General features: G+C 37.4%; 3 protein-coding genes and 1 pseudogene across 4 annotated transcripts in view; 2 read left to right on the top strand and 2 right to left on the bottom strand.

Annotated features, from left to right (window-relative positions):
• Positions 1-10,864, bottom strand: part of LOC149838314 (beta-galactosidase 6-like) — a 19,553-nt gene extending 8,689 nt beyond the window's left edge. Inside the window, exons 1-6 of the mRNA XM_090008223.1 lie at positions 10,604-10,864; positions 10,201-10,296; positions 9,716-9,828; positions 9,550-9,616; positions 7,982-8,074; positions 6,925-7,068 (exon numbers count right to left, since the gene is read on the bottom strand). Of these exons, the coding sequence (XP_089864349.1) occupies positions 6,925-7,068; positions 7,982-8,074; positions 9,550-9,616; positions 9,716-9,828; positions 10,201-10,296; positions 10,604-10,864 (774 nt within the window). The remainder of the gene's footprint in view (positions 1-6,924; positions 7,069-7,981; positions 8,075-9,549; positions 9,617-9,715; positions 9,829-10,200; positions 10,297-10,603) is intronic.
• A 51,703-nt stretch (positions 10,865-62,567) lies between these two features.
• Positions 62,568-63,976, top strand: LOC149838313 (3-phosphoinositide-dependent protein kinase 2-like). The gene is made up of 5 exons (XM_090008222.1): positions 62,568-62,717; positions 62,862-62,975; positions 63,070-63,239; positions 63,581-63,803; positions 63,893-63,976. Exons 1-5 carry the CDS (start codon positions 62,568-62,570, stop codon positions 63,974-63,976), a joined length of 741 nt encoding a protein of 246 aa, XP_089864348.1.
• A 1,800-nt stretch (positions 63,977-65,776) lies between these two features.
• LOC149838311 (uncharacterized) lies at positions 65,777-135,020 on the top strand. Of its 2 annotated transcripts, none has more exons than XM_090006513.1 (6): positions 65,777-65,939; positions 89,877-90,076; positions 94,416-94,517; positions 109,298-109,349; positions 109,434-109,598; positions 134,824-135,020. In XM_090006513.1, exons 1-5 carry the CDS (start codon positions 65,849-65,851, stop codon positions 109,544-109,546), a joined length of 558 nt encoding a protein of 185 aa, XP_089862639.1. In that variant the 5' UTR covers positions 65,777-65,848; the 3' UTR covers positions 109,547-109,598; positions 134,824-135,020. The 2 variants fall into 2 exon arrangements, with proteins under 2 accessions (XP_089862639.1, XP_089862638.1); XM_090006512.1 differs by having other exon boundaries at positions 109,298-109,366; positions 109,518-109,598.
• Positions 96,750-104,619, bottom strand: LOC149838312 (E3 ubiquitin-protein ligase UPL6 pseudogene; annotated as a pseudogene).
• Positions 135,021-144,179: the final 9,159 nt, after the last annotated feature.

Here is a 144,179-nt window from a genome sequence, read left to right as displayed (position 1 = left end):
GTAATTAAATTCTGGTTGGGCTTGAATGTTATATATATAGCAGTCACGTATCATCATTTTGATAAGTCGTTGGAATATTTTGAAGCCTTTTGTAGCCTTTTCCTTCTCTAGCATAATTTATGCATATTTTTTATTCTAGAGAACAATCTTCTTCTCTAGTTTGTTGTTTTATTTTCAATATAGTGGTATCAAAGCTAGGATGACTTCCAACAAAATGATGCAACCATAAGTTCCTTGCTTTGCTGGAAAAAATTATAACAAGTGGAGTATTCAAATGAAGGCGTTCTTTGACTCTCAAAATCTATGGGACATTGTTGAAAGTGGCTTCGATGTGATGGACAATGTGAAGGGCATCACTCCACGACAATAAACTGAGTTGAAGAAAAATTGAAAGAAGAACAATAAGGCATTGTTCTATAATTATCAAGCTATTGATGAAGGTATTTTTGAAATGATATCTTCGGTGGAATCTGCAAAGGAAGACTCTATACAACATATAAAGGAGAAGACAAGGTAAAAATGGTGAGACTCCAAACTCTTAGAAGTGAATTTGATTCTTTAAAAATGAAAGAATCTGAAACTATTGAAGCATTTTTCAATCGAGTCTTCTCCATTGTTAATCAAATGCGAGTAAATGGTGAAAAACTTGAAGATCAAAGAGTTGTTGAAAAATATTGAGAAGCTTAACTCGCAAGTTTGAACATATTGTTGTTGCTATAGAAGAATCTAAAGACTTATTCACTTTGTCCATTGATAGTTTAATGGGATCACTTCAATCCCATGAACTTCATATAAAGTAATTTGATTCTCCTCCAATTGAGCAAGCTTTTCAGACACAACTTTCTATTCGTGGTGGTGCTCGAGGACGAAGAGAAAGAGGATATGGAGATGGTAGAAATCAAGAGACGAAAGAAGATTATTGTGATTCAGCTTATTCTATGCGAGAAAGAGGTCGAGGTCGTCGTCGCTCCCTCTCACAAGTTCAATGCTTTCATTGTCAAAAGTATGGTCACACCATAAAGTTTTATAGAAAGAGATTGACAGAAGAAAACCAAAAGGAGGTAACTTTCATGCATGAGAAAAATGAAATTCTTGATGATGATATTCTCTTTCTTGCTTGTGATACCAAAGAAGAAATACATGATGAAGTATGGTATATTGATAGTGATTGTAGTAACCACATGACTGAAAACAAAAAATTATTTGTGGACTTAAATGAAATGGTCTAAACTGAAGTTAGAATATGTGATGATAATAGGCTTGCGGTTAAGGGACATGGTGATATTCTTGTCAAAACTAACCTTGGTGACAAGCATGTCACCGATGTTTTCTATGTTTCAGACCTCAAACACAATTTTTTGAGTGTTGGGCAACTTATTCTAAAAGGATATGATCTTCATTTCAAAGAAAAAATTTGTGAAATCAAGGATAAGAAGAATACCCTCATAGTCGAGGTGAAAATGACTCAAAACAAAATGTTTCTATTTATATTTCAAAGTGTTGTTCTTCCTTGCTTCAATACTATTATTAAAGATCCAACATGGTTATGGCATCTTCGATATAAGCATTTGAATTTCAGTTCTTTATCTCTCATGTGCAAAAAACATATGGTCAGAGACATGCTTAACATTCATTAGCAAGACAAAATTTGTAAAGGTTGTGTTCTTAGAAAACATCACAAAGACTCTTTTCCTTGTGGCAAATCTTGGCAAGCATCAAAACCACTTGAGTTGGTTCATTCTGATCTATGCGGCCCTATGCGCACCACATCTATTGAAGGTAATCGTTACTTTTTAACATTCATTGATGACTTCAGTCGGAAGACATGGGTTTATTTTCTAAAAGAAAAATCTGAGGTGTTTAAATATTTTAAGTAATTTATGACATTTGTTGAAAAGCAAAGTGATCTCTCTATTAAAACCTTGCGTACTGATCGTGGGGCTGAATATATATTCAATAAGTTTGAGGAATTCTCGAAAGAGAAGGGCATCCGTCATCAGTTGACTACTCGGTACACACCTCAACAAAATAGCATTGCGAAAAGGAAGAATCGCACGATCATGGAGCATGAACCTAATAGTGATGGTGGCGAAGGAGATACTTCACTCTCCTCTCTATCTACGCATTTATCACCGTCTTCCTCATCTTTAAGAAGTTATGAATCTCCTCCTATGAAGACAAGAAGTCTTCAAGAAATTTATGAAACAACAAGAAGAAATCTTGAAGAAGATTTGGTGAATTTTGCTTTATTTGCGGACGCCGATCCAATTACTTATGAAGAAGCATCTCAAGAAGAGAAGTGGAGAATTGCTATGAATCAAGAAATAGACTCCATTAAAAGAAATCATACTTGGGAGTTGACTGAGCTTCCAAGTGGACACAAATCTATTGGCGTCAAGTGGGTATATAAAACAAAATTCAACTCAAATGGAGAAGTTGAAAAATGCAAAGCTTGGCTGGTGGTAAAAGGTTATAAGCAAAGGTATGACATCGATTTTAATGAAGTTTTTGCTCCTGTGGCTCGCCTTGAAACAATTCGCATGGTGTTAGCTTTGGCTGCTCAAAGAAAATGAAAGGTCTATCAAATGGGCGTTAAATCGGCTTTCTTGAATGGTCTTCTTGAAGAAGTGTATATTGATCAACCTCTGGGTTATGTGAAGAAGGATGAAGAAAATAAAGTGTGTCGATTGAAGAAGGCTTTATATGGGCTGAAACAAACACCAAGGGCTTGGTATAGTCGCATTGATGAATATTTCTTGAAGAATGGTTTCAAACGGTGTCCTTTTGAGCATACTCTCTTCATCAAAGAAGGCATTCAAGGGGAGTTCTTAGTCATATGCTTATATGTTGATACTTTAATCATTACTGACACTAGTGTAAGCATGTGTGAAAATTTCAAGAAGGATATGATATACGAATTCGAAATGACTGACATGGGGCTTTTTTTCTGGGCATTGAGGTAAAGCAAGTTGAAGATGAAATATTCATATCTCAAAAAAGGTATGCTGAAAATATACTGAGAAGTTCAGAATGGAGGGTGCTACACCTCTTAATACTCCCATGAAAGTTGGATTGAAACTTATCAAAAATTATGGTGAGAGAAAGATCGATGAAACTCTTTATAGAAGCCTTGTTGGTAGTCTTATGCACTTGACTGCTACAAGACCTGATCTTATGTTTGCTGTCAGCATGATTAGCAGATTCATGGAATCTCCTTCTAATACTCATTGGGACATAAGCAAAAAAATTTTGAGATATGTGTGTGGCACTATCAATTATGGAATTCATTATAAATGTGTCGAAGATTCAAAATTGGTGGGTTTTTGTGATAGTAATTGGGGTGGAAATAGAGATGATAGTAAAAACACTTTAGGTTTCATTTTTCACATTGGCTCAGGTGCAATCTCGTGGGCATCGAAGAAGCAAGTTGTTGTTGCTCTCTCCACAACCGAAGCTGAGTATATTTCATTGGCTCTTTCTAGTTGCCAAGCTCTCTGGCTAAGGTGCATTCTTCATGAGTTGAAGCATCCTTAATGTGAAAGCACTCATTTGTTTTGTGACAATAGTTAGTCATATCACTCACCAAAAATCTGGTTTTTCATGGCAAAAGCAAGCATATTCGAATCAAGTATCATTTCATTAAAGACTTGGTCAAAAATGGAGATGTCAATGTCAAGTTTTGCAAGACCCAAGACCAAGTGGTTGATATCTTTACAAAATCATTGAAGAATGAAACTTTCAATAAATTGAGAGAGAATTTAGGTGTCGTTATAGTCTAGCTTAAGAAGGGTTGTTGGAATTATAAGCTAGACTCTTTGTATTCCTCTCTCATTTTGGAAACTCGTTTTGCATTAAGGCTTGTTGGAATTATAAGCTAGACTCTTCGTATTCCTCCCTCATTTTGGGAACTCATTTTACATTAAGGCTATCTACAATTTTTCTATGCAAACTCTTTGGGTTCCTCTCCCATTTATTTCTTCTCATTGAAAATGTAATAGCTTTTTAGTTTTTCTATGACAGAAATTTACTATGTAATTAAATCCTGGTTGGGCTTGAATGCTATATATATAGTAGCCATGTATCATCATTTTGATAAGTCGTTGGAATATTTTGAAGCCTTTTGTAGCCTTCTCCTTCTTTAGCACCATTTCTGCGTGTTTTTCATTCTAGAGAACAATTTTCTTCTCTAGTTTGTTGTTTTATTTCCAACAACACGCCTCTCTCCATCTACCTGCCTAGTCATGTCCTCCTCCTATGACATGCACCCGGAGGCTCCCTGCCCACGTGTAGCGTATTCGACATCTACCCAAACACGCCTCCTCTCATAACGTTGTGGCTGCTACTGCAATTGCACCCCCCCCCCCTGTTGTTGCAACGTACCTGCTCGCTGCCCAATCTACGCTCAGCCCTTAGCCGAGCAGGTGCAGTTCTTTTTAAGTCTTGATCCACGCTTTGCATGCCGGAACCACATGATCTACCCCTCTGGGAATCTGGTCCTGACAAGTTATGGGCTTTATATCGATTTGAGTGAGAAAATAAGAAACCTGATGCTTAGGAATGGGATCTGATTCCTAGTTTAGTATGCTAATATTATATTCTTAGGGTTGCAAACGGATGGATTCAGGAAGCCAAATTTGCAAAATTTGTTGTCCCGGTTCCAAACCTAGCTGACTTCCCAATGTATTTTGAGATCTAAATCTGATCGGTTTGCAACTCTACGTGCCATGTATGGGATTTCATTGTTTCAGGTTGTTTTCATCAAATCCAACAAAGCATATGAGATTTACATGCTCCGTTCAATGAACATTGACAATATATTTTAGCACAAGATTTTCTGACAATATTTTTCAAAATCAGTGACTATAAAAATACAAATTTTACTATTAAAAAGACACACACACACACATATATATATATATATATATATATATATATATATAGGGAGAGAGAAGGAGGTAGCTGCCCATGGCAGCCAACGACTCAAAGCCGCCTATCGTGGGCTGATGGGTGGCCAGGATGCAGGGAGAGCACATGCAAAACCCACTTTTAGCGTCACTAAAAGGCATTTGAACGCCTTCTTTGTGCATGCATCGTCCATCGTGCGTGTGTTGGCTGTCAGAGGCACACAGGGGTGAAGGCAGCTACTCTCTCTCCCTCTCTCAATATATATATATATATATATATATATATATATATATATATATATATATATATATATATATATATATATATATATATATATATATATGGGGTCGCTACCTATATTTTGTGCCTACTGTAGTCTACCATGATAAAACGGGAGTTTTGGGTTATTTTTCACAAATATGAACCCGTGGATGCATTCGGCATGGTCAATTTGCTAGGAAACGACACTTGGATCATATTTGTTATAAATAAAAGGAAACATGATTTTTTATGCTTTAGATATTTATGATATTTATAAAAATTTTACACCATCAATTTTCAAAAATTTATAAAAACCTACCTGCTACAAATTTCTATAAAATCAAGTAGACGATGCATTTTGTAGTCAAATTTGAGAAAAACATGAAAAAACCCCTTAAAAACCCAATAAACTGTGATAGTTACAGATCGGAGTAGGCTGCTATATATATATATATAGAGAGAGAGAGAGAGAGAGAGATGTTGATACATGCTAAATGGGTTTTTCAGCCCTTTCGGTACTTTTTTCACAGTTTCGACCCTATAAATGTGTCAGGGATGATAGATGTACGAGGAATCCACACTTGTATCATGTGTTTTTGATGAAAAAATGATATTTTGAGCATAAAAAATTTACAAAAAATTTGGACCGTTGATTTTTTTAACCTTATAAAAACCCACCCATGTGTGAGAATAGAACGCTTCAAGGGCTGATTCCTATAAAATCAAGTACATAGATCACATCTGTACGGTCATAATTTAAAAATAAAATAAAAAAAAGGCTGAAGACCTTATTTTAACATGTTCATTTAGCACCTAACATGTGAAAAGCTACCAATCACTATTTATTAAATCAACCATATATAGAGTTCTTGCAACAAAGAGATTTCACAAGGAGTATAACATTATAGCATGAAGATAAGGGATGATGCCCATAGGGTAGGAGACAAAAGCCAGTTGGTACCAAAGAAGACACAGCATCAAGCCTACTACGAACAATCCAACGAGGTGGGGGACTGCACTTCATCCCCCACAAGGGGACAATAAAAGGTAACGCCCACCAGGCACCAGGCCAGAGTCTAAGACCATGGCCAAATGAGAGAGGTCACTACTCCCAAGAGTAATGCATCATGATTTTTTACCCCGGTAGTAAAACTAGCGGCTCTGGGGTGAGTTCTCTATCAAAGCAGAGTAGGAGATGATCAGGGAAAAGGGTCACCATGATCCAATCTACAAATTCATCTGCCCCAAGGGGGGTTGGCTTAGTTGGGTAGGGTCTTGGCTCCTAGACTCGCAGTCAAAGTTCGATTCTTATGATGGACGTCGGCGGAAGCCAATGCGTAGCATAGGCCCCAGGGGCAGGGGTCCTAGCTTCGGAGTTTTGCGCTGTCTGCACGACAACTGTAAGTATGGCAGGCTGAGCCAGCGCGATCAGGTCTTCATGCTGAGTGCGATTTCTTCGGGTTATAAATTCAAAAAAATCTACTTCATCTGGAACAAAGGCCAGATTTGAGATGGATGGAAGATTGCTTACCAAACATCTTGCCATTATGGCTAGATCGGATTGGCAACCGATTTCTTGATACTGTAATTGTACAGTCATTTTGTAACTTTGATTATCAGCAAGTATTAAACCGGTGGGGGACCGTTACTCCCCAGCTTACCTTTAAGAAAAAAAAAAGACTAGCGGGTCTGGATATGATGAAGCTAAAAGATGGGAGGAGCTGAATAAGAGAGATGGTTGAAAAGGATTATAATTACCACAGGGTCAGGGGCATCATCTTGCTTGCACATCATCCAAGGGACACCCGTGTGCAGCCCAACTGCCATCTTCGCTGCCCACTTCACGTAAGCGACGCCAGCCTCATGGTATCCTTTCTCGTAAGTCCCATATTCGTTCTCTATCTGCACCACATGAGCACCAGCTTTAGTTAAAAACCACCACAAGATCTCTCTCTCTCTCTCTCTCTCTCTCTCTCTCTCTCTCTCTCTATATATATATATATATATATATATATATATATATATATATATATATATATATATATATATATATATATATATATATATACATATCATGTTCATAGGGCTTGATCTACAAAAGCTAGACCTCACAAATGTGCAGAATGACCATCCTGTGGCTGTTACTGTAAAGAAATCCACAAATCAAGATATAAATCTAGCTAGGTCCAATTCATATTACCTGTCAAATAAATGTGGACATGATCCCTCCATATTTTACCTTAACTGAGATCTATTTCAAATATGGGTCTCGCTAGAGATGCAAACAGATTAGATCCAGAACAGATAAATAGGTAGGAGAGTCAAATTCAGTGGGACCTGGAACAGCTAAAAATTGCAAAACCTCCATCCTGGATCCGACCCATTTGCATCCCTATGTCTCGCCGTCTCAGTACAGCAGGTGTAAAAATGGCCAGATTTGAGCTGGACCATGGTCTTCTGAATGGATCCAACGGCTTGTTCTGTGGTTACAGGACTCACTCCACTCCACATCCAAAGAAGATCTAGAATGGACTTGGGTCTGAAGGTTTGGATCTCTTCAGATCCTACCCAGAATTGACTGAAATTACCAAACTGGATCCAAGTATAGATATTATTGGACTTATCCCTATAGTGCCCCTTCCAGCCGCAATAACTATACCCTATTATTTGTTCCATATCCAAAATATATTGGTCAGTGCCCATGTATACATATATGGATGGTATAAAAATATAATAAGAATTTTTTTTTTTTTTATCTTTTCAACTTTTTTACTCATCTTCACAACATCCGATAAAATTGGGACTGTGAGAGTACCTGAGAAATTATGATGGGACCTCCTTGAGAAGCAAACATGTTTTGAGACTTCATGAGTTTAACAATCTTGGTGGTGAAGTTCTGCATGTGGAACTGCATGCACCAACACAAATCAAACCACCCTTCAATTTTCAGCACATAAAATAACAAACATATAACCTTCATAACAAATATGGGCCAAGTTAAGAATTGTTTGTTGGAGATACAATCAACTTTGATCTGTTTGCACTTTGCACCCCGAGCAATGACTGGAGATGTCAACGGGTCGGATGTAGCCCGACATCCTACTCGGATCTGAATCCGATTAGCCAGATTCCGTAGCCAAATTGGGATCCAATTAATAATCGGATTTGGGTTCGTATTGAGATTTGCATCCAAATCCAAATCAGAATCTGAATCCGACTAAAACCCAAATCTGATTAAGTGTAAATATTGGGTTTTAAGCTAGTGGGAACTGGATTCAATTTTATATGATTCCATCCAACTCAGGATCCGATTAGGTTAGACCCGATTATGTCAGACTTGTGTACATCCCTAGAAATGAAGGGCCATATTTGATCTGTATTTGAGCACAGATCCTACAGTAAATTAAACAGCGATCTAAATCCAGATCCAAATCTGAAGAAAACCAATCGGGTAGGTCCAAAATTGTTCTGAATATGCAATAGACCCTACTTTAGGATCTATATCCAAGAATAAAGTGTTTCATTTGGATCAGAGATCAGTTCAAACCCATTTCTTTTGCAGACTACTGATAAGTAGAGATCCAAGTGGGTCGGACCTTTGTCTGATTCTGACTCGACAGAAGGCAATTCGGGTTGATATGGTCCATAAAAATAAGGTTCATTTATACAAAACGGGTAGGATTTGAAACAAATTAATAGCGTCCGATTCAGTCAAATCCAGGTCAGAATTGGACAAATAAACTTGGTAAAGTGTGTCTAACCCGACTCAGTTTATCTATTTCAGGAGCAAACTGTTATTCGTGACCCTTTATCTGAGAGATCCAGTGTCAGTGGGGGCCAGATCCAACCGGGTCTGTAATCCACCATGTGTTCTAAGTCAGATCCGGATCCATGGCTGGGCCCACTCATCAAAAGTCGGCTGCAATGTCCACTCAACCATCACACGACCCAAACCCAAAACTGGCTTATTGGCACCCCTATTAGTACTGATAAGTGATAACATTGATCTTTGCATCAGCCTTTTTTTAATCTCCTGGTGAGGTCACCGACACCCAAGCTCTTATAGAATCCAGCAGTAAAAGGCACCCACACCCAATGGTGTCGAATCTAGAACGAAGGGGTCAACACCTTCTCCCCAGGCCCGCTACCACTGGGGGCGGACTCGGTGGGTCTGTTTTTAACCGAGAAAGCTAGGGTTAGGCAGACCCTTACCCAGTTGTACTACCATACCATTTGGGTTTCGAACTTGCAACGTCCCAACACAAGGTGACGTGCACTAACAGATCTTGCCAGACAAGTCACAACTATATATTTCTCCCCTAACAACAAACACAAGGATATTGTAACAGTTTAGGCATGAGGTACGGAGGTGAGAGTCATGACTTTGAAAAGCTCGTTGTTGGTTCGGTATTCTATGTCTGGGACATCATGCAACCAAAATGGAAACCCCCTGCAACAGAAAAAGGAAAAAATGCACATTAATTGTGATTTTATTATACCAAAAACTGAAAAAAAGAAAGGAAATTATTAGTGACATAAGTGTCCATACCCATAGTTCCATTCAGATTCGATGTAGGGACCTATTCTTAGGCTCACATAGAGACCTTGTGCTTGAACTTGCTTAAAAAATGCCACCAAGTCATACCTTCCTTTAAAATTATACTGCAAAATAAAATTTACAATAATGGTTGTCAGGCAAAAATAACAATGAAATTTAACATAAATTCTTCAACGAAAATATATATATATATATATATATATATATATATATATATATATATATATATATATATATATTAGGTCATGTTTGGCATCAAGTGGGATGTGACCAACTTTTTGAATTCCATTTGCGACCACCACAAAACAAAAAATTGGGTACATCAGAGAGATTCACTTGGAACATCCATCAGGTAACAGTGAAAGTGATGCATAACCAAAAAGGAACATCCATCAGGTAAAATGTAGGATATTTCACCAGAAAACGTCCATGAATTTCAAAATTTTCCAGTGGTATGGCAGAGATATGTCATGCACCTGTCCAGGCGCTGGCTCATGCAGGTTCCAGAACACATAAGTCTGGATGACATCCAACCCTCCTTCCTTTGCTTTTGCAATCAAATCTGGCCACATCTGAAAGGTAAATTAAACAGAAAAATCAACCATACAAATAAGAAATCATGTGAATCTCTCTCTCTCTCTCTCTCTCTCTCTCTCTCTCTCTCTCTCTCTCGATATATATCGAGAGAGAGAGAGAGAGATGAATATTGCACATCTTTTACAAAATGAAATGTACCAAATAATGGAGAGAAAAGGAGGACCACAACGGCATGTCAATTAGATGATATAGAACTGGTTTTTGATTGGTTTCTCAGTTGGAAGAAATAAACAACCAATGGTAAAACGAAGAAAAAAAAAAAAAAGGTGGGGAAGTTCATGCCTGTGGTGTGCTTCGAGGATAATGGATGGAGCCAGAGAAGAGCATCCTCCTCTGGCCATTGATTATGAGGGACCTCCCATCGTAGGTCACCCCTACACCCTCTGCATGTGCTGCTGCTACCAACAACAAGAAGGCCAGTACCCACAAAACCTTGCTGTGAGGGAAGGAGCCCTTCCTCCAAAGGCTCTCCATATGTGGGAGATTCAATGGGTAGGGGAGGGGCTGAAGGGTGTGGTTATTATAGGAGAGAAGGCCAACCATGGAGTTACTAGATTACCAAATAAGATATATGTGCCACTCAATGTGAAAGTTGGGGTATTGTGTTTTCAAAGAAGACATGAAGTATGAGAAAGTTTGGTGGTGCATAGCTGGGGAAGGCTCACACTTGGCGTACATATTTGAATGAATTGATTGGATGGGGAGGCCATGGTTTCTTGAATATGTTTTTCATTATGAATTTTTGCCTTCTAATGCATGGCCTTCATGACTTTGTTTCTCCTTTTGTGTTCCTTGCCAAGTTTGGAAACCAAAAATGTCTTCAAGGTTCACTTCTACCGCATGTATAGGGCTGTTAATGGGTATGGTCTGTACCGGACACCCGATTCGACCTGAACCCAAATACTTGGCTATGGGCATAAAAAATGGTGACCAAAGATTATTTGGATCGACCCAAAGTCGGCCCGAGTAATATGCAGATCAGGTTTGAATTGTGATTTTATCGGATATCTGAAGAGAGCAGGTTTGACCCGAGTATTTTATTTGTACTTTTAGTGAATATAAAATCTTTAAATTATATGGATTGGGGTTTCGGATTTCATTGTCTTAACAAAACCGAAAACTTGGATTGTGTGCACCTTGATGAATTGGATATCTGACTCGTTGACTGCTCCTATGCATGTAAAGTAATTAGGGATGGACCTCAGGCTCTTCCAGCCCAAACCCAGGGTCCATTATAGGCCAACAAACCCAACCTAAAACCCAAGTCCATCAAAAGTTTGACATTATACAGGCATGGTATAGTTTCATATAGGAGACTGGATCTAGGTGAGATCAAGTCATTGAGATGACATTTTACTCTTACCCAAACCCCGCCAGGCCCAACACTTTTTGGACTTTGGGCTGCACAAGCAAACCCAAATTCAGCCATCTCGTGTGAGGTACCTGACACAATGTCCACCCCTAAAGTAGGGGTGTCAACGGGTCGGGTTTGGTTTGGACCCAGGTGAAACCTGACTTGAACCAGATTTTTGGGTATGGTATCAGGTCTGAACCCGGGTCTAATCGGTCCAATATACGAAGAATCCTACTTGGACCCAATAAAAACTACATGAACCAAACCCGGTAAAACCATATTTTTTTTATCATTTTTACATTGAAAAAACATGAGTCTTAATTGGAACTGGGGTCAGGTCCGAGTCTGATATAAAATTTCACAAACTATACCTGGGTCCATGTATTAATCGGATATTCAGGTCTGGACCTGGGTCTTAATTGATTCTTCTTATTTATCACCATACTCGGACCCTATAGGGTTTGGTTCGGGTGAGTCTTGGTAAACCAGGCCCACAAGGTAAAGAGGCTTTCTCCCAAGTACCTCCTCCCACCTTTTTCTCTAATTTCATTTCTTTTATAGTCAGTAAGTGTAACCTTTCCTAGACTGCATATGGATTTATGGAATTTAGTAGAATCAAAATAAAATTCTCCAAAATTTCTTTTTTTTCTTGAAAATTTTCCAAAAGCACACCTAAACTTTGAGTGATAATAAAAAAATACATCTAATTAAGCTTTCAATATTGATAAAAACATACCGACACTTTGCCATTGTTAATTAAAAATACCCAAGTAACTCAACTTGAGTTAATAACCCAAGTTAAATCGCTGAAAGTGTGTTTTTTAATTAACGGAGCAGAAAGTAAGGTGTGTTAATAATATCAAAACTTGGGTGTTTTTTTTTATTTCTTCTTTTATGGGTTGGATTGCCGTGTTCGACTTGTCATGATCTCGCTTATGAAGCAAGCCAAGTGTTGGGCACATTAGACAAGCCTTACAAGGGTCCATGAAAGGTTCATCAAGCAAGACATTATCAGCAAGTAATATATATATATATATATATATATATATATATATATATATATATATATATATATATATATATATAATGGGTAGGTGCGAAATGATACGTGCTCAATAAGTTTTTTAGGGTTTTTGTTTTATTTTTAAATTCTTACCGATGGGATCTATGAACTTGATTTTATAGAGATTAACTCTTGAAGTGTCCTATTTCACCACATGGATGAGTTTTTATAAGGTTCTAAAAATCAACCCACCAAAATCTTTGTAAATTTTCAAGGCTTCAAATATCATTTTTTTTTATGAAAAACACATGATCCAGGTGTGTGAATTCCTCTTAAATCGTTCATGCCCAACACATTTATGGAGTCGGAACTGCGAAAAAAACACTAAAAAGGCAGAAAAAACCATTTAACACATCATTTAGCACCTATCCATTACTCTATATATATACGTGTGTCAATGGGGAACATTTACATTTGGGACACCAAATAATTCACGTTACAAAGCAAGCACATTGAAGCAAGCAAACAAATGAAAGAGCAAGCTAGAGAAAGCCTTTAAAGCGAGGCAAAAACTTGTGTAACGCACAAATGAAAGAGAAAGCTAGTGAAAGCCTTTAAAACAAGATAAAACTTGGGTAATGCTTATTTCATTAATAATAGGAGCATCAATGGCTCAAAACTATAGAAGAGAATTTAGGGTGTGATTTTTTTCAAAAAACTGGCCAAGGGGTGGCTGGAATTCTTGGCTGCTGCTACACCTCCCACAGGGCCATAATTGAATTCCAATTCCATGGCTGAATCCAAATTAAAAAAGAAAAAAAGGGTTCAGAATCAATTTCTAATTCCATCTGAAATCCAAACAAAGTGAATAGCTTAGGAATTCAGTTTTTAGAATTCAATTTTACTTAATTCCTTTAATCAAAAACTCACCCTTGGGGTAACTTCAAGTAGCCATCAAAGCTTTTATGAGAAGTAATTTGGCTACGTAGTTTTCATCCTGCCATTATCTCTTTTTTTTGAGAAGTAAAATAAATTTTATTTATGAATAGGGCACAAGACCTAGGGCAATGAGAGATCGACCCCAGCCTTGCTAGAACATATAGACAATCATTGAAAAATGGGACCAGTCCAAGATACATCCATCCCCGATCATTTCAGCTTTGACCATAAGGAATAGATAAGAAAGAATGTGCATAGTCACCACCCTCGCCGGCCTGGCCCGGCCCTCGAAAATGAGAGGGTGGTGTGTGTTCTCCCCCGAAGATGACCGTTAGCTACATCTCGTGTTTGGGGGTCCCAATGAGCACCATGTATAAGAGCTCATGGAGCTCGTATCCCCGTGTGTGTCAGCATCACTTAGCATCAGAATCTGGTGCAGTTACAAAGACTTAAGTATCATTTCATGCTATGCTCGCCATGAAACGATGGTTTGAGAAAATTACAAAAATATCCTCCATTCAAAAGAAGAGAAACGACGGTTCGAGAAAATGACAAAAAAAGTCCTCCATCCAGAAAGTATGATGTTAACTCTTCAAAGTCCAAACGTTCCATTTTCACCCTAAGCAGTAAACTTTTGTGCCATCTATTGTAACAGGAGCTCCCTTTGACAATGCAAACTTTGTTGTTGTCTCGAGTCGAGGTTCCCGCTTTGCTTTTTAGCCTGTTTTACAACATATTGTCGCCTTTTTGTTCCTGTCTTGTATTACAAAACATTCCCATGTTCGCGATCGACTGGTTCGATCATTGGTGGGTGTCATAGGCGAATTGGTCGGCCATCTTTTTTTACAGTCTTCGCTTTTTTTCGTTGTCGTTAGGCATTATGGAAGAAAGCAATAACGCACAAACATTCCAACCAGTGCCATTAAGGCATCATGAGTACCTTTTCATGTCATCGTGCTATCGTTAAAGAATGTATGTCGCCTTGAGTGCCATTAAAGCGTCGTTTTGTTATTGCAAGTGGATCTTATTCTTTTGATGGTTGGAAACTTATCGATATTTGTAAGACGCTGGGACCTGTTGACAAGAATGCTTGTTTACAAATGTGAGGAAGGGCCTCTACCCCATCTAGTATCCTCTATTCACTCAGTATATGCATTGTATCTCAAATCGCAGTTTTAGTAACATACTACCGATTTGTGAGATATTATTTTGTTTTTTAATATTGATTTGTTTGCTATTATGCTGAATTTCCGTATCGATTTGTAATATATTTATCGATTTGTAAGATATTATGTGTTTTGTAGTGTCGATTTGTAAGGTATTATGCTGAATTGTCGTATCGATTTGTAATATATTATGCGATATGTATATCAATTTGTAAGATATTATGTATTTTGTAGTATATATTTGTATAAAGACTTTTAAAATGTGTGCATGCAGAAATACATTTTTACGCGCTTGCGGTGGCGATTTTCGTATTCAAATCGCTGCTTGTGAAGCAATTTCTATGAAACTCACTTCACAGTATCGTAGATATAATTAAAGCTCTATCGTCAACACACATGTACGACATGACGTTTCTTTTATTGGCATGGTAAGTAACAACTTGATGCATAGTATAAGCAAATAACAAACTGCAGTTGCTTTTATACTGCGATTCATTAAATTGTTTCTTTGACTTGCTTAACCTTATCGGTATCCGTTGTTATATGCATCCTGAATAAATCATAGTAAACGTATGCGCTTGCTAACGCAAATTGATATCTTGCTTATAACAGTGGTGAGCTTATCATCTAGTTGTAATGAAGATGATATATCTCAATCATTTGAAAGATATGGAGAAGTGAACATATGTATTAATTGACGCACCTGAAGAAGTGAACATGTGCACTAATGATACACATGATAACAAGGGTGTAGGCATTGGATTCACTCTTGACTTGAATGTTCCAGCAGAAAAAATGCAATTCAATAATGAGGTAGACGATCCTGACAGTACACTTGATAAAGGTGCAGGCACTAGGAATGTACATGATAGTACATCTGACTCTGTTCCCATAGAAGGAATGTAGTTTAATACTGAGGATGCTGCATATAAATGTTACAATGATTATGCCTTAAAATTTGGCTTCAGTGTTAGAAAGTTTTCTTGGTCAAAAAATGCACAAGGTGTCCTCGTGAGAAAGACATATGTTTGTTCTAAGGAAGGTTGGAAGAAGTCAATTGGAAATCTAACAAGGAGTATGCGAGAATCAAGATGTGGATGTCCAGCGAGAATGGTTTTAAGAAGACTTTCGAATGAAAAATATGTAGTTCGTACTTTATTAAGTGATCATAATCATGATTCATTTACTTCATTTATGACTCCTATGTTAAGGTCAAATCGTAAAGTAATTGTAGCGCATGCTGAAATAGCTGATAGCGTCGACATTGCACCAAGGAAGACATATAATTTGCTTGTGCACATAGATGATGGTTGCAAGAATGTGTCATTCACACCTATGGATCTAAGAAACCACTTGAGAAGGAAGAAGACAAATAACATGAAAAATAGAGAAATGTATTCGTTGGTTGATTACTTACAGAAGAAATCAAGCATTGACCCTGATTTCTTTAGTACAATGCAATTGAATAAAGATGGATATGTTGTGAATATGTTTTGGACAGATTCAAAGTCAAGAGTAGATTATGAATGCTTCAATGATGTGCTTATTTTTTATACGACAGTGAAGATTAATACTGAACAGTGGCCATTTGCGCAGTTTATCGGAGTGAACCATCACTCACAAAATTGTATATTAGGCGGTATTTTTTGGTACGACCAGACCAAGGAAAGCTTTGAGTGGTTGTTCAGAGTATTTACACAAGCAATGAATGGGAAACAACTTGAAGCTGTACTTACAGATGGTGATCACACAATTGCAACTGCAGTGTTTCATGTGTGGCCAGATATACATCATCGTCTATGTTTGTGGCATATCTTTCAAAATGCAGCAAAGAACATATGACACATATTTAATTAGAAGACAGAGTTTGATAAAAAGTTTACAAGGTGTGTACTTGAGAGCGTAGACGAGGTCACCTTTATGTCAGATTAAGAGGAAATGATTCAGATATACGACCTTGAAGATTGTCTGTGATTACAAAATTTATATGCAGAAAAAGAGAAGTAGGCATTGGCTTATGGAAGACAATACTTTTGTGCAGGTATGATAAGCACACAAAGAGCTGAATCTATGCATGTCATGCTGAAGAAAACCCCATATTCATGTTTAACAATGTTTCGCTTCATGGAACAATATGAATTATTTATAGACGGACTAAGACAAAATGAGCTTGAACAAGATGTGAAATGCTTCAATACATGCCCTGTAACTTTGGGCATGAAAATATTGATGCGACCTGCAGATCTGTATACACTAATTGTATTTGAATAGATTAAGAAAGAGGTTATACATGTCATGAATTATAACATAGAAGGACTCATGCAAACCGAGAATATGCACAAATACCATATTTTATGGGAGAGCAAAGAGCATCAGAAAAGGCAAGAAGCACATGTCACGTATAATGTTAACAACAGAAAAGTTGAATGCGCGTGCAAAATGTATGAATTTAAAGGTATTTTATGTTGCCATGTATTAAAGGCACTTAATCACGAGAAGATATAAGAAATATCTGAGTCATATTTAATGCGAAGATGGAGGAGACAAGCAAAGATTGAACTATTGGATATGGATAATGTCAGTTAATCTGGTGCTGATGAGAAGTACCACATAGCCTCCCGTTACCAACAACTGTGCAGGTCATTTATGCATATTGCAGATTTGGCATCAAAAAGTGAAGAAGCATATACATGCATAAGTAAAGCGTCAAGGGAGTTACTTGAAAATATGCAATTAATTCACCATCAGTTTGTTGCATCTCATTAATACTAGTCTAAGATAATGGGATCGAACAACGTAGGTGAAAATCATGCTTCCCTTGACACTCCTGAGAAGTTGCACCGAAGCGTAAACATCATCTTCAACAAGTCAGGAGTGAACGTTGTTGATTATGATGAAAATATTCACTAAACAAAGGGTATCAAAAATCAAACCTGCCTTTGATCGCAATCGTCGGAGGGCAAAGGGTGCACTAGAATTGGTTGGCAAGAAAAGGTCTAAGAAACAACCAACCTCTAATCAAAAGCAACAATGCCCTTCGCATGAACAGGTATGTAAGACATCATATTGTTTCCCCTGTAAATTGCATTACGTGAAGCTTATCAATATCTAACTTGTGTAATTTCCAACATGCAGTAATACCCTACAGACGTAAATTTCAATGTTGTAACCTTCGATCCTCCCGACTAGATTTCTCAGAACGATAGCTTCAGTTTTATAAGTCTTTTGGTATGTATTCAATATTGGGAGGATGCTTATATTTCTTGTGAAACTTAATGCAGTGTCTTATATTTTTTGTTTCATGATAGGCTCAGATCAATTCGAAAGTGAGTTGTGGAACACATGAATCGCGTGTGGACTATTTTTAAGTATTACCATCAAGTTAGTTGTCATGCCTCTTTGCATGACCCAATTTCCATATTGTTGAATTTGTTAATAGTTTAACAAAACAACAGAGCTCGTTTACTGAGAAATAAGGTACACTGGGATGCCACTACTACTGAGCTTGTTTACTTGGAGATGATGTATCCTCAGCTCCTCATAGACATTGTAACCAACTACTAATATTTTTTATATACGAATATGGTTGTAAATCATATAATTCATGTAAATCATGTGGATTTATAGTTACGAAGTTACGACGATAATGATATATCTTTGTTTTTATTTTTGAACAAAATCGTTTGTATTCAAGAATCTAACTCGGTTTTTATCGTTGAAGCAAAACCCAAAATCCTTATACCATCTTTCTCAATCGCCCGTAAAAGCGATTAGCAAAAATCGATGACATAGACATTGCCTGTAATAGAAAATCGCTACACTATGTAGCCTTGATAGGTTATTGTGTAAATTGTGATGGTACGTATCATTCACTTAGACAAAGCTCATTGTCTAAAAGACAGACGTTATTTTATAAATCATGATGGTATAACGATGTATGGATTGACATCTATGTCGGTCACAACTGGATGGCAATCACTCTGTTCATGAGCAAAAATCATGGTAAAGGTGCATTATCATTGCTTGTGCAAATCGATTTTATCGTTTATTAATATTTTTGCAATAAACGATATTGAAATTAGCAGAATATTCAATAAACAATATTGAAATTCTATTATATAGTACACAATACAAATCGCATAAACGGCATAAAAGAGACGAATTTTAAAGAAAATGGACATGATGTTTAGACAATATATGCTTGAATCGCCATCGTTGGTCATGTAGTTGTTATCGTCTCCTTCATTATCTCCTTCATTGATATTGATACCCCATTTGCGATGAAGCAGGTTATATGTTCGATTCACGAATACGAGATTTATAAAGAAATCGTCGGTTTGTCTGTTACTCATTCACGAAGCAACGGATAATCACACCATCCAGTACTTGTGCGATGTGTCATTCATATATGAAGGAAACGTCATTTCACAGACCGTCAATATTCAAACAAATTACGCCCGTACCAAAAAAATGAGAGCCAATAAATTACATTACGCAGTAATGAAGTTAATGAATGTCATTTCATCTTCCTTATACAAAACTAATCAAAGTGATAGGATGAATCAGTCAAATCATGATAGCAAGTCTCGTTTGGATTTTTCTTTCATCATCTTTTGCATCTTTTATATGTGATTGTGTAAATCGCGATAGAAAAATTATTAACTAGACAAAGCTCATCAACACAAATCGCGATCAGACAAATTGTAGCAGCGAAATTGATTTTCAACTATGACTTAAATCAACATGAAATTGTAAATTGTGATAGGCTATATTGTTCACATAGACAAAGATCGTGACCCTAAACCCTAAATCCAATTTCCTCCACCAAAAATTCATAAACCTAAAACACAATGCTCGTCAATCACGGTATTAAATATCGCTATCATTAACAAAGACAAACCGTTGTCTCAGTAGCTTCTTAAACCCTAAACCCAAAACCCTAAACCCTAAACAGTAAGCCCTAAACCCTAAACACTAAACAGTAAGAACTAAACACTAAACACTAAACAAAGACATGTCTTTGTTTGTCTATGTGAACGATATCGATATGTAATATAACGATTTACTCATAACGTTTTGCAACTGTTAATTGAATTTGTACTTTACCAAGACTACACATCGTGTTGATGCCTGTACACGTGCCTAAAACCCTACAAAATGTAAAACCCTAATATAGATCTATATATAAAACCCTGTCCAACCCAACCCGACCTGTTGTTCAGGTTTAAAACCCTAATCTATTTAACCTTTCTTCCTCTTTCTTTTCTGTGGCAGCGTGGCTTCTTCTTCTTCGTCTTTTTTCTCCTTCGTCTTCGTCTTTGTCTTCTTCTTCTTCTCTTTCTTCTTCTTCTTTCTTGTATTTTTCTTTCTTCTTTGTTCTTTTGTGTTTCTTCTAACTATGCTTGATAGACAGGGCGGTGATGCAGATATTCATCTATTTGATTTATTCCTACTCTCAGACCCTATATTGTTCACAAACCATACTTCACAGTTGAAAAAATATTTGTCTAATCTTCGATATACTTTATGACAAATACGTAGGGTGAGTGATCTATCATGTAGCCCCTCAGTTCCTTCAAGGGAACAGTTCCTGACCTTTGAAGCTTATTGTCAAGAGCGCACTAATGCTAGAGTCTCTAAGAATAAGCCTCAGCTCGAGGAAAATGGTGCAGTGGGCTACCATTTTCCTAAAGCTCGTTAGCTAGTTTGCTTGCAGAGGATGTATCTTCAGTATAGAAGGATGCGATGATGAATGATATAGATGTTTTGGTGATCTCTTCTGTAAAAATTTGAGTCTCTAAAAGATAGATATGTGTTCGACGGAATTATCCTTCCATTGATATTATAACTAAATACTACTATTTTTTCTATATGAATGTGGTTGTAAATCATGTAAATCATGTGGATTTGTAGTTACGAAGTTACGATGAGAACGATATGTCTTTGTTTGTATTTGCGAACGAAATCGATTTGTATTTAAGAATATAACTCGTTTTGTATCATTGAAGTAAAACCCAAAATCCTTAAATCTTGAACCCCAATCGCTCGTAAAAGCGATTAGGAAATTGTGTTGACATAGACACTGCCCGTAAAAGCAAATCGCGATAGCACGTAGCCTTCATACGTCAGTGTGTAAATCACGATGGTACTTATGGTTCACTTAGACAAAGTTCATTGTCTTAAAGACAAAGCTCATTGTCTTAAAGACATACCTCATTGCATATTGTGATCGTCGTTTATGAATATTGTGCAAATCATTTAAGACTTATATAAATGCTTGTTCGATATTAATGTACGAAGGCCAATCATTACAACTATTTGTTTAGTGACATTTATGTGCTACACTGATTAAAATAGGTTTATACACTTATAGAAAGTCATGTTAAAGAAAACAACTCATTTCTACTTTACACAACGTTAATCGCTTTTACGATTTTCAATTACAAAGACCGAACATAACAATGATTTGCTTTTACTATATAACAATCCAACTTATTTGTCGTGTTTAGTGAAATTGAAATTTTATTTATTTGAACCTAGTGATATTTACATAAAAGAATTGCTTAAACAAAATTTGGTTGTAGAGTCTATAAAATCTAATGGAAGTCGATGAACATCAAATTACTTCTACGTGGGGGTCCCGTCGTTCGTTGTCTTTTATGTATTCTTGTCGGCTGAGTTTTTTCCTCTTCTGCAATTAGATACTCTGTCAATTTTGTGCATAGTTCTGTGCAGAATCCAGGCATATCAATCTGCAAGAAAAATATAATGTGACACTAATTTATACATTGAGTCTCCAATAATAAAGGGTAATATTGCTCGAAATCAGCATACAACCTCGAAATCATGTTCTCGTTCATTATATATTGCTTCAATATACTTCATTACAAACACGCCATAATTGACGCCATTATTTTGTAAAGGAGCATCTTCTGCTGAGCGAAAGATCCACTCACCAATGTCGACACCGAAAGCGTTTTTGATGAATCCCACCTATGGTTCATGCATAAGAAAGTAAATTCTTGACATTCGTACATGATACAATATCCTTATAGATGGAAACTTACGAAATGCAAAACGTCACGACGTACACCACTGTGTAACTCCAATGAATTGTATCACCATAGTTGTTTTTCTTTTAAATCCATCATGTATAAGATCCAATGCGCTCCAGTTTGCCAGAGTGTAGGAATCAATATCTGCAAATCGATCGTACAAATGGTGTTAGGACTATTATGTCATAACCTTGCACAAGAGGTTTGTTCACGTACTTTTTTACTTGACCAAAAGTCTCTGCAATGATCATCGTTAACCCAATATGGTAGTCAATCTTGAAATCCAATGGAATATGGCAATCAACGTACAATACTTTGTTGACCGAAACAATGATAATAGCAATGTTAAAATACAAAGCAACAAGAGTAAATCAAAAAATAAAATAAACATAAAATAGAACCAATATACCATAAAATAAGGCTTGACGATGCATCTAATATTGATTGTTGTGTTGCTTTGAATATACTTGACGAAATCAGATATAGTCTATTTGCAACAAATATGAACTTGTTAACATACATACCATGGCATACGTAAATATATTACTGATAGTGGTTTCATACATACAAAGTTACTGATAGTGTTCCCTTCTGCATTTTTCTTTTTGCATCTATTTATTGTTATCTTGGAGCTCTTTGCTGAGTTTTCGGGCACTGCCTTTTGTGGATGTTTCACTGACATTAGCAGAATATTCAAGAAACGATATTGAAATTTTGTTATACAGTACACAACACAAATCACATAAACCTCATAAAATAGACGAATTTTGAAGGAAATCGACACAATGTTTAAACAATATATGCCTGAATCGCCATCACTAGTCATGTAGTTGTCGTCTTCTCCTTCATTGTCTCCTTCATTGATATCGATACCCCATTTACGACAAAACAGGTTATATGTTCAATTCGCAAATATGTCATTTATAAAGGAATTGTTGGTTTGTCTGTTCCTTGTTCACAAAGCAAAGTGAAGCCACACCATCCAGAACTTGTACGACGTATCATTCATATATAAAGAAAATGTTGTTTCACAGATCGCCAGTTTTCATAAAATAACACCAGTTTTCAAAAAGCGCGAGCAAATAAATTACATTGCACATTAATTAAATTAAAAAATATCATTTCATCTACCTTTTACAAAACTAATCAACGTGATAGGATGTAGCAGTGATTTAGCACATCTCGTGTGGATTTGTTTTTCAACCTCTTTTTTGTCTTTTATATGTCATTGTGTAAATCATGATAGGAAAATCGTTAACTTAGAAAAAGCTCGTCAAAAAAAATCGTGATAGGATAAATTGTTGCAGCGATATCGATTTGCAACTATGACTTAAATCGACATGAAGTTGTAAATTGTGATAGGATATATCGTTCACATAGACCAAGCTCGTCATCCTAAACACTAAACCCCAATACCTAAACCCAAAACCTAAAACCTAAAACACAAAGCTTATCAAATCGTAATATTATATATCACTATCGTTCGCAAAGACAATGATTGATATATCATTGTCGTGGTTGCTTCTTAAAACCTAAAACCCTATACCGTAAACACTAAACCCTGAAACCTAATCATAAACCCTAATCCCAAAAGCCTAGACACTAAACCCTATACCCTAAATCCTAAACCCTACACCCAAAACCCTAAACCCTACTATCTAAACCCTAAACACTAAACCCTACTACCTAAACCCCAAATTTATAAACCCTAAACCCTAAACCTTACACCCTAAACCCTACACCATAAACCCTAAACACTGAAGCCTAAACTCTACTACCTATACCCTAAACCTTACTACCTAAACCCTAAACCACAAACCATAAACCCTACAAAACAAACCATAAACTATGCTACCTAAACCCTAAACCCAAAACCTAAACCCTACTATCCAAACCCTAATTCCTAAAACCTAAATACTAAACCATAAATACTAAACGATAATCCCTTTTGCAATTTCCATTTATGGAGGGTGAGCATTACACCAATTTCTGAACAATACACATCTCTAATTGCTTATAGGATGTTCATTTACGAAGGGTGAACATTACAAGCATTTGTTCACCGCATACATCGCTAATCCCTTTTGCGGTTTTCATTCACGGAGGGTGAGCATTACAACGATTTCTCAATAGTACACATCTCTAATATTTTATATGATTTTTATTTATGAAGAGCAAACATTACAAGCCTTTGTTCATCGCATATATCGCTAATCCCTTTTGCGATTTTTATTCACAGAGGGTGAAAATTACAACTTCTGAATAATACACATCTCTAATCGCTTATAGGATGTTCATTTATGAAGGGCGAACATTTACGAGGGAGAACATTACAACAATTTGTTCACATAGACAAACTTCTCAAACATTACAACGAACATTCTTAAATTGTAAGTAGAGATACATGTACAGAGAGTAGTCGTCTATAGAGATGACAAATAATAGTCCAACTTATTCGCGTGTTTAGTAAAATTAAAATTTTATTTCAACCTAGAGATATTTACATAATTTGTATACAGTCTTACAAAATTTGCATACAAAATTTGGTATACACAGACTACAAAATTTGTTAGTAATCCATGTGCATCATATTAATCCTGGGGAGGTCACATCGTTCGTTGCCTTATAAGTACTCTTGTCTGCTGATTCTTTTTCTCTTTCGCATTTAGAAACTCAATCAATTTTTGGCATAGTTCGGTGCAGAATCTCGGTATATCATCCAATAACAAAAATGTAATGTGAAACCAATATATAAATTGAGTCCCCAATAACAGAGGATAATAAAGAGCATACAACATCGAAACCATGTTCTCGTCCATTGTATATTGCTTTAATATACTTCATTACGAATACGCCACAATCGACGCCATTACTTTGTAAAGAAGCATGGTCAACACAGAGCAAGCTTCACTCGCCAATGTCGACACCCAAAATGTCTTTTAGGAATTTCGTCTGTGGTTAATGCAGAATATAGTAAAATTCGTGCCCCCGTAAAAGATATGATACACTTATAGACAGAAACTTATCAAATACATAACGTCACATTGTGCACCAGTGTGAAAGTCCAATGAGTTGTAGCACTATAGTTGTTTTTTCTGTAAATCCATCACGTATAAGACCCAATGCTTAAAAGTTTGCCAGCATGTAGGAATCAATATTTGCGAATCGTTACAATATATTAGAAATCGATAGACAAATCGTATTAGGAATGTTAGGCCTAAACCTTTGACAAGAGGTTTGTTCACTTACCTTTTCACTTGACCAAAAATCTCTGCAGTGATCATCGTTACCCCAACATGGTAGTGTATCTTAAAATCCAATGGTGTATGACTTTTGGCGAACATACATTTGTTAAACGAAAAAGTGATAATAATTAGGTTAAAACACGAAGCAACAACAATAAATCATAAAATAAAATATACAAATAAGAGTACCGATATACTGATCATGCATTTATTTTAACATTTTATCATATTAATTCATGCATGATCTGATGAATAATTGCATTAAATTCACATGATTATCATTAGTTTCAAGAAAATGTGTGAAAAAGGTAAAAATAAAAAAAAGTATAAATTGCGAGTTAATTTGGCAATTTAAGTCATTTAGGAGTTAGTTAGAGATATTCTCTTTAGAATTTGGATTTTAAGTAGTTAGATTAGAAAAAAAATAATCGGTGTTAGAGTTTTTAGGAAGTTTTAGTAGTTAGCGTAGGTTTTTAGAGTTTTTAGAAAATACTTTCATTTTAAGTCTTTTTTTAAAAATTTTAGAAAATAAGTGGAGTGTTTTTAAAAATCTCCTCAATTTAAATAACCAACGTATGGGTTGAGAGGAGTTGTCTTCTTTCTTTCAAAACCCCCTCTTTCCGTCCCCTTCCTCTCTAACTGGATCTCTCTCTCTCTAGTCTTCCTTCCTTCTCTTTTATTTTCCTCTCTTCCTTCCCTTTCCCTTTTCCTCTTTTCCGGTGGAGTGCAATCCGGCGGCGGCTCAAACAGTGGAGGCCAATCTTCTCTTCCCAACCAGGACTGTAAGTAGATCTTCTCCTTCTCTATTTTCTTCTTCTCTTTCTCTACTTTCTTCCTCGCCTTCTTATTTCGTTTTCACCTCTCCTCATTTCTACGAATTGTAATTTATTTTTCTTCGGCAATCTGTTTTTCATTTGTTTAACTGCATTGATCTCATGTCCTGTTATACGTAGCTCTTCATTTTGGTTCATTATGCATTTATGTAAAGTGGATTCATATTGCTTCAACATCATTTTATTGCATCAGCTGATTTTAGTTCACCTCCATTGCATCGAGTCATTTGCATTGTAGCATTTGCATCATTTTATTTCTTGTGCATTCCATTTATCCATCCTCTGCATCTACGGTGAAATCACATTTTCTGTCAGCCGATTTGATTTCTACGGTGAATCTGTTGGAACTCACCGTGAAAATCTCATATTAGTTACCGTGAATCCATGGTCTTCATCACCGTGAAATCACAGTTGCCGTGAAAACCTTCTTTCGGCTTGCTCGCCTGTAAAATTCAGAGCCTTGTGCACAACATTCCTGGGTTGCCCTTACGGCATCAGGCATCTTCGGCTTGAGTCATCTTGAAATTAAATCCAATCTACTGGATTTGGTCTGTATTCACCGGATTCCATTGAATCTGCTGTGAATCTAGAAATCCAGACCTGCCGAAATTCCTCTGCCGTTGCCAGAAATCCTCGTTTGACTGGAAGTTCAACTGTGAAATTCTCTGCTAATTGGAAGTTCAACCTTGAATTCCTTTCCCACTACATTTTCTATTCACATTTGAATTTGATATTTCACAGCACCTCACAGCTGAGCATTTTTTACAACATTTTAGGTCTTTACTTTCTAAATTCATTTTCCAGCATCTCTTGCTCGTCGGCATCCACTTCACGGCACTAGTGTTCGGCAGTCCTTGGCTGTACTTTCACCGACGATTGAAATATTAGAATCTGATCGATCAACTATCTGATTTCGATCGATCGGATGTCTGGATCAATTCTGGTTTGACAGAATTCTGTTGATCTCCATTGCTGTTTGGGTTTCTGGAGAATATTGTTGTTTACTGATCTCTGGCGAGTAGTGTTTGATTGTTGATCGATGGAAGTCTGATCAATTATTGACGGAATTCTAGCAATTATTATTTGATTTCCGGCCTGTGTGAGTATCGATCGATCTACCGATTTCTGGGCATCGTCTGAGTTCTAACTGTTGATGCTTTGATATTACATTTAGAACTTTTTACTGTCTGAGTTCTAACTGTTTACTGTTGATATTACATGTGGAACTTTTTACTGTTGAGTTCTAACTGTCTCATGGATCGATTATTAACTGTTGATTGTTGTTTACTGAATTTTTCATTGAATAATATTGTTGGCTGATTTGTGATTTCATTTACTTAGTTAAATAATTACATTTACTTAGTGATTTGTCATTAGATTCACTTAGTTGAATAATGTTTAGTAGTTGACATTGTTGCTTAGTAGTGATTTAAGATAGTCAGCATTGTTAATTACAGTGAAATCATTTACATTAGTAGTTAGTAGTTAGTTTGCATATATTAGCATTATATGTTTAGCATATTTTTTTTGTTTACTTATCATTTAGAATCTAACACTCATTTAATAAATTTTATTCAAACTTGTTAATGCATTTCTTTCACATTATCTTTCCTTGTTTCAATTTAAATTTTAGGATTTATTTGATATATTTTGCATAGTATAGTTTTTGTTCTTCTCTTGTGCTGCTTGTGTGCTTTTGAATTGTGAAGGAGGGCGTAGAGCAGGAGCAAACAAACGAGTGATACTTGTTGCAAACGCATTCGACACGTGACATGAAAGCACAAGCATAAAAGACTGTTGTTTTTATATTAGGAGTTTTAATTTCTATTTAATTCTTGGGTTGTAATAAAATCATTTTAAACCCTTTACGTAGGGTATTCATTTGTTGTAATAGTTAATTAGCTTTATTTTCTTCGTACTTTCTCATTTTGGCAATAAAGAATAGTTAATTGCTTGTTTGAATACAAAGTATCTTCCGTTCCCTAAATTCGACCCAGTCTCTACCACTAGTGAAAACCGTTTTTTATATTTGGTGTCTGGTTTTCACATTACTTTTCATTTAAAAATCTTTTCAAAAATCATTTTCACAAAAAGAAGACATCATATACCATAAAATAAGGGGTGATGATGCATCTAGTATTGCTTATTGCGTTGCTTTTAATATACATGACAAAATTGGATATAGTCTGTTTGCAACAAATATGAACTTGTTAACATACATACCCATGACATACGTAAATATATAACTGATAGTGGTTTCATACCTACAAAATTATTGTTAGTGTTCCCTTCTGCAAATTCATCTTGCATCTGATTGATATTCTCTTGAAGCTCTTTGCAGCGTTTTCGCATACCTTTTTTGTGGATGTTCCACTGACATGAGCATAATATTCAGTATTCGACATTGAAATTGCTTTCTACAATACACAACACAAATCAAATATACGCCATATAAGAGAAAAATGGTGCAGAAACTAGTCACGAGGTTTAGAAAATATACGTCTGAATTGCCATAGTTGGTCATGTAACTATGGTCGTCTTCTTCATCACCATCGTTGGCCTTGTAGCTATCATCGTCTCCTTCCTCGATATTGATACCCCCTTCACGACGAAGCAGGTTATATGTTCATTTCATAAACACATCGTTCTAAAGAATCATCGGTTTGTCTGTTCCTTAATCACGAAGCAAAGCAAATTGACACCCTCCTGAACTTGTGTGACGTGTCATTCATATATAAAGGAAACGTCATTTCACCTACCGCCCATTTTTAAAAATCGCGTGCAAATTAATTGCATTGCACATTAATTAAATAAATAAACGTCATTTCAGTTGCCTTTTACAAAACTAGTCAATGTGATATGACGTATCAGTCTAAACATCGTGTCGATATGTTTATTGTTTTCTTTTCCGCCATTTATGAATCCATGTCATTGTGTAAATCGCCATAGGACATATTGTTCACATTGACAAAGCTCGTAACAACAAATCGCGATAGGACAAATATTGTTAATTTATGAAACTTAAAGTATTATGGTTGTAAGTCGATTTGTATTTTTTAAGTTACCTAGATTTGTATTTATTAAGTTACCTAGATTTGTAGTCTGAACAACGACTTGATTTATGTGATGGGTTTAGGGGGGGAGTGACCTGACCTGTTGTCTTGGTATAAAACCCTGATCTATTTAACCTCTCTAATTCCGCTTTCTTTTCTGTGGAAGAGCAACTTCTTTTTCTTTTGTTCTCTTACGACCTCGTATTTTTCTTCTTCTTCTTTTCCTTCTTCTTTCTTGTATTTTTCTTTCTTCTTCTTTTCCTTCTTCTTCCTTGTATTTTTCTTTCTTCTTTGTTCTTCTATATTCCTTCTACTTTTGCTTGATGATGGTGTTTAATGCTGATAGCCTAGTTGTTTCACGTCGTAAAAAAAGATCTGTATAATCTTTAAAGATGATTATAGTGGTTATCTTTTGTGGATACATTGATATATTCATGACACATACGATTGTTTCGTATTTGTCGTGAAGTATATCGAAGCCTACATAGTATATAACGACCATAACTATCCTCAATCTTTGTCACCATACCAGAGCAAGCATAAATATTCTGCATGATTGACAGGTGGGTGTTGATGACCATCTATTTGATCTATTCCTATTGTTGGACTCTCAATCATTCGCAACAATACTTCTTAGTTGAAAAAATATTTGCCTAATCTTCGATATACTTCATGACAAATATACTAGTCGTGCGGGTTGCATCTTCTCTGCCTGTTGGGATTCATACCTTTATCTGTTGCCAATATACATCATGAAAAAAAAACTTGTAAATAGATAAGGACCTCCATTGGTAGATAGATTTGCTTTTATTTGTTCCCAGTGACTAGCGAAGGCCACTAAGGAAATTGAAAGTACTGATGCTGATGTTAATGATGTCTGTTTCGAAGCACATCACTATTTGGACGTGGGTTAATGTTGATGATGTTGTCTATTTTCTTTGATGATGATGATGGTCATGTATTGTATCTAAGCCAAACCATTGGTCATGATGTATTGTAACTAAATACTCATGTAAATGAATGTGGTTGTAATGTATCATTCAAATTATTTATAATAACGAGTGCTAAATACCTTACGATTGTTACTAAGAATGCTAACGATTACAATAACCTTACACTAATGAAAGTTAAATGCTAAAGTGATAACGATATATACTAAAGAATACAAAATCCTGCAACGATCATTACTTATGAATACAAACGATTACAACGATTTATAGTACTGAAAGTTAAATGCTAAAGACATAACGATATGTACTATGGAATACAGAATCCTATAAAGAACATTACTTAAGAATGCAAACGATTACTACGATTTACAATACTGAAAGTTTAATGATTAAGTGATAACGATTTGTACTAAGGAATATAAAATCCTGCAACGATTATAAATGATTTACAGTGTTGAAAGTTAAATGCTAAAGGCATAACGATATGTACTAAGGAATACAAAATCCTGCAAAGGCATAACGATTACAATGATTTACTTATGAATGCAAACGATTACAACGATTTACAGTACTGCAAGTTAAATGCTAAAGGCATAACGATATGTACTAAGGAATACAAAATCCTGCAAAAATCATTGCTTAAGAATGCAAACGACTACTATGTTTTATAGTACTGAATGTTAAATGTGTAAGCGATAACGATTTGTACTAAGGAATACAAAATCTTGCAATGATCATTACTTAAGAATGAAAATGATTACAACGATTTACAGTACTGAAAGATAAATGCTAAAGCGATAACGATTTGTACGAACGAAGACAAAATTCTACAGCGATGATTACTTAAGAATGCTAGACATTCTAACGATTTATACTACTGTATGATAAATGCTAAAACGAAATGATTTTAAACCATGCATTTACCTCATTTAATTATAGACCATCTAAAATAACCTTAGCATTATCTTGCTTTACATTAATTCTAGACCACCAACCGATCTTTGGAAAACTACAAATCGCAAGGTTACACTTATGCTGCAATGTCACAATATGTTCTCATGCTCAGGTCTACAAAATCAATATATTAGTAAGACTATAACCTTCAACAAATTTTTTTTACTATGCGCCCACGCCCAAAGCGATATACACAATGACGTCTGTATCGATCAAGTTAACTTGATTTATTCTTTACTAAGTCTAAACATCAAGTCGAATTGTTTGTTTTTTTTCTGTCATTTTTTAATGTCATTGTGTAAATCGCGATGGAAGGTATCGTTCTCTAGGACAAAGCTCGTGAAGAAAAATCGCAACAGGATATTCAAACAGATTTGGCTCGATTATTTGATGGGTTTAGGTGGGATGGCTGTACAGATCATGATAGAACACCTTCTATAAAAAAATAAACCGTGATCTCTTATATACAACTGATTGCAAGTCAATTGTGGTCTCTTGTAAAAAACAAATACAATCACTTGTATTTATGAAGGCCGAACATTACAATGATCTGTTCAGTGTCACTTGTGTGTTACAATTATTAAAAAAAGAATTAAACAATTAAAAAATATCACGTTACAAAAAATAATTATAGAATTACAACAAAGAATTATAGAATTACAACAAATAATTATCGGGATAAAAAGAATCACTATTGTTTGCTCAGTGGCACTTGACGACTCGTATGGACTATGACATACAAATCTTCTCTTTCTTTTTCTTGGTGGACTCTCTATCCTCGGTGGCTTCTTGGTTCCCTCGATCTTATTATAAACACTGGTCATCATCTCTACCAGTGACTACATTTGTCTTCCCAAATTACTCACCTCCTTTCGTAAGTCTTTATTCTCCCTCTCTAACATCTGGAACCTTGTGCCAGAGACTACGTTCTCTTTTGTGAGTTTTATTTGCTCCTCATCGTGTACTATTACTAAGGTAATCGTTGTTGTAGCTGGAGGGAGATGATAGATGGGTTTTCTATGCTGGGATGCGACATGATGGGGGACAGAAGGGAGGCATGGGTTTCATCCCAATATTTTTAGAAATAGTCAGGATCATATTATCGTTCTTTATAATCATACGCTATGGCACAGATACCTCCTTTGTTTCAGTTATCCAATTGTTCCCTGTAGCGTTCACGTCAATTCACGTTCCTAGCTCCACCACTATTTATCTTCCTTCTCACTTCTACATGCTTCTTTGGGATAGACTGTCGCAAGTCAGATTATAGGAGAACTCGACTACCATGCTGCAACTCGGCTTCATAATTGCTAAACAACCAAATATCACGGTCAGACAGTCTCGCACCCTCAACAACAAGCTTTTGGTCCTCGTCCTCCCCATTTCCATACGATCTCCACACAACCTGTACATTGGAGATTATGGTTTAGGTACAGACAATTATTCATGCTCATAAATAATTGTATTAAAATTGTTTATAATAACGAGTGCTACATATATTACAATGACTGTTACTAAGAATGCAAATGATTACTACGATTTACAGTACTAAAAGATAAATGCTAAAGCGATAATGATTTGTACTAATGAAGACAAAATCTTACAACGATGATTACTTAAGAATGCTAAACATTTCAACGATTTATACTACTGAATGATAAATGATGAACTGATTGTAAATGATTTTAAACTATTTACCTCATTTAGTTGCAACCTATCTAAAATGAACTTACCATTATTCTCCTTGACATTTAGTCTAGCCCACTGATCGATCTTTGGAAAACCACAAATCGCAGGGCCACACTAAGGATGCAACACGACAATATGCTCCCACACCCAGGCCTACAAAAATAACATATTAGTAACACTATAACCTTCAACGAGCTTAGTCTACAAGTACTAAATATGTAATAAACAAATACCTGAACAAATGGCCAAAACCCTCTGATGGTTTTCGTACCCTTATTCGCACGGTAAAGTTGATTGTATAAGTGTGCAAGCATAGCAACACCCCATGCATAATTGTCGATTTCGTCTAAATCTTTCAGGTATTGCAGCCACATGTAACTTATTCTCGAACCAGAATAATCGGAAAAAAAAAGTAAGACCAAAAAAATAAAGAAGGAAGTCGTGCAACTCTTGGTCAGCTCTTTCAGATGCACATGTAGCAAATCGACCTTCCCATTTATTATGGAAAGAAGAAACTTTTATGAATGTGAAATTGCTTTCACCAGAAATACATTGACTCTAGTCGTCCATCGACATTCTTAGAAGGGTCGTGCACCTTTCCCTTGCGTTGTAGTTTGAATTCCGTAATAGGACAGAATTGCCATGACACTTAAGGCCAGTAATTCACTCTACATCTTCTAGGCTCATGGTGATCTCAAAAGAATCAAACCAGAATGTGTTCGTCTGATGATTTCACTTATTTACTAGGTGGGTCATGGTGTTTCAGCACGTTTCAAAATAATGTTGGTCCAAAAGGCCACCAAAGTGCATATTTCATAATCGATCCTTCTGATATGCACTCAGCTGATCATACCACGACAGAACTACAGGCCACTGACATCGCCCTCCGAGCTTTTCACCTCGTGCTCTACTTCTCTTCTGACCTCCCTGTAACACAAAACAACATATTATTCGTATTAATTATAAATTAGTCCATTTGTACTTATACACCTAGTTGTAGACAGTAATCACTATAAATAATAATCGTTGCACACACACTATCATAGTAATCACTAACACAGTAATTGTTATACATAGTAATACATATCACATTAAATCATTCACAGTAATCATTATCACAATAATCACTATACATGAATCGTTATCACAATAATCGCTATCATTGTAATACCTATCACAGTAAATCATGACAGACAAAATCGATTTACGTACCTTGGTCACAATTTTCTCCTCTTCATCTCTTCCCTCCATCCTTTGCCTTTCTTGTTGCTCTGACACATCCCATTGCTTTTCTATTTCTTCCGTCCTTCGCTTTATCGCCTTCCTCCTCTGCTTTTCAATTTCTTTCTTCCTTTTCCTTTCTTTCTCTTCCTCCTCCTGTTTTTTCCTTTCCCTTACCTTCTCTTCCTCCTCCTGCTTCTTTCTTTCTCTTTCTTTATCTTCCTCGTCTTCCTTCTTCTTCTTCTTTTGTCTTTTCTTCTTTACCTCGCCCTCCTTCTTCTTCTTTACTTCTTCCTTCCTTTTTTTTCATTCTCTTCCTTCTCTTGCTTTTTTCTTTTCCTTTCCTTCTTTTCCTCTTCCTGCTTTTTTCTTTTCATTTCCTTCTCTTCCTCCTCCTGCTTCTTCTTTTCCATTTCATTCTCTTTCTCGTCCTCTTTCTTCTTACTTCTTCCTTGTCCTCCTTCTCCTTCCTTTGCCTTTCATTTTCTTCCTCGTCTTCTTTTTCCTTCCTTTACCTTTCCTTCTCTTCCTCATCCTGATGCTTCTTCCTTTGCCTTTCTTTCATCTTCCATCTTCATCATTTGTCTTTGCTTCTCTTCTTCCTCCTTCTTCAATTGCCTTTCCCTCTCCTCCTCCTCCTTATTCTTTTTTTGCATTTTCCTCTCCTCTGCCTCCTTCTTCATTTGCCTTATCCTCCTTTGCTTTTCAAAATATTTTTGCTTCATCAGTTGTCTTTCCTTCTCTTCCTCCTCCTTTTTTTTCTTTAATTCCCTTTCCCTCTCCTCCTCATTCTTTTTTTGCCTTTCCCTCTCCTCCTCTTCCTCCTTATTCTTTTTTTGCCTTTCATTCTCCTCCTCCTTTTTCTTCATTTGCCTTTCCCTCTCCTCTGTCTTCTTCCTTTGCCTTTGCTTTTCGTTCTCCTCCTCTTTCTTCATTTGCTTTTCCTTCTCTTCGTCATCCTTCTTCTTCTCCATCTTTAGTTCTTTCTCATTCTTCCTTTGGTCTCCAGCCTCAATATCTGATGGATAATCCTCTGCATAATACAATTCCAACGCTTTCTTCTTGTCTTTATCATTCTCAATCTTCATTATATTTTGGTACCTTTCATAACACTCATATAGATAGGACTGACGGATAACTTCTCTAATATTCATCCCATAGAACAAAGGTTTATTTCTTGTCTGACGAGCTGTAGACATTGCTAACCTGCACAACACATAAATTTAACCACATCATTATACATTACAACCGCCTTCTCAAGTATATAATAATGCAAATTATCCCATTCGTTAAACAATCACCAACATTACAAATTATCACAATATTTGGCTTTATAAGTAAACATCGTTGTAAGATTTAGCAAACTTAAGTACAAATCGAGGTAACTTCATAAATACACATCGCTAGTGCTTTAAATGTATAAATAGTTGTTGCTTCAAACTTACAAATCGTTGTATAAATCACAACCTTCGTACATATCGTTGTAACATTTGACTTCATGCGTATACATTGTTGTATGATTTATCAAAATTAAGTACAAATCATGGTAGTTTCATTAAATTATTACTGCTTCAAACGTATAAATCGTTCATGCTTCAAACGTATAAATCGTTGTAGAAAATTAGCCTTCATAAGTACATATCATTGAAATGTTTGGCCTTCATAAGAACAAATCGTGCTAACTGTTTTTTGATGCCCAGAAGGTAGATAAGTACAAATCTATTTGTTTCAGTATGAAAATACATGTTGTTTAGTATAAAGACGGCCACCCAGTTGTAAGATTTAGCATTCAGATTTACAAATCGATTTGTTTGCATAACGAAACCCTACACGAAACTCACCGAAATGATAGGAGTTTTGGTAATCCGACAGTGGAGGAGAAACACCCAAAAGGGAGATACAACCGATAGTAGCAACGATGCTGCCACTACGCAAACGACGACAAAGGATACTTCGGTGGCAGCCGACGACATCAAATGGTGCTTCGACGGCAGCAGACGAAGGCAAAGTTTGATCTGACGGCAGCAGACGAAGGCAAAGGTTGATCCGACGACAGCAGACGATGGCAAATGGTGCTCCAGTGGAAGCAGACGATGACAAAAGAGGGTCTGGTGGCAGCAGACGATGGCAAAATGTGTGTCGTCAAAGGGAGCTCCTGTTACAGCAGAAGTTGCAAAAGTTTACTGTTTCGGGCGAAAACGGAACGTTTGAACTATTTTAAGAGTTAAGATCATCCTCCTTTTTCTGGATCGAGGACAATTTGGTCCTTTTCTCGAATCGACGTTTCACTTTTCTAGATGAAGGGTATTTTTGTTCTTTTCTTGAACCGTCGTTTCATGGCGAGCATAGCAGAAAAGGGTACTTAAGTCTTCGCAACTGCACCAGATTCTGATGCTAAGTGATGCTGACACACACGGGGATACGAGCCCCACGTGCTTATATATGTGGCGCTCATTCGGACCCCCGAACACGAGATGTAGCTAACGGTCGTCTTCGGGGGCGGGGGGGAACATATAACCTGCTTCGCTCAAAAATCCTGCAGTTGCGCTCTTTCCATGTTGCCTACCAAGCCATTAATAGCCAACATCTCCGGACAAAGAACTATTTGCTGCTCTTAGGCGGCAACCCTGCCACTTGATCCCAAACTTTTGTCAACCCTAAGCAAATACCATTCTTATACGGTCGTTATCTTGGATTAATGTTGACTTTGAAGCTAATTTTTATATAGGCAAGTATAAAATGGATGTATCCGTATAGCTGATCGGCCCACTAAAAAGGTCATTAGCATCCATTGTGACCGTCACTAAAGACCTTTTTCATTTGTTTTTTTTTTGTTGGATCTTCATTGTAGACTATTTGGTGGATTTAGTGTAGGTACAATATTTGTCATCTTTTCCTTTACAATTATGTAAAGCAGGCTCTCACTGCAAGAAAGCATGTGGGTGATCGGTTGCCGTGGAAACAAGGAAAGACTTACAATTCCAAAGAGGAGTGGGAGATGGTTAGAGTCCAAGGTGATCCCTTTCCACTGCATCGTTTAATTCTCCAAGAGCAGCTATTACTTTGCGTGAGGCAGTAGAGCAGAGGTTGATGACTCAAGATAAACTGCAACCTATGGTTGTGCAGACACTATAAGAAATAACACTTTTATTGACGCTAAAATAACGCCAGTAAAAGCATGCCATGCGACAAACAGCATTAGCAAAGCTTTTTACTGGCGCAATGAGGTATGCTTAGAATTAGCACAAGAAAGCAACCACCATCTGTTTTTGGAATGCAAGGTAACTAGTAAAGTGTGGGCTCAAGTAGGCAGGATGTTTAGATATCGATGGAAGCCAAAGGTAGACATCAAATCATCACTCAAGCATTGAGCTTCTATCAGGTTACCGCAGAAAAATATTAGACATTGGTGGCTTCTCTCATTCCAGCTCGTGATCAGATTTATATGGGAAGCTCGCAACATGGCCATTTTCCGGGAGGAAATTATTCAAGTTGACTCTCAGCTTGGGGTTAGGATTTTGAACCATATGCGTTATATTTTACGTGGGTCCATAGGTGGCAAATGCCGCCTGCCGGGCAGCTGAAATTATCAACCTATAGCCAGCGGGCGGAGCCAAGAATTTAATCAAGGGTGGTTACAAACATACAATAAAAATTTTATTATTAATAAAAAATATACTAACAATATGTTTTCAGAAACAGATCAAAATAGTTTTTATAAATCCTAACAAACATCATTCATAGATATGCTAATTGAAAAAAAAAAACCTCTAATTTAATATTTATGTTATTTGAAAAACCAAAAAAAAAATCCTAAAAAAATCAAAGTTTTAGAGGTTTGATAACCAAAATCAAGTACTCTTTGAAAGAATAAGCTTAGAGAATTGATTGAAATCATGTTTAATGATAGTCGAAAAGAAAAATAGCACAAAAAAACTTACAACCTTAATTGAACAATCATGTCATTTGAAAAAATTCAAATTAATACACTAAATCTTAAAAATAAATACTAATTTATGTTAATTAAAAAAAATAAACCCCTAGTATTCTAACCAAAATCAAGTATTCATTATTTATGTCTAGTGCTAATTAAAAAAACACACAAAAGACACTAAACACTAATTAAAATAATATTCATGCTATTAATTCATACATTATGCTAATTGAAAAAACTTGATACCAAAAGAAAAAAAAGTAGAAATTTTATTCTTTCATTTTATCCATAAAAGCATCTACCATTAATAACCAATACCAATATAATAGATTATGAAGTGAAAATGATGATGGTTTTTAATGAAAAACAGATGCAACAAATCATTGACATATGCATTGTATCAATTGCATTATAAAAACAAAAATTAGGGACATAAAATATTATACAGTACATTATAAAATATAGAAAAATAAAATTAGAAAAAATATGTTTAAAACCTAACTCCACAAAAAAGAAAAGAAAAATTAACCCTAAAATATAAAAAGCCTTAAAATCTAATTATTGAAATGCCGCTATTTAAGAAAAAAAAAAGGAAGATCAAGCCCTCCATTAAACAATGAAATGGCATTCATCTTCTGTAGACATAAAAAACAAGACTATTGACATGATTCCTTCATTTAACAGGCAGAAACAACAATCATTGCACAATGAAATGATGATCAACTTCGAACATGATTCACCACTTAATCAACAAAAACCGGCACCATTAAACAACAAAAACAATATTTATCTTGTCAATAAATGTGAACACGCACTATTCGTCATTCTCCCAAGAGCATGACTATAATCCATATTTGACTAACAAAAAAAAAACTATAGTCCATGTTTAACAAAAAAGAAATGAAAAGTATAGATAAAAGAAAAACAAAGATGAAAGAAGGAAAAAAACAAGAAATAGATATTATAGGGGGAAGAACTCGAAGGAAGTGACCTGGCCATCACACCCAAAAAAACTAGTTCCAATTCTCTTCAGAAAAGCACATAATGAATTTTACAGAGAGGAGGGAGAGGGGAGAGAGAAAGGCGGAGTCTAGCAGCCTCAGGGAAGGTGGAGAGAGAGAGGATAGGGCAAAAAGGTGGAGAGAGAGAGAGAGAGGAACTAAAGGGGCTGTCAGCCCCCTTTGGGTCTGGCATCAGTGCTCACCAGTCAGTAAGCAAGTCATGGTGGGCACGTGCCCACTTCCCATTAACGTGGCTCCGCCTCTGCCTATAGCAAGTTCAAGAAGGGTTGGACAGTGGGATACACACTTAGGAATGAAGGTGTGTTCCTTAAGATGGGATGGATGAAGCGCCGGTTGGGTTAGCCACCAGAGAATGGATTTGGTGGAAGGAGATCCTGGATGGGACGCAGGTGCCTAATATCATGATAGAGAGTTATAGGAAAGATGTGCTCGCAGTGGTGAATGCATTGGAAGGGAGAATCATTAATCACTTGATAGACTCGTCCACTTTGGATTTCTTTGGCTTTGAGAGAGTTAAATGTGTTTGGATGCACCTGTGCAAACTTGGGTTATTGGGTAATGATCATTGTTGGAAGGACAAACCGCCAGACTGGTTTTCCTTTGAGTTAATGTGTGAATTTCAAAGTTGATGTAACTGGTAGGGAGTCTGCTTAACCCCAGCTTGTCAAAAAAAAAAATATTACACCCCTCTTTCTGTTGATGATTTTATTCAGTACAGAGAAGTTAGGACATGCATGATTTAGAAAATAAGAACTAAGATGGTTTAAATATTCTTGTAAGGGTAATCCTGCCATTGGGCTACTCCCAACGCAAGTTAAAAGTTTGGTGTGTTACTGAGAAAAGAGAAAACGACGAGTTAGGACTAAATGTTTGATAGTCATTTGAAAGTTATCAATTTATTTTATCAAAATTTGACACATTCAAATCTGTAAAGGATGCAAAGCTTTTTAAATTGGGTATTTACTAAGGCTCTATTTGGGAAGAGACACGAGTTGGGAGGAGTACAAATACTGGATTTAAAAATAAATGGATTCCAAGTAACTGACTCCTCTAATTGTTGGAAGCGCAAGTAATTCCTTCAATGATTTAGGCTTTCAGCTTCTTCTGTTTCCTTACATGTTCAAGGAACAATTAGGTGTGTTTGTTTGCATTCAGTTGTGATTTGACATCTCAAGCAAATGCCATGAATCGCTTTTTACACAGCTAACCAAACGTGATTTGGAATCTCATGCAAATGATAAACAAAATGTGATATCACATTTGAAGTGAATCTTATGTAAATCCAAATCACATGCTAGAATATGTGATTTGAAATCATGACTTCAAAATCTACTTGGTTTGATTGATACATTCACTTTTAATAAAAAAAATAAAATGCCAAAAAAATATACTAAATGCATGAATGTCATTTAAAATTGAAATAATTTAATTAAAACAATCAATTATCAATCTCAAGCATCTAAAATCAATTTGGACCATACCCTATCAGGCCTAAGGTAAACAAGTTTCAGGTCAAATTGGCATCCTTATTGCATGATCCCTTTGCTAAAAATTGGTTGTTTGATTGTATTTTTCTAGTAAAAAATATGCTTTTATGAGCCTTAAAATTTGTGAAATTTCTTGGCTATTGATTTTTGAAACCTTATAAAAACCTTTTCAGATATAATCAGATGACCCACTTGTTGATTCCTACTTAAAAAAAAAACCCATGTAGATCACATCTATAGGGTCATATTCCATAAAAAGAAAATTTTAAAAATTAAAAAATTGAGAACATCCACTCCATAAGGACGAGTGGGAGGAACCAATCACTATATATATATATATGGGTTAATATTTGCTGTTATTGGAGCCATGGAATTATTGAGCATAAATATCCTTCTTTTTATAATTTTTTAGATTTTTATTATAGATAAGACCATGGGATGTGATCTATAATAAGATTGAGATACTAATCCAGATCCAGGTCATGATGACTATAGTCCACATTCAAAATGTCATGTAAATTGTCATCTTGAAGGAAAGGATCTGGTGTTTAGTACTAAACAAGGTAAGAATCCGGAAGGAAAATTCAGCAGTAAACAAGCTCAAAATCCAGCAACCAAGGATGTCATGTCAACTATGATAAGTAAACAAGGTAGCTATTATGCAGATCACCATCCTGAAGGAAAGGATAATGCGTTCAGCAATAAACAAGGTAAGAATCCTGAAGGAAAGAATTCTATGTTCAGCAATAAATGATTTAAGCATCCAACAAAATTGAATGAGAAATGAAATAAACAATAAAGGAAAATAAATCAGTCATGTGAAGCAGTTGCAATGATCTTGCCATTCAAAGAAGATATGTCATGCAGGAAAGAAATGCAAAAGGATTAAAACAATCTGCAACTGCCCATGTTTTCACTCTCATACCCTTTAAAATTAAGAAAGAAAAAGATACGAGTATGGTAATTATAGAGGGTGTGGATAATGGCATAGGCAAAGGGAGTAATATGTTTGTTATGGATTCAATTGTAAATGAGGGCTACCATTTTTTCTTGTAACAATGGTGGTTGTATGTATTTTCAGCTCTTCCTGTATAAAAACATTAAAAGAGCTGATAAATAAACAAGAGAGAAAAAATGATTTTTTTTTCTGATCATGGAGGCAGGTCACAAAGACCGAACCACATTAAACATTCTTGTTCTTTCGTTATTGTTTTTCTTTATGGTATCAGAGCCGAACTTCAAGTGAGGATCAACCACTCATTTTGCATCATTGGTGATTGCGTTTTTTCATCATGGCTTCCTCTTCCATTGTCCCAGGCATCTCTCAGTTTCCCTACCGACCACTTTAAACGTGCCCAACTTCATGACGCTCAAACTCAACCATAGCAACTTCTTGCTATGGAAGTTGTGGATTCTAGCACTGGTTGGAAGTCAAGATCGGCACAAGTTTCTTAATGGAGACATATCTTCACCTGAAGCCATCATCAAGAAGGTTGCCCAAGGGAGTGCCAAGGTTTTTAAGGTGCCAAATCCATCTTACCTTGCTTGGCACATATTTGTCGGACAGATTAGAGGATGGATCACATGAACTTTCCATGAGAAAATATGAAAATATGTTGTTTGCCAAATATACAACAAAAAGAATCACTGACCCATCAACACCATGCCTTCCAATCCGACAAGCCCTTGTTGCCTTAACCATAACTGATAGCCAAGAATTAAAATGGTTTTTCGGTATTGGTGTTAGCACCCACATGACAGGTAGCATTGGTAAGTTGTTTAACCTCAAAGGATACACTGGTCGTGTTATGGTAGAAAATGGAGAGAAGCTTAACATTTCTCATATTGGTGACACTGAGATTAAATCTAAACCATCACCAATTACCCTCAGAAATATTTCATATGTCCCTAAAATTAAGAAAGACCTGTTGGACATTTTGGGTTATGGGTCCAACCCACAGTGTGACCCGGTTTGACACCCATTAGTGGGTCACATTAGTGGCCATGTAATGGAGATAGTGGGTGAGAGTTACGTGAATGTGGAGAGACCACATTCACGTAACTGCCTAATCTCCGATTATACATAAGGGGTTAGGGGCTAATAGGATGATGAGAGACTTGTAGCATTTCCCTGCCAAAATTTCTATTCCGCATTCGGACGCTGCGGAAAGGGTCCTGCTCACCGTCGACCAAAGGCCTGGGCTCATTGTGGGCGTCGACCGGCTGAGGAGAACGCTGAATTACCTACGCAAACTGTAGCGAATTCAGGTATGCTTCCTGTCATGTTGATATTTCAGGAATTCGCCAACATTGAGTTATGGGCCCACAAATGCCATGCATTTCCGCTGCGTGTGGTTGTGTAAGTCATTTCGGCGGTTTTGGCGTTGGTGGAGTCACCGTGGGGCGACAACTACCGGTAAGCGGCAGATCAAATCATTAAAAAAAAATGATCGATGTATACCTGTGGCCGTCGGGCTGCAGGGAGGATCTATCGTCGCCGGGATCAACGCCGGAGCCGTCGCCTGAAATTCCCTGCACCGTCGGATTGCAGGGTGGTCAGCATATGCCGGAGGTGTTGTCGGGGTTGAGAATGTCGGATGGACGGCGTCTGGGGTTTGATAAACCCCCTTTTCTCTGCCTGGCGTTCCATCAGGCCGCAGTGGAGTCGCCGTCGCCTGGGCGCCTGCAGACGATTTCAGCCGATGCCGGCAATAGCACGCCGCCGTAGGGCGACGTCGTTCGCCGATGGGAGGGCGACGTGGGTCGCCGACGGATTTTAGGGCATCCGGAAATGGAAGCCGCCGTCTGGAACTATCGGAGCCGGGGGTTGTCGCCGGATCGGCGTCACCATGGGGTGACGCAGGTTATTTTGAAGGAACCACATATTGGTCAATATATCAGTATATTTGATGAGGGATGTATCTTCTCTCTTATGGTGTTGTGCAACACAAAAATCCTGCCACTTTTTTTTTTCCAGGTAGCAAGATAGTTTTGGCTGCATCCTTTGCATTTATTCATCAGAAAAGGCTGCTAATTTTTCCCCTTTTTTGGGCTGCAAGCATCTTGACAGTCTTTTACTTTTAGCTATTCTGATACAACCTACCAGTATTTGCAAATTTTAATTGTTCTTAGTGCCATTGGTGTTCATTTAGCAGGGGTTTCAGCTAAATAGTAGATAAATAAGGATAAATGACACACGGTAATTGAAGCTTTGAATACTATTTGATTTGCATAAGCACGCTATCATTAGCTAATTTTTTTTATATCAAGAATTGGCTTTGTTGCCCTCTCTCATAACCACTTTCCGAATGTATATGTAATTCATCTTTGAAGAATGGATGATCATGCTGGTATTTTTTTCAGGACACTGATTGTAATATCGTGCATTTTAATACTTAGTTAAATTTGAGATTTTCGAAAATTTGGCTAAGTATAAAAGAAAAATCGGTAGAACTTTGATTTTAGGCTGATGTTCTTTGAGTCAGGACTTGACCCAAGTCTCATCGACAAGGTCCAGATGAGTCAATCGAAAGGTGATAAAGAGTTTTATTTTCAACCTTTAAATTCAAGCAAAATTCAGGTTAAATTTGGATGAATTTTAGAGGCAAAATTCAAGTTATATATCGTTGGATGCATCTTAAAATTCTGAGAGGAATGATATTTTACTTTTTCGAATTCGGGTTCCGGTTGGCCCGAAAATCATAATTTTTCAAAAAAGGACCACCTCGACGAGCCGAGTCCAAATTTGGATCGGACTGGATTCAATGCATTGGATCCAAACTAATATGGATCTGGACTCTGTTCAAGATCCATATTAACTAAGAATCGATCCCGCTCAGGAACCAATTAGAATTTGGATATGGATTTGGATCTAGATCCAAAACCGATACCCAACGAAAATACAACTTTAAATTCAATTTTTATATTTAAATTGAGGTTAACTAAAGTTAAAAAGACTCCTAGAGGTATAAGGTACCCCCTGGAAGCTTTTAGGTATTTAATAATTAATAAGTAATTAATAAATAATAATTAATTAATTTATTTATTATTAAATTGAAATTTATTTTGAATTTCAGTTTTAGTAAACTAATTGGACTCTTTAAGAGAGTCCCTAAATTGCTAAGAGATAAGAAATTAGAAGAGTTACAAAACGAAAGAAAGACCTCTTTAAACTAGAAACCTGAAAAAGTCAAATAGAAAGAGTTCTAAAAATTTTAGAAAGTAAGAGGGAGAGAGACTCCCAAATAGGAGAGTACTCTCTCTAGCCTATCTAGAAGGAGTTGGAGAGTGGAGGTGGGGGGGGGGGGGGGGTCACCCCCTATTCTCTATAAAAGCTTCAAAAAAAATCGTGAATCACAAGAGAGAGAGGAAGGAAGGAGAAGGAAGAAGAAGGCTTTTTCTCCACACATCCATCGATTTTTCAGGTGTTTCATCCATCCATTTTAGTTTTTCAATCTACGAAAATAAGGTACGAGTTCTTTCTCTTATTTCGAATGAGAAAAAGAGCATAGATCGGTTTTTTATGCAAGATTTTGGTAAAAACCCATGAAAAAAGAGTAAATCTGAATATTTACTATAAGATATACGTTTGAAATTAATGTATTTTTCTTTTCAAAATTTATTTTGGAATATATATATATAGATATATATAATGTGTCGCAGATCCATAGAGCTGGACAGATCAGCCATGTATCAAACATGCACATATCTGGTCCAGATCTAGTGCTCTAATGCCTTGAAAGAAAGAAAAAATTTGTATAATAAATGGTTGCAGGTGGGCTCGACTGGGTAGGCCCAGCCCAGCCAATCGGATGGCTGGTGCAGGCCTGGCAGACCCTGCCAGTCCTAGTTTATATAGTGCTTAAAAAAAAAAAGAGAAGTATAAAAACTTTTTTTATTGGGATGGTAGGATGTTGTTGACTGAGCCGAACTAGGTTCAACTGGGCAGCAACATGACCTGTCAGGCCCAGTCGAACCAGGTTCGGCTGGGCAGGTGATGGGCTTGCCAGGCCCAGCCGATTGGGTCGGCTGGGTTCGGTTGGCCAAACATCAATATATATATATATATATATATATATATTTATAAAGAAATAAAGATTTTCTGTTTCATCTAAATGGGTTTAATAGGATACTAGACCCGCCTGTTGAATTTGTTTTAAAAAGAAAACAACTTAGCATTATATTCTTATTTGTCATTATGTGTCCAGACTTTTATTGAATGATATGCAGATTTGATATATGATCAATTCCTTTTAGTTCATGCATATTACTTATGCCTGTTTGAGCTTGAATAAAAACTCAGATTGGTATGCAAAATTTTCATATTTGCTTATTGTAATAAATATGGCAGTTATGCATGTTAAGAATGAGACTTTCACATGCTTAGAATTGATTCTTGATGCTTGACTAATGTCTTTATGCAAAATTACTTACCTGTGCATGTGTAAACTTGAAATTTATGTATTTCAGCATGTACAAAATTACATGTGTTCACATGTGTTAGTTTGAAATGATTCATGAATGGAAGCATGTATTTTGCATGATCATGTGAACATATGCCTATGAATATTGTTATTCTTGCACATCCTCGATTTACATATATGAAGGTGCATCTGAAAGCATGTGCAAGAGAATATAAATAAAGCAAAACATAGAGCCACATTATCCCAAAAAGAATCTGTCAAGTAATTATGTAACCCTCATAGCTTTTCACAAAAGCAGGTCCTCTCACTGGGCCTTAGAGATTGAAAAACACAAAAGTAGGGGTGTCAGAATCAAAGATCCTGCATATAGGTCCCTCTAATAAATCAAATAGGTAAAAAGAACACAAATAGGATTTATGCAATATTTTAAAGAGATGCAACTATAACAAATTCACAATATAATTAATCATCCATGTATTAGGAAACAACTGTTAAGCAAGATAACACAATTATTAAACAATAGTAAACATTAATTAAGAATAGAGAACATTTATCATGCAACCATTCATTTAGCACAAGTGAACAAGGAAATATGCATAATCTAATTCATAACAAGAATATGCATGATTTCAGTACACATGCATGAATAATTTATTATCTTTTATCAGAGTTTGTCTTTTATATGCATGTCTCTATTAAATGCACACAAACTTTTAGTTATTTTTATTATCGTTGCCCGTGGATACTCAAAACGGGTAAACAACTCCCGAGGTCAAGTTAGGTCCCCAGTTGTAGCTTAACAAACAACTTGTATTTTATCACTGAGTTCCACACTTAGCCCTCGATCAATATTAGAAATCAACACCATCCATCAAAACATTAGAAATCAACATCTAATGCCGAGACATTATGAAAATCAACATCCACTAATGTCACTTTCTTAGTATGCCAAAAACAACAACTGAGTCTACATACTACTCTCAGGCAAAATAGTAGAATTTTCCTAGAATCATGGCCGGAAGGTGGACCACTTAGTTGGGTTCAAGGACACAACAACAACACACAAAATTTTAGTATCCTCACGGTCCCCCAAAACTGTAAGTCCAGAATTCTCATACTAAAGAAGGGACATCCAGGAAACGTGAATTACACTATTATCTTTTTTTATCTTTTTATTATTTTAAATTTTTTATTTTGCAAATCGACATGCAAAACCATCAACATACGTTTCACAAATCAACATGCGAAACTCATCACGAGACCACAACTCGTGGCAACAAGGAACAGTGCAATTAGAACAATAATATCAAGTTTGATTTTTGTCATGCATAAAAACAACTAAACAAGGAGCAACACATGCTCAAGGCTCACACGACCCATGATAATTCACTTTTGATCATCGATGCATCCAAAGCAAAAATCATAAAGGACATGTCACTCACGCATTCATTTCATATACCTTTCAATGCACATTTTTATAGGTAAATCGAGGATATGCAAGAATAACAATACTCACATGCATATGTTCACATGATCATGCAAAATACATGCTTTCATTCATGAATCATTTCAAACTAACACATGTGAACACTCATGCAATTATGTATATGTCGAAACACATAAATTTCAAGTTTACACATGCACAAGTAATTTTGCGTAAAGACATTAATCAAGCATCAAGAATCAATTCTAATCATGTGAAAGTCTCATTTTTAACATGCATAACTGACATATTTATTACAATAAGCAAATTTGAAAATTTTGCATACCAATATGAGCTTTTATTCAAGCTCAAACAGGCATAAGTAATATGCATGAACTAAAAGGAATTGATCATATATCAAATCTACATATCATTCAATAAAAGTCTGGACACATAGTGACAAATAAGAATATAATGCTAAGTTGTTTTCTTTTTAAACAAATTCAACCGGCAGGTTTGGTACCCTATTAAACCCATTCAGATAAAACAAAAAATCTTTATTTCTTTTTATATATATATATATATATATATATATTTATGTTTGGCCAACCTAACCCAGCCAACCCAGTCGGCTAGGCCTAGCAGGCCCATCACCTACCCAACCGAACCTGGTTTAGCTGGGACTGACAGGTCATGTTGTTGCCCAGCTAAAAAAGGTTTTTATACTTCTCTATTTTTTTTGTAAGCACTATATAGATTGGGCCTCGCAGGGTCTGCAAGGCCTGGGCCTGACATGGTCGAGGCTTGCCCAGCTGCAACCATTTATTATACAGATTGTTTTTTCTTTCAAGGCATTAGAGCACTAGATTTGGACCAGATTTGTGCATGTTTGATACATGGCATATCTGTTTAGCTCTATGGATCTACGACACATTAAATATATATGTATATACTTATACGTATTTATATTCCAAAATAAATTTAAAGAGAGAAATATATTAATTTCAAATGTGTATCTTAGAGTAAATATTCAGATTTATTCTTTTCTCATGGGTTTTTACTAAAATCTTGCATAGAAGACTGATGTATGCTTTTTTTCTCATTCAAAACAAGAGAAAGAACCCGTACCATATTTTCGTAGATTGGAAAACTAAAATGGATGGATGAAACACCGAAAAAACCGATGGATGTGTGGAGAAGAAGCCTTCTTCTTCTTCCTTCTTCCTTCCTCTCTTTATCCCTTTTCCTCTCTCTCCTTCTCTTGTGATTCACGATTTTTTTTTTTGAAGCTTTTATAGAAAATAGGGGGTGACCCCCCCCCCTCTCTCCAGCCCCTTTTAGATAGGCTAGAGAGAGTACTCTCCTATTTGAGAGTTTCTCTCCCTCCTACTTTCTAAAATTTTTAGAACTCTTTCTATTTGACTTTTCTAAGTTTTTATTTTAAAGGTCTTTCTTTCTTTTTATAACTCTTTTAACTTTTTATCTCTTAGCAATTTAGGGAGTCTCTTAAGGAGTCCAATTAGTTTACTAAAACTGAAATTCAGAATAAATTTTAATTTAATAATAAATTAACTATTTATTAATAATTAAATACCTAGAAGCTTCCAGAAGGTACCTTATCCCTCTCGGAGTCTTTTTAACTTTAGTTAACCTCAATTTAAATATAAAAATTGAATTTAAAGTTATATTTTTGTTGGGTATGGGTTTTGGATCTGGATCTCGATTCAAGATCCAAATCCATATCCAAATTCCAATTGGATCCTAGACTGGATCGATTCTTAGTTAATATGGGTCTTAGATAGAGTTCAGATCCATATTAGTTTGGATCAAATGCATTGGATCCAGTTTGATCCAAATCTTGACCCAACCCGTTAAGGCGGTTCTTTTTTGAAAAATTATGATTTTTGGGCAACCGAAGCCCGAATTCGAAACAGTAAAATATTATTACGATGAGAATTTTGAGACGCATCCAACAATATATAACTTTAATTTTGCCTCTAAAATTCGTTCGAATTTGACCTGAATTTCTCTTGAATTTAAACGTTGAAAATAAAACTCTTTATCACCTTTCAATTGGCTCATTTAGACCTTGTCAATGAGACTTGGTCCAAGCCCAGACTCAAAGAACATCGGTCTAAAATCAAGGTTCTATCAATTTTTCTTCTATACTTAGCCAAATTTTTGAAAATCTCAAATTTAACTAAGTATGAAAATATACGGTATTACATCCCTACCCCCTTAAAAGAATTTTGTCCACGAAATTATAACGTACCGAATAAGTGTGGGTAGTGTTGACGCATATCCGCCTTAGGCTCTCAGGTGCACTTGTCCAGTCCGTGATGCCACCAACGCACCTTCATGAACGAGATCGTCCTACTACGCAGTGTCCTCTCTTGGCGATCCATAATCTCTACTGGCCTCTCCTCTGTTATCAAGTCAGGTTGTACCTCGATCGCCTCATAGTGAATTATATGTGAAGGGTCAGGTACATACTTTCTTGACATCAAGACATAAAAAATGTTGTGGATCTGCAAAAATTGAGGAAGTGCCACTCAATACGTGGTCTCTCCAACCTGCTCAAGGATCTCGAAGGGTCCCATATACCGAGGACTGAACTTCTCCTTCTTCCTGAACCAGAAGACACTCTTCATAGCAGAGATCCGTACGAACACATGATTGCCCACATCAAAGTTGAGCTCCCTACGACGCTGATCGCCATAGCTCTTCTTTCTGCTCAGTGCTGCGTCTAACCTCTGTTAGGTCAAACACACCTGGTCTGCGTAATGCTAGATGATCTATGAAGACTCCACTGCTCTCACTCCATCCTCATTCAAGCACACAGTGGATTTGCATGGTCTGCCATACAGAGCTTCGTACGAGGCCATACCAATACTGACATGATAGCTATTGTTGTACAAAAACTCTGCAAGCTTCACATGCTTGTCCCGGTCTCCTACGCAATTCAAAGCACACACTTTCAATATGTCCTCGAGTGTTTGTATCGTATGCTCCGTCTGTGGATGGAACGTTGTGCTCAACTTAAACGTACTGCCAAGCGTCTTCTGAAGCTAGCATTAGAATCGAAATGTGAAATGGGGGTCTCGATCTAACATTATTGAACGCGACACCCCGTAAAATCTAACTATCTCATCTACGTAGAGATCTGCCAAACTCTCCAAGCTCTGACTGATCCCGACCGACAGAAAGTGGGCACTCTTCGTCAGTCTATCCACTATCACCTAGATGACATCGTGCTGTCACCGGGTCCTCAGCAACCCTACGATGAAATCCATCAAAATATCATCACACTTCTACTCTGGGTTATCTAGTAGCTGCAGAAGTTCACCAGGTCTTTGGTGCTCGATCTTCACCTGTTGATAGGTGAGACATCACAATACAAACTCAGTGATGTCCCGCTTCATCCCATTCCATCAATAGGTCATCTGCAGATCTTTGAACATCTTGGTGAAACCAAGGTGAACGAAATATATAGACCTATGGGCCTCGCTCACCAATTCCTCCTACAGTGCCTTCGGAACCCACCATCTGTCTCCGAACATGATGGTCCTGTCCTCCTCTCGGCAAAACAACACATCTGGCTTCTTGGCACTCATGCATAATCTCTCAAAATCTAGACCGACTGATTGAAGCTCTTCGATCTGATCTATAATCTCTGATTGCGCCTGCTTCCCAGTATAAAGGATGCGTCCTGACTCCTGAGTCATCCAAAAAGGCTGCCAGTTGATAAACTCCTCGATCAGATCCCAACTGCGCCCTATCAGACTGGCTGTCGTGATCGATGCCTTCCTGCTAAATGCATCTGCCACCATATTCGCCTTACCAGGGTGGTAAGTGATGGAGAAGTAGTCATTTACGAACTTCAACCACCTACGCTGCCTCAAATTCAAATCACACTGAGTGATTATGTACTTGAGGCTCTTGTGATCAGACAAGACCTCGAACTACTCTCCATATAAGTAGTGGTGCCAGATCTTCAGCGCGAAGGCCACTGCCGCTAACTCTAAGTCATGCATGGGGTAATTCTTTTCGTGCACCTTTAACTGCTGAGAAGTGTACGCGATGACCTTTCTGTGCTGCATAAGAACACAATCCAGTCTGGTCCCTGAAGCATCGTTGTACACCACGAATCCACCTATCCCAGAAGGCAATGTCAAAACCGGGGCGGTGGTCAACCTCCTCTTCAGCTCCTGAAAGCTCTCCTCACACCGAGGTGACCAATCAAACTTCACCTCCTTCGGTAATAACCGAGTCATCAGGGCAACGATACGTGAGAAGTCTTGGATGAATCGATGGTAGTAACCCTCCAATCCAAAGAAACTCCTAACATATGTTACTGTAACGCCCCAAAATTGTGGACTTGAAACCTTTTATGAAAAAGGTTGAAAGCTTTGAAATCAATCATTTATCAGAGTTTAAAACAGAAGTTCAGCGGGAGATCAAGTTCAAAACAACAAGTCCCTAGACCTTGGGCACATTACAACCAAAAGCAGATTACCCTTTTACAAACTGATTTGCAATTCAAATATATATTTTATTGAAATGAAAAGAAGAACCACATTTTGGTAATACAGTTTTAGAAATCCAGAGTTCTAATCAAAAGAGATGCTTTCAAGGAAACCTTATACCACATCCATCAAAAGTATCCCCAGGAGCGCAACGTCAGGAAAGAGCATTGCCTTGAATGCATCGCGTCATCGTGCCATCGCAAGCTGCAAATCTTGTTCACCACCTGCCCAAGAAATGGGTCAGCCTCACAACAGACTAGTAGGGGTGCAAAAGACAAGAAAGAACAAAGGCTACAATAAGCAAGATAAACGCTAGCTCAAGCAGGAACACGCAAGACTAGCAGATCTAACCAAATATGCTATAGAGTAAGCAAGGCTCTAGTAAGGCAAACAGCTACGTACAAGAGCAAGAAGGATCAGAGTGCTAAACAAGCAACTATAGCAATCCCACAGATATAATAGGTGAAGAGTAACTAACTCTATCCACCAGTCAAGCAAAGCAATTGCATAAGACAAGTATTCATAACAACACTCGTAATACATATACAAGTACCATAGGATTGCTTAGTCCATCGACAAGTAGTTACATTAATCGTAAGGCCCATGCTATTGCATCACAAGCAATACATAAGCTACACAGGATAAGCAATCAACTAGTATGAGAAGCTAGTTACTACTAAGCAAGGAATTGCGTAAGCAATTCAACCAACAAGGGTAACGCCTCGACAGACGTACCTAGCTCAACGAGTAGCATACCGAACTACCGAGCTAACAAGCAAGCAAGCACTGCACGTCACAACATGCGTATCTCATGATCATGTGTATAAGTTATATCTTGTCTCATTACTGAGCAGGCCGTTGTGGGCACACACAAGGCAAAACGTATAAACAGCCGAGATCGATTCGGGGGTCCATTATGCTATGTATTTTATTATACCCCAAATGACTGACTGAGTTCGCTTCCTAAGGGGACGGTCTGTGACCAAGAGAGTAAATCTCCAAAGGCAAACAAGGGCCCAATGGATGCGCATCCGAACTTCTGCAGAAGTGGCCAAAAGGATTTCCCCTAACCTCCGATGACTGGGGAAGGTCGGATCTTTGCCCGAGATTGCCATATATGACTGTCTATCGAAGTTTTGTACCATCCATCCTCTCTCTTGATGAACCGTCCCGAATGAGCACGACGGAGGGTTTCTTAACCGCCGTCCCATTCTCATGCTCTGGTCTTTCAACCAAATCGAGCATCTTGCCTGTGAAGGCGCATGATTATTATTTAAGTGAGTTATACGCGTCATTGTGCGTTCGAGGAAACCACACATTTTTCATCCTAGTCACCGCAATACGCATCGTACCTATTCAAATGCACAACCACGATGAAAGGGGGGTCAATCCCCAGTGAGGGTAGAAACATCACTCTTGTGATTTCAAACACATGCCATTGCATGTTCGAGGCAGACATAGACCTCTCATCCTACTCATCGTAGTACGCAATGTACCTGTTCAAAAGTACAACCACGATGAGAGGGTTATGGATCTCTCGCAGGAAATCCCAATGCTTCTGCTTTATAGAAGCCCGCAGTGAACTCATTCCAGTTCCAACTGATCGTGCTCGGGTTCTTTAGACAATCGCAAGCAATCTGCCTATTAGGCGAATATCAATATAACAGAATTAGCTTAACGTGTCAATACACGTTAGAGGTTACTATAGACCTCTCGTCCTGCTCTTCGTAGTCCAAACATATTGTACGTGACTAAGGGTATAACTACAAGAGGAGGAACATGGATCCCTCGTAAGAGATCCAACAATACCTTCACGAAGGAAGGCGCCACAATTATGGTTGAAACAGAAAGCCTAGAGACTAGGTCTCGCATCAGAAGTGAGGTAACACCGATCTAGTGATGGCGCAAGTACCTCGCTAGGATCCCCGCCCTATTCGTGCACAGGATCCTAAACAAGGTTATCTAAGTCGTATCGAATAAGCAAACTAAGGTTGTACACATTTATCCCAAATACATCGATTTGGGAGGTCTGGCCGCTATCACTTTATAAGCTATACATTCCTGAAAATAGGATCGCACCCAAGACCATAGTCTTTGGAGAACCGAAGTGCATAGGTGTGTGTCGAGACCTTTAAGACAAGTGAAACGATATGTACTATACACTCGAAGCTGCACTCAGGGAGTGCAAGCTGACAAGAGGCAAACTCATGCACATACTAATACAAAGGTACAACGAGGGACAAGACTCGGTGGGCGAAGCCGCACTGCGAGGGTAGAACGCTAAAGCTCCACACGAGGTACGAGATCATACCTCGATCATCATAACGCACAAGCAGGCAACTACACAAGCAACTCGTGAGGTAGGAGATCCTATACTGACTACGCAAGTGTAAAGGACAACTCACAAGGCATGGGGTTGCACCTCGATAACGATAAGCGTAAGCAAGAGAGAAAGCATACGACAGAGATAAGAATACATGTATGAACAAGGCATATGCACGAAGTGCGACAACAAGATAAAGACGAACACATACAAAAGGTAAGGGCAAAAGCAAGCACGACAGCACAGGAAGGTAAAGCACGAGAAGTAAAGCATAAGCAAGGCATGGCGCATAAAGCGCGGGGCAACAAGTAAATGCAGGAAGTAAGGTGCAAGAATGTAAAGGAGGACCAGGCATCCTGGAGAACAAGGCAAACATAAGCAAGTAAATGCCAGGGCGCAAAGCGCGGGGCAGCAGGAAAGTAAAGTGCGAAAAAGGAAAGAGGACAAGGATCGCGAAACCGCGTCCTTGAGTTAAAAGACAGGAAAAGTAAAGACAGGAATGAAAAGCCTAGGCACATATAGCGCGGCGGCGATAGAAAGGAAAGTGCAAGAAAGTAAAGAGGACAAGGATCGTGAAACTGCGTCTTTGAAGGTAAAGACATACATATATATATTATACGTATACATATATCGTCCTCTTTTAATTATCTTTTCTTATTTTAGCATTTATCAGTTCATTGTCCTTTCACGCAAGAATCCCCTACCTTAAGGGGTTGCGGGTCCTCGTACGCATGCAACGTAGGCAAGCAAGAGCTCGAGCCACAAAGGGTGAGCTGGATCCACCGTTCAACCTGGAGAGCTTAGAACGTTAGCATGTGCTGAAGGTAAACAAGAAGCAACAAGGCAGCAAGGCCTCCTTGCCTGCATAAGGCGGATACAGGAACTCTGCATCCTGCAGACAGGGGTGCCTGCCAGAGACAGGGGCCTCAGCCCTGCTTGGCAACAACAGCTGAGACAAGGAGCAGGAGCTCCCTGTCTGCCAGGCACAAAGAAAGGCAGGGGAGGGAGCAGAGGCTCCCTGCCACAACAAGGCAGGGGGGGGAACACCCCCTGTCAGAACACAAGACAGGGGCGCAACCCCCTGCCGGCAGCAGAACAAGGCAAGGGGGCAAAGCCCCTTGCCAGAGAACAAACACAGAGATGCAGGGGGAAAGCCCCTGCTCGAAAACATAAAAGCAGGGGGGGCTTCGCTCCCTGCTGGCACAACACAGGAGGCAGGGGAGCCTCGCCCCCTGTCGGCACAATGCAAGAGGCAAGGGGACAGAACCCCCTGCCGAGGAGCAACAGAATGGTGCAGGGGGGCTCCGCCCCCTGCAGGAGAAACAACCAGAAGGCACGGGGGCCTAGTCCCCTGCCGACAAACAAAAGAAGGCAGGGGGGCGAAGCCCCCTGCCGAGAAGCAACAGAAGAGCAGGGGGGCGAAGCCCCCTGCCGAAAAACAAAAGCAAAGACAGGGGGACAGAGCCCCCTGTAGAGAAAGCACAAGGATAGAGGGACAGAGCCCCCTGTCGACAGATCCTCAAAAAGGAAGGCAGGGGGTTAACCCTCTGCCGACAAGAGGTGATGACAGGGGGCTCAGCCCCCTGTCGATCGACCCCAAAAGGAAGGCAGGGGGTAACCCCTGCCAAAACAAGAGGCGACAGGGGGCTCAGCCCCCCCCCCCCCCCCTGTCGTCAAACAGCAAAAAGAATGACAGGGGGCGGAACCCTCTGCCAAGAAGAGCCAACGACAGGGGGCCCAGCCCCCTGTCGACCAAGAACAAAGGGAGGCAGGGGGGTTTAGCCCCCTGCCAACCGGCGGTGATGACAGGGGGCTCAGCCCCCCCTGTCGATCCACCCAGCACACAGAAGAGAGAGAGAGAGGAGGGTTATACCTCCGAAAACGACAGCAACAGGGGAGTCTGCAGGCTGGAGGGCAAAGGGACACCATCGGCTGAGGCCACCCGGACGGAGGGTGGCGGCGCTGCCGAAGCTGGAAGGCTGTCGGCGGCTGCTCGAGGTCCCTGGCGCAGCCTCTAACGAAGGGGGAGTAGAGAGGGGCGGCCGATGGAAAGGAACCCTCGCTCGAAGGGTGAGAGGCGAAGAGGAGACAACAAGGGGAAAAGGGTGGCCGACAAGGCTTGAAGGTCGCCGGCGCACAGGGGCCGCTGTCGGCCTCGATCGCCGGCTATCGGAGGCCACCACGAGGAAAAACTGGGTCGCCGGAACTCGAAAGGGAGGCGGCCGGACGGAATCGCTCGCATCGTCAGGAGGCCGGCAACGAGGATCGTCGGTCGTCGGGGAGGCTGCCGGACTGAGAGGGGAGTGCTCGCACCGTTGGGAGGCCGCAGGGAGGATCGCCGGTCGGAGCTGCTCGCCGACGTCTCCGATCGCCGGCGGCATCAAGAGGGAGACGGAGCAGAGGAGAGAGAAGGGGCGAGGGGTTCTGCCCCTCGCCCGAGACGCCTGTGACCTTTAAAGTCACAGGCTTCTCGAACAATCGAGAAGCCGGGTCCGAGTTCGGGCTCGGGTCCAGCTCGGATCCGGGTCTGAAACGGCGGACCGACCGCGACACGTGTTCGACACAGATTTTTTTTTTCATGGGCTTTACAGTTACAGTTTTCAGCTGCTCTCATGATAATACGGCCTCCACCTTGGCTGGATCGACCTCAACGCCCTTCGTAGAGATCACGTGGCCGAGAAATATCACTCCTTCGAGCCAAAATTTGCACTTTGAGAACTTAGCATAAAGCTGATGTTCTCTCAGTATCTGCAATACGATCCACAGATGCTCTCAGTGCTCCTCCACGCTCTTCGAGTATATAAGAATATCATCGATGAACACGATAACAAAAGAGTTCAGCTACAAACTAAAGACCCGATTCATGAGATCCATAAACGTTATAGGGGCATTGGTGAGTCCAAAGGACATCACCAGGAATTCATAATGCCCGTATCTGGACCTGAATGCGGTCTTCAGAATATCCTCCGCCCTGATCCTCAACTGATGGTACCCAGAAAGAAGGTCTATCTTTGAAAACACCTTTGCCTTCCTTAGTTGATCGAACAGATCATCAATCCTAAGCAATGGGTACTTATTCTTCACCGTCACTTGGTTCAACATGTGGTAATCTGTTAAAATGTATCATTCAACATTTGTAATATTATATATATTTTATATATATAAAGGATAATACATATTCATATATGGTATATATGCATATGCATTATCCTAATTATATATATAAAATATATATTTCACTATTTATAGCCATAGGGGTAGTTTAGACATTTTATAATTTTACGCATATTCCATTTGGAATATGTTTGTAATTTTACTTTTAATTTTCCTTTTTTATTTTTCTCTTTTTTGTGGTTTGCGCCACCTAGGGAGGCTCCCCAAAGAGTCGTTGGGGAGCCCCCTAGGTGGTTCCTCTCTTGTGTTATAAATAGGGGTCTCCCCCTTGTAATTCTTTCATGATTTGGAGGAGCTTTTGCTCCATTGTAAGGGTTTTTTACCCTCTTCTTCCTCTTCTTCAATAATATTCAACTTATGACTTTATGTCATATTTTTGCCCCTTGTGTAGGTTTATGTGTTAGCACATTATGTGCTTGGGTTGTTCCCTTTAATGGGTTTATTCGCACTTCATGTGCATGTGTATGGGTTCATTATTGAACCTAATGTATGCAAATCAACTTTTTAACATGGTATCAGAGCTCGGTTACGATGTGGTTGTCTCTTGGCGCAACGGAAAGCGTGGTGCTCAAGAAATGGTGAAGTATTCGTTGTTACTCTCTTTTTTTAGAAGCTTTCGGTATGTATCTCTTTTCTTAACATATTATGCATTATGAAACTTTTTTTTTCTTGCACATTTAGTGTTTTTTGATAGTTGAATCATTTCCTTTCGCATTTCGCGTGTTCGTATATTTTAAAATATCTACTTTTAAATTTGGTAAATTTGTTTATTGTTCAAATATATAATTCTTGGTTATATAGTTATCGATTTCTCATCACATATAATAGTAATTTATGTTTTGCAAATTTGTTTTTCAATTATGTGAGATTTATGATTTTTCATAAGAATTTCGTAATTAACCTATAAGTTAACTTTTTAAATACGATTTCTTGCTAGATTAATGATCTTTGTTTAAAAACTCTTTAATCTCATATAAAGTCTAATTTGTTTTAAGTTCCTCTCTTGTTTATGGATTTTAGTGCATTTTTTGGAAAAATCTTGATATCATTCTTGTATAAGAATCTCTCACATCTAAATCCTTGTTATGAATCCTAAATAGTTCTCGTTAATGATAACTATTTATGAAAACTCCTAAAGATGTTTCAATGATTTTGGTTTATTTAAAGGTTTTTTTTGAAAAATTGTTTGTGATAAATAGGTTGTTCGAACCGTTGTAAAAGATCTTTTAAAAGAATTTCTCACACTATATAGAATGCATAGTGTATCTATTACATTTTTTTGATATAAAAGATTTCATTAAATTTATTGATGCAACTTTACAAACTTGTTGGTTTGTATTTTTCACATTAGATTTCAAAACCTCTTGATTGTATCTCTAAGGATGCCTACATTGGCCATAATATGGTCTTCTTTTAAATTGCATTTATCAAGCATAAAATTGCATAATTGAAGCTTGAGAGACTCAAGCATTTGCATCTTTTATGAAATACATGCATGTTTAATATTATTACGCTTTTTGCGTATTCTTTGTTTAAGTGTTGTGAGAGTGCCTTCATGCATATATTTTTTTAAAGTATTTGTACTCATATACGTATTGTCTCTTCGTAGACATTTTTACATTGTGGAGTTTTTGTGCACATTTCTTTTGGTGAAAGTGTAATGAATTTAGATATTGATTCTTTTGTTGAATCATTATAAAACATTGTAAGTGCTTATAGCACTTTGTACGTTTTCGTATATCTCAATCAAAGAATATTAAAACTTGTTGTATGGGATTTAATCCCAATTCTATAATTTTTCAAGTATTTTTGAATATCTTTTCTTGGGTATTGTGTTAAAGCTCTCCTTGCGAACCATTACGGTTCTTGTGATTTCTTTGTTAAAAGCTTGATTTTCTTCTCTTGATTATCCCAATATGATTTCTTTATGTCATTATGTTCTTTGAAAAAGTTTTTTTTATGGTACTTCTCTTATCCATCACAAGTTATATGATGCATCAATTCTTTTATGGCCCTATTGTTATATTTGAGGTGAGTTATGGGCACCTTGTGTTATATCATTTTAGATTGTCCACTTGCCATATTATAGATGGTGGTTGAGGTGAGTTATGAGCACCTTGGGACTCTAGAATGATTTGGTATATGATCTCTAATTATGAGTGTGTCACTCGTTGTTATGTCATTTTAGATTATCCACTTACCATATTATAGATGCTGGTTGAGGTGAGTTATGGGCACCTTGGGACTCTAGAATGATTTGATATATGAGTGTGCCACTAGTTTGATGTTGGTCATTGATCTTATGGATGCTCTTATTTATATATAAATGTGATGGATATATGATGTTTGAAACCTTAAAATGTTTTAAGGTATATTAAAATCAAGGTTTTAGGGATTATTGCCCAACCTTTTATTGTTTATGAAAAATTATGAGTGCATTTTGCACATTTGTGATTTCGTGCTTTTGTGCACATGTGTTCCATATGTTCTTGGTATGCGTATGTTCACACATTTATTTTCAAGAATATTGTTCTATCGGTTGTTGTATCTTGTTAAAGATACTTTTACATAGTTTATTCCAAAATGTTATTTTTATGGGTATTCTTTTTGAACAATATTGTTGAATCAAGGTTTGATTTTTATATATATATTTGTCATTACAAGTTTTATTACCTCAAAAGTCTTCTCCTTTTATGCCCCTTATCTAAGTGTCATCATATGTAGACAAGAATTTTATTACACCTTCGTGTGTTGGTAGCCCTTTGTTGGCTTTTGCTCTCTTGGTCTAGTAGCTGAACACACTTGTCTTGAGTGTTATTATATGTAGACAAGGCACGTTGATTCACACCATAGTGTGTGATTTTAGCCTATGTTGGCATTTGTGTCCTTGTTCTAGTCGCTGAGATGTATGCCCATGGTTGGCTTATTTCACTCATTTCAAGTGCCATCTTATGTAGACAAGAGATGTATTGTGTTTTAGCCCATGGTTGGCTTGTTACTCTTGTTCTAGTAGCTGAACATACTTGGTTTTGAGTGTATTTTTACGTAGACAAGACATGCTTTTGGTCCATGTTGACATGTATTCTCTTGTTCTTGTCGTAGATGCACTCATTTCAAGTATTATTATATGTAGACAAGAGATATTTTTACACACCTTAGTGTGTGTCATTTGGCCTTTAATGGCATTATATTTATATTCTTGATCTAGTAGCTTATATACTTGATTTACGGGTTTTGGAGGACTAATGAGGTAGTTGCTTGTAGTTGATAAACTATTTTTGAAAAATTACAAAATTTATTGTGTTTTTTTTTTAAATTAATTTTTTAACATTTAATCTATATATTAAGTGCTTACAGTTCTTCGACGACTTTTGTATTTGATATGCAAAATAAGTCTTTTGTCTCAAATGATATTCTTTTTTGAATCTTGGGTGGATGCTTTAACATATTTAGTCAAATCATGCTTCATATTTATGACATTTGTTTAACATAGATCTTCTTCCTAAAGATGTGAAAAACTCTATTGTTGATCTATGCATGTTAAATATACCTTTATAAAGTCTCTCTTATTGAAGAAAATATTTGACATGCCTTTGGACATTAGTATCCATGTTCATTTAAAACTTTTTGGACTCTTGTGTTCATTTTGACTAAAGTATGTTTGGAGCATGTTCATTGATGATTTCTTAAGCGTTAATTCATTTTGATAGTATATGCATATGCTCATTATGACCTTTTGGGCCCTCATTCAATAAAGCATATGTAGCTTATGCCTCTTCGTAGGCTTATTGTGGTGTCCCTTAGTGGACCATTTTGTTATTTTCCATTATGGGGTTGTGATTGTCCAATGATGGACCTTATAAATGCATTATGCATTCTTGCAATTCGTTTCCGCTCACTCTTTAACATGATATTTGATTTTTGAAACTTTGGTTTTCTAAACTTTCTTTTCATGCTAAAGTAATTATCCTATTATGCATAAATTTTGCACCTTGTTAGGAATGTTCCTTTTTTAGTAAAGTGCAAAGATATTTTTTACTTGTTCTTTGTTGTTGTTCCTCAGGATCTTGAAGATAAGAGGAAAAGAAATATCTTGGATAGATCATGGAAGGTGCTCATCGTTAATGACGTTGGAGGAAGACATTTGCAATGACATTCGTACTGAAGAAGCCTTGAGATTCTTCCTCTTGCTTTCTTCAATCTTTTCGTTCCCCCACGCAAAGTTTGAGGGGGGTGTTAAAATGTATCATTCAACATTTGTAATATTATATATATTTTATATATATAAAGGATAATACATATTCATATATGGTATATATGCATATGTATTATCCTAATTATATATATAAAATATATATTTCACTATTTATAGGCATAGGGGTAGTTTAGACATTTTACAGTTTTACGCATATTCCATTTGGAATATGTTTGTAATTTTACTTTTAATTTTCCTTTTTTATTTTTCTCTTTTTTGTGGTTTGCGCCACCTAGGGAGGCTCCCCAAAGAGTCGTTGGGGAGCCCCCAACGTTCACAAATGTGACCGTTGGGGGCTCCCAACGACTCCTTTGGGAGCCCCCTAGGTGGCTCCTCTCTTGTGTTATAAATAGGGGTCTCCCCCTTGTAATTTTTTCAAGATTTGGAGGAGCTCTTGCTCCATTGTAAGGGGTTTTTACCCTCTTCTTCCTCTTCTTCAATAATATTCAACTTATGACTTTATGTCATATTTTTGCCCTTTGTGTGGGTTTATGTGTTAGCACATTATGTGCTTGTGTTGTTCCTTTTAATGGGTTTATTCGCACTTCATGTGCATGTGTATGGGTTCATTATTGAACCTAATGTATGCAAAGCCATGTGTTGTTCCCTTTAATGGGTTTATTCGCACTTCATGTGCATGTGTATGGGTTCATTATTGAACCTAATGTATGCAAAACCACTTTCTAACAATCAATAAAAAATCGCATGGAACCATCTTTCTTCTTGACAAAGAGGACCGGTGCACCCCAAAGAGATACACTCGACCTAATGAAGCCCTTGTTAAGAAGCACCTGCAGCTGCTTCTTTAGCTCCACTGGTTCTGCAGGTGCCATGAGATATGATGCTCGAGAAACTGATATTGTACTAGGCATTAATTCAATCGAGAACTCAATCTCTCTGTGCGGTGGCAAACCTGGCAAAACCTTGAGAAAGACATTAGGAGTTTCTTGGGATTGGCGGGTTACTACGGTCAATTCATCCAAGACTTCTCACGTATCACTGCCCTGATGACTCGGCTATTGCATAAGGGAGTGAAGTTCGATTGGTCACGTGCAGAACGGGATCTCCCTGCGAAATAAAGTTGGTTTGGTTTGGATGATGGTAGTATAAGATTCCTTGTGGTTGTGGATGTGTTATAACCTTAAAGGCCTCGGGTCTCGGGGAATGTTTCCACAAATGTTTAAAAAAAAAAACAATTTTGCCACTTTTTAATGGGTATGAGTTGGGGTCGTTACACTGATCCCAACAAAAGGCCAAGTGCTAGACATGATGGATATGCTGCTTTCAAGATGCATCCATTCTTTGAGGGAGTTGACTGGAGCCATGTTAGGAGAACATGCGTGCCAAAGCTGGCTCCTGAGTTGCAAGTATTTTTCATTTGTTTTATATGTATATGTTATGAATGACCTGATTGAAACTGAGTTGCACAAGTCCAAGCATATATGGTTGAAGTATCTATGTAGCACACTTGACATGGCTGGGACTTTGGTTGAAGTGGGTTTGGTTCTCAGTACCTGGTTGAGTTGGCAACTTTCATATGGTGGCTTTACCCGCTTCACTCTCAGTTTCTTCATACTGCTTTAATCAGCTTCATGAAGAACCAAATCAAGCCCACCAAGTTGCTGGTGTTGTCATCATTTACACTTGTTGCTAAACAATTTCTGTGTCTATTTTTCTCTTGTAAACAAAGTCCACTTGTACAAATTATACTGGTTTCAGGTTAGTGAAACAAGTGGTGTACCAGAGTCTGAGTGGGGACCTTCACATGTTGGGAATGTCGCTTCTCAAGAAAATGTGGCTCTTGATGGCAGTGGTAGTGCCGCATCATCTTCCAAGACAGCTCCAAACATGGCAACACTTGCATCAATTGACTATTTTGATTCTAAATGGTTTGTTTTTAAAGTTCACCTTATACATTGTGCTTTGTATTTTAGTTTTGTTTGCTGTATTATCGGATTATGCTGGTCAACATTTGTTGAGAGGCAATATCTATATTTGTTGCCCTAAAGGGAAAAAAGGAAAACGCATAGCTCTATTCCATGTAATTCAATGTTGGAAGAGTGTAGCAGTGAGTAACGAATGCTCTTTTTGGATGCTTGTCTGGTTTGCATGATCTTTTTATCATTTTCAATTTTGTTTGTTAGACTCAGTAACCTTATTTTGATACTCTTCTCAGGCTGTGACATGCATTTGAGCCTGTTCTCTCAACCCATTTTTTGTTTATTAACAGGCAGCAGTTTCTGGATCCAGGGGAATCTGTAGTTATGACCGCCATGGTGAAGAAAGTACAGAAACTCACCAACAACAAGGTGCAGCTCGTCCTCACAGGCAAACCCAAGTTGATATACGTGGATCCTTCAAACTTAATGGTGAAAGAAAACCTCATCTGGTCAGATGATCCAAAAGACCTCAGTGTCCAACTCTCAAGCTCATCACATTTCAAGATCTGCACTGTATATTTCTCAACATTGTCATGTACCTCCTGAATTTGGTTCTAATGTATGTAGCCTTTCCTAGTAGCTCACTTGGTTTTCTTTTTCAGCCAAAAAAGGTGGTATCTTTTGAAGATGAAAAACAGCGAGCATGGGAATGGAAGAAGGCTATTGAGAGCCTTCAGAACCATTGATTCTTTTGATTTTTTGGATTTGCTAAACTCTTTTCTTTTTCACACAAATTGTGTTAAAACATGAGATGCTTTGAATTTACGTTGGTGGCATGAGAAGCAGAGATTTTTCTGGTGTTTTTCAAGGTATCACACCATGAGACTGCTAGTCCCTGCCATGAAATGAAAAGAAACTCTTCTATGTAACACTTTTGAGCATCTTCATGAGCTCAGGGTGAAGCATGTTTACTGTGTTGTACAAAGAATCCTTGTAATTTTAGTAATTGGATGCTATGAATTGTTGACCTGATTGGTGAATGCTCTCTTAATCTCATCCTTCAACTGACTAATTTCCGCTTCACGGTATAGAACGGTATAGAATGTTGTCTTAAGCTTTCTGGCAGACATTTCGTCATCTAAAGGACTGGCTAATTAGGACTATTTTATTGATTATATTTTAGGACAATCATTCTACCATACACTTAATAATTTTGATTATAACCATGCATCGAAGCAGCCAGTGCAAAGTCTCGTCGTGTCAGTAGAGGTCCAAGATCTGATGTTCACATATTGATTAAATGGGCTTTGAGGGCCTCCTCTTCCATTTTGATTTTCAGCCAGTGCAAAGTCTCGTCGCTTCATTAGAGCTCCAAGTTCTTTCTGTTTTTTGAAAGGCAAGCTGGGGTTAGGCAGACCCCCACCAGTCATTATTCAACTTACCACTGGGCTTTGAACCTGCAACGTCCCACCACAAGGAGACGTGCACTGACAGCTCCTACCAACCACGCTGATCCCCAGCTCCAAGATCTGGTATTCACATATTGATTGAAAGGGCTTTGGGGGCCACATCTTTCGTTCTGATTTTGAAGTTAACCATTAGCCAGACAGCAACATTAAGCGTCATTAATATCCTTAAAATATGGTACTAAAAATGTTCTCATAGAAAAAACAAATTGGAGATCGGAATATCTAGCATAGTTAATCTTGGGATATGTTTGGTTGCATTTAAATGAGATTTGAAATCTCAAACAAATGAGAGAATGAATCTCATTTACACAGCTAACCAAACATGTGATTCAAAATCTCATGCAAATGAGAGAATGAATCTCATTTGCACAGCTAACCAAACATGTGATTTGGAATCACATGCAAATAAGAAACAAAATGTGATTTGAAAACATATTTGAAGTGAATCTCGTGATTCCAAATCACATGGTGGAATATGTGATTTGAAATCATATGACTTCAAATCACATTTGATTCCATTTCATGTGATTTGGATGCAACATACCCTTGGAAAGCTCCAACATCAGCCTGAGGATTTTTTTTTTTAAGGAAAGCAAGGCAAATAGCAATGAGGAATGTGAAGCATAAGCTCTCACTCTATAATCTATCTATCTCCTGAATTTTGATAACTGTCATTGACTTCAGATTTCCCCTATTTAGCTCCTATTTTTATCTGGAAATGGAGATTTCTGCTACCTAAACTCGAGATCATATTGTCCTCGAGTTTCTATTTGATGAAAAACAAAATGCATAGAAGGAACAGTAAATTGGCACAAGTCAAGCTGAACTCTTAAAGCAGTTAAGAAAAAAAAAAAACATGATAGATCACTCTTTTATTGGAAGATTACAAGAAACTATTTGTTATATCAAATTAACCCTTAACATATTCCAAATCTAAGCCCATCACCGGGTTTTCCTTGTCAAGGTTCCTCGTTAAAAAAAACAAAGGTGACACCTACGACGGTGGGCCCTACAGGATGATCTGGGGGTCAAAAATTTTCGCGGGCCTCACCACCTAAAGAGGGGGGGGAGAATAGATAAAACCAAAGCGTAGTGCCGGAACCCGCCAATCCAGTCGGTGGTCGTGGGGGTTTTCGAGGGAAAAGGCCGATGGAGTCCCCTCCTTCCAACGATTGCTGTCCCATCTGCCACGACGATTTCACCATCGCCTGCCAGGCCAATTGCTCCCACTGGTTCTGCGGTAATCAATCTCATCCTTCCCCTTCACGGATCTTTTCCTTCTCTGATCGATTAGTGCGTAGTTCTTCTTCTTCTTCTTCTTCTTCTCCTCCTTCTTCTTATTGTTTTTGAGATCGTCACGGAGAATTACGGTTTGAGTTGCACGGAATCGGGGGTTTCTTTTTTGTTGCGTTCCGTGGCCCTCTTTTCGTTAATTGTCATGTGATGAATTGGTTTTAGAATTACGCGTTTGTCGTGATAAGATTGAATAGAGGAGTTCGCGGATCATAAAAGGGAATTTGGTTTCGATCGAAGCGGTACACGTACGCTCTGAATGTACGGATCGTTTGATATGCCATCTGGTTGTAAGGATTTGATTTTTCGTCTGATGGATCTTGCTTCGTTCTTGTTGCTGCTCGTGTTAGTTTCTCGCATCGTGCTTTCTGTTTGCGTGGTTGAGCGCCCTCCGGTTCGTCTCTGTCCGGGGGATCTACCATGTGTGTTATGATGGGAAGGAAGGAGGGTCTGGAGTATCAGGCGCATGGCGTATTGAGAGCCTCATTCACCCAAATCTTGTGAAAACATTAGTTGGTTGCTGCCTCTCTAAGATGTCCTGCTGCTCTAGGTTGGACTTTGTGAGATTATTACGTTTTCTGTACGGAAATGGTGGATTTTCCCAGCTTGGTGGCATATCTGGGGGTTAAGGAATAGAAGAATCCTTAATGGAGAAACAGAAGTTATGCTGATGATTCACACCAAAGTCCAATCACAGCTATCAGTTTTCGCTAAGGAATAATGGGGATTCGATGATATCAGCTGGATCAGGTCATGCATATTCGGTGCACCTCACACAATTTGATTATCCCTTGAAATTTCCTGTTCACAGTTTTGAATAATTGTTCTTTCTTGTGTATATGTTTTTGGTGGCGACTCGTTACTGCCTTCTTAATGAAAGCGTTCTTTCCTCATAAAAGGCAAAAAAAAAAAAAAGAATTATGAGCTAGGGAGGATCCTTGGGTAATGGAAAGTGTTGGTTACAAAATCGTGTGAATGCATATCTGGGGTCCAAGATAGACCAGTGGTGGGTAATTACTGGAATTCTAATTTTGATATATGGCTAGAGTTTATGAAGTTTATTGAGTAATATGAAATAACATGAAAATGCCATCATTATATAGAGTCCAACCATTCAAAAGATGTAAGGACAAATTTTTTGGTACAGGCTTTCTCTGTTAGAGCATGATTTTTTTTTTTTGATATTTACACGGAGAGACCACCCCTAAATCAAAGACCTAGCCGCTCTGGCTTTGCCTTCCGTACTTACAGTTGCTGTCCTGGCAGTGTAAAACCCTGTGGGCCCCCTTTCCCCCAAGGAGTGCCATGCTTCGGCTTGCACAAGGGGTGACACCCATGGGATTTGAACATAGACCACCTGCCTTTAGGGATGGCAGTGGACCAGGGGAAAGCGGGGCCCCGCCCCATTTGGACCGGGGATGAAGGGTATGAAACGGGGATGGAGGCGGGGACGAAGGTTAAAATCCATCCCCGTCCGGGGGTGGAGGCGGGGATGGACGTGCACTTTTCCCCGCCCCGCCCTGCCCCGTCCCCGCCTCATCCCCGCCCCGCCTCATCCCCGTTTGAACCGGGGATGGAGGACATGAAACGGGGATGAAGGCGGGGGTGGAGGATAAAATCCATCCCCGCCAGGGAGGCGGGGCGGGGGTGGAGGATAAAATCTTGAGGCGGGGCGGGGGTGGAGACCTTGTCCCCTGCCCCGCCCCGCCCCACTGCCATCCCTACCTGCCTTGCAGCCTAGGTCCCATCCCACTATGCCAAACCTCTTTTGGGCTGTTAGAGCATGATTTAGAAATTAATCCTTAAGAATACATTGTGGCAGTGAGGGCATCCAAAGAGGCAAGGGAGCCACTATCATAGAACTATCTAAAATGTCTGGCCAGTAATATCATACATTTTGGGGGTGATTTGTGGTTCATACATTTTTGTGACATATTATACTTGCATATGCTACACGAGTTTTCATGTGAAATTGAAATTTCAGGGTTCTCATGAACATGAAGTTTTAGGGGTCTTCATGAGCTCGAATGCATTATAGGAGGAAAGGTGGTTCACAAATTAGTGATGGTTTATCATGTGCATTTACATCACAGAAGAGTGCTTTTGTCTGCAGTATTAGGCTTTTCGTTCTCATTCAAATTTCTTCTGGCATTGATATATCCATAAAACTGGGAATGCTTGCTTGAAAGTTTGAAACTTCTTTTTATGTTGGTTTTCACTCCCATGCTAACTCCACGTGGTTCTTTATATAAAATTCTTAATCAAATAAATTTCTTATGTTGTATAGAAATGGTTCTCCTTCTTGAGTGAAATAATTTTACTTGTCTTTTTCATTTGATATCTGCTAATGTTCCCATGAGCAGTGTGGTGGACTAGACTTCTCTCTAGTTATTCCTGTAGGGCACTATTTCTTTTGGAGGTTTTGAAGTAAAATGTGGATGTCTTCAGACCAGCCTTTTCCTCAGGTTCTTGTCTGAGAGTTTTTTTTTAATGTAATGATTTTGCTTGGTTGATTGTAAAAAAAAGATGGCCATCTTTCTTTGGCTACCATTTCACAATAATTCTAGGCTTGAAACCTAGATCAATTTGTTAGATTTTACAAAATCCAGAGTTTTACCATGCGTGAAAGGTGAGGAACAAAGAGAGAGAGGAGCTGCAGAGAAATCCTGATTCCCAATACAGGAATCAACTGCTAATCTTGTCATTATATGCTATTACTAATACAAAAATTTTAGGGTACTAAAACCTTTTACAACAAAGAATAATTACATATGTGCCATTAATGAAAGAAATATCGGATTACGGGTCTGGACCCTGACCCGTGATCCGATATGAACACAAACACGTCTTTTCACCCTCCCTCAAGTTGTGCATGGTTTTAAACCATGGACAACTTACTTTTTAACATCCAAAACCTGTCTTTGGTCAATTCTTTTGTGAATATATCAGCCACTTGATCGGTAGTTCGTACAAATTTAGGCTCAATCTCCTTCTCTTCTACCTTTTGTCTCATAAAATGTTGATCTATTTCGATGTGTTTGGCACGACTGTGATAAATGGGATTGAAGGACATATTGATGACACTTTGATTATCACATAAAAGGAGGGATCAAGAGATTGATTCTCCCACTTTTGTCAGTAAGTGCGTAATCCATGTAGCTTCAGCAGTAGCAACTGCCATTGATCTATATTCGGCTTCTGTACTTGATCTAGCAACAACCTTTTGTTTCTTACTACTTCAGGATACCAAATTCATCCCAACAAACACACAATAGCTTGATACCGATCTGCGTTCGTCTGGATCTCTCGCCCACTCTGCATCAGTATAGACAATAATTTCATGTGCATTTTGTCCATTTGTCCTTTTTCTGTACAAAAGACTATCCCCAACAGTGCCTTTCAAGTACCAAAGTATCTATTTAACTGCTTCCATATGCCTTTCACGAGTCTCATGCATGAACTGAGATGCCTGATTTACTGAGTAAACAATATCAGGTCGAGTGAAAGTGAAATATTGTAACATGCCGATTATGCTATGATATTTTATAGGATCCTCATATCATACCTGCCTTGTTGAGGACATCAATAGTGTACTTATTTTGGGTGAGAGTCATTCCTTCAGAGTACTGTCAACTTCAACTCCAAGGAAGTATCGCAGTTTCCCAAGATCCTTCATTTTGAATCTCTGATTCAAGAGATGCTTGACCTCCTTAATATGAACTTTGAAGTTACCTGTGATGATAATATCGTCTACATATATCAATAAGAGAGTAACTATGTCTTGGTTCTTGAATATAAACAAGGAATGGTCAAGGAGAGATCGCTTAAAACCATATTTTTGTATTTCAAGAGAGAAACTATCAAACCAAGAATGGGAAGCCTGCTTCAACCCGTATATAACCCTTTTTAATTTGCATACGTATTTTATAGGATTGCCTTCTGCATATCTGATTGTTCTCATTTTCATAACTGGATTAAAGGTCTCATCATAATCCTGTCCTTGCTCCTGTGTAAATCCTTTGGCGACAAGTCTCGCCTTGTACCATTCTATAGTGCCATTCGATTTGTACTTTATTTTGTACACCCATTTCGACCCAACTACATTTCTGTCAGGTGGTCTGGGAACAACATCCCAGGTACCACATTCACGTAGAGCCTCCATTTTTTCATTCATTGCTTCAATTCATCTTTTAGAATTTGCTGCTTGAGAAAATGTTGTGGCCTCATCTTTCTTGCCCAAAGCAGTTAGAAAAAGTTGAAAGTCCAGTGAAAAATTTTCATAACTGACCCATCTTTCGATTGGATGATGAAAGCAGGTGGATCTTTTAACATCAAAAGTAGAAGTAAATGTAGAGGATGTATCCATTTCTTGATTAAAAATAGTGGGCACCTTTCTTCCTCGTCGAGTATAAACAAAACCTTTATACCTTTCTGGATCCAAAGATGGCTCTGTACTCTCCTGTACAATCAACCTATCAACACGCATAGTTCATTTATCCTTTTGATCACAATCTGAAGAACAAATATCATTAGTATTAGAGAAAAGTTCAGAATTCAATCAAGGATGATAGACCTCAACTTTGGAATTTGATTAAGAAGTGATGCGTCGATGATCAAAATTCAATTCATCGACGATAACATTTCTTGATATTTTGATGTGTTTGCTCACGGGATCATAGCACCTGCATCCTTTATAGTTATCTGCATAACCCACAAACCTGCACTTCAAAGCGTTGTCCTGAAACTTATGTCTCATTGAATTGTCAATATGAACATAACATACACAACCAAACACGTGCAAATCATGATAGTTGGGATGAACTTCAAATAAGGAAAAGTAAGGAGACTTGTTCTCCAAAATAATCATGGGAAATCGATTTATCACATGGACTGCTAAATGAAATGCTTCTGTCCATAGAGTAATCAGAAGATTACTATCATGTATCATACTTATTGCACTTTCAACAATTCCATTTTGCTGAAGTGTTTGAGGGCAAGACACCCTTCTCCTTATTCCATTACCTTGAAGAAAGTTAATAAAGTCACTTGAAGAGAATTCACCTCCTCCATCACATTGAAAGCAAAGAATGTTTTCAGAAAATTGATTCTTGACAAAAGAGTGAAAATTTTGGAACAACTTGAAGGTCTCAGACTTGTGTTTCATAAAGAAAATCCAAGTATAACGAGAATAACTGTCAACAAATATAAGGTAATATCTAGTTCCAGATACAAAAGCAACAGGGGCAAACCCCCAAACATCAGAACATATAATCTCAAAAGGTCTTGAAGATCTTTTATTGATAGAATGAAAAGGTAAAACATGACTCTTACATAAGAGACAACTAGAACATTTGTTGTCATTAATGTTCATTCCTAAACTAGACTTGGGAATAAGGTTATTTGAGACAAGCTTTTGAATGAAACTACTACTGCAATGACCTAAATGACCATGTCAAAGATTTGACTTATTGGATTCAGAGACAGTAAAAACACATGTAGAAATCACTGATGACGACGATGATGAGAGATTCAAGTTGGGGTCAACAGGGCGAACACGAGTATAAGGATCTTCTTGGAAAACATACATATTGCCTTGTCGTTTTTCTTTAGCGAATGTTTCCCTCGTGCAAAGATCCATGACAAGAAAAGAAGAGAGAGTAAATTCAACTGAAGCATTGATATCATCAACAAGCTTAGAAAAAAAATAATGTTTTTCTTGATGTTAGGAGCATAAAGAACCTTTGAAAGATTGAGAGAGGACTTTGACATAGGTATAACAAAATTTTCAATATGAGAGATAGAATGGTGGGATCCATCCCCAGTGACTATACTATTTCTACCAATGTAAGAAGCATGGTTTAAGAGCTTACCAATATCACCAGTAACATGAGTCGCTGCCCCAGAGTCCACATACCAAGTACCTTGCTCATTCTGTTTCAGATTTAATCCTGCCAAAACTGACAATAGCAACTCTTTTACTTCTCCACTGGCTTTTGAGCTATCTGTTCCTCTCTTTGCTTCAGTCTGTGTTAATTTTTCTTTATTTAGGGGATTAAACCAACAATTAGCTTTGATGTGCCCTCTTTTATTACACAGAAAACAATTAGGAATTGGCCTCTGCCGTTGTGAGTTAGAAGGTATGTTGGGTGTAGGTAATAGTCCATGGCCTCCTTGTCCACTTTTTCCTTGTCCTCCTCTTCCCTTAACATCATAACTTCCTTGTCCTCGTCTATAAGCTATCCCTATGGCAAAAACATCTTGCGTGCCTGTATGTATATATGATTCTTCAGAGAACCCTTTTAAGTTCATCTCATATTGAAGTAGTTTTGCACGCAGGTCTTCAAATATGGGCAGGTCAGGTAAACACAATAAGGAAGTAACAATCATATTATAATCAAGCCCCAATCCACTCAGAGTTTGTTGTACCATATCTTTATCACTCATTGCACACCCAACAACTGCTAGTTGATCTATGATGATCTTCATTTTGTTCAAGTACTCCATGATACTTATGGAATCCTTTCTTAACATCTGAAATTCTCTTTTAAGAAATAAAATCCTGGCCTGAGAAACCTGTGAATATGTTTGAACTAGTCTGTCCTAAAGTTGCATGGTTGTACAGTCATCTAGAATTGCCACAAGCACCTCTTGTGACAACGTAGAGGTAATATAAGCAACTAGCACCCGGTCTCTTTTCATCCTGTTGAGAATAGGTGGTTTTAAGTGAAGTCTTTTTATATTAGATGCTATTTGAAATTTTGTTTTCATAATGGGCTTAGTTGTAATTATTCTTTTAAGCCTCTCTCTATTTAACATAGAGAGAGGCCCTAATAACAAGTTAACAAGTTTTCTCTTCCTGTGCAGCCGTCTCTCTGTAACGACCCCAACTCCTACCTTTGAAAAAAATGCGGAATATATTTTTTTTTTTTTTTTTTTTAAAGAGTCGCGGAAAACTTCCCAGAGACCTGGGGTCCCTACAGTTTCAATTTCAGTTGGATAACCACACACCACAAAGCAACTTACATTTATCAATCATAACCAATCCACTGAACTCTTTTATTAATGAATCAAAAGAGTAATATGTTCCATGTCAAAAGTGAAATATCAATTTGCAGGAAAATCAGAAGAACTAAAAGAAAATTAACAGTAGAGCCACTCTGTCCGTAAGTGAAGTCGTCTGAAACAATTGTGACCCTCGTATCCCTCAGAAGCTAGTCGACTTCACTGCTCACCTATGCCTGGGAAAAACCAATAAAATAAGAGGGTCAGAAATCCGAAGAATTCTGCGTACAGGTTTCCCTAATGAATCAAATAAGAAAAAGAGCATAAATAAGATCCATGTAATATTTTGAGGAATACGATTAAAATCAATTACTAAGTCAATTAATCATTCATGCATAATTAAACATTTAACAAGAGGGAACACGAAATATGCAACATTGATTACAACTTAATCAATAAGGCAATTAAAATGCAAAAGAGTTCAACACCATACAATGATCAACATAAGCAACCAAGTGAACAGGTAAACATGCATGAACTAATGCATAACAAGAGTATGCATGATTTATGTGCAATGCATGAACCATTTATTATCTTCCATTTCAGTTTTTCTCTTTCCATATGCATGTCCTATTAAATGTACACATTCTTATATTCCTCTTTTTAATTACAGTGGCCCGCGGATACACCAAACGGGTACAAACCCCGAGGTCAAGTAGGGTTCCCGGGGTAGCTTCACACACAATTTGTATTTTGTTACCGGGTTCCAAACTTAGCCCACGACCGATATCAGGAAACAGCACCATCCATCGGAACCTTGGAAAACAACATCCAAAGTCGGGGACACCATGGAAAACAGCATCCACTGGCGCCACTTTCTTGGTATACCAAACAAACTCACAGCTGTGACTAACACACCACTCCCGGGTAAAGTGGCGGACTCTCCCTAAAACCGTGGCCAGGAGAAGAACCTTAATATCGGGTTCAGGGGCAACAAAACGCACACGGAGTTTTTGTATCCTCACGGTTTCCCCTAAACCGCAACATCCAAGATTCCCACGCTAGAGCAGGGACATCAAGGAGAAAGTGAATTACACTGTTCTTTATTTTCTTTTATCTGGTTATTAATTCATTTCTTTTACATTTGCAAATTTACATGCAGAATTAATAACATAAGCTTGCACATCAGCATGCTAAGCTTTTCACGGGACCACCGCCCATGACAACATAGAACAGTGCGGTAAAACAACAAATCTCACATTTGATTTGTTGCAATGCATCAAAATAACCAAAACAGAGAACAATTGGTTCTCGAGGCTCATCCAGCCACAAATGATCTAATTTAATCATTACCACATGCATAAGCAAAAATCATAAAGAGTATGCCACTTATGCATTCTTTTCACATGCTTTTCAATGCGCATTCATGTATGCAAATTGTGCATGAAACAATAATTTCATAGGCATAAGCGTACATTCACACACACACATTAAATGCATGTTTTCATGACATGCACCCACTCGTGTCAAATGCAAGAGTTCATTCATGAATCAATCCAATTAAAACATACGAACAACCATGCAGTTTTGATCTAAATTCCATGTGTATATGCACAAGTACACTCACGTACAACAATAATTTTGAACAAGGATTATTTATCAAGTTTAAGCACCTAAGGAAACATCACCCTGAATAAGCATAACATAACCAATAGGCATGTGGAACATACATAAAAACTTAATTCTATATAAGGCAAGGTTTGAACTCATAACCACACATGTACATGACAAGCATGTTACCTACTTAGCTAAATGCACACACTATGAGTCAAATTGTGGATTTAAAATAACATCTAGTTTATATAAGGTTTTTCTTGAAATTGGCTATTCAAGCTTGGCCGACTTAATTGACTAGGGTTCAGCCTCACTCCAACCGAAACCCAACCGGCAATCCCCCCCCCTGTCAGACAAGTCTTTCTTTGAATCTGTAAACCCTTGTTTCACAATTTATATTTCATACTAACAACAAAACCTTTTTCCTTTGCAGAACTTACATAAAGTTACAGGCAACTGGCCCATCTTCATATGACTCTAAGGAGTTATAAGATATGCTCTGGAGGCCAAAGAAGAGTCCAAAATAATGTGCCTAAAACTACGAAAGTATCTCTCAATCCTGTATTTAAGTGTCTTGAGGAGACCCAAACACAGCCATGACATCCATGCACTATATGAACAAGAGCTTAGTAGCTAAAGAGAGTAATTTATATAAGAACAACTCAAACACTATGAAAGATATTAAATATATGTTGATAATCCCATCCAAATTTTGCACTGAGCACAGAAATTTTCCATCAAATATGCACAGCCGGTTTAAGCCTCTTGAGAGTTAAAGGCTACTGAAAATAGCATAAAGTATATCTACTATTATGAAGCATGCCATCAGATTAAATGGTTTTCAATAGTACTCAAGCAATATTTGCATAACACACTTGAAATCTCAAAAAAATAATTGTGTGAGGTTTACTTGCCATCATAGCCACAAACTTAGTTATTGGGATTTTCAGCAAAAGAAAATCTGGAGAACAAATAAAATCTACCGTTTCCATAAAATCTTGAAAACAGAAGTATCGCATATCTAGTTGCACAGTAGATTAACTAAACAGAAACATAGGGAAAACGTCAGACTGAAGTTTTATCATCAAACATGCACTTGCATGCATTAACAAAATCATGGTTCAAAAGCTTATGTAAACCACAATCGCACTACCTATCAACATGTTTTTTTTTTTTATAGTACAGTTATAAACAGCCGATATCAAGAAGCATACATGAAACGAAAGAAGCCTCAACCATGTGTTGCACATAATTACCAAACCACAGTAATAGCACCACTTATGCTAAACAATACTAAACCAGCCACACAATCTCAACATATGCAACTCGACACCTCAAAAAAACTGAAAATCAGATTACTAGACTATTGGTAATGGAGAAAACTTTTGCTAGACAAGCCTATCGGCCACAAAACTGATTTCAATAGCATCCTCAACCCACCCAATAAGGTACCAGTATAACCCATAGCATCAAATTTCACAAAACTGACGATTTGGGGTTCCGGCGCCTCAAACCCCAAATCTGCCCCTCTACGATTTTCCTAAAATATTCCATGTAAAGCAAAATTTACACCCTTTTTCTCACTCGAAATCAAGAGGAAAACCCGTACCTCTTGACGAAATCTTCCGGCGAACTCTCCGACGACCCTTGCGGCTGCTGCTCCCCGCGGATGCCGTGAAGAAGGGAGCTTGCTGGAAGACTTTGGTGGGTGTTGGTGGCTACTGGTGGCTGCGAGTTGCCGCAGCCTTTTTCCGGCGACCCCTTCCTTCTCCGGTGCGCGCCCGCAGACAGGGAGAGAGAGAGAGAGAGATGGGGCTGAGTGAAGAGGGTGAGAGCCCCTCTCCACTCCCCTCCTTTATCGGCCCCAGGCCTCCCCCTTCTCAGCCGAGATGGGCGCGGGGTCGTTACGCTCTGCGTAACCCCCCCCTGCCCCTGCGCCCCCCCTTTCTGTTTTGGGGTTAGGGTTTTATCGGGCAACCCTTATCGGGTTGCCCTTTTCATTTAACAGGGCTGAAGAAAATGGGGTGGGGCTCGGGTCCGAACCCGAGACCCGCAACCCGGCCCCAAGACAAAATTGATCCACAAGTGGATCCAAATGGATCCACTGTGGATCCTTGAATAAAAAAAAACTTAAAAATTTTATTTATTTTAAATCTCACATTTTAAATAAAACCTTAACCCCCACCAAAATGGATCCGCAAGTTGGATCCAAGTGGATCCAACTGTGGATCCTCGAATCCGCTTAATATATATATATATATATTATGTTTCTATAGTATTACCAATATTAATATTATTTATTTATTATTATGCACATATATATATATTTAGATATATATATAAATATATATATATGTACATGGATCCGGTATATGGATCCCATACCCATCTACGCACTCCTATTGGATGATTATTATTCTCCGAATTACTTAGTTAATTACAAATTATTGTACTTATAAGTACATATCAAATTTACGAGGTAAATGTATGTGAAAAACCCCTTTATGGGTCTTGGATCTGTAATTTGGATCCAGGCCCAATTTGCAAAATTTTATAAAATTTTCGGGTTTTACATCCCTACCCCCTTAAAAGAATTTCGTCCGCGAAATTAGAACGTACTAAATGTGAGTAGTACCAAAATTAAATATATCACACGAGTACTATCGATTTGCCAACTAAGAAGATACCTTAGACCAGATCAGTCTGATCGTCCTGAGTAGAAGTCGTAACGGCATAAACTCTCCCGTTGGTCTTTCGTTGGCCTTGTTGTTGCTGAGGTCTCTGTGGTTGTGGTTGTTGTTGTTGTAGCTGTTGCTGTCCTCCCTGAGCTGCTGGCGGGTTAGGACAGTAGGGAGCGATGTGCCCTGGCTGCTGGCACCGATAGCAAACTCCCTTGAACAACGGACAAAAACCCTGTGGATGACTTTCATTACATCTACGACACATTGATTGGGCTTTCCCCTGCTGTTGCCTCTGCTGAGGTTGTCCCTGGTGCGCACCCTGCTGACGTCCTTCCTGAGTTCGCTGCTTCTTGCCAACCTGAGTCTTTTCGCCTATCGGCGGGTCCTTCCTTTTTCCGCCCGAAGCATTCCCTCCATTCATGCCTCCCTTATGTGATACATTCCGAGACCTCTCCCAGTCCTCGGTCAGTACGGTGGCCGACTCGATCGCCTCGGCCAGGGTAGAAGGACGACCCCCGAGCACACGAGTCCTTAACCCATCTTTCAGTCCACGCACGAATCTAGCCGCCCTTGCCTTCTCATTCTTGAAGAGGTTTGGACTATACTTCTCAAGACTCCAGAACTTAGTAGTGTATTCCACTAGACTCATAGTCCCCTGAGTCAGATCGAGGAACCTTTGTTGCATCTGCTCCTCGGCGTAAGGGGGAAAGTAGGCGTCCAGAAACTCCTCCCTGAACGTCTCCCAAGGAATCTCATCCCAATCAGCAAATTTCACCCTTCGCAGGGTGTCCCACCAGTTCATGGCATCGCCCTTTAAGCGGTACGTGCCAAAGGGTGTCTTTCTCTCCTCAGGGACAAGTAAGACATCAAACACCCGCTCAATCTCCTCGACCCAGCTCGCAGCGGCCTCTGGGTCTGCCTTTCCTGAAAAAGAAGGCGGGTCCAACTTCAGAAACCTCTCGAACGAAACGCCACCTGCGTTGGGAACAATGTTGACCGGAGGGTCACGAGTCGCTGCCTGCACGGCTGCCTGTGCAGCTGCCTGTGCAGCCTGTGCCGCTTGGGCCGTTTGTGCAGCTTCTGCCGCCATAGTCTCTGTCAGGGTATGGATGGCTTCCATCATGAAATCCCTTTGCTCCTGCCAGTCTGAGGGAGCAGCAGTAGAGGACGAAGCACCTCTGCGGGTATAATGCGACATCTACAACGTACATCCTTTGTTCAAATTAGACTCCTATTGATCCTACTCCCTTAAGGTTGATCACGAACAATAATTGTTCATGAAATCACACCAAGACTTATTTATTTCACAACAAAGAATATTAAATTATAATTGCAATCCATCACACAGAATTCACACACTTAAAGTAAAAGTATTAAATAGCCATACCAGTGAAGAAGACTGCTCTGGAGGACGAGTCACACTTGTCGACGCTTCAGGACAGGGCTCATATACCAAAATTTAGAAATTTAACACAAGAAAAAATGATAAAAGTGTAAGTCTTTGTGGTTGCTCTGATACCAAACCTGTAACGACCCCAACTCCTACCTTTGAAAAAAAAAATGCGGAATATTTTTTTTTTTTTTTAAAGAGTCGCGGAAAACTTCCCAGAGACCTGGGGTCCCTACAGTTTCAATTTCAGTTGGATAACCACACACCACAAAGCAACTTACATTTATCAATCATAACCAATCCACTGAACTCTTTTATTAATGAATCAAAAGAGTAATATGTTCCATGTCAAAAGTGAAATATCAATTTGCAGGAAAATCAGAAGAACTAAAAGAAAATTAACAGTAGAGCCACTCTGTCCGTAAGTGAAGTCGTCTGAAACAATTGTGACCCTCGTATCCCTCAGAAGCTAGTCGACTTCACTGCTCACCTATGCCTGGGAAAAACCAATAAAATAAGAGGGTCAGAAATCCGAAGAATTCTGCGTACAGGTTTCCCTAATGAATCAAATAAGAAAAAGAGCATAAATAAGATCCATGTAATATTTTGAGGAATACGATTAAAATCAATTACTAAGTCAATTAATCATTCATGCATAATTAAACATTTAACAAGAGGGAACACGAAATATGCAACATTGATTACAACTTAATCAATAAGGCAATTAAAATGCAAAAGAGTTCAACACCATACAATGATCAACATAAGCAACCAAGTGAACAGGTAAACATGCATGAACTAATGCATAACAAGAGTATGCATGATTTATGTGCAATGCATGAACCATTTATTATCTTCCATTTCAGTTTTTCTCTTTCCATATGCATGTCCTATTAAATGTACACATTCTTATATTCCTCTTTTTAATTACAGTGGCCCGCGGATACACCAAACGGGTACAAACCCCGAGGTCAAGTAGGGTTCCCGGGGTAGCTTCACACACAATTTGTATTTTGTTACCGGGTTCCAAACTTAGCCCACGACCGATATCAGGAAACAGCACCATCCATCGGAACCTTGGAAAACAGCATCCAAAGTCGGGGACACCATGGAAAACAGCATCCACTGGCGCCACTTTCTTGGTATACCAAACAAACTCACAGCTGTGACTAACACACCACTCCCGGGTAAAGTGGCGGACTCTCCCTAAAACCGTGGCCAGGAGAAGAACCTTAATATCGGGTTCAGGGGCAACAAAACGCACACGGAGTTTTTGTATCCTCACGGTTTCCCCTAAACCGCAACATCCAAGATTCCCACGCTAGAGCAGGGACATCAAGGAGAAAGTGAATTACACTGTTCTTTATTTTCTTTTATCTGGTTATTAATTCATTTCTTTTACATTTGCAAATTTACATGCAGAATTAATAACATAAGCTTGCACATCAGCATGCTAAGCTTTTCACGGGACCACCGCCCATGACAACATAGAACAGTGCGGTAAAACAACAAATCTCACATTTGATTTGTTGCAATGCATCAAAATAACCAAAACAGAGAACAATTGGTTCTCGAGGCTCATCCAGCCACAAATGATCTAATTTAATCATTACCACATGCATAAGCAAAAATCATAAAGAGTATGCCACTTATGCATTCTTTTCACATGCTTTTCAATGCGCATTCATGTATGCAAATTGTGCATGAAACAATAATTTCATAGGCATAAGCGTACATTCACACACACACATTAAATGCATGTTTTCATGACATGCACCCACTCGTGTCAAATGCAAGAGTTCATTCATGAATCAATCCAATTAAAACATACGAACAACCATGCAGTTTTGATCTAAATTCCATATGTGTATATGCACAAGTACACTCACGTACAACAATAATTTTGAACAAGGATTATTTATCAAGTTTAAGCACCTAAGGAAACATCACCCTGAATAAGCATAACATAACCAATAGGCATGTGGAACATACATAAAAACTTAATTCTATATAAGGCAAGGTTTGAACTCATAACCACACATGTACATGACAAGCATGTTACCTACTTAGCTAAATGCACACACTATGAGTCAAATTGTGGATTTAAAATAACATCTAGTTTATATAAGGTTTTTCTTGAAATTGGCTATTCAAGCTTGGCCGACTTAATTGACTAGGGTTCAGCCTCACTCCAACCGAAACCCAACCGGCAATCCCCCCCCTGTCAGACAAGTCTTTCTTTGAATCTGTAAACCCTTGTTTCACAATTTATATTTCATACTAACAACAAAACCTTTTTCCTTTGCAGAACTTACATAAAGTTACAGGCAACTGGCCCATCTTCATATGACTCTAAGGAGTTATAAGATATGCTCTGGAGGCCAAAGAAGAGTCCAAAATAATGTGCCTAAAACTACGAAAGTATCTCTCAATCCTGCATTTAAGTGTCTTGAGGAGACCCAAACACAGCCATGACATCCATGCACTATATGAACAAGAGCTTAGTAGCTAAAGAGAGTAATTTATATAAGAACAACTCAAACACTATGAAAGATATTAAATATATGTTGATAATCCCATCCAAATTTTGCACTGAGCACAGAAATTTTCCATCAAATATGCACAGCCGGTTTAAGCCTCTTGAGAGTTAAAGGCTACTGAAAATAGCATAAAGTATATCTACTATTATGAAGCATGCCATCAGATTAAATGGTTTTCAATAGTACTCAAGCAATATTTGCATAACACACTTGAAATCTCAAAAAAATAATTGTGTGAGGTTTACTTGCCATCATAGCCACAAACTTAGTTATTGGGATTTTCAGCAAAAGAAAATCTGGAGAACAAATAAAATCTACCGTTTCCATAAAATCTTGAAAACAGAAGTATCGCATATCTAGTTGCACAGTAGATTAACTAAACAGAAACATAGGGAAAACGTCAGACTGAAGTTTTATCATCAAACATGTACTTGCATGCATTAACAAAATCATGGTTCAAAAGCTTATGTAAACCACAATCGCACTACCTATCAACATGTTTTTTTTTTTATAGTACAATTATAAACAGCCGATATCAAGAAGCATACATGAAACGAAAGAAGCCTCAACCATGTGTTGCACATAATTACCAAACCACAGTAATAGCACCACTTATGCTAAACAATACTAAACCAGCCACACAATCTCAACATATGCAACTCGACACCTCAAAAAAACTGAAAATCAGATTACTAGACTATTGGTAATGGAGAAAACTTTTGCTAGACAAGCCTATCGGCCACAAAACTGATTTCAATAGCATCCTCAACCCACCCAATAAGGTACCAGTATAACCCATAGCATCAAATTTCACAAAACTGACGATTTGGGGTTCCGGCGCCTCAAACCCCAAATCTGCCCCTCTACGATTTTCCTAAAATATTCCATGTAAAGCAAAATTTACACCCTTTTTCTCACTCGAAATCAAGAGGAAAACCCGTACCTCTTGACGAAATCTTCCGGTGAACTCTCCGACGACCCTTGCGGCTGCTGCTCCCCGCGGATGCCGTGAAGAAGGGAGCTTGCTGGAAGACTTTGGTGGGTGTTGGTGGCTACTGGTGGCTGCGAGTTGCCGCAGCCTTTTTCCGGCGACCCCTTCTCCGGTGCGCGCCCGCAGACAGGGAGAGAGAGAGAGAGAGATGGGGCTGAGTGAAGAGGGTGAGAGCCCCTCTCCACTCCCCTCCTTTATCGGCCCCAGGCCTCCCCCTTCTCAGCCGAGATGGGCGCGGGGTCGTTACGCTCTGCGTAACCCCCCCTGCCCCTGCGCCCCCCCTTTCTGTTTTGGGGTTAGGGTTTTATCGAGCAACCCTTATCGGGTTGCGCTTTTCATTTAACAGGGCTGAAGAAAATGGGGTGGGGCTCGGGTCCGAACCCGAGACCCGCAACCCGGCCCCAAGACAAAATTGATCCACAAGTGGATCCAAATGGATCCACTGTGGATCCTTGAATAAAAAAAAACTTAAAAATTTTATTTATTTTAAATCTCACATTTTAAATAAAACCTTAACCCCCACCAAAATGGATCCGCAAGTTGGATCCAAGTGGATCCAACTGTGGATCCTCGAATCCGCTTAATATCTATATATATATATATTATGTTTCTATAGTATTACCAATATTAATATTATTTATTTATTATTATGCACATATATATATATATTTAGATATATATATAAATATATATATATGTACATGGATCCGGTATATGGATCCCATACCCATCTACGCACTCCTATTGGATGATTATTATTCTCCGAATTACTTAGTTAATTACAAATTATTGTACTTATAAGTACATATCAAATTTACGAGGTAAATGTATGTGAAAAACCCCTTTATGGGTCTTGGATCTGTAATTTGGATCCAGGCCCAATTTGCAAAATTTTATAAAATTTTCGGGTTTTACACTCTCTCTCTCTCTCTCTACCTAGCGTTCGGTGCATCTTTCTACATGGTATCAGAGTACAGTCGATCGTGGGAGCGTGATCGATCGTGATCAAACTACAATCCAACGAAAATATATTTCCAATCAGGTCAGCGATTAATTTTTTTTTGTAAGATCTGATGACAGATCTGGGTGTGCTGCTGGTCGTGGATGCTTGCTGTTGGTTTGGTAGCTCCTCGGTGTTTGTTTTTTGCTTTGCCGTGACTCCCTGTTGCCGAGGTTTTTCTTGCTGTGAGTTCCTGTCGTGATTCTCTGTTGCCGAGTCTTATGTCATTCCCTGGTGCCGAATGTTTGCCTTGCCGTGACTCCCTGGTGCCGAGTTTTATTTCAGCCGTGATACCCTGATGTTTGGGCCATGATTTTTTTTTCTGTTTCGTGATTTCATGTCGTGACTTCCTGGTTTTTGGGAGAAACAACAATCAAACTCATAGTAGTGTTGCTCGTGATTGAAAAATGACTGACTGTCGAGCTGTATATGTCTGGGGAACGGCCTCTGTTATGATTCAGGGTCTGCGTATTCTGAGGTATGTTGGCCGTGATTTGCTGATGTGCTGAAAAACAGGTTCTGCATATTCGCTGATGTGCTGAAAAACAGGTTCTGCGTATGTAGAGTTATGTTGGTCGTGATTCATTGATGTGCTGAAAAAAAAATTAAAACTATTTTTCATGTTTGTGGGCTGCTGTTCACTACTGTCGTGGAAACTGCAGGCTAGATTCCCTGCTGTGCTAGGAAAGTACTCTTGTTGTGGGCTGCTATTCCTTACTGTCGTGTTTTTTTTTGTGTGTGAACAGCTGCTGATTGTCATATCGGTTGGTGTGTGAGTATAACACACGCTTTTCCCTGTGTTGATTGGAGTCTGTCCAGTTTTTTTTGCTGAAACAGAAGTATGGCTGAAACTTCGAAATGTGATCCAAAATTGGAAAATATTGGAGAGTATAAGGCATTTTGCCAATCCCTTTTCGTACGGCTCGTCTGTAAGGTTGAATGAAATTAACTATGCCAGGTGGTCCAGAACATTTATGATGTCGGTATCTGGACATCGTAAAAAACATATCTTGTTGGAAGACGAACCCACTGAAAAAGTGGAAAAATATGTTACTTGAGATGAAGAGAATGACATAGTTATGTCATGGATTATGAATAGTGTCAAACCCCATATTGCAGATGGTTTAATTTACTATAATACAACCAAACAGATGCGGGGCAATCTTCGAGATACGTACTCACAAGAGACTAATGTGAGTCATATCCTGCAAGTTGAACAAGAAATATATAATTTACAGCAGGGAGATCAAACCTTGGCCCAGTACTATGCCTTCGTCAAAGCTGCCTTTGAAAGACTTAATGCTCACATACCCCTCTGCTGTTCGAAACAAAAGGATCATCAAGAGCAAACTATGGTTGCTCGGTTTCTTACAGGTTTATCTTCAGAATTCTCTGTTGTAAAAGTCCAAATGTTGATTGGTTCAGATGTACCTACTCTTGCTGAGGCATATAATCGTCTGAGTAGACTTGCGATCTCTCTTCCACAATCTTAGCCTGTGACTCAGTCATCTGCTCTAGTTGTCTCATATGGTTATGGGCGTGGAAATCTTCAGAACATCAGAGGACGAGGTCGTGTACGAGGTATGGGAGGCAGAGGAAAGCTTCAATGTACATTTTGTGGAAAATCTAGACATTTAGAAGATCATTGCTGGGATAAGCATGGCCGACCAACCTCTTCTTCATCAAAGTCATATGCTCCTAAAGCAAATGTTACTACTCTCGAGGCAACAAAGGCACAGGAAAATATCTCTGCAAGTGACAGTAGTATCACCCTCAGTCGTGCTGAATATGATGAGCTGATAGCTCTTTGTCCTTTGAGTTCCACCCCTCCTGTAGTTGGTGTTGCCTATTCAACCAGAAATCATCTTCATCCGACTGACAGTAAGTCGATTATTGACTCTGGTGCATCCAGACATTTGTGTGGAAATTCACTTGTTTTTTCAGATCTAAAGGATATTAATGCTCAGCTTGGAGTCTCATTAGCCGATGGGAGCTCCTCCCCGGTTGTTGGTCAGGGAAATATTTCTATATCCTCCTCATTACAGTTGCAAAATGTTCTTTATGCTCCAAAATTTCCTCAAAGTTTACTCTCTGTTAGTTGCCTTATAAAAGAACAAAACTGTAGAGTAATATTTGATCCGATGGGTTGTTATTTTCAGGATTTGCTGACGGGGAAGAAGATTGGTGGAGGCTATAAAGAAAATGGAGTTTACTACCTACATCATCCAATGGGTACTGTTCATGATGCAATGGAACATTCATTCAGTCCTGTTCAGTGGCATCGTCGTCTTGGTCATCCTTCATTGTCAAAGCTTCGTTCGGTCTTTCCTCAGATTTCTTCCACCACATCATTTCAGTGTGAAGCATGTCAGCTGGGCAAGCATCATCGAAGTTCGTTCCCTTCGAGTCAGAGTCAGTCTAGTAATAAAGTCTTTGAACTTCTTCATGCAGATGTATGGGGTCCTAGTAAGATTCCTACTAGGACTCAGTGTCGATACTATCTAGTTATTGTTGATGATTTCTGTAAGTTGTCATGGGTGTTTTTAATAAAGGAACGATATGAAGTTCCAAGTACTATCAAATCCTTAATTCTTGAAATAAAAACTCAGTTTGAATCTATTGTCAAAATTGTTCGCACTGATAATGCTCTCGAGTTTAAATCAAAAGGTCTGTTACAATTTTACCAAGATAATGGCATCCAACCCCAAACTTCATGTGCCTATTCATCTCAACAAAATGGGGTGGCTGAGCGAAAACATCGACACCTGCTTGATGTTGCCAGGACCTCTGGGGTGATGCGATTACAACTGCTTGCTATCTGATCAACCGCATGCCTTCGTCTTCTGTGGGTGATCAAATTCCATTTCATATCCTAAAACCCAATACCCCACTCTTCTCCTTCTCGCCCAAAATATTTGGATGTGTTTGTTTTGTACACAAACTTGACCCTGACCCTGATAGATTAGCTGCTCAAGCTACAAAATGCATATTTATAGGTTATCCCAAAAATCAAAAGGGATATCGATGTTATGATCCTACTTCTCGCCGAGAGTATGTCAGTGCAGATGTATCTTTCTTAGAATCCACTCCATATTACTCTAGTACCGGTTCCCCACTGCAGGTTGATCCAGCTGAGTCTTGTCCATTACCTATACCTCCTTTTCCTTTGGAATCCATGCCCTCATTATCGAACCAAACTTCATCCTCTTCCAGATTTCATAATCCTCCATTGGTATATGTGCGTAGAGCTCCACCTCCGCAAGTGCCTTCATCTTCTTCTTCCCCTGAGGTAAGTTCTACTAACAATAGTGATCTTCATGATGATGATAACAGGCCTATTGCTCTACGAAAGGGGACATGACAATGTACCTTATATCTCATATCTCATTTTGTCTCCGATGCCAGAATTGGAAATCAGATGAAGTCTTTTATTTCAGCCTTATCTGCTGAAACTATTCCTCTGAACTATCAGCAGACAGAGCTTGATAATCGTTGGAAGCTGGCTATGCAAGAAGAAATGAATGCTTTAATATCTCAACATACATGGGATCTAGTTGATTCCCCTGCAGATGTTGACATTGTTGGATGTAAATGGGTATATACAATCAAGTACAAATATGATGGTTCTATTGAAAGGTACAAGGCCAGATTAGTAGCCAAAGGGTATACTCTGACATATGGTATTGATTTCTTTGAAACCTTTTCTTCTGTTGCACGGATGGGTACCATTCGTCTTGTTCTCTCAGTAGCTGTTCAGCATGGTTAGAGCTTGTACCAATTAGATGTGAAAAATGCATTTTTATATGGGGATTTATCTGAGACCATTTACATGCAACAACCTCCAGGATTCGAGGTTGAGGGGGAGTGTCAGAAGGTGTGTAGATTGAGAAAGGTGATTTATGGCTTGAAACAAAGTCCTCGTGCACTATTTATAAAGAAAACTAGCTCTGGCATAGTTGTTATGGTGGTATATGTGGATGACATCATTCTTACAGGAGATGATGCGAAAGCTATTGAAGCCACAAAGGCTCATCTTCAAAAACACTTTGTTATAAAAGATCTTGGTTCACTCAGGTATTTTCTGGGTATAGAAGTTGCCAGGAGCCGTGAATGGATGGTTTTGTCTCAACGGAAGTATGTTCTTGACTTACTAAAGGAAACGAGAATGTTGGGAGCTAAACCAACAAATATTCCCATGGACCATAAAGTTCAGTTGTTTGAAGAAGGGTCAAAACCAGTTGATAGCAAAAGCTATCGCTCCCTAGTAGGGAAGCTACTGTATGTAACTGTGACCAGACCGAATATTGCTTTAGCAGTAAGCAAAGTTAGCCAGTTTATGGACAAACCAACTGAGGTACACTGGAATGTAGCTATTATGATTCTCAGATATCTAAAATCTTCTCCTGGAAATGGGTTATTGTTCAGGAAAGGTGGAACTCTGGAGATAGTGGCCTATTCTGATGCTAACTATGCAGGATCTGTAGTGGATAGGAAATCTACCACAGGATTCTGTGTGTTTCTGGGAGACAACTTGATTTCTTGGAGAAGTAAGAAGCAAAATGTGGTTTCTAGGTCGAGTGCAGAATCAGAATATCGGGCTATGACCCAAACAACTGCTGAATTGATGTGGGTTCGTACTGTTCTTCATGATCTTCAGGTGAAGGTTTTCTCTCCCATGACCATGATGTGCGATAACAAAGCTGCAACATATATAGCGAACAATCCTGTATTTCATGAGAGAACAAAGCACATTGAGGTTGATTGCCACTATGTAAGGGATATGGTTCAAGTTGGTCATATCACTACCAAATATCTAAAGTCGGAAGAACAAGTTGCAGATATGTTTACAAAACCTCTTGTTAGACCAAATTTCTCAAAATGTTGTGACAAGCTGAGCATGATTGATATCTATGCTCCAGCTTGAGGGGGAGTGTTAAGAATAGGTGGTTTTAAGTGAAGTCTTTTTATATTAGATGCTATTTGAAATTTTGTTTTCATAATGGGCTTAGTTGTAATTATTCTTTTAAGCCTCTCTCTATTTAACATAGAGAGAGACCCTAATAACAAGTTAACGAGTTTTCTCTTCCTGTGCAGCTGTCTCTCTCTCTCTCCCTCTCTCTCTCTCTACCTAGGGTTCAGTGCATCTTTCTACACATCCAAGTTACAAATTCTGGATTTCTAACATATATTGTGGTAGATGCTCCTTTAGTGTCATTTTCTTCTCGTGATATAAACTCTGGAAGGACTGAAACAGATCCATCCAGATGTTCAGAAAGATCCTGACTCCTAATGAAAGGAATGATCTGCCTCTTTCTAAGTCAGGAAATTGGAATTGTTTAATTTTTCAGACACGAGTTGACTAAGAAAGCTTGAAGAAAGACCTGACTGAGAAGAAAATGAATCCATGTTTCACAATAAGAAGAATATGTCCAACACACAACCCGATAATAGCTAAAAAAATCAGTATATCGAAAGATAACTTTCAACCTCAAAGAAATTCCTGCAACCTCTTACTCTTTTTTTTTGCTGACAGAATAGTCACGCAGATAACTAAAATAATTGGAACCTTCCTCTTTTTTGTTGCAGAATAGACTATATCAAGCTATGTGAAGGACAGACATTAAATAAAAAAAACTGAAACAAAATCCCAAATCTGGTATCTAATTTAGATCAGATATTGAATTCTGATCAGATCTGTAATTATTCAGATTTGAATAAATAGGTAAGCACTAAGTACAAAAATTTAAAAAGAACACATAAGTAAAGCCTGATATTGATTTAGAGCTGTTCAAGGATGAAAAGAATGAGAATGTCAAATGGAGCCAGATATGAATCTGATCAGATCTGATCAAGAAAGGATTAACGAGGTTGATAGGCAACAGATTACGTGATCAGATCTAATTTTGATCAAATCTGATCAACAAGATGGTTTAGAACCAGGTTGAGAATTAAGAAGGCAACGTAGAATCTATTAATAATAGAGAAACGTGATCAGATTTGATTCTGATCAGATCTGAATCAGATCTGATCAAGAAGATGCAGAAATGTTTTAGGAATTAAGGAGGCGAGGCAGAATTGGTTAATGACAAAAAACGTGATCAGATTTTATTTTGATCAGGTCTGGTCAAGGTTGAGAAGCAAAAAGATATTGGAAATCAATTTTCTGACTTGGGAGACTGAACGATCTTTCTAGACATACCTTTTGGAAGCAATCCCAGATCCAGCTCTAGCGTGGCTTTGATACCATGTTAGATTTTATAAAATCCAGAGTTTTACCATGCGTGAAGGGTGAGGAACAGAGAGAGAGGAGTTGCAGAGAAATCCTGATTCCCAATACAGGAATCGGCTGCTAATCTTGTCATTATATGCTGTTACTAATACAAAATTTTAGGGTACTAAAATACCCTTTTACAACAAAGAATAATTACATATGTGCCATTAATGAAAGGAATATCAGATTACGGGTCTGGACCCTGACCCACGATCCGATATGAACAAAACACGTCTTTTCACAATTAATATGAAGCATTTTCCCTTTCTAAGTGAAAATGGTTTCTACTACTGATTTTTTTCTGTATTATTTGCTGGTAATTGTAATGTGGATATTTTCCTTCCCTTGTGTTGCTTGCAGTAGTTTATTGAGTTGGTTGTTGCGCATTATTGCAGGCAGATGCATTCTTCAAGTATGGCATCATGGTTCTGCACTATGGGCATGTAAATGCCCCATATGTCGCTGTATGATTTCTTTGTTGATACCTTGCGAGGCTGCACTTTGTCAACGCCACGAACCAGAAGCTTCCCAGGTTATTGAAGAGATTGAAAAGTACAACCGTACATTTGGTGACGGCTCACTGAGTCTTAGTCAGGTATCCACATTTTTCTGCTGATTGTTTTGTTGTCATATGTTCTGCAAATCTTTAATTGATCCATTCATCATTTAACTGTTTGCAATCTAAACTTGTGTTTGTTGAAATTAGAGATGTTATTTATATTTTTATGTTTGTTTTCTGGGGCTAACATAGAGTTTTATTTGCTACACCTAAGTGGTATTTTTAGAACTTCCAGGCTGCTATTTCAGATTGCATAAATTATGGAACTTTTTTGGACATATTCGGCGAAGGCCTAATGATGCTCCAGTTAGAAGGTTGGAGAAATGGGAAAATATATTAGTTAAAAGAGGTCGGGGTAGGCCTAGGAAGACTTGGATGGAGATGATAGGAAAGGATATGAATGCTTTGAACCTCACCGAGGACATGGCATTGGATAGAAATGATTGGAGGAAAAGGATTCATGTGGAAGACCCAAAATGAATTTCTTTTTTGGTTCATATCGCTGACCCCAATTGTTTTGGGATGAAGGCGTAGTTGTTGTTGTTGTATAAATTATGGAACTTTTTTGTAGTTATACATTTTTAATTGTTAGGTGGACATGCATATGTGACAGAGAAGTTAGTAACATAGTTTTCAATTTTTATCAGTTAAGATGCTGTCTAAGAGGTTGAAAATACAGGGAATGCAACTACAACTATGTCGAATTAACATGCCTAAGGCACATGACTTGCCATTCTGGGGTAGTTCCCCATTGAGAATGGTATATAAAGGGGCACAACACTGGAGTAATTTGGACTATCCCTGTGACAGATTTTCACAGCATTTACGTTCTAAATGGTACTTGCATCAATCTCTAGTTGTATGATTTTTCATATCATAATTTATTCGTCATCCTTATTTTCTTAGAGAAACTACTGTCTTTTCCTGGGAAATCAATGAGTACAATAGGTCCGATTCAATGGGAATAATGTTATTAGCTAGTTTTACTTGCTGGATAATAAATATGACTTGAGATATGATAGAACTGATTATAAAAGGGAATAGGGTGAGGAAATGGTTTCTAGGCCAAGGTTACCAGATAAGGAAGCTGAAACGGGAAACAATACAGGAAGCAGAAGCGAGAAGCGATGCATTTTAAAATGTATAGGAAGCCGGAAACGAGAAATAAAAAAATATATATAAGAATTAAATGAGAATCAAAATAAAACACAAATAAAAACTAAAATAAAAGTGACTAATATTAAATTTCATGATTTTTTAGTGTATGTAACAAAATCTAAAAATGATGACTACCAATTTAAAGAAAACACATGGAAGTGAGTGAGAAGAGAGAGAAAACACATAAAGAACATGAAAAGTTGAGTAAGAGAACATATAAGAAGAATAGATGAAGCGTGTGGAAAGCATAGGAGAAGCGTGGGGGAATCGAGGTTCTCATCAAGTTTCAGAAGCGAGGAGTATCGCGCTTACGAAGAGAGTTTCCGGGAAGCGTGCTCCACACCTATCTAAGAAGCTTCCGGTAACTCTGGTCTAGCCATGCAAATAATTAGTGCAGGTTTGTCATTAGTCTTGCAACAACTCTCTTCATTTTCATTGCTGTTTCAAGAAACATTTTGGACAGTGCCACAAACTCAAAGTTTGATGGTTATTGGAAAAAGAGCAGAAAATGGTGTATACGAATTCAGAATCGTGTCTTGAAAGTTCATCGGCCTTAATAGCACTTGGTGAGTTGGTTCTTTCCTTTTCTTCTCTAAGCAATATTCTGGAATCTGTTCGCTATGGTTTTTACAACAAATGCTGTTATCAAGGGTAATTGCAGTCTCCGTTGCATTGGTCAAAGTTCAAACCTCCTTGATGTTATGCCAATGACCACTAGTGCTTCTTCAAAATAAGGCAGTTTATAACTAATATCTATGCTCAAGAACGAGAAGTCTAGCACTCAAATATAAAAATACTGAACATTTTCTAGTTTGTATATGTTTGCCATGTTTCTGAAGCAAGCAATCTTGGCTACAATAAGTAGCATCTGCAGTTAGAGTAATGGCACAAGACCAACTAAACTAAGTCTTCATGGTTGATCTAAGATTATGTGTAAGTTGGCTCTCTTTTGATTGCATGTCAATATTCAAATTATATGACCAGTACGAATAAGAACCACACATATAAACTAAATACAACAAATATATTGGGTGACAATGCTGTGGAAAGCATATCATAATGAGGGGTCTAAGAAACTGATTTACGTTGACATTCATAATGTAGTATAAATTACAAACAGATACAAAATACAAAGTAAAATTATAAAAGAATCAAGTTAAAATTTTTGGGATTTTGACCATAAAAAAGAAAAGAATCAGCACACATTAGCAAAAACTAATTACGTTACTTACCTATAACATCAATGGATCTGTAATGAACAGTAGATAACACATGATGCCATACAAAGATAATTAAAATTCATAAACTAAGTACTGGAGTATGCACTGTATTTCATTTCTTCCCTGAACAATATCAAATAGCAGAAATAAGATATTGGGATAGATTTATTGGGCTCAAAAGCAAATTAGAAGAGTTGAATAAAAAATCTTATACCTAGGTCGGAAGCATATTTCCCTTAGCTCTTTTGTTATTTACAGTGGAACAGAAAGCCATCATCATGGAATCAACATTTTGATTCTATGGTTGCATTTGCATGTGTATTTCACTGAAAATCAGGAACATGCTTTCTTAATCAATATGTATAATGCCCTTATTTTTTGTCCTGATATTAGATTCCATGTTTCATGTAATTCAACAAAATTCTTGATTCCGTAGAATGGCTTTCCCACAAGCCAAACATGATATTAATATCATCTTCTTGATGCAGGATGAGGGATCTGGTTGCTTATGCTTTCCCTTTTGAACAATTTACAAAAGGTGCCTAACTTATCATCTATTTACAAATGTGCGCTTGATGTTTCAATTATTACATTTAACCACCTGCTTTTCAAAGTTATATTTCAAAGACACGCCTGGTCTTAAAATCAGTCAGTTGACCCTGACATAATGAAAGATAAGACCAAAATGCCCTCATTTCTAAAACCACCTATATATATATATATATATATATATATATATATATATATATATATATATATATAGAGAGAGAGAGAGAGAGAGAGAGAGAGAGAGAGAGAGAGAGAGAGAGAGAGAGAGAGAGAGAGAGTTGCTCCAATGGATTTAGAAACCAGATGGTAAGGCTGAAGGTGGAGTGGTGGTGGCTGTGGGGCAAATCATCACCCCTCCTCTCTCTCCTTTTACAAGTGGTTTTAGAAATAAGGACATTTTAGTATTTTCTTTCATTAAGTCAAGGTCGACTGCTTGATTTTAGGAGCAGGTGTGTCTTTGAAATCTAACTTTGAAAAACAGGCAGTTAAATGTAATAATTGAAACGTCAGGCACCCATTTGTAAATGGCTGATAAGTTAGACACATTTTTTTAAATTGTTCTTCCTTTTTCTGGGTCTAAATTAATTAATGCTCTAACAAATACAAAATTTACGGCCATCTTTGGCACCGGTCATGCCTTTTGTTCTCCTTTTATAATAATGTAGACTTGGCATTGGTAGGATTGTCATGTCCCTCAATACCCTTTCTCACCATGATCCAGTTTATGACTGCTTTCTTCCTTTGATAGTCTGAATATTTTTCTTTCTTTTGTCTACTAGATCAATAGTTAATTATGCAAATGCCATTTTACATCATAAAGAAGATTAAATGGATTCTTATCTACTCGATCTCTAGATCTACTGGGATCTCTCTATCCAATATCAAAGGTTATGGTGAAATTCTTCTGAGCAAAGAGGTAGCTTTTAGGAATCTGCCTCATCAAGGGATGTCTGACAAGAATATTGGTGACTGCGGTTCGGATTTTGGTAGTTGAGCCACGTGTGATGGTGGATCTCCAGGTTGACAATTTTACATGTGGGGGCCTGATGCAAGGAGTGGAAGTGTGATTCTCAAAGGTAGGAGAATCTGTTACTAAGGTTGCGCTTAAATTTAAGAAAGTGGCCAAAACTTTTAGAGAAGATGTAAACTCTGCTGTCATTTTGTCCTATATGCATAAATGAGGAATTTATGTCATATAGACTGGAGCATGCATATGGATGAGCGCTTGAGTAGCTTTTAATAACTTCTCTCTCTTTCTTTCATATTATCATTGTTCTGAGCAAAGTAATAATTATGGTTGGGAACTGAAAGAACTTCAGAATATATCTGTGTTGATTGCCGATATGATTTTTCCTGTTCACTAGATTGATGAGCTTGCTTTTCTTATCCGTTACAATCCGTGGTTCTTTTTATTGATGCGCTTCTAACATTTTTGTATTTCCCCTTAGAGGATACGTGATATGCCTTTTCTTCTTAGAAGGTTGATCAGAGAACTCTGTGATCCTCAAAGATCTCTTCCACTTGTGTTCAAGGCTCGCATTATTTTTTCAGTAAGTTCCAAACTCTTCGTGGCATTATGTGTTCTCTTATGTGGATAGAACTACTTCGTGGTCTTTCCCTTTTCTCTTGTTATGTGAGCATTAATTCAATCTACACCTTTATTCAATGCATGATGTTGACATGCAGCACTTGCACTTTTACTACTCCCTCATCTGCGATTTCTGATGCATCTTCATACCATTTTCCTGTGCATCTCATACAAGCAATCTGCATTAGGCTACTTTCCAATGGGTTAGCATTTCTTTTGGCAACATAATCTTGGCTTCAAGCATGATTTGATATTTCCTTTCCATACTTTATGTCAATCACATCTCAACGTGCTGCCTAAATTTGTTATATTGCAATTTTTTTTCTAAAATCTTTCTCCATAAATCATTTCTTATACAAATAACATGGTAGACTTGCATTATGTCTTAAGCAATTGCTTATTGTTCGTAACTTTTGAGTCCATGCCTACATGAATTTTTAGGAATATTGGTTGCATGGGTGTCACAAACGGCACTGCCTGAACAGATTTGAAACAATTATGTTTTTTACATTGATTAATGGAGTTGTTTCCCTAAAGATGCATTGATGGTTCAATAGTATGTAGTTTGGAATAAGAATGTCAAATATACTACATTTTACGAAGTTGTAATGTGCACTGCGTTTGCTTTCTTGTACAATTGTTGTCAATGTTGTAAAATAAATATCTTTGCTCTTATTATAATTGCCAAAAATTTAGTACTGTATTGTTACATATCGTAAAAATCAGAAATTTAAGCTTAAAAAATAAAAAATCCCATAATTTCATATTGCAATAAATAAGACCGTTAGCTACAAAATAAAACCAACAGTATCAAATAAAAAGCAATGATCAACCATATAAAACATCAAACATCCAAGAATCAAGATAATAAGTTAGTAATCAAATTCATGACTAATTAGAAAAGCGCAAATTATCCAAGTAGCAAACCAAGTAAAGAAAACTCATGCCACAATGTAACCAAATACAAAGAGCCTAATATCTAAATCAAAATGTTCAAGACTTAAGTTTTACAATCCATATTTGAACTCAAAGCTACAGCATTGAGAACAAAGAGTTAAATCTTTATAGCCTTAGGTTATTGGGTTTACACTTTTTATTCTTTACTGCAACCTTTACAACAGTCATAATGATGTAAGGACAAACCTGTCCTTGAACATAATATGAGAATACAAAACAAACAAAAACATGAAAAAATGACAAGGTTTTCCTTAAGGGTATATATACATGTCAGTCTTACATATATGACAGAACACAACAAAAATGATATGCAATACAACCTATGTACAACATAACACTGCCCTTCAAACTCCATAGTTATATAATAGAGATCAAAGAGATTTTGTGAAGAAGTTGGCTAGCTGAAGGTTCGATGGGATGTACTGTAACAGGGTAACATAATCACCATCATCAACATGACTATCATCAGCATCTTATTTCCTAATGTGATCATTGGATCATCATCGTCATCACTTTTGTCATCATCACTATCACCCTATTGCCACTACCATCAATTGTGATCATGTTTTCATTAATCTCATCATCAGCATATGTCATAACCATCAATTTTCGCTAACATCATGATCATATCACCATCAATGCTATATAACCGGGACACACCAAAATGGTCGGCGTACCCACGTTGACATGGGAGCAGGTACCAGACGCAATGCAGGTATGCTGTGGGTCGGGTCCCGCACTGCTCCGGGTCAGGTCCAACCCTAACCCAAACAATTTTTTTTGTTTGAGGTCGGTGAAAGTCAGGGCGGAAGAAGAAGAAGAAGAAAAAGAAGAAAAAGAAGTGATGCAGTGGGGGGGACTGTGGTGCACGCGACACAACGTGAGTGGCTTTCCACACTGCACATTGGTGCTGAAGAAAGGGATTCACGTCTGTTTCAGTCGTGTGATATGCTGAGGTTGATAATGAAGACCACCGTGAATGCACAGTGGTTGATATTTATTTTGCAATAGCAGTCAATCTAACAATGAAATGAATTCGGAAAAAGAAACAAGTGGATACGAAAACGATAAATCGAAAATGCTGAAAAGGGACTGCTGAAAAGGTAATCAGAAAACTCAGAAAAACCAAAAGCTGCGGTGATCCAATCTTCTTTGTTCGCACACAACCCTAGACTAGGCCTTTTAAAGGCTGTAGGTGGACCCGGGTCTCGGACTCGGATGGGACCCAGAGCATTCTTCATGCTGTTGTTGGGTCTGTGACGTCTAGGATGTTTCGAACCTGCTCTGCATCATTCTCCCCTGGTTGGGAAGAAGCCGATTCTGACGACTTATTGTCACCACAATATGCATATAGATCAAATACACCTTCAATAGCGGCCCTTTGTATATAAGATCTTGGTGGTTCCAAATACTTGAATCCAGGAAGGGGTCCACAAGAGCATTTTGATGCTCTGGTGAGAATCCCCTTAGGCCTTCTCAAAACATCTCAATGTCAGGATGCTCCTCATGATATCCACCAGCATAATGTGCAGTTGAGTATAAGTCATCAACATCCATACCATCAAGTGATCCTGAAATAAGGAGCTGGAGTTCATGCTCCTTGAATATCTCTATCCAATTTGGCTGTATGAGTTGTTGTAAATCTTGTCCACCTGGAAGGAGCTCCTCTTCAGTTTGCTTACCGTACTTATTATTTACGACTGCGAAATACAACCCTAACTCAGAAATGTCGCCTTTATAATCCTTTAAGAAAAGGAGGTGCTGGTACCATTCTGGGTCCAAAGAAGGCAAGTCATTGAGGTAGTTATGCTTCTGCTTCAACTTGCTCAAGAAGAAAGTCACAAATGGTATTTTGACAAGAATACCCTTGAACATTGCCTTTCCAAGGACAGTTCCAAGAAACCGGAAGTACTGGAGGTGTTGTTCATGTATCATTCCTGAGGCAGGGTTTGGATATAACATGTGATCAGAGGTTTCCTTAAATAGGCCATATTGCACATCAAGCACAGCTCTGGTTATGTTTTCCATAAAATCCTTACAAACCTCTGTTAAAAATAAAATTGTATCCAAATACCCAATAAGGGTATTTTTGCCTTTTATCATATAGTACAGTCCACTAGGGACTGAAATGTAATTTAACATTATAATAAATAAATAAACTGTCATACAACTTAGGCACAACAGTTAAAAATATGATTGTTGTGCACAATAGTCAAAATATGACTGTTGGGCACAACAGTCAAAAATATGACTATTGTGCACAACAGTCATAATAATGACTGTTGGAAGGCAGTCCAAAGAGCTGGACTGCCTCCCATGTGTTGGAGTGAGGCTCTATAAATAGAGCCTCACTCCCTTGTTGTTCCTCAATGCTTTTAGAAGCATTTGAGGGTTTTCTCTAGAGTTTTTTCCCATCTTATAGGCTTGTATGCCTCTTGTGCTGTTTGGTATTTTTATCTCTTTTGAGATTGTATTTGGTCCATTAGTGACCATCTTTAAGTGAGTTTATTAAAGCCCTTTGTTGGCATTGTGTTTGTTTTCCTATTGTACCTTGTTTCATTACATGGTATTAGAGCGAGGTTCTTGAAAGAAGGAGAATCTCGTGAAGGAAGTGTTATTCGATCATTGATCATTCCCTATCTTCTCTAGTCTAAACTCAAGTATTCATTATGGGAGAAAGAGAGTTCGCCACCGTCATCACCTACAAACTCAATGAAAACAACTACTTGATGTGGGCGACGGCTATGGAGAATCATATCAAAGGAAAAAAATTGTGGGGTTTTGTTAGTGGTTCTACTAGTGAACCACAACTCAAATTGACTAGAAGAGAAGAAGATCAAGTCAAAGCCTTGTCCGAAGAAGAAAAAGAAAAAGCCTTGGAAGAATTCCAAAATAAATTGGAAGATTGGGAGGCAAGCAATGCACAAATACTCTCATGGTTTATGAATACCATGGAGTTCAAGATCGCCACCAATATCATCAAATTCAAGAAGGCATGTGACACATGGAGCTTTCTAAGAAGTACTTTTATCCAAAAGGATATGGCTAGACCTTATTATCTTCAAGATAAGGTACGTAATTCAAAACAAGGAGATAAAAGTGTAAGAGATTTTTACGGTATTTTATCTCCTATTTGTGATGAATTAGCCATGTTGCAACCAAAATGGGAAGGTTCAGCTATTGATATGAGAAGGACCCAAATCGAAAGAGAAAATCTTTTCTCCTTTCTTTATGGCCTTCGACCGGAATTTGAGCAAGTAAGATCTTCATTACTTCATAGGACCACTTCTCCTTCTATAAGTGAGGCCCTTGCTCAAATTTGTCAAGAAGAGACAAGACTTGGAATGCACAAGTCTAATGATGAGGTCCTTGCCATGGCAAGGCCCGGAAATTTTGTGAAAACATATAAACCACCTCACTTTGAGAAGTTCAATGGAGGACACAATGGAGGAGGATACAAAGGAAAAATTATTTGTCATCATTGTAAGGAACCCAGACATATAAGACCGGAATGTCCCAAATTTAAAAAGGTGGCCACCTTAAGTGAAGAACCTCAAGAATCAAGAAAAGGGGGCAGCTTCAATGAATTAAATCTTGCTCAAATAGCAGAAGCCGTCTCACAACTTCTTAAGGCTGCACCTTCTACATCCGGAGCTGCCATCTCTTCCTCGTCTCCTCCAGGTAAGACCTCTTGGATTCTAGACTCAGGTGCTTCTTTCCACATGACTCATAATGAGTCTCTATTATCTGATTGCACTAAATCATATTTTTCATGTGTGTCAACTGCCGATGGTACCTCTTTAAAAGTCAAAAGCTTAGGAAACCTTGATGATATTTCAAAAAAATTCTTTGTTCCAAAAGTGAGAGTCATTCCCAAACTGGATTTGAATCTTTTTTCGGTCTCTCAAATTGTTGACTATGGTTGTAAAGTATTCTTCTCATCTAAGGTGTGTTGGGTGCAGGATCTCCAGTCAGGGAAGCTGATTGGGCAAGGCCATAGACGAGGAGACCTTTACTACATGGATTTCCTGTGTTTACCAAAATACTCGTTTTGTAATCATGTCAAAGACATTAATATAGATCTTTGGCATAAAAGATTAGGACACCCAAGTATATCCAAATTATCTTTTTTTCCATTTTTGGAAAAATTTTGTAAAGATAAAAATTTTGTATGTGAAGATTGTATACTTGGAAAAACTGCAAATGATACCTTTTGGGTCTAGAACCTCTGTGACACATAAAATTTTTGAATTAGTGTATTCGAATGTGTGGGGTCCCGCCCCTGTTATGTCAAAAGGTGGTTATTCGTACTATGTTACATTTATAGATGATTTTAGTAGACATACTTGGATTTACTTTCTAAAACTCAAATCCGAAGTTTTTTCATGTTTTAAAAACTTCATAATCTAGTTAAAAATCAATTTAAAACAAATATTAAAGTCTTCCGCTCCGACTCTGGGGGAGAGTTTCTTTCAATTGAATTTCAATTATATCTAAAAAATCATGGAATTGTGCATCAAAAATCATGCCCTAGGACACCTCAACAAAATGGGATTTCTGAAAGAAAACATCGTCGTATCATTGAAACTACTAGAACCCTACTTATTTCAAAAGAAATTCCAAAGCAATTTTGGGCTGAAGTTGCCCTAACCGCAGTCTATCTGATAAATAGAATGCCTTCTCAAACTTTGGAAAACAAGTCTCCTATTGAAAAACTCTTTAAAATTTCTCCTGATTTAAAAAGGCTAAGGGTATTTGGTTGTAAATGCTTCGTGCTTCTTGAAAAATATAGCAAACTCTCTCCTAAAGCCATAAAATGTGTCTTTCTTGGTTATGCTGATAATAAAAAAGGATATCGATGTTATGATAAAACAAATGATAAACTCTATATTTCTAGAAATGTTACCTTTCTAGAAAATGACAGTGGATTTGATTTTGAAGTTCCTAAGAAAGAATCCGAGTATGCTTTCTTATTTGATTTGTTACCCAATAAAGGTATTAATAATGATATTGAAACCTTCGAGTCCATTAATGACTCAAGTAGTGAACCATCTCAAGATCTTCTTCAATACTCTAGACGAAATACTGGGGAGCATCCATGTGCCCTTGACAGATATAATCAATTAACAAATACTGAAGAAACTAGTGTTAGAAGGTCAGAACGAACACATAGGCCTCCAAGCTATGTCACAGGGACTCGGCAAAGCAGGTGCCGCACCCGCGTCGACGCGACTCGACGCGGGTGCGCGTGCGGGTGCGGCACCGGGTGCGGTCAACGCACCCAGGGTCATTTTGATACATTTTTTTGATTTTTTTTTTTTAGTTTGCCCTATGAAATGGTACAAGGGTGATTCTTTGGACAAATCAGAGGTGCCAGAAAAATGCAAAGGGTGTTTTGGAAGGGGTGTTGTTTTAGAGTTGATACCTGGGGATTTGAAGGCAATAGGAAAAGGTTGCAGAGTCATTGTTGCAGTAGCTCCTGCTGCAACTGCACCACCGGGGACATTGTATAAATCGCTCAACCTGCCCTCACTGTTATAAAAGGTGGGGCTGTTGTCACAACGGGAGAAGGGAGGCATCCTAAAGGGGAACGCGTCGGTGCGAGACAACTTTTGAGGCGTCGGACTAATACCTTCCCTCTCTTCATCTCTCCTTTGAAGCCACCAACCTAAAGGGAATCATTCACGGCCAAGGCTGTTGCTGCTGCGCCTGCAAAGCTCCCTGCTGTGCCTGCGCTACTACTGCCCGTCTCTGATGCGCAACCAATCTCCCCCCCATGCTTCCAACATTCGGCCTTTGGGACAAATTAGTAAAGCTAACGTTGCTGCCCCTTATTACTTCAAATCACATCACATTAACCCTTTACATGTCTCGAGTGTTGCACCCAACCAGGGTTGGGGACTCTAACCAAAGTTCCTTCACGTGATGCACTAACTAATTGCCCCCAACTAGTCTCCCCTCCACTTCCAGAAGGAAAAAGCGCAAAACACAAAATCCCCTCCACTTCACGTGATGCACTGACATTTATTATATGTCATAAAGAACTGACATATCTTATTATATGTCATAAAGAAATCTAAAAATGTAAAAGTAGAAAAGATGGCTGGAGGCGGTACAATCCCTATTGTGGGTAATAAGATATAGAACGGCCTTGCCCAGGACCCGCGTCGGGGGAACCCGGACCCCTTATATATATATATATATATTTAAAAATTTTTTTTTTTTTGCCGCACCCCCGCACCCGGGTTTTTTGGAAGTGCCGAATCCCCGCACCCGCACCCGTACCCGCACCCGCACCCGCACCCGCACCCGCACCCGCACCCATGTGACTTAGCCTCCAAGTAGGTTTGTCTCATATGAATCCTTCTTACCAAACTACAGGGCATGTCTTCTAGCCATTCATTCTTATCATGAACCATCCAATTATAACGAGGCCAAAAATATAAACGAATGGGTTGAAGCCATGAAAATTGAATTAGATGCATTACACAAGGCTCACACTTAGGCAATTCAACCTCTTCCTATCGGAAAGAAGACAATAGGGTGTAGATGGGTGTTTAAAATTAAAACAAAAAGTGACGGGTCTCTTGAGAGATATAAAGCAAGACTTGTTGCAAAAGGATATTCTCAAGAATATGGTATAGATTATGAAGAAACCTTTGCCCCAGTAACTCGTATGACTACAGTTAGAACTCTAGTTGCTATAGCATCCATTCGAAAATGGTCGATATATCAGTTAGATGTTAAAAATGCATTTTTGAACGAAAACTTAAATAAAGAAGTATATATGGATCCTCCCCCTGGTCTGTCTATTGAAAAAGGCATGGTCCTTCGTCTTCAAAAAGCCCTATACGGGCTTAAACAAGCCCCTAAAGCATGATATGATCGGTTCAGTGGTACGATATTAAAACTTGGATTTAAATCTTGTTACACTGACACTGCTCTTTTTGTGAGATCTACAGGTACCTCATTGATCATTCTTCTTTTGTATGTTGATGATATGATCATGACAGAGAATGATTAAAAGAAAATTGAAGATATTAAAATTTTGCTTAAAAAATCTTTTGATATGACTGATCTTGGTTTTTTGAGATACTTTTTAGGAATTGAAGTAGCCTACTCACCAAGAGGATATATTTGATCTCAAATCAAGTTTGCAGCTGATATTATTGAGCGTTCAGGAATCACGGACACAAAATATGCTGATACTCCTGAAGTAATAAATGCGAAAATGCGAGCTGAAGATGGAGTATTATTAGATGATCCAACCCCTTATCGACAACTTATTGGATCGTTGATGTACCTGTCCATTACAAGGCCAGATATTGCGCATGCCGTACATTCTGCAAGTCAATTTCAACATGCGCCCACAACTGTCCACATGAGTGCAGTATTAAAAATAGTTCGATATATCAAGAAAACTATATCTAAAGGACTATTCTTATCCTCTTCCTCATCTTTAAGTCTTATTTCTTACACTTATTCTGATTGGGGAGGAGATCCCAATAACCGTCACTCAACTACTGGCTTTTGTGTATTTTTAGGTGATTCTATCATTTCTTGTCGATGCAAAAAACAACAGAAAGTGTCTTTATCCTCTACGGAAGCTGAGTACAGGGCAATGACTACCACAACCACTGAAGTTGTGTGGATGAGAGCACTACTTTCCGATATGGGTGTTGATGTCTCAGAACCTTCAAAGCTATGCTGTGATAATAAAAGTGCCATCTATATAGCCAACAATCACACATTTCACGAGCGAACAAAACACATTGAGATGGATTGTCACTATGTTCGCGAAGAATATTTGAAAGGGACCATTACATTGCCATATGTCCAGTCCGAATTTCAGATTGCAGACTTCTTCACCAAAGCTCTTCCACTACCTCAATTTTTGTATCTTCTTAGCAAACTTTCGGTGATTTCCCCATAAGTTTGAGGAGTAGTGTTAAAAATAAAATTGTATCCAAATACCTAATAAGGGTATTTTTGTCTTTTATCATATAGTACAGTCCACTAGGGACTGAAATGTAATTTAACATTATAATAAATAAATAAACTGTCATACAACTTAGGCACAACAGTCATATTTATGACTGTTGTGCACAACAGTCAAAAATATGACTGTTGTGCACAACAGTCAAAATATGACTGTTGGAAGGCAGTCCAAAGAGCTGAACTGCCTCCCATGTGTTGGAGTGAGGCTTTACTCCCTTGTTATTCCTCAATGCTTTTAGAAGCATTTGAGGGTTTTCTCTAGAGTTTTTTCCCATCTTATAGGCTTGTATGCCTCTTGTGCTGTTTGGTATTTTTATCTCTTTTGAGATTGTATTTGGTCCATTAGTGACCAACCTTAAGTGAGTTTATTAAAGCCCTTTGTTGGCATTGTGTTTGTTTCCCTATTGTTCTATTGTACCTTGTTTCATTACAACCTCTCCTCCAACTATGTCAGCCTCATTGACTCTCAATTCATTGACAAATGTCACCCGGATCATTCCCTTAAGATCCTTTTCAGACAACAGGCTCAACTGACTAAATGCATCTTCAACAATTCGATCACGTCTTATTCTAAATCGATGTCTAGTGAAAATGGCATGAGCCCCATTTGATTGCCATATAGCTCCCAACTGTGAAGTGTAAATTCTGACTTTGCTCGTAAATGGCACCAGAAAAGGAGATTGCTTTAATATGTTGTTGGCTCTCGTGTTTTCACTTAGAACTTGAGGAAAGAAATTTTTGCTGACTGCTTCGTGAGCATGAAAGTCACCAGATGATATAAACTGCTGCCTTCTATTCCAATCTTGCAATTGTGCCAAAAGCTCAGATGTCACAATACTAACTCTTTGGTCAATAAATTCAATCGAAAGCCGCTTGTGACTGGAAAGATTCGCAGTAGATTTCTGTCCTATAGAGTTCTTTATAGGAACCACCCACAGGAGATGCCACAAAGCCTCCTTCAAAATGATTATTAAGGTCTTGACATCCTGCAGAGTCAATGGTTTCTGCTGTTCATAAAACTCTTCGTTGTCTATTATCATCAGCATGTGCCTTGTGACCTGTTCAGGGCTTCGATCTCTATCACCCTGTGGCTGGCGCTCTGGGCGCATCGGCTCATGCTGTACCAGTACTGTTGCTGCTGGAGGCGGTCTCAGTCGGTTCCGAGCAGGAGGAGGAACTGGTTGAAATCGTTGCTGAGGATCTGGTGGGGGAGGTGGTCCCAACAAAGGGGGATAGACTGGGTATGTAATAGAGTTAGGGTTTGGATTTGGATGATAGGTTAGGGTTTGGGTTCAGATAATAGTTTGGAGTTGGATGTGGATAGGGTATAGAGGTTGGATTTTGGATTGTAATAGGGGTCTGGATTTGGGTAGAATAATGGGTTCGGATTTGAGTTGGATTTGGATTTGGGTTTGGGTAGGGGTTTTGGATTTGGTGTTGATTGTAATTTGAATTTGAACCCGATTGGTTTTGGATCGGGTGTGACCCTAAAGTAATCGTCGGACCCAGATTTGGATAGGTTGGATCTGGGATCGAGTTGAGGGGGGTAAAAGGCTTGGTTTGAACTCGATCCACGATCCATATGATTATGGGTCTGGTTTTGACCCGACTCAAAGTAAAACGGGAGCTCCGTCCGAGTCCGATGCAGGCCTGGGTTGATCTCGGATCTTATGCTAGGGTCAAAACGGTTGGGTTGGACTAGATCCGGGACAAACCCCGAACTGGGCCCAACTGGGTAGGTTGGACGAAGGGGTTCGAGGCTAGGACCCGATCCCGGGGACCCAAAGGGCGGTCCCCGGGACCCGGGTCTGGGCCCCGCTACACCTAGTTCTGGGCCGGACCCTCTCGGGTTCAGACCCATCCACAAGGGTCCGTGACCCCCTACGCGCTGGTGGGCTGCAACAGCGCCCCCGCACGCAATCTCGGGAAATTGGGCCTGATCAACCCCCAGCTTGGCCGACGCTGCGTTGCCAACACCTTGACCCTGGGCCACGCTCGGACCCGGCAGACCGGGTTGGGCCTGCGGACCTGGGGTCGTGGCTCGAGGTCGGGCCTGTTCATTCACTCCATAGCTGGAGTGTCCGTCAGCGAACACTGGGTTCGGCTGGACGACCCTCACTCCGGAATCGATAACTGCGAGCATGCTTGGGTGAGAAAAGGGTACCTATTGCGAGAGGTTGCCGTGACCCGCATCCCTGTGCGGGGCCTCCTCAACGCCCTTTCGTCGCGCCGCACACTGGAACGTCAACTAGGCTAGACCGGTGGCTGCGGGATCCACAGGGTTAATCGCACGCTCGCCTGACTGGTTCATTTGCATTGCATGCACATCCACCGATGATTCAAGAACGACCATTTGCGCCTCGATCCCATCTACGTGTTTCGACAGACCGGCTACCTCCTTGTCTAGGCGTAGCAGATCTTCCTGGACCGTTGTCAACACGTCCTTCATCCGCATCATCGGATCTTCATTGCCGGTATCCTCTCTTGCCTTCCCACTCGTAGGATCGTCCCTCGCTTCTTGCGACATGCCGTTGACCAAGGAAGCGGGGCTGGGCTCAAATACCATTTTGATGCAGTGGGGGGACCATGGTGCACGCGACGCAACGTGGGTGGCTTGCAACAACGCACATTGGTGCTGAAGAAAGGGATTCACAGCTGTTTCAGTCGTGTGATATGCTGAGGTTGATAATGAAGACCACCGTGAATGCACAGTGGTTGATATTTATTTTGCAATGGCAGCCAATCTAACAATGAAATGAATTCAGAAAAAGAAACAAGTGGATACGAAAACGATAAATCAAAAATGCTGAAAAGGGACTGCTGAAAAGGTAATCAGAAAACTCAGAAAAACCAAAAGCTGCGGTGATCCAATCTTCTCTGTTTGCACGCAACCCTAGACTGGGCCTTTTAAAGGCTATAGGTGGACCCGGGTCTCAGGTCCGGTCTGGGACCCGGATGGGACCCAAAGCATTCTTCATGCTGCTGTTGGGTCTATGACGTTCCGGACCTGCTCTGCATTAAGAAGAGAGAGAGAGAGAGAGAGAGAGAGAGAGAGAGAGAGAGAGAGAGAGAGAGAGAGAGAGAGAGAGAGAGAGACCTTGTTGGAAGGGGTCGTGTGCCTCACTGTTGTATTGCTGCCCAGTGAGTAAAGGAGGATGAGAGCATTGAGGAAGGAAGTGACTCGAAAGGGGGTGGGGTTGTGAAAACTTTCCCTAACACCCTCTTTACCCTTTTCCTTGGGTCTCTCTCTCTCTCTCTTCTTTTCTCTTTTCCAACTTTTGAAATACCTGACTCAAGAGGCAGCCAGGCGTTACCTGAGTCTGACCCATGTCTGAATCAGGCCTAGATCTGATCCAGGTCAGCTTCAGACCTAATTCTGATCCAAACCTTGTTCTGATCCAGGTCTAAATCAGGCCTTGGTCTGATCCAGGTCTGATTCGGACCTGAGACTAACACAGCTCTGAATCATGCCTGGGTATAAATGACCTGGATCTGTTTAGATCCAGGACTGATTCAGGCTTGTATCAAAGCAACCCATATTTGGACTAGACCTGGATCTGTTTTGGTCCAGGTCTGAGTCAGACATGGATCAAACTCAAGACTGATTTTATATATATATATATATATATATATATATATATATATAGAGAGAGAGAGAGAGAGAGAGAGAGAGAGAGTGCTGCTCCCTGTTTCGTTAAGTCACCGCCAAACCTGGTTTTGATCCAGACCCAAACTCTTTCTTCTCTCTCTCTCTCTCTCTATATATATATATATATATATATATATATATAGAGAGAGAGAGAGAGAGAGAGAGAGAGAGCCATGTCCCCGTACCCTCATTTTTTAAAATTTCCATGTCATACCCATACCCAGGTGACATAGCATCAATGTCATCAGTACCATCACCATATTTTATTGGTGGATTTGTGGAGCCAAGTGTACAACACTTGATAGGCTTTCTTTCTTGTGAATTCAATTATCGTCAAGATCAAATCATCATCATTTTTGTTAGGGCCATCATAAGCACACACATGACACACACACACACACACACACACACACACACACACACACACACACACACACATATATATATATAGTCATTTGTTTGTTTGTTTGTTTGCTTCATTTATATGCTTATATCCCTTAATTCTTGATTTTTGGAAATTGTTGTTTGTATAACCTGTAGCTGTGCCATATCCCATTCTATTTTTGAAAACCCTATAAATCCTTACCCAGACGAGCAATGACTAGTAAGGGGAGCAAATGAGCCAAGTGAACACAAAATAGAATAGCTAGTGATTCACCCTGTGTTAGAGTGCATCCTAGATAGAATAGCTACACCTAAAAATCTAGTGATTCGCCCTGTATTAAAGTGCATCCTACGATAGAATAGCTACACCTGCCGTGTACTTGTTTCTGGGGGAATGTTATCAGATTTTGTGATTGTATGTGTTGTATTGTAAGCTATCACATGCTACATTCTGTAATTGTTATTGACTCCTTAATTGCTTGTCAATTATGATCATAGTCCTAGATATCAGCAATATTTTCAAAATATCGAGATATTATCGCTGTATTTTCAGCAAACGGTATTATAGGTAAAAAAATATCATGATATTTTGAAAATATTGCGATATTATCAATTATTGTTACTGTTTTTCTTTTGCATTTTTTTACTTATTTCTTTTATTATATATGTATTTTATTATCTAGACATGATATTTTCTTACTTATTTTTGTTATTTTTATATATTTTTATGTTTTTAAGCTCCGAGACTTATCACCAAACCTATAATATCATGAGAAATAGCCTGTCCGAGATATAGCTGATACTGATATTTGTGACTATGGTTATGATTCACAAACAGAGGGCATTCAGGGTTCAGTAATATTTAGGAATTTAGGAAATTGATTACTACAAATTATGGTTTTGGAAGTGTCTCAATTGTTGGTTTGTGAAAAGGATGGATCATATGCTACATTGTGTAATTGCTATAGATTCGTCCTTGAATGCTCATCAGTTATGATTCACAAACAGGGGGCGTTCAGGGTGCAGTAATATTTGAGAATGATTCACATATTATGGTTGTAGAAATGTATCAATCCTTGTTTGTTAAAAGGGCAGATCATCCGCTTCTGTACTGGTCACTTTCATGAATGTACAATATAGAGGAAAATAAGGGATGCATACATTAACTAAGATGGTTGACTGGGGGAAATAAATCATCTTTAGATGAATTGGACCAAGTAAACAGTGACCATTCATCTTGTTAATGTTTAATCTCTACAAATAGCTGGGCATTGCTTATTTTCATAAGCGGTTGATTGTTTAATTAAGGCTGCTCAGATGTAAGGATGAATGTTGGCATCTTTTGCTGTAGACATTTTGTTACATTATAAACTGTAGGCATCATGTTTTTCTAATGTAAAATTTGACATTTGGTAAATTTTGTCTGCCTTTCTTTTCCATCCGTGCATGTTTGCGAGTGCAATGATTTTTGAAGTTAGCTGAACCAATTCCTTTGTCGCAAGCATTTTGTTGTTAGGAGCTGCTGTAGTTTGTCATTTCCTACTTTTGAGAGACTTTCTGCTTAACAATCACATAGATTTTACTTTAATGACTACAAGGTTGAACAAGATGACCTTGAACCTTTATGGGCATATTTGCCAGATTATGGCTAGAGCCCTAGCAAATAGGTTTCCATTTACTAAGTGCTATACCAGTGCACTAGAAGTTTTCCTTGTGTGATTGACAGTCCTAATGGAAGTGCTCTATGTTTGCAGGTCCTTGTGAGTGCTATATATGTAATCAGTCCTGTGGACATTCTTCCGGAAGGTGTACCTTTAATTCCAGTAATTGTTCATGCCCTTTTGTTTTGTGAAAATGTTGAATCTTAAGAAGCATTTTGCTTTCGTACAGGGATCCTGGGTATAATAGGTCTGCTTGATGACTGCCTCATCATTTTGATTGTTTTCCTTCATCTCTGTGGCATGTACCGCTCAGCACTTGTTTTACGGCATGGAGGCACATGAGCTCCTGTTATTGTGGGATATCAGATGCCTCCTGTACAGTATTAGCAATCGGGTAAGCTTATACATGTATCTCTCCGTGAAAAGTTGGAAAGCAACATCATCTCATTTTGCTCAAACTTTTAAGAAAAAAGGCTATAATAAAATCTTCAGTCTTTTAGTATTCAATTTCAGTACTTGTTCATTATTGAAATAGATTGTTATTTCTTACCTCTATTAATTAAGTCATTCTTCTATAATTAGTGTATAATTTTTAATGAGAACAAACCAACTTCATTAATAAAAATCATAGAGTTTGAGAACATATGCAAATGAATATAAATAAATTAAAAAGTGGAGCAACTCTGTCCTTAAGTGAAACTGTCAAGCAGTCGTGTAGCCCTTATAGTAATAAGTTTTCTTATTAGGTCTCAGAGGCTGTGAAAAATATATAAGGGAATCAGAATCATAGATCCTGTGTACGAGTCCTCTAATGAATCAAATAAGTAAAAAAACATAAATAAGATTGATCTAATATTTTAGAGGGATGCAATTATGTTATCATTGCAAAATTTTATTTTTGCAAGTCAAACTGACCTTTGAAAAACAACAACAAACAACAACAACTACGCCTTCATCCCAAAACAATTGGGGTCAGCGATATGAACCAAAAAAGAAAATCGGTCTTTCACATGAATCCTTCTCCTTCAATCATTTCTATCCAATGCCATATCTTCGGTGAGGTTCAAAGCATTCATATCCTTTCCTATCATCTCCATCCAAGTCTTCTTAGGCCTACCCCGACCTCTTTTAACTAATATATTTTCCCATTTCTCCATCCTTCTAACTGGAGCATCATTAGGCCTTCGCCGAATATATCCAAACCACCGTAAACGATTCTCTCTCATCTTATTTTCAATGGGTGCAACGCCTACCTTCTTACGTATTTTCTCGTTCTGAATCTTATCTTTTATTGTATTTTCACACATCCATCTCATCATACGCATCTCAGCTACACTCATTTTTTGAATATGATGTCTCTTGGCAGCCCAACATTTCGTACCACATAGTAAAGCGGGTCTAATAGTCGTCCTATAAAACTTTTCCTTCAACCGCAATGGCATTCTACGATCGCACAACACTCCAGTTGCACTTTTTCATTTCATCCACCCAACCTTTATCTTATGATTTACATACATCTCCATCAATTTCTCCATACTTTTGAATGATAGATCCCAAATATTTGAAACAATCATCCACCGATATTTCTTGCTCACCAAGCTTCACTACACTCCCATCACTACTTCGTTGCTTACTAAACCGATATTCCATATATTCTGTCTTACTCTTACTAAACTTAAAACCTCTTGCTTCCAATGTCTGTCTTCATAATTCTAACTTAGCATTAACCCCAACTCTAGACTCATCAATCAAAACAATACCATCAGCAAACAACATACACCACGACACATTTTCTTGTATTAACACCAGCTCTAGATTTTGAAAATAACTCACCTCCGTTTTAAAATGCAGGATAATTTCGAGGAATGAGACTCGCCTGTCAGTACGAGGTTCAACCGTTCCTGGCACCATAACCAGGGGTAATCAAACCAAGGATCAATCTTATGTTTTGCTTTGCTTTGCCCAGCTTGTCTAAATCGATGTTCTATTCCTAAATGCACAAAGAATCAGGCATGTGCTATGACTTAGATAATTTTTTGACTGGAAAACATGATGTATGCTTCAGAGATTTGAAATACTTGGAAAATTCTTGGAAAAGATGATACTTTGAAAATCGTGAATCACATTTGGACACTATTTTTGAAGAAAAGGAATGTCGATTTCTGAGAAATCCAAGTGTTTTAGGAAAATCTATTTCTGAGGAATTTCAAATAACTTTGAAAAAACTTGATTTTTCTGAATTAAAACTTTGAAATAGAGAATATAACTTAGAAAATTGTGGATTGAATTTGAGAAAGTACTTGAAAAATCCTAGAAAGAACCAAGGGTTTCGAGAAAATCAATTTCTGAAGAAGACTTGGAAAATTTTAAGGAAAATCGATTTTTTCTGAAATGGTATTAAAAAAAGAATCAGGAAAAGGGGCATGCAATCCCGTGGAATACTTTCATGAAGCAATCTAAACCTAAATGATGTATGAATATGATTTTGAGAAGAGATTTCTGAAGATTTTTGGAAAAATTGTTTGGAAAAGAGAGTTTATGTCTTATAAAACTTTAATGAAGTAAATTCACCTCATATCCCTGACTATGACCACAAATATGGATTGAATATATCCCATTTGATTCTAAAAGGAGAAAAACATTTATAAAAGATTGAAATATGCAATGATTTTTGAAGATAGCGTAAGAATGTAGGCTGATTGTGGCTTAAAAGAAGATGATAAATCTGGATTTTGTTCGTATTCTGACTATGCCCACAAATACAAACTCAATCGAGTTTACCAACTTCCTAGAAGCTAGTACACGTGCCATTTGTGTAGACCATTGTAAATTTGAATATGCATGAATTATCATCCATCACACAATTAACATTTATTAAAAAAATTAAACTATATTCACATGCAAATCCTAATCTAAGCAGCAATTTAAACTATTAGTCCAAATTTCCATTTAATTTACATCACTAATTGAATTTAAATAAAGGAAAATAAAAGAAACACAACCTTGAATGTCCCTGCGAAACTAAAAAACTTGTTATTGAAGATATGTTGGCTTTTCTGGATTTATCCAGTAATATCTGAAAATTACTGGATTTATCCGGATATAAGCCTTTTTTCATGTTTCTCTAAGATAAACAAAATGAAATATGATATAAAATTGAAGAAATAATGAAGATAAACAATTTTGAAATTCAAGATTTGGAGAAAAATGACAAAAATGCCCCTAAAAGCAAGACTATGGCCTTGAAATCAGGGTTTTCAGAAAATATTTTGGTAAAATTTTTGGATTTAGGGCTCAAAATAATTCAAATCAAAGACAAATCGGATATGTAGCATTCTACCATGATTATAAACATAAAAAAATCCTAAAAACATAAACTTTCATAACAAAAACTTGAAATATCATAAAAGTCATGATTTTGCCAGTGTTTTGCTTGAACCGAGACTCGACGGGCACCCAGTTTTCAAGATTTAAACGAATACAATATCAAATGAACTCAAAAATTTGTAAAAATCGACATGGATGGTTCTAATAACCCTAAAATTAATCTGTAATTGAAAAATATGTTTTTGACATTATTTTAACATGAAAATTGAACAAACCCCTAAAAATAGGCAATTTTGCCCGCGGACACGTACCTGTTACAGTGTCAGACCCGAATCAGGGATCAAATCACCATAGAAATTTATAAAATTTACAGAGAGATACTAGACAGAAAAACAAAGATTTCCCTTTTTATAGATCAGAAAAATCATCTCCAGTTAGGGAGATATCGTTCCGGCAATATACGATCGATTATAACGAATATATAACGAATTGAAATACATGCATCCAGTTTCGGGTACAGGAAAATATAGCAAATCATATTAAAAAATTATGAAATTTTAGCAGTGAACAACAAACATACAAAGAAAGATTTTTCTTTTTACGGATCATCGATCGGATCTTCGGTTAATGAGATACGATCGACACAAGTTGATCTAGGGTTTAAACGAAATATAACAAGCTCTGAGAAACTGATTTTATCTTCTGACAGAGGAAAAATAACAGACAAATGTAGAAAAATATGAAAAAAAAATACAGTAAATACTAGACATCAATATGAAACTACTGCAATTTACGAATCATAAATCAGATCTCTGACGCGAGACTTATCACCTCTGCAAGTTGTTCCCGAATCCCAATAGCGATTTCACGGTTTAAAAATCATGGTTCGGTTTTCTATTTTTTGACAGGGCTTTAGAACCCAAAATAATTTGATTTTTTATAGGAGATCACTGACAAATCCGTGAACCAACCCTAAAAAAATCGTATTTTTTGACGAAAACTTAAACATGAAATAACACGATTTTCGCGTGCCGGGGGTTGAAACACATGGATATTCGATAAAACATCAAAAACCCTAATCTAAATATGAAAAATAATGAAAAAATCTGTAAATAACACAACGAAATTGGATTTGATGCTTGAACGAGTAAAATAAACATTAATACAGTGAAATAGAATAAAAAAATCAGGGAAATCATGGTTAGAACTTGATTTAGCCTTCGAAAGAGGGATTCGACCCATTAAACCGGTGAATCTCATCTTTTTATTGGCTTAAACATAAAAAACAATAATTTAAATGATTCTAACATATTAGAATCATGAAAAACACCATTAAACAAAGTTAGATTACTTTCTTGAATTAATTTTGAGATTCTTGAAGGTGAATCATGCTTGAAACCCAGAAGGGGCGATAACGGTGAAATTCATGGTAAAAAGCATAAAAAATAAATAAAAATCATGAAAGAAAATATAAAATCTCACCTTGGGTTGCTGCAGCTTCAATGGAGGAAGGAGAGGATGCTGGGAGGAGAGAGAGGCCACGAAAATTGAGAGAGAAAAGAGAGAGAGAAAGACCCCTCATTTTGACCTCTATTTATTAATTTGGAAAGAAATAAGTTTCCTAATTAGGTTGGATAAGCACCATAGGGGGGCGATTTTTTGGAAAGACCTAATCTATGTAGGACTCTAACTAGCCTAATTGACTCAATTAAAACCCTAAAAAGGCCAAATGTGGCGCCACCTAGGCGAGCCCACATTTGGTTTTTTAAAAACTCGAATTTAAATGCTTTAAAAATTATTAAAAATCAGAGATGAAGTTTTAAAATCATTTTGACTCTTCTAACCTAGCTAGGACACTGACTAATCCTAAACTAACCAAAACTTTCAAATATGGTGCCACCCAGTGTGGGCCCCAATTGATTCTTCAAAAAACGATTTTGAAGATTTTGAAAATAAAGGGTTAAAAACGTTTTTTTCCTCAGAAATTTCAAAAGAACATCTAAGCTAAGTAAATTTTTTGTATTTTTGAGATATGAATGATATGAAATGATATGAGATTGAAAATTAGGATTTTGCATCCCTGCAGGGTGGGTCCCGCTTGAAGAAGGTTGAAAACTGATTTGGAAATAAGTTTTTTTTTTAAAATAAAGGATTCTAAAAAGGGAAGTTTTTGAAGGAAAGTTTGAAAATGAAATCGAGTTTCTAAACCAAATAGAGTTCTAAATGGATTGGGACTCTTCCAGAGGTGACACCAACTGTGTGGGCCCCACATCAGGGTTTTGAAAAAGTTGGAATAAAGATCGAAAATGGTTTTAAAACAGAGTTAAAATCATTGAATGAAAATCCGAGGTTTTGAAAACAGAGTCCTAATCGAACTGAAACTCTGGACCAGAGTTCTAAAACTCTGAGATTTAGGTTTTTGAAAGCCAAACAAAGAAGTTTTTGAAAGATTTTATCAAAACTGGTGAAAATAAGTCAGAAAATGCAGTCAGGGTTAGAGTCTTAACTCAACCGAAACTCTGAAATAGGGTCCTGAATCAACTGGAACTCTTCAAAATAGACTGTTTTTTGAAAAACAAGTGAAGAGAATGAAAATGGAAGTAGAAACAAAAATTCAGAATAGAGTTCTAACCAGATTAGGACTCTGGGGCAGAGTCCTGATCGGACTGAAACTTCAGATTTTTTGGCATTTTGAAAGATAAATAAAGGAGTTTAAAAAGGTTTTCTTAGAATCTGATAAGATGAGTTGAAAAATGAAGTTAGGGTTAGAGTTCTAGTCCAACTGAAACTCTTGAAATAGAGTCCTAAGTTGTCTGAAACTCTACAATTTTGTTTTTTTTTTCGAAAAACACACGAAAAGGTTTTAAAAACAAATGAAGATGAGAGTTAAGACAGAAGTCAAAATAGAGTCCTGATCCGATCAGAACTCTGAGATAGAGTCCTAATTCGACTGGAACCCTAGAAATGAAACAAGAAAATGAAATCAGGATAGAGTCCTGATTCGATTAGGACTCTGGGGCAGAGTCCTAATCCAACTGAAACTCTAGAATTTTGGCAAAAATAAAAGGTTTTGAAAGGTTTTCTCGAAAAGAGATAAAAATAGAAGTGAAAAGTAGAGTCCTGATCCGACTGGGACTTTGAGATTTTGGCCAAAATGACAGAAATGGACAAGGGCTAAGACTACCTCTGATTTAAAACCAAAATAGAATTTTGAAAAATGTTTAAAAAGTAAAAAGATAGTCCTGATCCAACTAGGACTCTGAAAATTTGAGAAATTTGAGGAACGAAGGAATCCAGAAGCGACACCACCTAGATGAGTCTCATCTGAGAATCAAAATCAGTTAAAAATTGATTTTAAAACAAACCCAGATTGTTTTTCTAAAGAAAATAAGATCCTGGGGGTTAGCAAATGGAAAATATCGATTCAAAACCCATGTTTGTGAAATTAATCTTGAAAAGAAGGTTTTGAAACTCGAATCTGGATTGGATTTTTTGGCAAATCAGAGTGATGGATCTCGAAAATGCCATGCAATACCATGCAATACAATGAAATGCCATAAAACGATGAGAAATGATATGCAAAATGCAAACCCTGAATGAGGGATTTGAAGTCCCGGACCCCTGGCAGAGACAAAGAATTGAGAATTCCCGTCTGAAGGCAAAACTTGATTATTGAAATTGAGCCAGAAAGGAGATTGAATCTTGATTGCAAGACAAAATATTGAAATTTATTATAAAATTTGGGCTATGAACATCCCTGACTCAGATATCGACCAGTTGGTTCCCTGAAGGCTGCAGAGAGTGGGTCCCAGTGGCGAGAGGTAGGTGTTTGTGAATGAAGGTAGAAAATTTGGGGTGTTTACAAATGCCTCTTTTTGCTACTAATTCGGTTGAAAACCGAGCTTAGTGAAAAAGAAAAACATGCCAAATTTGGACTATAAAATGCCCAAGTTAGAAGAATCTGACTGGGTGTGAACGCATTGGTTCTGGTGATTATGATAGGTATGGGATGGAGAATAAAAGAGAAAATTCACCTCATCGAGATGAGGCTCAGGCTTAGCCCTTAATCTGGATGGGACGAAAAATACCTCGTGGAAGAACGAGGTTCAGGCTTAACCCTTAACCTGAAAGTGACGAAAAATGCCTCGTGGAAGAACGAGGTTCATGCTTGACCCTTGACCTGAACGGGGACAAATAGAATGGAGCAAAAAAAATCACCTCATTGGAATGAGGCTCAGGCTTAGCCCTTATCCTGAAGGGGACGAAAAATACCTCGTGGAAAAACGAAGTTGAGGTTTGACCTTTAACCTAAAAGGGAACAACGGAATTCTCGAAAAGAGAAATCGTGATGGAACCTTCAGATTTTGCACAATAAATCTGAGAGGGGTTTGCAAAAGGAAGAAAATGGGGTTCCCTAAAGCTTGAAAAGGGATTGATCTTAGACGTCTCATTGCTGAGGCTAAATGACTTTTAAAACAGATGACCTTTTGCAGAAACAATTCAGGTTTAACCCTTACTCTGAACGAGAACTGACTATGGTGAGATAGTGGGAATACATATAAGTGTGCGAATCTGAGAGCCCAAGCGCTCAAATTAAAACAAAAGGGAAGGATCTTGAGAACTCCCGTTATCAAGTCTTAAAAAGGGATAATAACAACGTTAGGATATATCAAAATAGACATCAAGCTCTCACTTCATGTCGGGATAACTTGAAAAGATTGCCAATAAGATAAAAATTGTATTTGATTCAAAATAATTGAAATGTAAGCACATTTGTTTGAAAGATATTCCCTCTTGTACCTAGAGTATTACCTCAAACTAGGCTAATTCCGTAGAATCCAGAATCGAAATCAAATTTATTGTTGTTGAGTTTCTTCAAGGAAGCTATCCATTTTTTTGATATGAAAAAAAATGAATTTGTTCTCAGCATCATAAAAGCAATTGTTGAAAAGGATATTGATAAAAAAAATTTACATGAATAAAGATAATTCTTGGCAGTTTGACAGTTTGATATCTGGGGCTTTTTTTTGCACTCTTTTGAGACATAAAAATTGAGCTTTCCTGGGTTTTGGCGAGAATTTCATCACACCAACCTTCAACTCGGTGATGTTCTGATTTTCTCTAGAAGGACATATCACGTACTCCTTCAACTCGGAGATGATCCACATCTTCTTTGGTCCCAAAAATTATATTAAGGATATTGTCTCTTTTGAAGTATCTTGATAATCTTTTGCGCTCTTTTGAGACATGTAAAGTAAGCTTTCTTGGGATTGGGCAAGAATTTCATTGCATCAACCTTCAACTTGTTGATGTTTTGATTTTCCCTGGAAGGACCCGTCACATGCTCCTTCAACTTGGAGATGATCCGAGTCTTCTTTAGTTCCAAGAATTATATTGATAATATGGTCTTATTGAAAATCTTTTTATGATAACAGTGATCAAATATCTTTTAGGGATTGGCGGGAGGTTCATCGCATTAGCCTTCAACTTGGCGATGTTTTAAACTTTTCTTGGAAGGACATGTCACAAGCTCCTTCAACTTGGAGATGATCTGAGTCTTCTTTGGCCCCGGGGGTCTAACTCATCCATCAGTCTTTAACTTAACGATGATTGAGAGATCCTTTTTGCAGATAGCTGATTGTAACTTGATTGATTGAAGAGATATGAAATTGAGTGTATGCAAAACTCATCACGGGACTACAACCCGTGGCAACATGAAACAGTGCAATTAGAACAATAATATCAAGTTTGATTTTTGCCATGCATAAAAACAACTAAACAAGGATCAATACATGCTCAATGCTCACGCAGTCTACGATGATTCACTTTTGATCATCGATGCATCCAAAGCAAAAATCATAAAGAACATGCTACTTATGCATTCTTTTCACATGCTTTTTAATGCACAATCATATACTTTAATTTAGAGATGTGCATGAACAACAATATTCATATTACATGTATTCACATAATCACAATCATGCTAATTACATGCTTTCATTCATGAATTTTCTCAAAGTAAACAAGTGAACACTCATGCAATGATGCACGTGCCAAAACACATCAATTTCATGTATGTACATGCACATGAAAGCAACCTTGTAATAATACCTTGATTCAGCATAATATATCAAGTCTAGGCATGTGAAATTTTTTATTCTTTTGCATGCACAAGGCTAAGTTTAATACAAATAGCAAATCTGAAAATTAACATGCATAACTGAATTTTTGTTCCAGATTCACATAAGCACATAAAGCGAGCATAAACTAAAAATTTACATGTACTAAATTGACCTTTGTCTAAGCATAACCTGAGCTTACAAACTCATAGAAAGTCTAAAAATTTTCACACAAACGCAACCTGCTTTATAATTTTTTTTTCTTTGTAGGTCTCCGACCCAGTTGGCTGGGGTTCGGTTGGGCCCCAGCCGAGCTTGGTCTGCTGGATCTAGCAGACCCTATACCGGCCCAGTTCGGGCTGCCAGTTAGCCCAACAAAACCTTTAAAAAAACTTCTCTCCCCCTTTTTTTTTTCAAGTGCCTGCCCAACCGACTACTCGACTGGGCTAGGTGGCCTGGTAGGGCCTGACAGGTCAGGCTAGCCGAACAAGGTTCGATTGGGGTGACAGCTAGCCCCCTCAACAAAACTTTTTTTTCTTTACGATCAGATATGCTTAAGTATGCAGATTCAAAATCAATTATGTACATGCATATCCACGTTCAAGAATATATGCATGTTTAGATTTGCACATACTCATAAACCAATAAACATGCTTATGCAGATTTTCAGTTAGGTATCCATGTACAAACATATTCATTTACAAGAATACATGCATATGCTTATATTTTTTTTTTCTTTCAGTTTTCACATCAACCTAATATGTAATAGTTTGCCATGGAGCATGTTTTAGCAAAACAAAATTTCTATTTTCAAGATTTTAAATGCGCAAAATCTGGGTCAGATTTGCACATGTTTCAGGCATGGCATGGCAAATATGTCCTGATTTAGGGATTCATGACACATAATAAAGTACATATACAAATATATGGATTGATATATGCATTTCCCCAAAATAAACCCCCAAAAGGGGAAATCGTTAATCTCAATCCATGCATATTAGAATAAATATCTAGATTTACTCTTTTCTCATAGATTTCCACTAAAACCTTGCATGAAAATCCAATCCATGCTCTTTTTCTCATTCACATGAAGAGAGCGAACCCGTACTTTTTTTTTGTAGTTAGAGAAAAACGTGAAAATCAATGGAGGATGGATTGTTCTCCTTCCTCTTCCTCCTCCTCTTTCTCTTTCTTATTCTCTCTCTTTTTTTTTGAGCTATAAATAGGTGAAGGGGGGGGGGGGTGACGCCCCCTCTTATCCATCCAACCCTTCTAGAGAGGGTTGAAGGCTAATCCCTAATTGAGACTCTCTCACTCACTCTTATTTCTAAAAATTTTAAAACTCTTTCGTGTTGACTTTTCAAATCTTCTTTCTTAATTCAATTAAAATTTCTCAAACCTTCTTTAGCCTAATACATATATAAGGACTTTTCTAAGGAGTCCTGAACAAATTAACAAAATAAATTTTGGATTTAATTAAAATTATTTATATATTTATTATTTATTAATAATTAAATATCTAGAAACTTTCAGAGGTTACCTTATCCCTTTGGGAGTCTTTTCTAACTCTGATTAGCTTCAATTTAAATATAACAATTGAATTTAAAGCTGGATTTTCGGTGGACATGGATTTTGGATCTAGATCTGGATCTAAGATCCAAATTCATATCCAAAATCCAATTGGGTCATGGGCTGGATCAATACCAGATTAATATGGGTCCTGGATGAAGTCTTTAGATCAAATGCATTGGATCCAGTCTGATCCAAATCCAGACTCGGCCCGTCGAGATGGTCCTTTTTCTAAAAAAAATTGATTTTTGGGTCATCCTTAGCCTGAATTCGGAAGAGTAAAATATCACTACGCTCAGAATTTCGAGACGCATCCAACGATATATTACTTGAATTTTGCCTCTAAAATTTGTTTGAATTTAATTTGAATTTTGCTTGAATTTAAAGGTTGAAAATAAAACTCTTTATCATCTTTCAATTGACTCATCTTGACCTTGTCGATGAGACCTGGGCCAAGCTCAGACTAAAAAAACATCACCCTAAAATCAAGATTCTATCGATTTTCTTCTATACTTAGCCAAATTTTTGAAATCTCAAATTTGACTAAGTATGAAAATACACGTGATATTACACCATCGACTCTTGAGAAGAACTCTCCTCACTCTTCTCTTTTCTTCTATAAATAGGGGTGATCCCCTCTCCTTTGTAATTTAATGCTTCTTAAGCATTTTTTATGAGAAATAAAAGTTTATTATTTTATTTTGTGTTCTTCCATTTATACCCTTTTGTGGGTTGTGCTTGTAGTGCCTCCAATAGACACTTATTGTAAGCTTTTGTGCTTTTGTGAAAGATCATCATTTCATTACATGGTATAAGAGCTTGGAAGCTTCTAGATCTTGGAGAGTTTCCACATCGTTTTTATGCCTCCTTAGCAAAGGGTGATTCATCCTTTTGTTCGTGATTCAATTGATTTTTGTACAAATCTCATTGAAGAAAGCAGACGTTTGGAGGATAGATTGACTACACAAATTCGTGATTGTGATCTTTTTCCCTTCCTCTCTTCTCTTTTTTTTTTTCTTTTTCATTCTCTTTCAATCTATCTTTCTTTCTTTTTCTCACCCTTATGGATGACAATGATAAAGTCACCATCATGCTCATGAAATTAAATGACACCAACTATGTGACGTGAGCTTCAATAATGAAGCACCACATTTGGGGAAAAGGGTTATGAGGTATAGTAGATGGTTCTGATTCGGAACCAAAACTAGTTCTCACAAAAAATGAGAATAAAAAAGAAGTGTCTCTCACGAAAGGAGAAAAAATAAGGCTTTGGGTACCTATGAGAAAAAATGGAAAGATTGGAGGATAGGGCACGCCAAAATTATGTCATGGCTAATTAATAACGTTGACATTAAGAAATGCTTTAGTCTAGCCAAATTTGAGCATGTCTATAAAGCTTGAGAATATATTAGGAATATGTATTCCCTTAAAAATATTGCACATGTGTGCAATTTACAAGACAAAGTTCAGACTTTGACTCAAAAAGACAAAAGTATTAGGGAATATTATAATAAGTTATCCAAACTTTGGGAAGAGTTGGCTCTTCTTGAGCGAAAATGGCATTATCCCGAAGATATTGAGCTTCACCAAAAGCAACTAGATATGTAACACTTTTATCAATTTATAAATGGTTTAAAGCCGAAATTTAAAACAAGTAAATTGTCTCTTTTACATCGAGGAAAGGTTCTCTCTATCATTGATACTATAGAGGAACTAACTATGGAGGAAAATAGACTAAAAAAGAATACTCCAAAGCATGAAGATGATTTCATTCTAACTGTACCTAGACAAAAAAATTATCTACGTACTTATAAACCGCCTCACTTTGGTAGACAAAATTGTGATTTTGACAAGAGAAAAGTCATTTGCCACCATTGTCATGAGCCGAGGCACTCTAGACAGCAATGTCTTAAGTTAAAGAGAAGAGAAGAAAAGAAAGTTGCATCTGATAGTTCGGAATCAAAAGATCAACACATGTATCTATGACTCAATTAATGGAGATCCTTCAACCTCTTCTCAAAGGAGCATCCTTCTCAAGTGAAGCCTCAACCAGAGCAGTTGTTTCATCCTTCTCCGATCCAGGTAACTTTCGTTGGCTCCTTGACTCAGGTGCTTCTTTTCATACGATCACAAATATCAATAGTTTGTCTGAATGTCTTAACAATAACTCAAGTGTGTCAAAAGTTTTCACAACTGATGGTACATCTCTTGAAATTAAAGGAATAGAAAATTTTGAAAATCTTTAAAAATCAAAAAAATTCTTTATTCTAGAAGTTAGATATATTCTTAAACTAAATCTAAATCTTTTATCTGTTTCTCAAATATCTGATTACGGGTGTAATATCTCCTTCTTTTCTCATGGTTGTTGGGTACATGTTCGCTAGTCAGGGAAGGCTATAGAGAAGAACTCTATTACATGGATTTTTTTGAATTGCCCAATAATGCTTTTTGTTATAATGTTCAGAAACTAGAGTTGGATCTATGGAACAAAAGACTTGGCCATCCTCATACATCTAAAATCCAACATTTTTCAAGTTTAGAAAAATTTTGTAATTCTAAAAGTTTTACTTATAAAGATTGTATTCTTGACAAAAATGAAAAGGTTATCATTTTATGATAGAACTTTTGTTTTTTCTAGATCACTTGAGTTAATACATTCAGATGTTTAGGGTCCTGCACCAGTCATATTAAAAGGCGGATATGCATATTCTGTAATTTTTGTCAATGACTTCTCTAGGTATTCTTGAATTTACTTTCTTAAGCCTAAATCTGAGGTTTTTTTATATTTTTAAATATTTTATAAAATGATTAAAAATAAATTTTAAAATGATATTTTCATTTTTCGCACTGATTTAGGAGAGAAATTTATGTTCAAAGAATTTAAAGACTATCTCAACTTACATGGCGTCACACATCAAAGATCTTGTCCACACACACCACAACAAAATGGTCTGACCGAACGAAAACATATACATATTATGGAAACCACTAAGACTTTATTAATAGTAAATCAAGTTCCAAAAGGGTTTTGGGCAAAAGCTGCCCTAACTGCTATTTATCCCATTAATTGAATGTCATATTCTTTAAAAAATATAACTCCAATTGAGAAACTTGTTAACTTATCTCCTGATTACTCCAGATTAAGGGTCTTTGGATGCAAATGTTTTGTTTTCACCAATGGTCATGCATAATATTCACATTTTATTTATCTTTATTTATGCATGATCCATGATAAAATTGCATTAAAAACCCATCTTTATTGTTGTTTTTGAGAATTTGCTTCGATATTGAATTTTTGGGAAAACACCACATTTTTTGATCCACTTATGCATTTTTAGTGTTTTTATTAGTTTTAGAATTTTCTTAATTATAATTTAGTTAGATTAGGCTGCAATTAACTTATTATAACTAGTTTAGGAATCTTTCTTTTAAACCCCTTTTGAGAAAACACGTTTTCTAGAGGACTCTTTTGAAAATTGTGAAAATATTTTAGACTCTTTTTGAAAACTTGTGTTTTGACCTAGAGTAGCATTATAAATAGTTATTTTTCAGCCATGAAAAGACATTTTCCCTCTTGAGATCTGCGCCCCCCCCTCTCTCTCCTCTCTACCTTTTCTTCTTCTTTCTCCCTTTTTTCTTTTCAAGCCAGTTCTCTTTCCTGCTCTTCTTTCTTCTTTTTCTTTCTCGTTCTTTCTTCTAAACCCCGTTATTGCCGGTGTTTCTTGCCCCCATTGTCGGAGGGAGATTGGAGCTGTGTATGATTGCAACGGAGAAGCCACCTTCTTCTTCTCAACCCATCTGTCAGAAGTGGATCGTCCAGTTTGCTTCTTCTCCCTCGTTTCACTGTAGTTTTAGTTTTGCATAGCATAAAGCATAGCATTGCATAGTATTTAGTTTGATCATTGCATTATCTGCATATTTAGTTATATTAGTTTATATTTAGCATCTGAATTTTTTTAAAAAAATATATAGATTTTGTTTTAATCTAGTTTAGCCGTTTCCCGATTTGTGCATCGAATAACAACTAATTTAGGAAACCGATAGTTTTAATGTAGTGTGTTCTTGTATGTTTTTGACTTTTCATTAAGTCTAGATTAGATCTAGGTTAGAGTTAGTTCGCATCATAGTTTCAATATTCATTTTTCTTTTAGATCACGTGAATAGTCTATTAATCGCTTTAGCATTTTGTGCATGGTTTTTCTGAATTTTTCTTTAGATGGCATCAAATAGACTGTAGTTTCTTTGTTTGATTTTCTGATTAATATCTGCCATTAAGCTTGCATTAAATACTAGATTAGTTTTAGTGAGTCAGATTAATTATTAAGAAAGAAAAGAAAACAACAAAACAACAACAACAACTACGCCTTCATCCCAAAACAATTGGGGTCGGCGATATGAACCAACAAAGAAAATCATTTTGGGTCTTCCACATGAATCCTTCTCCTCCATTCATTTCTATCCAATGTCATGTCCTCGGTGAGGTTCAAAGCATTCATATCCTTTCCTATCACCTCCATCCATGTCTTCCTAGGCCTACACCGACCTCTTTTAACTAATATATTTTCCCATTTCTCCATCTTTCTAACTGGAGCATCATTAGGCCTTCGTCGAATATGTCCAAACCACCGTAAACGATTCTTTCTCATCTTATTTTCAATGGGTGCAACGCCTACCTTCTTACGTATCTCCTCGTTCCGAATCTTATCTTTTATTGTATTTCCACACATCCATCTCAGCATACACATCTCAGCTACACTCATTTTTTGAATATGATGTCTCTTGGCAGCCCAACATTCCGTACCATATAGTAAAGCGGGCCTAATAGTCGTCCTATAAAACTTTCCCTTCAACCGCAATGGCATTCTACAATCGCACAACACTCCAGTTGCACTCTTCCATTTCATCCACCCAACCTTTATCCTATGATTTACATCTCCATCAATTTCTCCATACTTTTGAATGATAGATCCCAAATATTTGAAAGAATCATCCACCGGTATTTCTTGCTCACCAAGCTTCACTACACTCCCGGAAAAAAAAGAAAAAAATGGTAAAGTATAGTGCAGCGTTTTGCGTTTTTAGTTTTTCTTTATCAGTCGATTCTTGTTTTGTTTATTAGCTTCAGCCTATTTTGTTTATTAGTCACAGCGTTTTTTAGTCAAATGAAGTTTCATGTTAGTTGTTTTCAGCACATAGCGTTTTTAGTTTGTTCTTATTAGTCGGTTTTTCTTGTCATTCGGTTTAGACTATTGCATTTTATAATTTCTTTTTAGTCGTTTCTGTCTGTTGCATCTTTAGTAATATTAGTTGTTCTTTGTTTTTATCCAGTTTCAACGTTTTTTTTCTCTGTTTTAGTCACTGCGTATTTGGTTGAGCATCCAACGTCAGAAACGCATCCAGCGTGATTGATGCTGGATGCTCAAGGTTTATATTGGCTAAACGTTTTCAGCTTTTATATTTATGGTTAGTTAATTTGTTAAGTCGGTTGTCGTTTTAATCTAGATGTATTGTTAATTCATTAGTTAATCAGTAGGTATTTTATTTGATTATGATCGACGCTGGCTGTCACAATGTCTATTAGTTAGGTATGCATGTATTGTGTTTTGTTAGTTAAGTTAAAATTCTTTAGATTAAACTTTTGGTTCTAAAGTGCTGAGTCAAATCTTCTTAACGTTTTCTCACAATAGTTTAGTAGCGTTCTTAGTTATATTAGTTAAATCTAGTTAATTTTGTATTCACATCTTTTCAAGGTCATTTAGCTAGAATTTGCCTTGATATTTGGATTCAATTAGATTGTTCAATAATTCTTTTTAGTTCATGTTTTCTCTTAGTTAGATCTTATTTAGCTTTTAATTATTAGTATAGCCGTTCATAACTAGATTTTAGTTGTTTAATTAACCTTAGTTCATGTGTTCTTTGAATTAGAATTTAGTATCATTAATAAATAATTAGATTTTCATAATAAGTAGTATCATCCCATTTTCTTTACTTATCAATTAGTTTACTGCTGGGTTATTTCAATTAGTTAATTGTCTGAGTCATTTTAAATTTAGTTAGTTTGATAATTTAGTTCATAGCATGTTATTAGTTTGTTACATATTAGTTAGTTAGTTTTGTTATTTTGTCTTTTAGTAAATTGTTAGAATAGTGATTGCTTTTGTTGATTTTTAAGTTTAGATTTGGTATTAGTTTTCTTCGTTTCTGCTGCGGGTTTTTTTTTGTAAGGAAACATGTAGACGTGCGGTGAGCCTTCAAATCTACCCCCGAAGAGCCCTCCGAGGTCCCTAAAAGGTTCCCTCGAAAGGCCCTTCAAGCTCTCAAAAAGGCCCTTAATCAAACCATGCAAAAGTGCTTAACATAGAAGAAGATCAAGGGAAGGACTAGAGACTCGAAGCACTAAAATTTTTTTTTTTAGATTAGGTTTTTATTTATTTTATTTATTAATTGGGTATGTAATAAAACCATTTATTTATTTATTTATTTAAGCCCTCTGCATGGGCAACATTCTTAGTTAAATTAATTAATTGTTTTTTATTTTTTGCAATGAAGAGCAGTTTAGTTGTGTGCTTGAATGCAAAGTATTACTCATTCCCTAAGATCGACCCAGACTCCACCACTCGTGCGAGCCAGTTTTTATGTATTTGGTGTCTGACTTTCATATTGTTTTTACTTAAAATATCTTTTTAAAAAAATTAATTTTATAAAATTCGCATCAAATTTTTGGCGTCGTTGTTGGGGAACGGTGATTAATACGAGTATTCACTTTATTGCCATTGTTTGTTTGCGTTTTGTTAGGTTGTTAGTTTCCTTTCTGTTCTTTACTTATGTCTGTTTAGTTTTTTTTTTCCTGCTCATTATTTAAGATTGTTAAGTTTTTTTTTCAGTATTTAGGTTTAGAACCACATGTTTGCACACCCTAGATATCAGCTTACCTTTCTTGCACGACCCACTTATTAGGATACCATTAGAGGTGACTGCGCACGATTGGTACCTTACTTATAGCTTACTTTTCGCAAAATATCTGTGGGTGCAAGTGTGTGGTGCTTGTTTATTTTCTGTTTTTAGTATTTTTCTTTTACCTGTTTGTGGTTTGCTGTGGTTTGGCCACATTGCACGTTAGGTAGGTAGAAAGCCTTTTACTTAGGATAATTGCTGCACCGGTCTACCCTCATGTGCATGCAAGGGCGACACTCGCTTGACCCCGAGCTGGCAGAGTTAGTTGAGGACTCTGAGTGCCTTATTAGGAGAGCCCACAAATACGGTCACACGACTGAGGATCAACAGTTAACTCGTCCTCTCAGGGAGTACTTCAACCAACAAGAATGATAAACTCTCTTCTCGTGCCATTCTTTGTGCCTTATTAGGTTATGCAGATAATAAAAAAGGCTATAGGTGTTTCGATTTTCAAAATAAAAATTTGTATGTATCAATAAATGTATCATTTAAAAAAAAAGTTTTTTTAAATTTGAAAAGCACAAGAAAGTAATCGAATATTCTTTTTTGATAGATTTGACTTTGAAATCTAATGAATGTGATCATGAATATGATTTAGACTATCATCAACGTACTATTGATTCTAAATATAATATCGATAATGAAGAGCAAATCCATAGGGACATCATTCTACAATATTCAAGACGTAGATAATCCAATTTTTATGTGCATTAGAAAAATACTCTGAAGTACAAACCAGAAGGTCATCCCGAATTTTTAGACCTCCTGAAAAATTTGTCCTACAAATCTTTTTCACCTACATATAACGTATTTATTGCGTTAATACATTCATATATAGAACGATCATCATATTTTGAAGCCAAAAATTATACAAAATGGATAGAAGCTATGAAGGTAGAATTAAAAACTATTCAAGATATTCCTCTAGGCAATAAACCTATAGGCTATCGATGGCCTTATAAAGTTAAAATCAAGAGTAATGAAATTCTTGAAAGGTATAAAGTCATATTACTAGCCAAGGGGTATCCAAGAGTATGGTATCAACTACGAAGAAACTTTTGCTCTAGTTGCCCGAATGACCACTGTCAGGACATTAATAGCTTTAGTCTCTAGTAGAAAATGATCCATATTTCAAATGAATGTCAAAAATGCTTTTTTCAATGAAAATCTAGGTGAATAAGTTTATATGGAAGCCCCACCGGGTATTAGTATCTCTAAGGGTAAAACTCTTTGTTTAGAAAACTCTTTATGGTCTTAAACAGACACTAAAAGCATGATATGACAGGTTTAGTCATGTTATGCTTGATTTTGGATTTCGATCTTGTTTGATTGACAATGCTTTATTTATTAAGAATTCTGATACATGGATTATTCTTCTTCTTCTCTATGTGGATGACATGATCATCACTGGAGGCGACAAACAGGGAGTTGAAAACATTAAAGAGCTTCTTAAAACTCATTTTGAAATGATTGATTTAGGTTTATTGAGATATTTTTTAAGAATTGAAATTGCTTATTCTCCTCGAAGGTATTTATTATCTCAATCTAAATTTGCTTTTGATATTGTTTCTAAGTTTGAAATTATAGATAATAAGTAGATACTTCAGAAGTTGTCAACATCAAAATAAGAATCGATGATGGAGAACCTCTTGATGATCCCACTCCTTACAAACAGCTTATTGAAGCACTTTTCTATCTTTTCATTACTAGACTTGATATAGCACACGTTGTACACACAGCTGACCAGTTTCGACATGCTCCCACTTCTGTTCACATAGGAGTAGTTTTACGTATTTTTAGATACATAAAGTCCTTCATTTCACGAGGCTTATTCTTGTTTGCTTTATCTTCATTAGATTTAATTGCTTATACTGATGCTAACTAGAGGTGATCCCAATAACAGACACTCAACCACTGGTTTTTGTGTTTTTTTAAGGATGTTTTTGATTTTGTGGTGGTGCAAAAAGAGTAAAAGGTCTCTCTTTTGTCTACCGAAGCTGAATACCGAGCTATAGCCACCATGACAATTAAAGTTGTTTGGCTCAAATGTTCGTTTGTTGACATGAGAGTTGAAGTGACACAAGCTTCACACATATGTTATGACAACAAGAGTGTGATATATATTGCCAGCAACTGAACATTTCATGAACACACCAAATATATTGAAATGGATTGTCACTATGTCATAGAGGAGTACCTGAATGAAACCATTGATTTGCCTTGTGTTACATCAGAATATCAATTAGCGAGCTTCTTCACCAAACCTATCGTTGCTCCTGGATATCATTTCCTCTTAAATAAACTTTTGCCTATTGTATCGTAAGTTTGAGGGGGAGTGTTAAAAATATAAAAAGTATAATATATAATATAATATTAATTATAATATTTAATTGTATTTTTTGTTTTTGTTTTTCTTTATTCTTTTATTTCTTTTTTGTCTAGTTCATTTTGAACTAGAATTAGTATCTAGTCAATATCTAATTAGATCTTGACCAAAGATATAGTCGTTGGACCTAGTCCAACGGCTCTAATCCAACGATCTTATCTTTTCTTGTATAAATAGGGGTTATCTCTTCTCCTTTGTAATTCAATGCTTAAGCATTTTTTATGAGAAATAAAAGTTTATTGTTTTTATCTTGTGTTCTTCTATTTATACCTTTTTATGGGTTGTGCTCGTAGTGTCTCCAATAGACACCTATAAGCTTTTGTGATTTTGTGAAAAAATACCATTTCATTACAATTTACACACATAGGCTAAGTTGGTCCAACAAAAGATCTTTTCTTTGGTGGCGACCCCATGCGGGTTCATGCCAATGGACTTGATATTGTAGGAAACTTGGAAATGCCATTAGGCTGCATTTAGATACCTAGATATGGGCATCCAAGAACACAGATCTATTGGACATGGATACCAATTTCTCAGTATTGAATTGTTGTAAACACCTTAAATTTTTCAAATTCATTTCTGGACACTCCCTTTCACAGATGCCAACCCCTTCAGCAAAGTGTAGGAGTCTAACCTCTAGGTCCATTCCAATTTAGGCATCATTTTACCCCTTTTTACCCAAAAATTACTATTTTACCTTTAAGAAACCCTAGATCCTTGTCAGTTAGGCCTAACCAAGCTCATTTTAAGCTTAGAAGAGTTAGAATATCAATAATTTCTAGCTCTCCTGAACTCACGATGAGCATACTCTATTCATTTCATGTAAAATGAGCTCATTTCTGGCTCAAATTCAATCCAATTATCTCAGAATTAGTCAATCTCAGTTGATCCTATTCTCATGTGTTTAACTTGAGCTTATCAGGAGTTCAAGTGGTCCAATCCCAGTTCAAATTTGTTTCTCACATTGTTGGAGTTCATTTTAGCTCAATTCGGCTCATTTCAGCTAGAATTGAGCTAACCCGAGCTAACCCTAGCTAGGATTTAGTTCGTTTAAGCTCTGAATTTAGTTCATTTCAGTTCAAACCCAGTGTTTTGTTCACTACACCTAGTACACTCGTTACTCACTTCACTCTATAGTGACTTTCTCACCATTTCTCTTAGAATTGTGTCTGTTTTCAATCATCTGGTTTGGAAGTCTAGTTGAAATAATGTCTTTTTTGGTTCACCTGAGTTTAGAAACCTTAGAATTCAATTCAAACCTTGTTTTTCAAGTGTCACGCTTCACTCCACTTCACGCCCCTACCCAGAAGGGCAAAATCATTTATAATCTTGATCATTTCTATTTAGCGGGGCAGTTCAGTCAATTTTTAAGTCAGGATAATTTTCAGTTTGGACTCAGATCAATTTTGTTATCTGAGATTATATCTATATTCGCGATCCAACTCATGTCTCAATTTGGACATTTGATACCTGATCCGATCCAATGTTGAATTTGATGTCCAGTATCCATTTTTTATTTTGGATCTAGATCTTTTTATCCAATTCACTCTATTATCTGTATTTAGGGTCTATCTTGTTTTCAGACCTGGATATTTTATCCAATTTGCTTTGTTATTTATATTCAGAGTCCAATTTATTTTCTGAACATAGATTATCTCATTAGATATTTAAGGTCCACTCGTTTACTATCCAGGATCCACTTTTTAATTCTATCTCTGATCTAGGATCCATTTCAAATGTCTTATCTTTGATCCATGATCCATCCATCATTTTAAGCATGGATCATATGCATTATTTGAGATTTAAATCCATTTGTCATTTGAAACTTTGGATCCAGATCTGGATTCATTTTTTTCTTTCAATCCAGTTTCTAATCTAGATTAAAAAAATGATTTTTTTTTTATATTTTAGTTCGAATCTAGTGCTTTTGCATTTCAACATTTGGTATTTTGAAATACCTTTTTGAATTTTGAATTTGGATTTTTGTTGGGCTTGAATTCCAAATTGGATCTTTAGCTCCAATCCAAATTAGAAAAAACCCACCTAGTTGGCGTCACCTTTGAATTATCCTCCTCACTTTATTTTCTTATTCTTGTTATTTTAGATAACTAGTTGATTTAGGACTTGTTTTTATCTCTTTATTTTATCCTTTGTTTTTAATATTTTATTTTAATTGTTTTAAAATCAAATGTGGACCCCATTCAAATGGCGCCATATCTAGAGAGTCCTAATCCCTTCTTTTATTAAGTGTTTTAATTAGATTGAAAAAGGAAAAAGTCAAAAAAATAAAACCAAATAGGGACTCTTCTAAGGAGGACAATTTCCTCTAATTTTGTTAATTATTTGCTGATTAGTCTCAGCAAATGGAGGACTCCCTAGAGTCTCTATCCCCTGATTTTCTCTCTATAAAAGAGACCCAAGGGACGTCCAGCCAGAGGAGGCAATATCTCTCTTCCTCTTCTTGATTTTCTTCTTTTCTTTCCTTCATCTTCCCTAAGTGCCACCCCTCCCCCCGAGCCTTTCTTCTTTCTTCTTCTTTGGTTGGAGCAAGGGAAGGAAGAATCATGTAATCTCTTTTACTTCCTCTTTATTCTATTATTTTATTTACTTGTGTTTTCTTTTTCTTTTTTCGTATCCATGAGAAGGTTGGAATTTGGTTTCTCATAAACCGAGTCCCTCCTTCCAATCGACTACAGTAAAATAAATCTCGTGCATTAGCTTTTTGTTCCTTTTTTTATTATTATTCATATGCATTGTAGATCTCGATTTATGTTACTTTTGCATCCATATGCATTTAAGCTTTTTCTTTTTTTTGTTTTATGCATGTTTAGATTAGGTTTAATCTTATTTAATAGTTGTGCTTTAAAATCTTGATTCTGGCCCTCACGTTAGCATCATTACTTTCATATGCCTACGTGAATCTGGTCAAGTTTCATTATTTTTCAACATCTATTGATATGTTTTCAAAAATCAAGATCAGAACCTGTTTCTTGCACCGTCTAGCCGCTATTCGCAGTCTGGGTCATCCTGCCAGAGTCATATCTCCCTAACTAGAGATGCTTTTTCAGATCCGTAAAAAATGACTTTTTTGTTTACATGTCTAGTTTATCCCTGGTGGGTTTCGTAAATTTTAATGTCTGTTTGCTATTTTATTTTAACCCAAAACCAGAACTTGTTTCTCGGCACCGCCAGACCATTGTTCATACTCAGGGCCATCTTGCCGGAGTCATATCTCCTTAACCAGAGATGATTTTTTCAGATCCGTAAAAAAGGATGTCTTTGTCACCGTGTCTAGCTTATTCCTGTTAAATTTGGTAATTTTTCATGTCTGTTTGCTATTTTATGTTGGCTTTAAATCGTGACAAATACAAAATATCCTGTTTTGCAGCCCGTTTTCACTATTTAACTTAATATCTTTTTTCTGAGTATTCATTAAATTTATTTTTCGATTGCATGCTTTTTTTCGGGTTGTTAAGAGTCTTCATGCCAATTTTTAGGATTTTAGAAGGTCATTTAATATTTTGTTTTGTTTTTTAAAAATCGGTTTTCTGCAGACTCCTGTTCTGCAGAAATAAGTGCAGTTTTGATATTTTCTTGTTCATATTTTTAATTTTATGAATTGTTTTCATGATTTTAAATTTTGATTATGTTCCTGATTGCGTGAGGGTGTTCTCCACCCAATTTAGTGTTAGTTTACATCTGTTTAGTTTTCGGATTAAGCATACTTTAAAAACCTTTTTTAAAACCCTAGCATTTAAGACTAATTTGGCAATTAGTCTAAGCTTTTAGCGGTATTTTGGTCTTTTTGCCTTCAATTCTGAAATTTTTATTTTATAATAAATTTAGTTTTATAGTTTATTAGATCATGCATTTTCGTTTAGTTTATTTAGGAATTTCTGTTTTATGAATGCATTGGAAAGACTTATTTCAAATAATATCCCTCAATGTTCAGATATTGTTGGATAAATCCCGAAAAGCCTACATTTTTTTACTAACATGTTTGCTGATTTTGCAAGAAAGTTGAATATTTTATTTTCTCTTTATTTTGTTATTCAATTTCTTAATGTAAATTGTAATCAAATACCAAAAATAGTAGAAATTTCTTTTATTTATGCATAGCTTAGGTTTCATATGCATATAATTTATTTTTCTAATATTAATTGTTAATGTTTGTCATGCGTATGCACATTTTAATTTCACAATGGTGATTCACGAATGACACATGCACTTTCTTTTAAGAAGTTAATAAACTTAGTGGAATTCGTATTTGTGACCATAGTCAAATGAAATTCAAGTTTTATTAATCTCTTTTAAGTTACAAAAGGCCTAAATACTTATGTTATTTTTTAAAAATCATTGCATATTTTCAAAGATTTTTTTAATATTTTTTAAAACATTATTTTAAAATCTAATGAGCTATATTTAAAATATATTTGTGGCCATAGTCACGAATATATGACGAATTTATCTTTATTAAATTCTATAAGACACAAAAACCTCTTTTCATCAAAAGAATTTCGCAAAACAAGGAAATTTACAAATGATTTTTTTTTCAAAATCTTTCAAAAGGGTATTTCAATAAATTGCATCAATGCATCATTTAGACTTATGTTGCATCATGCATGAGCCCACAGGGCCACACGTCCCGTCATTTAATCCTTTTAGAGATTTAATTTCAAAACATCTCAAAATATTTTTTTTTCAAAGTATTTTCAACAATTTTAGGCATGCATCATGTTTTTCAATAAACTTTTTTTCAAAATCATATCATATGTGTGTTTGATTCTTTCTGCATTCTAGGATTTAGAATAATCTCTCACATTTGAATAAAACAAGACATATTGTTCAATCCTTGGTTCGATTACTCTTGGTTAAGGCGTCAGGAACGGTTGAACCTCGTACTGACAGACGAGTCTCATCTCTCAAGTTTTTCTTGCATTTTTTAAAACGGAGGCGAGTTTTCTAAACACTTTTTCAAAAGGTCAAATGCAAAAGTAAAATTTTGCATGTTAACAATTGCAAAAGAATATCTTGTGGATATCTGATCAGAAAAGTAAAAATCAAAATCATGTTCCGGATGAAAAGCAAATCTTTTGGAGACAAGAAAATCATATAAAATGATAATAGTCTTTTGATGGTTACCTATGCCTACAGTGAAAGTTGCAGATGTTAAAGTTGTTGGTCTTGACATAAATGGCCAAATCATGGATGTCATGGCTATGATGATGAATTGATGTCTTACTTTTTCTTTTATTGCTTTTCAGTATCCTGGGATGAAGACTGGAAAACGTGGGACAAGCCTCTAACTTTAATTTTGTAATGGCAGATGTGTATCCTCTGACGAGCATCTCTTCATGTTCAAATATATATATGGAATTTCCCTTCTGTGTCTAAGGTTGGAAAGATTGTGATCTGAAAACTATGGGTTTTGGCCCTCTACAATGTAATACAATAATACAGTTAAAACAAGTCTCTCTCTCTCTCTGGAGAAACTCCTTCCACTCTAAACATGAATCAAGCTATGATCCACACAGGTAGGGGTTCTCAAACACACACGGACACGCCCCAGTTTGTGCCCACAAATTGTCTTCAGAAGGATGAGTAAAACTTTCATATGAGAGAGAGAGATCCAAACTGCTGGTAGTGTACTGATTGTTTACTTGACTAGTCTGCATTGGTTTGCAAAGATATGGATCCCTATTCCACACGGATCCTGATGCAAATGTGGAGAAGACAATGAACTCTGAGGTTATTGCAAAATTTAGGACATGAGGATAAGTACGTGCATGCAAATGTATAAAACTATCGCCCACACAATATGGATATTATGATAAAGAACCAAATTAAGCATGAGCATTTTTTGTTCCAAAATTCAAGTTTATTTTTGATAAGCCAAAATTCAAGTTTGTCCGATACTATTTGTTCGTTCTTTGTTTTTTGTTCGAAAGACAAGCTGAGGTTAGGCAGACCCCTACCAGTTACACAACATACCATTGGGTTTTGAACTTGCAATACTAGTTGTTCGTTAGGTTTTCCAAAGCACTGTACTATTGATCGAGATAGAGAGAGAGAGAGAGAGAGAGAGAGAGAGAGAGAGAGAGAGAGCAAATCCTCCTATGGGAGCTTCAATGACTTAATATGATTTGAGTTTATGTCAACTTGCCTATAAATATGGATGTGGAATCAAACTGATCCTTATTGGACACATTTTCAGAGAGAGAGAGAGAGAGAGATTCATGCAAGACTGATCAAGCGTGGCCTTTTGCACACACTTTTCCTTCTCGTCACCTTGATCTTGTGGATGGTATCAAGAGGTCGACCTTCCTTGTGTGGCATGTCTTCTCCGTCTTGCATGCTCTGCTTGCATGTATATCTCCACAGTCTTCTGGTGCCTCCTTGGCCGCAGAGACCTCCGAAGATGAAGCTTCCTGCGTTCTCTTGTCCTTCCAGAGTCCAACCTCTCGAAACGAACGGTTCTCTCCCTCTCTGAATAAGCAATCCCCCCACCGTAACTCTCACCTTCATCCAACTCTATCTCATCTTTGATACTTTCCAACTCGAATGCACTCCTTGCTCGTTTTATTCGCTTTATCATTGCCAACTTTTCCCATAAGAACAAGCAACAGTATTCCGTTGTCGAACAGCAAGATTCCAGCACTGCCCACATCATTTTGCAGAGATTCTTGCCGATGCAGTCGATGATTCCCACTTTGTATAGAAGATAGAAGAACAACATTACTGCACAATGAGTGGCAATAAAAAATAAAAATCCTTAGTATATAGGGAGGGTTCTTAAAAAAAAAAAGGGTTTCATTCGACAAAGGTGTCGTTATTGCTCGATACAGGGGCGTAGCTAGGATTCATGTGAGGGGGGGGCAAACAGGGTTGTAGAAAAAAAAAATTATTTGTGTGATAGTCGGGGGTAGCTCCCCCCCAAAATTTTTTTTTTGAGATAAAATAAAAAATGGCTACAATTATTAATAAAAATCTATTTCATATGGACAAATCAAACTATTTGCTGCAGTCAGGGCTGGGCTAGGACTGGGCTGGGCTAAAAAATGGCTAAAAATCTATTTCATATGGAATCAGGGCAGGGCTAGGACTGGGCTTTTAAAAAAAAAAAAATTTTTTTAACTGTTTGGGGAGGCAGGACTGGGCTACAGCCCAGTCCTGCCCCCCCCTAGCTACGCCCCTGGCTCGATAGGTTTGGTAGAGTGACTCACTGATATAAGTAAGGGCAAGAACCATCACGATTTTCATAATGTTGACGATGCAAAAATGGTCGATGTAGCAGAACAGATCCCATGTTAAACCACATACTGAACTGCAAAAGGGTCCATGTTATTACCCCACGCAAGAATTCTTATAAGTGCTGCCTGACAGAGCAAAACTGAAACTCATAGACAGTCACGTCCTACGTTTTGGCATTAACAAAGGAATGTGTGTGTGTATATATATATATATATATATATATATATATATATATATATATATATATATATATATATATATATATATATATATATATATATATATATATATATATATATATATATATATATATATATATATATATAAGAGAGAGAGAGAGAGAGTAATGGGTCAGTGCTAAACCCATTTGGTGCTAAACTGCATGCTAAATGGGTTTTTCAGCTTCTCAGGTGCTTTTTATGCAGTTCCGGACCTATAAATGTGTTGGGCATGGTCGATTTACTAAGAATCTACACCTGGATCATGTGTTTTCGATAAAAAAAAGATGTTTGGAGTCTCAAAATTTTGCAAAGATTTTGGACGGTTGATCTTTTGAACATTATAAAAACCCACCCATGTATTGGAATCAAAGGCTTCAAGAGCTGATCCCTATAAAATCAAGTACATAGATCACATCTAAATGGTCAAAAAAAAAAAAAAAAGCCTGAAAAACCTATTTAGCACGCGGTTTAGCACCGATCCATTACTCTCTCTCTCTCTCTCTCTCTCTCTCTCTCTCTCTCTCTCTCTCTCTATATATATATATATATATATATATATATATATATATATATATATATATATATATTGGCTACTAATAAAGGTATCAGACTAATGAGCTAGAAATCGTGCCAGTTGTACTAACTCAATCTAAACACACAGATGTGTTCAACATGGTTTGTTTGCTAAGGATCAAACCTTGGATTGTTTCTTTTCTGATGTAAAAATGTGATCTTTTTGAGTTATGAAATTTTGACACATTGTGGGCCATTGATTTTTAAATGTCCCTTTAAAAACCTAATTACTTATCATAATCACATGATTCAAAACAAACCATGTAGATCACATCCATAACATTTGATTTGCAAAAAATCAGAATTTTTTGTAGAAAAAAGTGATTTCTAGCTCATTAGTTTGGTACGGTACCTTCATTAGTAGCCAATATTTACCCTATATATATAGTATAATGTGTATCATAACTTGCATTGTAATTGCCAGAAAATAGCATTATATCATAACGTGGAGTAAAGATCATAAATTTGCATAATATAAACTTAAAAAGTAAAACAATGAAAAAAAATCACACGATGATGATTATGATGAAGTTAAATGATGCAGTAAATATACAACAAATTAAGTAGAGTCAGCTAATATAGGAATAAATAACTAAAACACAATCTTAGCATACGCTCATAGTTCATGATACATAAAAACAAATTCTGGAGATAAAAGAAACAAATACTACATAGCAATCAAGCTAATGCAAAAACATATTTAATATCTAGTATCCTAAAATTCTAATCTTCTAATTTGTAAGAATAGAGTCTAAATACCTTAAAAGATAGACTACTTCCAAAATTTCTTCTATTAAGTAAATCATTAACATTTCATCTTGAGTTCTCTGATTTTTTAAATTGGAAACATCTCTCTCTCTCTCTCTCTCATGTTCAGCTCACCACAAGCTTGGTTCGAGCTTTTTTTCCTCCAAACAAATGATCTCAAACTTAAATTTATTTTCATTGGGAATCAAGCTAATGCAAAAACATATTTAATATCTAGTATCCTAAAATTCTAATCTTCTAATTTGTAAGATTAGAGTCTAAATACCTTAAAAGATAGACTACTTCCAAAATTTCTCTATTAAGTAAATCATTAACATTTCATCTTGAGTTCTCTGATTTTTTAAATTGGAAACATCTCTCGTTCTCTCTCATGTTCAGCTCACCACAAGCTTGGTTCGAGCTTTTTTTCCTCCAAACAAATGATCTCAAACTTAAATTTATTTTCATTAGCTAAAGTGCTAAACAAACAAAGTCAAACTCACACAGAACATCTGATTATTCCTTGGCTTTGTCCAAAATTATATCATTTCAAGCCACATTAGAAAAATATCTAAGTAGGGATGCAGTATCAAGAAACATGTTCAGACCTTAAATGGGTATGGCATTCACTATGAAACTTATACAGCACAGCACTTTCCATCTGCTGTTTATAATTGTGCAATTTAGCGAGATAAATATATTAATGTCTGCTTTAGATTTTACTTAATTTTTTATGATGAATGTTTTATATGATAAAACAAATTTTAATTATCAACATTGAAAATCAAGGATTTAGCTATTATGTCCATCTATAGACAACAATCGTAAGTGGTCAAAAGATTTCTTACATGGAGTACTGCACCGTTCTTCCACTCGTCTTACTTTGGTACATAAGTATTTATATTCAGACACACTAAATTATGCAATTATTGCTTAAATAATTAAGTTCACTCTTCCTTTCTGGTAACCAAGAAAAGACTGAAGGCTTGGCCACACTAACTGTTTGGAATTTCTACTCGAGTCATGCTATTTCAAGTGCTAATGCTAGTCTAATACTCCTTTGGTAGGAGAACCTTCACCATGCAAGCCTTATTTAATTACTTCATGTTTCAGTCAACAACAGCCAAAGTTGGCACTTAGCAATCTACACAGGATAGTACCATATCAAAGAGTTAACATCTGAAAAACATTAACCGATTCACAACATATTTTCTGAAGAGGAACTCTAGGAATAAACTTAAGCTCACGATTTGAGAATAATGTTGTTATAAAGAATTAAAAATAGTGATTACAAGAAATACTTTTAAAGAATTAAAATATGTTAGTTGTAAACAAGGTGCACATGTAAGATTTACCTGCATGACTTTCCCGTGATGAAATCAAGTGGTGATTGGAACAAACTACCAACAACTTCACTAAATCCAGAAAAAAAAGAGGTAAAAATGTTTCCCATTATTGCAAAGGTTGATGCAGATTCTTAGTAAGCATTCTGAACTTTGAACTTCTGGACTATTGCCACTATAACCTCTTCGTCTCACATTCCAAGCATACCTACAAGAAAATATAAATGGTAAGGAAAATTTTCAGAATAAAATGCAATATATACTTCACATTGTAACAGAAAGTTCTGATACTAATGTTAACTGCATATTTTGAGAATCAATAAGAAAAGGGAAAGGAACAAACAACCAGAAGAAACTTTAATGGATGGATAACCGAAACTCCACTGTGCAAGATCTTATCCAAAAGTGTTCTGCACCTAGTCATTAGATGTTAGTTGAAGCCCCAATTTTCCTTAAATATGAAATTCTGGTACAGATAAGGGTTTCAATGAATGAGATTTCATCTGACATCCGATCAAATCTGACTCCATTTAGTTGAATTTGGTTAAGCCAAATGATATCCGATTATAATCAGATGCAGATATTTTTTTGATTTTTTGCTACCGAATCCGACAATTATCCGAATTTGATGGATGTCCGAATACAATTACATGTAATAAACCAGATACAGTATGAGCTTTTCACCATCCAAATCTGAATCCATTTAGCCAACATTCAATTAGTCGGATCTGATATTGACCACATGTGACCCGAATCTGAAAAGCCAAAGTCTGCACAAAAATTTTCACTCTCTGAAATCTAAAATGGATTATATATATATATATATATATATATATATATATATGTGTGTGTGTGTAGCCAATCGTGATAAGAAAGAAAATATTAGGTGATGCGGACATACAACTCATACTCAATTTGCTAGATAGACCACAGTCGTGGAGTACGTACTACAAGAGAGTTAACTTATCAAACATCAATATGCATGAGGCTGACACATGAATCGAAAATTGAAAACAGAATCAAGTACAAAAGTTGGTTGGAACTATTAGTGGTTCAAGTCAAAATATGCTTTTGCTCATTCACATACTTTGTGTTAACAAGGTTTACAATCAAAATAGTTGAAAAGCGTATCTATACTACTGTGTTTCATTTTGCTGCAAAATGTACATTCATATTTTAATGAATTAAAATGTTAGTTTTCTGTTTCTTGGAAGAAAGTAAAATGTTGATTTTCATTTAATCCTCTCTCTTTTGTCCGCTAGAGATTTGTCTTTGTTATGTTTTACACACTCCTTTGCTCCTGTACTGTATCGTTAAACTGATTTAGTAAAGGCTTCCATTCATATTCCAAGTCTTTGCCCCATATAAGAAAAAGACAACTTATTTAGATTCTCGTTTTTAAGCCTATTGTATGATGCTATTAGTTAATAAGCAGGTGATTAACAGTTTGCATGATGTTGGGCATTCCTTGCAGAAAACAGGGTGTTCAGTCAGGGCACAAGGGCACCTAGAAGCATTCTAATAGGAAAAGTTCCAGTGACACATATGCCCATAATCACCATGTCAAATTTAAAAGTTGAACTCTAAGATCGTTAATTGGCATTCTAGATCCCTTTTTCCGTGCTTAGAAAGGATAAAATTTTAATAAAACAGAATAAAAATTTTGAGTCCTTAAAAACCAATTAAGCCCTCCCACTTGTTTATGATAGGCCACAGATTACATTTTTTTTCTTTTTTTATCATACATGATTCTCTATTAACAATTTCTGGCACTTAGATATAGAAAAGATGATAACGTACGTTATCTTTTAATGGTATTTACTGCTACAAATATAACATCAAGAAAGGGTTAAGCGATTCCATTATTACATGAAACCATACAAAAATAAATCACTAACTACAACTGCAGACTCACTCTTTGAGAAACATCTGAATTGTATGCCAAGACATAAAATAAGTGATTCCTCTGAGATTTCCTCAATCCTTGTACGGGTGCTTGTATACATCCAGTTATCCAATTGAACAGTTAGAGTAACGCATTACGCTCCATAGTGGAAACTACTTATCACAAAGTTCAGGATAAGTAATCGCATCCAAGCACCATATTAAAAAAATCGATAGCGCTAAGAAAACACAGGAAGCGTACACGCAGACGCACTCAGAAAAGGAGAGAGAGAGAGAGAGAGAGAGAGAGAGAGAGAGAGAGAGAGAGAGAGAGAGGTTGGACTTACAGAACTCGTGCCAAGATGGAACCGACGACGCCATACGATTTCTCGATTTTTGAATGTGGGAGTTGGTTTTTAACGGTCTCTCTCTCTCTCTCTCTCTGGCAAACCATACATGGGTTGGATCAACTGGATTTGGATCCAATCTAACCATATAAGGATTGTTTTCTTTTAAATTTTTAAATGATGGGTGGCAGCCCAACCCGCAAAGACATGCTCACTAGACTAAATTAGCGTGTCTCTGTTAGGAGATTCAATGTTGTCGGAGTCGGTTTATAAATTGAATCAGCTTTCAAAAAAAGCCTGAATTAGTCTGAATCGAATTGAAGTGAATCATATCTAATTCGTCAATTTAAACAAGTATTTTTTTTATCAAGAAATATGTGGGATGCAGCACTCAAACAGTAAAAGACGCTACAAATCTCGCGTCTTCGACAGTAACCGTGGCCCCTAACGAGCAGATGCCTTCCTGCCGATCAGAAAAACTTCAAAAGTGTTGTGGTATGGGAGAAACCCACAAAGAGAGTAAGGATCTGTCACCTTCAGGTCAGCCTACACTATCTCAGGAAGCTTCACCTGTAAAAACGGGTCCATCAGAAGTCAGTTCTCTGACTTTGGCCAATAGTTACACCAATGGTTCCTTACGAAGTGTGTGTTGGAACACACGAGGTATGGAGCGGAAGTGGGTTTGGCGTTTCATCGCTGACTCAATGAGTTCGATCCAACCAGACCTTGTCTTTTTATTAGAATCGAAAATTTCTGAATCGGTCCTACGTACCTTCATTGCAAGCGCAATTTCCTGACTATGAAATTTGTGGGTAATTTTGCATTCTCGGATGAGAGTCGAATTCTATGTTTATGGCATAAAAACAGAGTGCAAGTGGATATTTTATGGATGTCGGATCAAGTTGATAATGGTTCTGATGGACGATGGATCGGATCTGGTAGTAATTTCCGAGGTTTATGGAAAGAACAACTACATTATTGAGCATCGCGCTCTTTGGCAAGAGCTAGGCGCTCATCAATTGGACTCACCGTGGATGGTTCTGGGCGACTGGAATGTAACACGGTCCTTGTCTGAGCTCTGCTGCGGATCAAGGTTTCATCACATGGGGACTGCCGACTTCAACAATTTCATATCTGCTTCAGGTTTAATAGAACTCGACTGCTTTGTCGTTTCACTTGGCATAATAAACAAAATGGAGGGGCTTATCGAGCCAGTAAATTAGATTGATGCTTTGTGAACGATCTATGGATGCTCAAATATCCATCTTCTTCTGTGATATCTCTTCCGAAATCAATTTCTGATCATAATGCTTTATTGGTTACTTCTAGTGTTCGGAATTCGCCCTTTTAAATTTTTTTCCTCCTGGTTTGCCATTCCATCTTGCCATGAGACCGCGTGGTCTACTAATAATCGAGGTTGTCCGATGTTCAGGGTGGTCTCCAAATTAAGGGTTGTTCATAGAGCTCTTAAAGAATGTAAATAGTTGGACATAGGAGATTTGGGCACCCGTAAAAAACAAATTTCAGAAGCATTGATCCAAGTGCAAGCTTAGGTTGAATCTGGAGGATTCGATATAATAGAAAAAGAATCTCTCCTGCAGGAAGAGTTAGCCGACATCCTTCGTTTGGAGGAAGAAGATTGGCAGCAAAAATCTCGGTATCTTTGGCTTCAGGAAGGCGATCAAAACTCTCAATTCTTCCATCTAATAGCTAATAAAACTATTCAGTGCAAAAACATTCAGGGGCTTCAGAAGAAGGATGGGTCGTGGGTGACCAGCCGAGAGGATATTTTTCACGAGGCCTCACAGTTTTTTTCTCAACTTTTTACCTGCATCAATGTCAGCAGCGTCTCCTTTGAAGGACCAGAAGCATCAGGTGTAAACTCGGATGAAAACTTAATGCTTCTGTTGCTCCAGTCTCGGATGCTTAAGTTTTCCGAGCTATATTTGAAATAGTGCACCCGGCTCGGACTGTTTTTCAGGTGTATTCTTTACTTCCTTTTGGGATATTATTTGTAAGGATATGTGTTTAGTTGTTGAGGATTTTTTTCCCAAAAGGAAAAATCCTTTCAATCAACACCACATATTATTCGTATTCTTAAGGAAGAAGGTGCTCACACCTAGGGATGGCAGTGGGGTGGGGCGGGGCGGGGGACAAGGTTTCCACCCCCGCCCCGCCTCCGCGGCGGGGATGGATTTTATCCTCCACCCCCGCCCCGTCCCCGCCCCGCCCCGTCCCCGTCCCCGTTTGTCAA

The sequence above is a fragment of the Nuphar pumila genome, chromosome 5 (genome assembly GCF_984573655.1).
Source record: "Nuphar pumila chromosome 5, dmNupPumi1.hap1.1, whole genome shotgun sequence".
Lineage (NCBI taxonomy): Eukaryota > Viridiplantae > Streptophyta > Magnoliopsida > Nymphaeales > Nymphaeaceae > Nuphar > Nuphar pumila.
The sequence above is the reverse complement of the archived record's forward strand: the minus strand, read 5'-3'. Positions and strand labels throughout refer to the sequence as shown.

Bases quoted from the DNA above. Each gene is read 5' to 3' on its own strand.
- LOC149838313 (XM_090008222.1), top strand. From the start codon at position 62,568: ATGAGTTGGGGTCGTTACACTGATCCCAACAAAAGGCCAAGTGCTAGA. The intron at 62,718-62,861 runs GTATTTTTCATT...TTTGGTTCTCAG, and splicing joins AGCTGGCTCCTGAGTTGCAA to TACCTGGTTGAGTTGGCAAC. The intron at 63,240-63,580 runs GTTTGTTTTTAA...GTTTATTAACAG, and splicing joins GACTATTTTGATTCTAAATG to GCAGCAGTTTCTGGATCCAG.
- LOC149838311 (XM_090006512.1), top strand. From the start codon at position 65,849: ATGGAGTCCCCTCCTTCCAACGATTGCTGTCCCATCTGCCACGACGAT. The intron at 90,077-94,415 runs GTATCCACATTT...ATTTCCCCTTAG, and splicing joins GCTCACTGAGTCTTAGTCAG to AGGATACGTGATATGCCTTT. The intron at 109,367-109,517 runs GTAATTGTTCAT...TGTACCGCTCAG, and splicing joins AAGGTGTACCTTTAATTCCA to CACTTGTTTTACGGCATGGA.